This window comes from Globicephala melas, chromosome X, assembly GCF_963455315.2.
Source record: "Globicephala melas chromosome X, mGloMel1.2, whole genome shotgun sequence".
NCBI lineage: Eukaryota > Metazoa > Chordata > Mammalia > Artiodactyla > Delphinidae > Globicephala > Globicephala melas.
In genome coordinates, this window is record NC_083335.1 from 72,490,668 (window position 1) to 72,634,846 (window position 144,179).

The 144,179-nt window shown below is 43.6% G+C and overlaps 1 protein-coding gene and 1 long non-coding RNA gene across 2 annotated transcripts; one reads left to right on the plus strand and one right to left on the minus strand.

The window, feature by feature from the left end:
- Window positions 1-12,719: 12,719 nt before the first annotated feature.
- MSN (moesin) lies at window positions 12,720-80,620 on the plus strand. Its single transcript, XM_030851495.3, has 13 exons — window positions 12,720-12,975; window positions 55,366-55,449; window positions 64,490-64,585; window positions 65,730-66,004; window positions 67,349-67,432; window positions 68,113-68,259; window positions 69,564-69,660; window positions 71,395-71,558; window positions 74,021-74,151; window positions 74,412-74,572; window positions 75,806-75,898; window positions 77,403-77,627; window positions 78,452-80,620. Exons 1-13 carry the CDS (start codon window positions 12,964-12,966, stop codon window positions 78,614-78,616), a joined length of 1,734 nt encoding a protein of 577 aa, XP_030707355.1. The 5' UTR covers window positions 12,720-12,963; the 3' UTR covers window positions 78,617-80,620.
- On the minus strand, window positions 57,309-114,637 carry LOC115849872 (uncharacterized). Its single transcript, XR_009560691.1, has 5 exons — window positions 114,201-114,637; window positions 109,593-109,696; window positions 100,959-101,035; window positions 67,331-67,524; window positions 57,309-59,199 (listed from the first exon to the last, which is right to left on the minus strand). It is a non-coding gene; the product is annotated as an uncharacterized lncRNA (long non-coding RNA).
- Between the last annotated feature and the right edge of the window lie 29,542 nt (window positions 114,638-144,179).

Sequence of the window (144,179 nt, forward strand, 5' to 3'; positions counted from 1 at the left end):
TTGGAGGAAGCATGATACATTTTAGAAACAGAAAGAGAACGCCAGTGTAACTGGGATGCAAATAGCAACAGAGAGAGTTGGTTGAGAGGCTGTAGAGGCAGGCAGGAGCCAGACCATAAAGGGCTTTCAAAGGCCATGACAAAGATTCTGTTCTTCATCATAAGAGCTAAGAGAAGAAGCCACTGAAGGTTTTTAAACTAGAGAGTGACAGGATCCGATTTGCATATTGAAAAGTTTCCTCTGACTGCTTTGTGGAGAATAGATTGGAGAAGAGCCAGAAAGGATGTGGAGAGATCAGTTAGGAACCTGCTACAGTTGTCCATTTGACTCAGCTGGGACCAGGGTAGTAACAGTAGAGATGGGGAGAAGTGGACAGATTTGAGAGCTATTTATGAGGCCCATTGATAGGACTTGGCAATGGACTGAAATGGTAGGGGTGAAGAAGAAAGAGATGTTAAGAATGACTCTTAGGTTTCTGAAGGAGGACAGGTTTGAGAGGGAAGATAAGAGAAATCCGACTTTTTGAAGTGTTGAGTTAGAGGAATCTGTAATGTGGAGCCTCTTTGCCACATGACCTAGTGCTCCAGCCTTATCAATCTGCTTGCAGGTTTCTAAATTTCTGTGATCTCTCTTGCTTTCTTCACTTTATAGATCCTGTTCCTTCTGTCTGATGCACTACTTTCATTACTCCCCCCACCCCATCCCCACTTTCCAGGAGGAAGGAGTAGCTAGAAGAATGTCTCTAAGGTGTGAATGTACAGGGTGTGTATGTGTGTGTGAATATAGAATAACCAAGTGAGTGCAGTAGTTAAAAGTGTGTGTCCTGCGTCAGAGCATCTGGGCTTATATCCTCTCATCTTCAGATGCCAATGACCTTGGGCAACTTACTTAAACCTCTCTCAGCTTCAGCTTCCTCATCTATAACACAAAGATAATAATACTAATGATTTGAGGTGGTTGTGAGGATTAAATGAGATAATAATGCATATCTAGTACTTAGCAAGGTTTCCGATACATAATAAACACTCAATTAAGATTGTATTTATTGTTGGGCATTTGTGTGTGTGTGTGTGTGTGTGTGTGTGTGTAGTGGGGGTTGGGGTGGGCATGGGCAAAGAAGACACCAGCCTGATAGAGAAATCCAGCTGCATTTAAAGGGAGAGATGAGTCTGGAAATGAAAGGTATAGGGCCTGGCTGTGGACAGAGAGAAAGTGCCAAAAATCACACTGTTCATAAGTCACCAGAGGAGCACTCACACCTAGGCCAGGATGCCAAATCCTATGACCCTTCTACTCAACTTACTGTTTTCGTTCACTAGAGGGAAAATGAAGAAAAAGTGCTTGCTAAAAGGCAGGGTGTATCACTTCAGCAGGGAGATGGTGGAATGTTCAGGATGTAGTCTAAGGGAAGAAATAAGGTAGGTCCAGCATATGGGATATTGTGTAAAAAGGAATGGTGGAGGTAGGCAGTAGTTTAAAAAAGTAAAATTATTACTGGGTCTAGTGTCTGGTGAGCTGGACTCTAGTTTCAGCTCTTATACCCTGGCTGTGTGGTTTTGGGCAGGGCTCATACCTTCTCTGAGCCTTTTCATAGTAGGGCTGGGAATCTCTACCTTGTCAAAACAAGGAATAAATAAGATAATAAAATTAACATGTGGGAAAACAGACTATAACCACCACCATCCACAAATAACATATGAGCATCATTGTTAACATTGGACATGCCAGATAGCAGGAGCTCCAGAAAAGGTTCTTGGATGAAAATCAGCATCTGTATATAAGAAAGTGTGAAAAAGAACATCTGTACATTCCTGTGTGGATAGACAGGTGGTTGATATAGAGTTCACAGGCTTCCTTTTCTTAGAAATAAAAGATGTGTTTCCAGGCTTCTAGTTTCTTTCTCCTACCAAACACTGGCTGGGAAGTTACTGGCCTCTCTTGGGCTCAGCCCCTTGAAGAGAAGGCCACCCCACACTGAGGGGCATTATGGAGGGAGGGTTTGTGGGGCATAAGGCATGCCCAGGCTCCATTCATTATCAAAACCAACCAGTGTTAATTGAGATCCTACTCTGTGCCAGGCACTATATTGCATGCTGGGGCTACGATGGTAAGCAGAACCTAGTTCCTGCCCTCATCAAAATTATGGTCTAACGGGGAGTGTAATAGTTTTCTATGGCTACTATAACAAATTAGTACAAACTTAAAGACTTAAAGCAACACTAGCTTATTCTCTTACAGTCTGGAGGTCAGAAATCTAAAATGGGTCAGCAGGGCTACGTTCCTTTCTGAAACTCTGGAGGAGAATCCGTTTTCTTGTCTTTTCCAGTTTCTTGAGACTGTCTGCATTCCTTGACTTGTGATCCCTTCCTCCATCTTCAAAGTCAGCAATGGCAGGTTGAATCCTCATCACATCACTCTGACATCTTCTTGTGCCTTCCTCTTCTGCTCTTCCACTTATAAGGACCCTTGTGATGACATTGGGCTCACCTGGATAATCCAGGATAATCTCCCCATCTCAATGTCAGCTGATTAGCAGCCTTAATTCTATCTGCAACCTTAATTCCTCTTTGTCATAAAATATAACATATTCACAGGTTCTGGTGATTAGGAGGTGGACATTTTGGGGGGGACATTATTCTGTTATTCTGCCTGCTGCAGAGAGGTAGACATTAAATAAGCAAATACATAGATAAAATACATTATTGCAAACTATAGTAAGTGCTGGGGAAACAAATCTCTGAGAATAAAGGGTTTTTTGGGGGGAGGTGGGGACAGAAGGCATTCTACTTTAGAAAGGACGGACAAAGAAAGGAATTATATTTAAGCTGAGACCTAAAGGAAAGGAAGGAGCCAGCTATGCAGATAGCTAGAGGAAGAGTGTTCCAGGAAGAGTGTATCAGGCAGAAGGAAAGGCATCTGCAAAGACCCCAAAGTTGAAAAAGTATGACACTGAATGGTAAGTGGAAGTAGCCCAAGTCCAGCCTTTCCTAAAGAGTGGGAGAGCTCAAGTAGGAGCAGAATACCTCACAGAAGTAAATCAAATAAATGTGATAAGGTGAAGGGGTTTCATTGCCTCCACCTCCATTCTCCATGTAGTCTATGAGGTCAGAGGCATAAGGATGAGAAGCAGCCCCCCTAGACCAGCAGGCAACCCCATGAGCCCTGCAGTGTACTGTGCTGATTCAACTCCCTAGGAGATGGGGACAATCAGAATGTGGAGCACCAAAGGACTGGTGTACTTGCAGCTCAAGGACACATCCAGCCAGTGGGTAGATCCAGACAGAGGCTTTTGCCCAGGAAGCCAGGATGATCTCATCTCAATGGCAAGCATCATCAATCAGGAGGCCTGGAGTTGGGCGCGTTTCTGGGAGATGAAGAGAGAATGCAAGCCGCAATCCTTGATGTCAGGAGCTTTGGCTGGAGATCTGGAATTCATGTCACAGGAGGAATAAGACCTACTCAGTTTCCAGATCAACTGCTAGACAAGAGAGCCCACATTTTTCCTGGGTGTCAGATACTCCGCTGAGCCATGGTAGGTAATTTGTCCAGGTTTGTTCTCGGCAGAGAGACTCACCAGCATGCTTCTGTACCTTTATTCCCCTCCCCAAGAACCACTCAGCTTCTATTTCCAGGAGATATCCCCAAAGCAACAGGACTGTAGGACCATTCCTCTTTTCTCCTAACTTGCTTGACCCTTATTGCTCTTGAGTTCGGAGATCCAGCAGAAAGAACACTGGCCTGGGACTCAGGAGAGCTAAGTTTTTCCCTGAGCAAGTTCATTTGCTTCTCTTGGTCTTTATGTGCTCACATATAAAATGGGGACATGTACCCTAGATGACGTTAAAGGTGTGATATTTCAGGATTCTGATTTCTGTTTTCATCCTTTCACAAGGATGTGAGAGAGGTGGGATTAGGAAGTGATGAAGGACCATGCCAGTTCTAAGATTCAGTGTTTCTATGAGTTAAACACAGGGCTCTCTCTCTTCTCCCAAACATTCTGACATTCAGAATAATTGACCAGAGGTCTTGGGACATCTGGCAGTACATTTGAGGCTTTGTTGATCTGAGGAAAGTAGAGCCAGACTTCTCAAGCTCCCAATCCCAAAGCCTTTGAGAAGGGGAGGCTGAAAGGGTTGGGGAGTGGTGTTTGTGTGAGGGGAAGTGGGGAACAGCTCCTCTTTTTCCCCTGAGGCATTACATCCACCAGCAGCACATCATCTAGAGCCACTGGGGAGGTTAAGGAGCACATGATGTGTCTGGCTCTGAAAGGCATGTCCAACCCAGGGGAAGGCCCCGCATTTTCCCCATTGAGAAACATCCACATATGGGCTCTCATCTGCATGTATACAAATGGCTGGGTTGAACATACCCAGTGCATTGGGGGGCGGTGGGAAGAAGGGGAAGAGCTCTTGAAATATAGTTAGGGATGTTTGAGACCTACTTTTCTCAGGTAAAAGAATGTTAGAATGTTTTCTGGTCTGAGACTAGGGATTAAGGAAAGAAAAAGTATTTCAGGAGGATGAACCTACATGTCACTCACTTGGAAATACACACACATACATGCAAATGCATAAATAGACAAGTATGGGAGCATATAGACAATACACATATGACCAAATAGAGGCACATCTGGACCCAGGAAAACCCTGGAACATGCATTTCTACCCCAAATAAACACAGCTATGACCATCCTTTTTCCACATGCAAGTACCTTATGGTTTGCAAAATACTTCTCATGTTCAACCTTATATATCTTCTTGACAACAATCCTGGAAGGTATCAATTATTATTACCTCAATTTTTACAGATGAGGAAACTGAGGCTTGGGGTTAATCAATTGATTTGCCTAAATTTATCGAACTAGTAAATGGCAAAACTGAGGCTAAAACCCGGTCTTCTGGCTTCAAATTCAGTGCTCTTTTATACTATCTCATGCTGCATTCTATGTGGTGCTTTCTTTCTCTCTCCCATACACATACAAAAATTCATGCTGCTATCTTGCTGCATATATGCCTATCTCTATATGGTACAAATATGCATTCACATTTTCTGAATGAATAAAATGGATGGATGAATAATAACGTCAAATGGCTTAATACATATATAAATGCACAAAGCCACCAGCAGAAGGTGCTGAGCAGCACTTTTATGGAGGCCTCAGTAATGAGGGGAAGAGTCTGTTCAAACCCACGAGTTATCCTTCCTTCTGTTCCTTTTCCACTCACCTATGGGCTCCTTTTACAGAGCATAGGAGCTTTCCATGACGGGCCAATGATTTCAATTGGCCCTGCTGAGATGAAACCTTTGATCCCTATACCTCAACACTTAGGATGTGGGGAGTAGTGGAAAGAACACATTATTTCTATGTTTCTTCTCTGTCTCTCCCACCGGGCAATGAGCTCTGTGAGAGTGGGGATTTCTTCCGTCTTTTCATGTCTATATCCCTGGGGCTTAGTACAGTGCCTTGTGTATAATAAGCACACACACACACACACACACTCATTTTCTGAATGAATTTAAAAAATGGATGGATGAATAATAAAGTCAAATGGCTTAATTTCAAGTCCTTACTTGTAGTGTGATCATGGCCAAGTGCCCTAACTTTTTTGAATTTCAGTTACCTTATCTGTCAAATAAAGATTGATACCTACTTTGTCTACCTAAGTCTACCTAAGTTTTTCTTAGGAGTAAATGAAATAATGATTTGAAAATAGCCCTGTTTTTACTTGAAGCTTTTAACATGCTGGTTTCATAGACTCTCAAAGTATAGCAATCTCCTCTTCAACCACCCACAGTGTGTAGTCATCCAACCTTTGCTCACACACTTCCAATTATGACTTCAGTATTCATTGAGTGGCCATTTCCAGTTTTAGACAGATATGACCATAAGGACCTTCTTCCTTGCATCCATCATAGCTTTCTCTGAGCTCTGCCCTTTGGGGTCATATGGAGCCCGTCTGTTCCTTCTTTCTTAAGGTGGGCATTTAGCAGTCCAAAGACATAGACAACATCTCCTTGAATCTTCCCAAGGTCAAACAACCTCAGATCCTCCAACTATTCATGTGTCCTGGGCCCAGCTCTCTCCCCAGCTAGCTCACATGGACATATACCCCAGTGTGTGTGTCTCTCCCTTAAAGAGGGGTGCACAGAAGGATACAGTCATCAGATGGGCTCAGGCCAGGGAAGCAAAAGGCAGGACTGTCCCCTTCCCCCTAAAAATTAGCCTTCTGAGTTTGAATTAACTCTCCTGGCAGCCACAGCTCACTGCTAACGTTCACGTAGTTTATTAACAAGTAAAACCTCAGAGGTCTTTTTAGCCATACTGCTGCTAAGTCACATCTTTCCCATCTTTTCCTCACAAGGTGATTATTTGGACCCAAGCACAACCTTTACATCTGTTATCCTTTTAAGCTTTACCATCACTCGGGCTTGTCATAAACTTTTTGGATCCTGACTCTGTTGCCCAACCTATCCACATTCCCTCCCAGATTTTTTTCTTCCTTCTCTTCTTCCTCCTCCTACTCACCTTTCTTTCTTTCTTTCTTTTTCTTTCTTTCTTTCTTTCTTTCTTTCAGGCTCATTGAAAAACTCAAATAGTATAAAAATATATATATTAAGAAGGAAAAATTCTCCCTTTACTCTCCTCTAAAATCCCAGTCCCCGTTCCAGAGGTAACAACTAGTATCAATTTCATGTGCATCTTTCCCCTTTTCTGGGGACTTACAAACATATTTATAAAAACATAGATATTTTAATTCATAAATGGTATCATACTATTCATACTGTTCTGTGATTTCAGAGTAGATTTTTAAAAAAGTCTTTTCATAGTAGTTCATCCTTTTAAAAGGCTGAATAACATCCTGTTGTATGGCTATACCATGTATATAGTCAGTCCCATAGTGATGAACATTTAGGTTGTTTCTTTTTATTATTATAGTATTGTAGTAAATGTCCTTATAGATGCCTCTTTGTGAACAATAGAGTGTTTCCCTAAGATAGACTGGTAGTAGAGCTGGCGCATGCACACACACACCCCCAGCCCACCCCCACAAATAGAGCTGTGAATGGGGGGAGGAGTAATGAGATAGGAATAGAAGGCTCTATTCATTGGTCTTGTCTCCTAACAGGAGAATTTGAGGCAGTGTAAGGGGGAACTTGGGCCTTCAGAGAATCTGCACATAATACCAGTTGATAGGCTTCTAGGGTTGGACATGAGAATAGTAGATCCCTCTCTTTAGCTGAGCAATCTATCCTGAGCTCTAAAGATATGCCTGAAAGTGTGCTGTGCTCCTTCTGCATGGAACACAAAGTGTGATCCCTTTTGAGGGACAACTACAGCCCAGCCTGGGATGGAGGAAAAGAAAAAAAAAAGCAGCAGCTGACAAGACAAAGCAGAATGTGGGCGGGAGGCCAGATGAGCAATGCAGACCTGGGCACTACAGGAGCTGGGGGGAGGCAGAGAGCACAAGGAGGGCAGGAGAGATCAAGGGAAGGCTTTGTGCAGAGACAAGAGGGAGCACACTGGGCTGTGTGCATGCGGTGAGAGTAGCCTGGCTCGAGCGGAAGGGCTGTGCTGAGCAGCTGTGGGAGCAAGAGAAGCCTGCAAAGGTTAAGTGTGTGTGTGTTGGGTGGAGGGGGTCATCTGACGTGTGCTCAAGCACAGGTGAAGGCTGCATTTCTGAAGATCACCATGGTGACCATGTGGAGGATGGCCTGGGTGGGGCAGCCTGGAGTCAGCGAGACCAGGGAGAGTCGGTGAGGGCTGACCTAGGGCACTGGCAGCAGCGATGGGAGGGAGAGAAGCTATGAAGGACAGACAGACAGAGAGCAGGGCTTGGTGATCAGATGGTAGAGGGGAAGGCAGAGGGGAGTTAAAGATGACGACATCGTGCATACAAAGGACGGCGCTAACAGCAAAACCACCAACAAACACAGAGCGGTTGGGAAGGAGAGCTCCTGGGGAGGAAGAGGGTGAGTACCCCTTGCAGAGCCTCACATAGAACTGGGCACCCAGCAGGCACCTGGTCACCGCTGGAGGCATGGTAGGATGGACAGATGGATAGTTTCCTTCTAAGTGTATTGAGTTTAAATTGTGGGTTGTTCACAGAAGGAAGGGCCATGTGCTCAGCGGGCTGTTTTCTCTCTGGGCCCCATAGGCAGACCAGACACAGGTGTGGTTGCTGGTCACTGGCTGCTGGGGGTAGGGCTGGGAGCTAGTGATTCCACTGGGAGACCCTCTCTGCAGGGCTAATTTCACATTCCAAGATGGCACTGGCTCAAACTGACTTGATATTGGCTGGCTGGGGGAAGCTCTCAAAAAGCTTCCAGCCTTACTACTAAGAGGAAAAGCCAGAGAGAAACTCTCTTCCCTCTCACTGTGGTCCATTTGTAGGATTAATAATAAATATTCCCAGGCACTTTATATTGGCAAGATGCCATATTACCACTGTTTATTATTATTACACACCCACTCTCTCAAGCTGTCTAGTCTGACCACTGAGGTGCAGGGGTGATATGAATCTTAAAATCCATCTCCTTCCTCGGGTTTGCCTGGTCACAGCTAGGGACTGAGAAGGTCACAGGTCAGACTGGTGGAAAGAAGGTGGACCTTGGACTCACAGGACCAGGCCCCAAATCCCAGTCCCACCAACAACAAATTGTGTGACTTTTAGATAACTCCTTAGACCCTAAATTTCCTCATTTCTACCCTTAAAGGTTCTTGTTAGGTATTGAAATGGCCTCCCCCTTGCTCAGCACACGATAAGTGCCTCATTAATGATATCTTCTCTTCTTTAAACCAAACCCTAGCTTTTGTTTCCAAGAAGTAGGTAGAAGATTGAGGATGGTTAAAAGCAAGACTTCTCTACTGCTGCAGTTTTTACTCTCAGCCATATTATGACAAGAGGACCTCTTACCTTTGGGGAGACAAGAGTATATCCTTCTGCTTATTTTCTTGTTTGTGTAAAGAGCACAGCTAGCCTAGTGCTTGGGCTGCTGATCCAGGGGAATTAAGAGAGAGAGAGAGAAGGACTCTGAGTGCATAGCCTTAAGCTTATGTTTGTCCTCACCTCTCTGTTAAATTTCTCTTCTATGAATGAAGGAGAAGAGCAACTTAGAGGCTTAGTTAATTCCTTACCCAAGCATCAGCCAAGAGCAATTGTGTGGAGTGAAGCAGAAGAGATCTAATTTAGATGTAAAGAAGGACTTTCTAACAATGATGAAAATGAAAAGCAGTCCTCAGAAAGTTCTGAGTGAAGGGGAACTTTTAACTGTTACCATCCAATGGATTGGGGAGGAATGCTTCTTTAGTCAAAGTATTCTTGGGATTCAGGACTGCACCCTACCCAGTTCCTCTCTGATATTGCCTCTCCTGCACTATTGTGTCCTCTGAAAGAGGAATACCATTTAGAATGCAGAAGCTTCTTTACTGCAGTGAGCTTATATCTTGAGTGGGAAGTGATTACAAGTCCAATCTCATTTCTCTCTTGAGCTTGGCATAGGCTTTCACATAAATCAGCCTTACTCAGTTCCTGCTTGCCATTTCCTTGACTCTGACATCCAGATGTGGGGCAGCTCTGGAACAGTCCCAGCCTCCGAGGAATCCTGAGCCTTTCCACTTGAACCCATGTATGGCCCTAAAGCACAGGTCAGATTTCTCCTTTTGTATCTCCTACCCCCTGATTCAGATCCCCCCCTCCACCCCCGCTTCTTTGGACTCCAGCTTCAGAATGTCCTTGCACTGCCCCTCACCTAGCTTTACTGCTTGAAAAATAGTTGCCTGTTCCTCCTTGAACTTTGAATTCAGCTCTTCTAAAAACCCAAGTGTCTGGGCTTCACTGGTGATGCAGTGGTTGAGAATCTGCCTGCTAATGCAGGGGACACGGGTTCGAGCCCTGGTCTGGGAGGATCCCATGTGCTGCGGAGCAACTAGGCCCGTGAGCCACAACTACTGAGCCTGCGCGTCTGGAGCCTGTGCTCCACAACAAGAGAGGCCGTGATAGTGAGGGGCCCGCGCACCGCGATCAAGAGTGGCCCCCGCTTGCCACAACTAGAGAAAGCCCTCGCACAGAAACAAAGACCCAACACAGCAAAAATAAATAAATAAAATTAATAAAAGGCAGAATAGGTGATAGTGTGCCCCGAGCACACTATTAAAAACAAAAAACAAACAAACAAAAAAACCCCAAGTATCTTCATACCTCTTACTTCCCTCACCCAGCCAACATATGTGGGGATGTTTAGCCCTTACTCCCATGTCTTCTCTCTACAAACACTGGCATAAACCTCATCATGTCTAAAGCTAAGTATTGGGATTACTCTGGCCCCAAGAAGATTGAGCTAACTCAATTCACATGGGATCATGGTAGGGTGTGGGGTGGGTGAGGGAGATTAGTTCTGGCCATATAGGCATGAAGTATTTTACAAAGAGGTAAAAACAAAGGTGTGTTTCCCTGGCCATCTTGAAGAACAAGAGGGCACCTCAGCTGCCTCTGCTCTGCTTTGGAGACATGGAAATATCAAATATGGGTCCCTCCTAGCCAGGAGGTTTCAAGTCTAACCTTCAAGCAATGTCCAGCTGCTTGACTATAATCACCATAACAAACTTCTGTCTGGTGAAGTGGCGGCAGCACTACTCCTCTGATTCTAGCCTTCAAAAATTCTTGCTTGTATTACAGAAACAGCTTAACTGAGCCCTTTGTCTTCTTTATTACCCCTGAATCCATTCTCCACACTAGTTGCCTGATCTTGAGTAAGTTCTTTCCTCTTTTGGATCCTCAGTTCCCTTGACCTGAATGGGGGCTAGACTAAACAGTCTCCTCCCATTTCCCCACCCTTCTCCCCAGGGGGCTAACCACCTCCTCTCTCAGCCCCTCTTTCCATCAACCTCCTTGCTTCCCTACCTTTTGACTTCCCTTCCCTCACTTGAACTCCTGTGTCTCTTTTCCCTTTTAATACTGTGTTCAGATGCTTGACACTCCCTAATCAGGTCTCTTATGTGTCTGTGTTTGGAGCAGGGGGTGTGTTGGCATGGGATGTGGGGAATGACACACAGGGGGTTTCCACTTTCCAGGATGGACAATGAAAGTTGGAGTTTCCAATCAATTTCTCCTCCCGCTTTAGGCACTTAGCCTAGTTCCAGGCCCCTGTGAGCTCTAGAATATGAATGAGGGAATCAGTGAGTTCCTTGAACTCCTGGGAGAAAAAGGCCATGACAATGTCAAGGAATGTGATTGATGCCATTGCTACCCATGCTGCTGAGGCTTTCTGGGGAGTGCTGCTCTTCCTTGGGTCAACTGCTCAGCTCCAGAAAATGGTCTGGGCAGGGAACTCTGTTTTCCCTAGCACATATCAATGGATTTTGACAGCACTGAAAGAAGCTGAGGTACATTGATGCATGGACCCTGTTGAGCTGGGAAAGCATAGTGAATAGGACTGCTGATTCCTGAGAGCAAATGCAACGCCAGTCTTTATGCAACCCTGCTAGACTCATCTATTGTCCTAGGAAGTCTACTTCCTTTGTTATCCTTTTATAATGTCAGAGTGGGAAAGGACCTTGGAAGCCCAGGAGTTCAGCCCTTTCTTGTTACAGAAGGGGAAACTCAAGCCCAGAGAGGGGAAGGGACTTACCCAAGGCTACACAGTGATCAGAGAGTGAGTTAATGGCAAAGTTATGACTAAAATCCAGGTGTCCCGACCATCCCTCTCAAATATCCTTTTCACTGCCCCAAGCTGGCTCATCATCCCTGAGGTATGTGTTACCCTACCTCACAAAGAATACTCAGACCGTGCCTCCGCACAATTACCAGTGGATAGTAGAAAAAAGAACTATGGCCCGTCACTTTCAAACTAAAGCTCAGACTTAACTAGATGACTGTTACAGTCTAGAACACCTCTATCCTGGGATTCTGTGACCTTGACAAGAAGCAGAAAGGGTGCTGGCAGACATATCTCAAAGGAGTGGACTGGGGGTGCATCTAACCTGGGGGAATTATCAGACAGTGAATCAGGTATCAGTGAATGTGTTGTGGGGGCTATAGGATCAGGATTTGAAGAAAGTGGAGACTGGGATTTGTAGGAAGGAAAGTGAATAGAGACAGATATGGGAAAAAGGAGCCCAATTCTGATAAAAATGAGGATTGAGCAAGGATGGGGTTGAAATATGATGGGAAAAGCGATATAGAATCCTACAGAAGAGAATTGATGAAGTGTTGGAGAAGCTGAGGCAGTTTAGCCAAGAGAAAAGAAGTTTCAGGGGGATATGGGATCTTCAGACTTCTGAGGAGTTAGGGACAGCAGGGGATTTGTGTTGTCTCAGGGAGCAGAGCTGAGATCCATAGGCGGAGCCACAGAGGAGTTCAAATACACACGGGAAGAACTTTCTGAGAGTCAGAGCCGTCTTGAGTAGGAACGGAGAGTTTTGACAGGTAGTGAGCTCCCCATTAGTGGAAAGTTGCAGTCAGAGCTGTAAGCCTCTTTCCAGGGTGCGGCCTAGGGCCCAGCCCTACTTGGGGGTGGGGCCGAATGGCCCGGATGCTGAGGGCCAGGGGCCGTGAAGGGGGTGGGAGAGGGGCAGGGAGGCGCAGGTGAGGGGTGAGAGCCCCCACCGGGGCGCCCAGGCCCAGCCTGGCCCCCAAGTAGCTGGTGTGGCCAGGCAGGGCAGGGCAGGGCTGGGCTGGGCGGGGCGAGGCCCGCGGCCGGCTAGAAGGCGGGCGCGAGGGCGGGGAGCGGTGCGGAAGCCGGGCCACATAAAGGAGCGGGCGGTGCGACGGGGGCGGCTCTTTCCTGGGTGGGGTTTGTGAAGTCGTGGCCCGTTAGCAGGAAGCGGAGCAGTCGCCCCGACGCTGGCGAGAGACCCAGTCCGAACCCCCAGTCCCCGGAGTCCGAGCCCTGTGTACTGCGTTCTCAGCGCCGTCCGACAGCTCCCAGCCAAACTTCACCAACTCCGCCGCCTTTTCCGCCACCATGCCCAAGACGGTGAGTGCCGGGGATGGGCGCTTCCGACCCCGGGGGCTCTTGCGGACCCTCATAGCCCCTCGCCGATGGCCGGGGACTTGGGCAGCCGCGCGTCCGCTCGCGATGCCGCGCCTTCCGCCGAGGCCAGGCGTGGGGAGGGGCGGCAGTGGAGTCCGGGTCTGGCGCGCCCTCGCGGGTAAAGGGGTCCAGGGATAGAAGTGTGGGCCGGGCGGGCCGGTTTCTTTCAAAGATTCTAGTTCCTTGTGTTTGGATTGCCACAGTAGGGAAGGCTTCCTTGGGGGCCCAAGGTCTCCTTTTACCCCTGACGGGCCCTGGGCGCAGGGGAGAGGACTCTGGTTCGGAAGAGGACACTTACCCCAGTCCAGGAATTGGCGCTTTTATGGGGCGAGGCTGCCACTGACCAGGAGGGGCCATGGGAACCGAGAAGCAAGGAGGAGGGTGGGAGCTGCTCAGGGCGGATCCCGTAACCCCACTCACCTTTCCCACAGCCTCCCCAGGCGGCTTCAGCTGTTTCCCACTAGGAGGGGAGGAGAGAGTTGTGGACTCATCGAGGCCGCTTGCTCTTAACCGGGAGCGCTAACACTTCACTAGGCACCAGTCTGAAGGGAGGCAAGAAGACTTTGCAGGCGGGGCGGGCTGGACGCGCGCGGTTGGGGGGCGGCTGGACGCGCGCGGTGGGGGGCGGGTCGGGGAGAAGAAGACTGGTTTCTTCCTCTTCTCCACTCGCCAAATCCCTGCCTTTCCCATTACTTACTGGCTCTCTATTTCCTCCTATTCACTCCGTACTATTCTGTGAGGTGTGGACTCTCCAGTGGGGCCACACCTTTCTAGGGTGGTGGTAGCTTCTAAGGATCTGGTCTCCACCCTACTGGCTGTTTTGAGAAGAGAAGAAGCCTCCTGGGAGTGGGGCCTAGGGGGGGCCGGATGCCCAGGAGGGAGGGGGGAGGGGTGTGCCTGAATAATGAGCCCTGCTTGCTTTTGTGCAAGTCATGCCAAATGGCTGCTGAGGCTCTTCCCTTGCTCAGGAAAGCTGGGTGACCACCCTAGCTTGAGTCCCTTAGGCCAGGCAACTTGTTGCACTGGCTTAGGCTCTGCAGTTATCCCAGACCCCTCTCCCTAGGACTGCCTGAGCCTTGTAGAGCTGAGATAGTGACTAGTGGCCTTGAGAAGGACTGAGGGTCCCTGAAAGAGAGGAGTGGGGGGCCCAGTTCTTTTGGTGTGTGCTGAGCTTTAGTTGCCACATTGCTGTGTTCCAGCCTTACTGCAAAGTCATTGTTGCCTTTCCAGAACCTGTCCTTCAAAAACACCAAGGTTTCAACAAGTGTGTACTTCTACCTTCTCTCTCTTTTCAGTTGCTAATGGTTTTATGACATGGGGCTTTTCCACACACCCCCTTCTACCGCCCCACATACACACAAAGTGAGACAGAATGGTTTTGAAAAGGGGGGAGGGCAGTCTCTGCTATCACAGAGGATTATAAAAATCCTTCCAGAAGCCTCTCTTTGGCTTTATCTCTCTGTGGTTGACTCTTTGACTCCTTTTCAGATGTGGCTTTGCCTAAATAGGTGGGTGGATCTCTGGGAATAGACTGTGCCCCACAACCGCTTTTCTTTAGTGACATGTCTCCTGTTCAATCCTGAGATATCTCTCATTTATGTGCAACTTAATGGGCCTGGAAATTATCTCAAAGTTATCTAAACCATCCTGTCTCAGTCAAAAGTGGCAAAGACGACAGCATGGTGATCTTTTTCCTGCTGTGGAGAGATTGGAGTATGAGCTGTTTGAGGTCAGGCCTAGGGTACTGAAAGTAGTTTTATACAGATTGACTGAAACTTGAATCATGTTGGAAGGAGAGGGCTGAATTTTGATAGACTGGCAGATTTGGAGAATTTCCTATGCTGTTTGGCTCAAGGAATTGTGGTATTCCAAGGACAATGGTGCTTCAAGGACAAAGGACGACCCTGCCTGAAAAAGTTTCAGCGTTACACCCCCTACCTGACTCTTAATCTCCCTCCCCACCATGTTGCGATGGTTACGAAATTCCTGAGCCCACCTGGGTGACGCCCACCTGGGCAATGGGACCTGTCCCAAGTAAGGAATGGTCAACTTTTAGGAGAAACAACTATATCATTGCCTGTTAAGACCATAGAATCTTAACCTGAAAGAGATCTCAGACACTATCTAGTATCTCTCTCTCTCTCAACTAATGAGGATATTTAGGCCTAACAGGAAAGGACTTACCACCTAAGGGCACATGGTGACAGAACCAAGATCGGGGTCTGTGCTTTTTGATGCTCATTCCATTGACCCTCTATTCTCACTCAGTGAAGGATTTTTGAAGTTGAGCCCCCTCTCTTGCTCAAAGCAAATTGGCCCCTATTCTCAGGACTTCTGGTCCTCAGATAAAAGGAAGTAGATGATTTGGGCAAAGTAACCAAGGTTGGCATTTGTGTGGTCTCCTGGTGAGAGTTTGAGGTGTCACAAAGTGCCTCATGTTACTTTTCTCATTCCTTATCCCAATGCTGAGGCATCCAGGGGCACACTCTAGTTCACTGCATACCAGCTAGTAACTTTAATGAAGAGAAAAAATTCCTTATTCTCTATTCCTTCTTTACTAGTGTGCTTTAGGCTATTTCTGGAGTATGACAGATAGGGAAGGTAGTGGAAAAATCAAATCCATTCATTCATATGAACGATGTCTACAGTCTGTCTAGGGTTAGTTTCACTTTTACAGCCAATTTTCTCCCTTAGTCACCCAGCTACCTTTAAATCTGTTAAAACATGCCCCTCTACACGCCCGTCCCCACAACCAGTTCTTGGATTCTGTGCTTCTACTTGCCAGTTTCCTGAGTCTGCTTTAGTAGCCAGAATGAAGAAGTTTATTAACTACTGTCTATACTTTGTGATGATGATAAGACAGTTGTAAAACAAAAAAAAAAAGTTTTTTCCCCTCCCTACCCTCTTTAACTTTTTTAGATCACAAAGTCTTTGGGACTCTTGGATTCCCTAAAAAGTGACTGTTTTGAATTTTCAAGATGTTCTTGAGTTTTTGGTTTACTAGAGTCGAAAAGGCTCTTCACAATTGTCAAGTCCAATTGTTCTCATTGTATAGATGGCGAAACTGAGACCCACAGATAGGAGGGACTGACCTAGAATGATGCAGCAAGTCAGTAGTGAAGCTAGGATTTGAATCTGGGACTTAGTTAGAGGATCAGTCTTCGTAAAACCTCTTCAGTTTGCTGAGTTTTTAGCTCTAGCTCGACAGGTCAGGGGAAAGGTGATCAAATGGTCATTGATGGGACCATGCATGTGAGCAGATGTAAGGAGTCCAGCTCCTTGAAGTATCTGAAGGCTTCTGGGTCTGCATTCAGCTAAACTTTAACAGGGGCTGTGTGGACTGTTTATTCTCCTGCCATTCCTAGCATTACTTGAGCCACTCGAGTGGCACTAAAGTGGTACTTGCTGAATAGGAGGCAGAATATCAGTCTCTTAACCCTTCCCTGCCTGTAGACTTCAGGGGTGGACAAAGGATCAGGAATGGAGGTTATGTGAGAGAGACTACTCTTTGGATCCTGCATTTGTCCACTTCTTCGGTTCTCCAGTTCACTTGGCCCTCTGTGAAGTTTAGATGATAGAGCAGGAACCATCTTGGGGATTTCCTTTAGGCTTCTCCTTGAATAGCTCTCTGGGAAGAGGGGCTAGTGTGGCAAGAGAGCCTTTGTGGGACCCTCGAAGGTACCAACTAATCTATACTCTATGTAAGGCTTGGAGAAGGGAAGGTTGCTCTATGAGTGGGTGACAGAGATGGTATTGGTCACAAGTCTGCTAACTCTTCATTATTATCTAGCTGCCTGTAACAATAGCTTGTTTTAAGGGTGTTCTTTTTTTTAAACTTTAAAAAAAAATTTATTTAGTTTTGGCTGCGTTGGGTCTTCGTTGCTGCATGCAGGCTTTCTCTAGTTATGGCGAGCGGGGGCTATTCTTCGTTGCCGTGTGCAGGCTTCTCATTGTGGGGTCTTCTCTTGTTGCAGAGCACAGGCTCTAGGCTCATGGGCTTTAGTAGTTGTGGTGCGTGGGCCCAGTAGTTGTGGCTCACGGGCTCTAGAGTGCAGGCTCAGTAGTTGTGGCCCATGGGCTTAGTTGCTCCGCGGCATGTGGGATCTTCCCGGACCAGGGATGGAAGCCGTGTCCCCTGCATTGGCAGGCAGACTACCAACCACTGTGCCACCAGGGAAGCCCTTGAGGGTGTTCTTCTTACTTTTCTCTTTCTTCCTTCTCTCAGGAGATTGCTTTACTGAATGGTGGAGCTGGAAGGGACATTCAGAGGTCATCTGGTCTATTTCTCTGACTCCAATTCCAATTCTGTCTAGAGGGATGAGATGAGTTGATAGCTACATTTATTCTGAAATCTTTTCTAAGTGTTACTTGGCAACAGGATATCTAGGTCCCTTTGTAGTTTCCTGGGAATCCCCGTCACTGGAATTTCAAAACTCAAGGTCCCCAGAAGGGAGAATATCTGTCTACCAACACTACTAGGATTGGGTCTTTAGCGGCTAGAGTTGCTGAAAATTGGCATCATTACAGGTTGGGAACAGTCTGTTTCTGATCTTTCAAAGATAGAACTGAGTTTATCATGTATATCTTTCCTAACTCATGATATTTTCTCCCTGCTACCTCATTCTACTCTTCTTCCCCCGAAGAAAACAGTACAAAGGTGATACCTTTTGGGGAAGTCTGTTGGTCAAGTGAAGGAGGTCGTCTTGTCGTGACTGACTGGTTTTGCTGTTCATTCCTCCTCCTTTTTTTTTTTTTTAAAGGAAGACTATTTTTTTTTGCTGTACGCGGGCCTCTCACTGCTGCGGCCTCTCCCGCTGCGGAACACAGGCTCTGGACGCACAGGCTCAGCCGCTCCGCGGCATGTGGGACCCTCCCGGACCAGGGCACGAACCCTTGTCCCCCGCATCGGCAGGCAGACTCCCAACCACAGCGCCACCAGGGAAGCCCCCCTCCTCCTATTTAATGCTTGATAGAGCTGAAAAACTTTTCAGTTCCAGGTTCTGATTTGTGGTGCAGGAGCAGTCACTTGGAGGGTTAGCTCAGGACTCCATTGATTTGGTAGGTGGGTGTTGGGAAACGGCAGGTAACACTGACCTGATAATTTTTCTTCTTCTCTTTCCATGTAAGAAGAACATCTTCCCTGTCCTCAGTAAAGTGATCTAAATGAAGTGGGCCTTTAGGCAAGGTCTTTCTTCAGACCCTCAGTCTCTCCAGCTTGTCATGAGAGAACTGTACTAGTAATAGATACATTCTAGGGACCCTTCCAGTACTGATGTTCTTGAAAGCCTTGATGGTACAACCTCAAGCCTCCCATTGGTACGTCTATTCCTTCAGACATCCTTTCCTTAACATTTGAGTGCCTTCTTTGTACCAGGCAGTGTGCTAGGCTATGCTGAGAATACAAAGTTCAACAGCACTTGCTAAAATGTATCTTCTTGTCTCCCTACACCTCTGGAGTGCTGTTTCTTCCTGGGTACTGGGTTCAGAATAGAGAGTTTCTAGCTTGGGAATTGGTTTGTCTCATTAGTAGCTCTGACACGAACACTGGCATGAGTGTTCTTGGCCGTTTCCTCTTGAGGCTACAGACTACGGCCTATGTCTATGGGCTATGTCTGAGGAACAAGAAAGAAACCAACTGAGACTATATTGTGAAGGCTGTGGGTTGACTGAAGAGCCTCAGACAAACACTCAGAAAACCTCCTGGGTTTCCCCCCATTTCTTCTCCTTGACTGTCGCTGAGAGGCCAGGAAGCTACTGAGTTATATTTCAAGTTTACTTTTAACCTGTGTGGTAGTTAGATATACTGGTAGACAGTGAGGAGCTGGTGGGCATAAACCGACCTCCTAAGGTATCTATCACCAATGAGCTGAAGGCTGGCTGTTGTGGGGTGCAGCATTTCAAATGCATCTGTATTTACGATGACCAAGAGCTTCCTTAGCCTTAAGCTTCCCTTTTAGCTGATTGTTCTGAGTGGTCTGGGTTTCTCACAGGAGTGTTGAATCACAGAGCAAAGGAGCTGGCCTTAAACTTTGTAGTTTAAGTTTAGTTTATATTTTAGATGGGGATACCAAAGTCCAACAAACAGAAGTAATTTGAATGAACTGGTAATAAGGCTATGACTAAAATCCAACTTGCCTGGTCCCAGATTAAGGGAGGAATTTTGAATGTCTGCCTTTCAAATGGCACTTGATGCAGTGTGCTCAGTGTTTTCGCCCTTTGTGCTGTGGGTGACTTGACCATAGTGTTAAAATGGTCCTGGGAAGAGCAGTGGTTCTGAGTATGTAGAGCTCATCTCAAAGGTTACTTTGTATGGAGATAATTGAGATGGTTCAGGCTCTGACCTTGCTTTTGGAATTCTTTGTAGCACTTCCCAGGAAGGTAAGTGTTTTGCTTTGGCTGTAAAGTGTGGTGGAAAGTAGATATGTGCACTGAAGGGAGGTAAGGAGAGGAGACTAGCTATGTTTTCCTGCTTGAGGCTAGACTTCACAGTTTTAAGAGTCTTTATTTAGATATATATATGTATATATTTTTATTTATTTATTGGCTGTGTCGGGTCTTAGTTGCAGCATGCGGGATCTTTTGTTGCAGCACATGAGCTCTTTGTTCCAGAGTGTGGGCTTCTCTCTAGTTGTGGCACATGGGCTCCAGAGCGTGCGGGCTCAGTAGTTGTGGTGTGCGGGCTTAGTTGCCCTGCAACATGTTGCATCTTAATTCCCCGACCAGGGATCAAACACACGTTCCCTGCATTGGAAGGCGGATTTGTAACCACTGGACCACCAGGGACGTCCCAGTAAGAGTCTTTATTGAGTAGAGTTATTTCTTTCCCATATTCATACCTGGAAAGGTTAGCCCGCTTGTTCAGGATCACATGAAGTTGGTAACAGGTTTTGTTTTTTATGATAGCTATGATTATCCTTACCAATTAATTAATTAATTAATTAATTTATGGCTATGTTGGGTCTTTGTTGCTGCGTGCGGGCTTTCTCTAGTTGCGGCGAGCGGGGACTACTCTTCATTGCAGTGCGCGGGCTTCTCATTGCGGTGGCTTCTCTTGTTGCGGAGCATGGGCTCTAGGCACATGGGCTTCGTTAGTTGTGGCATGCGTGCTCAGTAGTTGTGGCTCATGGGCTCTAGAGTGCAGGCTCAGTAGTTGTGGTGCACAGGCTTAGTTGCTCCACGGCATGTGCGATCTTCCCGGACCAGGGCTCGAACCCGTGTGCCCTGCATTGGCAGGTGGATTCTTAACCACTGCACCACCAGGGAAGTCCCTCGGTAACAGTTTTGAAAGGAGAACTTGGCTTTCCTGATTCCCAAGTTAGTGATCTCTCACTGGACTTGCCTGACTTGGAAGGATGATTCTTTTCATCCATGAGACACAGACGTCCAGAGAATTGGCTCTGTGGTGATTACATTAACAATATGGCCACAGTGGAGTTCCCCTAAATAGCTTCTGCTGTAGCAAGTTTCAGTCAGCGGGTGACTCACTTCTTCTGGGGCCTCAAAATGACTTTTTTCTCTTCCTGCCTGCCCCTCACCCAAGTTCCCCACTTTCTCTTTGCCATTTAAAATTTTGAGCTCTGACCTCTTTGTATTCTGACTCAGTGCTCCAGCTTGTCTTGTTCCTTGAGTTAGGTGAATATTATGGTACTTTCTTCCACTTTGGTGACGCTATTTTCTGCTTTGCAACCATTTGAATACAGACTGGAGTGTCCTGGCCTCAACCCTCACTACTCACCTTTAGGTTTTGTAGGCCAAGGCTGATGAAGGTAGCTAGCCAAAAAAAGGACTTTTTAGGCCTTTATAGAAAGGGAACATAGAGTACTGGTGAAAAGCACAAACTCTAGAACCAGACTGCTTGGATTCAAATCCCAGCTCTGTGACCAACTAGTTTTGTAGCCTTGGGCAGGTTACTTAACTTATGTGCTTCATTTTCCTCAACTGTAAAGTGAAGATAATGGTAGTACCTATCTCGTAGGGTTGTTGTAAGGATTAAACAGGGCAATTCCTATAAAGTGCTTAGAACTGTGCCTAGCATCTATCTAATCAGTGCTATGCAAATGTTAGTTATTATTATTTATGGAACTACTATGTGCCCAACCCTGTGCTAGGTAGGATGGTAAGAATGAAGGCAGGCAGCTGCATTCTCACTGTTATTTGAGTGGTTACTAGGTACTATTTACTATAAGGGATACAAATAAATGAATGGAGGATACAATTGCTGCCTTCATAGATCTCCTATTTAACTGGAGATTTAGGGCTAACTCACTTAAAAACAGTTTGACAAAAGTGTGTACATGACATTTTCTATAGATTTTGAGAAGAAGGGAGTTTATTGGGACATGAACAGGGCCTTAGAGGATGTGTACACTTGGGGGCAGTGGCTTTTCTGGGTGGGACAGTGATGTAGTTTTGGTATGTGGGTGTAAACCAAGTGGCCCTATGCCAGTGTTCTCTTGAAAATGAGTTTGTCTGAAATGAAGGAAGGCTTGATGTGCTGACTGTTTGAAGGGATTGTGGATTGTACAAGCCACAGAGTACATGTCAGCATAGACCAAGTTGCTTTTTATAGGGTCAGTTGGAGCCAACAGTCCTGTCTCAACTGGCAAACCCCTTCTGAAGGGGTCTGTTGGGGGAGACTCTACCTTGGGTTTTCCAGAATCCGGTGAATTAACTAAAACAAATTTTGTTGTCTTTGTTGCCCAAGTGGGTATGTGAGCAGCTCCTTCCTTCATGTTTCCATGTGAGCTAAACCAAGGAATAGAGCTTAGTGATTACTCTCTTTAGGTCAGCAGCCTAAAACCAGCTTTTAGTTCTCTCAGTGGCTTTGCTATGACATAGGTATTTGAGAAAGGATGTAAATGAGGGGAGGATTTCTTCGTGTGTGATTGTGATAGGTTGAAGAGTGTGGAATTTTCTGGCCAGGACCCAGCTGGAGCATCTGGGCCTTAAACTTGAAGAAAGAACTTTTGGGTAACTTTCAAAGCACAGCTCTTCGGCTGTGCCTGATGACAGAACCAGATTTGATGCTCCTTTCAGTGGGCTTGTTGTGGCATAAGGTAAGTGTTGAGTTAGCTCCTAGGCCACTGGTATGGTGACCTACCACTGTGTTTGCTTAGTAGTAATGCTTTGCCAGGTAACTCCTGTGATAGGTGACTTCAAAGGTTGAAGTTTCTTCCTGTCCCTGGGGACCGTTCTATGTGGGAATTTGGTAGATATTTTGTGTGGGCAGGGTATTAATCCGGATCTAATGAGAGAAAAGTTGAGATGTGGGCATTTGGTCATACGTAACAAAGTATAACCCTGAGAAATCCTTTCCTGGATATTTATTTGGCAGATAGGAGGGGGAATAAGGCATACCTATCGGGCTTGGTCAGCATTTCCTTCCCTATCTTTAGTCCTGGCCTCCCTTAAATACTTGGGAAAGGTCAAGGCTCGTTTTTCTCCACTGAAGTATATTTAGATAAGGTTCCTGATCTTACTGTTTTGGTCTAATCTGCCCCTCACCCCTCCCCCACCCCTGTCCTTTTTCAGAAATCTCAGCCTGAAGGTTAGATGAAGTATACCAAGAGTATTCCTATATACCTGTTGTATACCTGTTGTAATCTTTAACTGGGGTTGACTAAACTGTGGTATGCAGTTGGAGGGTGGGGGTCAAGGTAATAGCCAATTTGGTTGTCTTTAGTTAAGGTGTACAAATCTTTGCTATCTTCAAGGGTTTTAAGTGAGCCAAACATCTCTCTAATTATCCTTGCAGATATTCCTGGGAGATTGACTAACCCATAGAAGTTCCCTTGTTGAGAGCAAAAGTAACTTAACATTTTATGTTTGAATTTTTCTTTTCTCTGACTTGAAAATACCAACAATATCAGAAATATATAACTGGAGTAAAGCCCTTTTCCTCAGGTTCCTTACTCTTCTTGGCACCTGGGCCTTGGCCAATCTAGCATATGCTTGGTGAGGACATCTGCCACTTTGCTTCAGGGTTATACTACACCTCTCTGCTGGTACTTGGAGAGGTGCTCCAGCAGGACCTGAAGAGGGCCTGGGGAAAATTTAGCCTTAGTTGCCTTTCTTTCTACCATAGCCTGGGCATTTTCCTAAGGTTGGGAGTTTGCCGCCTGGCCTTAGGCCAGTTGCCAGAGGAAACCAATGACTAAAGGCTTCCCCCCTGCGACGTCAGCTTCTGGAACCTTTCCTGATGATTCCTTACCAGTCAAGTATGCCTTATTTGGCTATATTTTCCCCCCTCAAATGCCTTTGCCACCTCAACTAGTGCCTTGTTCTTCTTTGGTACAGGGAACACCTTCCTCATGTTTATATAGTGCCATCTGCAAACTTTTATTTTCTCCTTCTTTGGGTTTTGTTTGGAGCAGGAGGTGAGGCTCTTTGTTGGGGCCAGGGTGGGGGCCAGTGAGAAAGGAGAGAGGAAGATGAGAGAGCTTTGGAATGACTGTGATTTCTCCACCCTGCTTTCTTATCTCTCATTGCCCTCCTTACTCTGCCTGGTCACCTCCCTCTAGCTTCTTACTTAGATCTCTGATAGCCTAAGAGTAGTCTTGCTCAGCCTGGAAAGGCTCAGAGTGTGGGGGTGGGGTGGGGCGCGGTTGGGCTCTCAGCATCTGAAATTACTCCTTTGGAGTAAGTAAAGCCTTCCAGTTGCTGAGTTCTTTACGTGTGCCTTTCGTTTGCTTAGGCTTCTCAATTGACTTTCCTGAGCGGGCTGCGTCCAGCGTCCCTCTGCCTCTTATCTCCAGTCCTGAGCTGTCTAGCCCTAGCTTAGAAGAGCTTAGCTTTTGACACAGCTTGGAGCACTTGTCTGGAATTTTTTTTTTTAATGCTTTTGAGTAGAAATGGTACAACAAAAAGAATAACAGACCGAATCAGGATATTTGGTTTTTAGTCTCTGCCTGTGTGACCTTGGGCAGGTCACTTTTATGGGCCTTAGTTTTCATATCTGTAAAATGAGAACATTGGCTTTTTCTGACATTCAGATTATTTGTGCCTAGTCTTTAAGAAGATAGTAAGAGGTTCTTGGAAAGAGTGTAACAGAACAGAGAACAGTGACTATTTGGAGAAGTTGCTCTTTCCTCTTTAGAATGGTATTGGAAGTGTCATTTCCCCCCCCAGCTATCAAAGTGTAAGTAGCCCTCTCTATTTCAGTGAGTTTTCCTTAGGCGTATTAGATCCACCTACCACAGAGCTTGCCATAGGTATCCTGGCTTGGAGAGACAACTGTTAACTGAGTGCCTTGGGGGTGGGGCCTTTGAGTTCAGCCTGCAGAGTACAGTTGCAGGCTATTTTGGGTCATTGGTGACTCCAGGAAGAATAGAAGACCCTTGAATTGGTCATTGTTCCAGTAGGGAAGGAGAAGACCAAGAAACAAACCAAAACTGAAATGCAAATGAGATTTGACTTCCTCTACTCCCTTCCCCCACAACATCCCTCTCCTTAGGGTTATGAAATTGCTTTTGGCTGAGTCTTAAATTGCTAAGCTCCCCGTCCCCTTCTTCTGTCAGAGTCACCGGTGCCTTTGTTGCCCTTGGATCGGGAGAGCTAGGTGATGTGGTCTTGGGTGGAGTGAAGGGGAGAAATTTCTAGTGAGGGAGATTGCCATAGGCCTAGTGTTCAGCCTTCAACTTATCTTGCATTTTGTGAATATGGCTTCCTGTGGTGTTAGACCTGTAGATGAAAGGGGAGGGATTTCTGAATTTCCCATGAGGGAGTGATAGGCTGATGAGGCATAAGCTAGTTCCTGGAGATGGTGTGCCCTTGGCTGGATCTGTTTTCACCCTTCTTCTTCCTCCTCACTGACATTTTGCACAAGGATCCCGGGCTGTATATCAACCACCTAGGAGTTGGCCATGAACATGATCTTCACCTGCCCTGAGCCTCCTGGAGTGAGGGCAAGATAGAAGTCTTCTTGGTGTCTGTCTTCTTTCCTTTGGGAATAAGTTCTTAGGGCAGTTTAATCAGAGAAGACTTAGTTGGGTAAAGCTGGACAATGCTTTTGGGTGGAAGATTCTTCTCCAGCATTGAGCTGGAACGGCCTCTGGACCATGCAGGAACTTGCTGCTTGGAGTAGCCACCTTGCTGGCAGCCTTTCCTTCCTAGGGACCTCACATGTGTTGTTAAGGATTCCAGTCACAGTTGGTAGATTAGAAATGCTGTTGGTGAGGGAGAGTAGGGAAACCGGTAGAGGAGAGAGAAGGGGAGAAGGAAAGAGGAGTCAAATAGAAGAAGAGTGGTTATTTTTATACTTCTCCTTTTTATAAAACCCAACGTGGCATATGACAGAGTTTAGCAAATAGAGGGAGACATCTTCCATAAGTCCACCATTTTAACATAGCAGTTATTGTTTATGTGTATTTCTCATCACATCTCATATATGTACCTTAGTTTTCCATGGTATAATCGTATTGTACATAAAAAAATCTTACTTCTTTATCCCTATTTAACATATCACTAAAAACTTAGGTAAATGCTATTTAGTTTTTAAAAATGAACATTTTAATGCCTTTACAAAATTCCATCCAATGACTATGTCATAATTTACTAACCATTCCCCTTTTGCCGGTCATTTAGATTACTCCCAGCATTTGCCAGTATTTATAACACTGCAGTGAATGTGAACAAGAGAAAATTTAAACCCCTTAGCATGGTATATATGGAGAGCCCTTTGATACCAGGCTCCATCCTAGCTCTCTCTCCAGACTCAGGTCCACTTGGCCCCACATGTACGCTATGCTGTAGCTTTGTGGGATTAAGTTTCCCCAAGTAAGCCATACCTCTTATATCTTTCACCTTTAGCATATGTTTCTTCTTTCAACTTGAAATGTCAAGTGTCTCTTCCTCCCCTCCCCTCACTCCATGACACCTCCACTGGATATTTTCTTTAATACTCCCAGGTAGTATTAGTTGTACTATCTTCTGTGTGCCCACTGTACCTTGTAAGAATTTCTGTTATGATACTTACCATGTGGTATTGAAGCCACCTGGGCTCCCATGCTTTCTCCTTTAGTAAACTTGTGGATTTGAAAGTTTCTAACTCCTCCTGCTTCAAGAAGGGGCTGTTGTGGAGATGGTTAGGGATGGGCAGGCCTTTGAAGAATGCATAGTCAGTGACAGACATGGAGAAGGGGAAGCAGCAGTACTGTATGCAAGGGATCCAACAGTGTTGGATGAGCACCTGGTAGGACATACTAGGTACTGATAATAGAGAAAATACACGTTGGAGAAGGGAAGATGCATTAGCACTTATAGGGTGGAGAGCCCTGAGAGAGAGTCTTGCTGGCCTTGACACACCAGAGTAGACTTCTCAAACCATTCCAGATCTCGATTTCCCATCTGTAAAATGGAAAGGATAATAGCACCCTACTTCTTAGGGTTATGGTGAAGATTCGGGCACTAATGCACCTGGAAGTGCTCTGTGAGGTGTGGGGCACAGGGGAGGGAGGGTAGGTCCATGACACCCCATAATTTTTGTTCCAGTTGGCCTTTTAAAGTTCTGCTCTATGTGTGTTGCTCATCAAGCTTCTGAGCCCATAACGTCAGATGCTAGAGTTTCCCCGAGCAAGCATTCCCATAGGTGTGCCACAACCTGATGCTTTTAGTGGGAGGTATGCAGGGAAGTCCCTATCTCCCCACTTACCTGGGCAGCATGGCTCCAACTGGCCCCAGTACAGCCCTACTAAAAAATGGCCACAAGTGGCCGGGGAGGGAGGTACCACCTTCTCTTCAGCTCTTTAGCAACAAATGAGTGGTACTAGAGTAGAGGGTTTCCTAATGTCTCTTCATCTGGAGGTGGAAGTATTTATAGAAGCTTCAGTGAAACTGGGCACCTTTCAGGCCTTCTGGCCTCAAACCAGCCATGTACTGTTAGAAGGACAGGACTCTGTGTCTGTCACTGACTATATGCTCTTCAAAGGCCTGCCCATCCCACCTGTCTTGGGCAAATAGCTCATGGGGAACATTCAAGGTCTTTGGATAGAGATTCTCCTCCATCTAGTGTGACTTTTATTTTCTCCACATACTACCCATGGCTTCTTGCTGCTGTCCTGGCCATTTGAAAACCCCGAATCCACCCCAGAATTTTATGTTTTATAAAGGAAGCAAATTACCTGAATCTATGGAAGATCTTTGTCAACTGTAAAACACAACAAGGTGAAGAGACTTGCTCAAGGTCATGTAGAGAGTCAGGGGCAGAAGCAAGGCTTTAAGCCAAGACTCTCAGGAGTGTGTTGTTTTCATTCTATCAGCTTAGCCCACTGAGAATGTAAGCTTCTTGAGAACAGGGACAGTTTCCCATTTTATCCCCAGTACCTAGCACAGTGCTTGACATAGAGGAGGTGCTCGACAAATATTTGTTGAATAAATACATTAATAGCTACTATTGTCAAGTTGGAATTGTCTTGCACAGACTCCTTTGGCTAGGTCTACTAGAAAGCCAAACAATTTCAGGGACCCACTGGAAATTACCTAATGTGGACCCAGCTGGGCCCTGGCAGAGTGGAGCTAAGTAGTGCCAAGAAATGGGGAGGAGTTTTCCCTCTTGTGCGCCTTGAAGAACCTGTTTACCTGTGTGTGAGTGACCAGCTTGTTCATAGCTAATTTCCATTCCCTTTTCCCATGTCTTCACACAATGCAGTAGTGTTCATACCAAGGGAGAATATTCAAATCAAAGTTTTTAGTGGATTTTAACAGGTAGCCATGCAAGCATTTCTATCTGCGTTTGTGAAGCAACCCAGAGTTTGGCCCTAGAGTACAAAGTTGAAGCATTACCCAGCTTTTAAAATTTTTTACTTTTTTTGTATGTGTGCTGCTCATTGTGGCATGGCCAGCATTGCAGGACTGCATTGTGTAATCTAATCCTGAGAGGTTTGTACTCCCAAGGTTTAAGGATTGAGTTGGCTCCTCTGCTTAGAGATGGGTAGGGCCAGAGAAGGACAGCAGGGAAATGCTGTAGATCATCATGTTGGGGCACCCAGCAGCCGTGTTCTGCTGTTGCTGCTGTTGTCACCACCACTGCCACCACCATCACCCAGGCTGCCTTAGGTCCCAGACTGCATATCTTTGCAGAATTCGGCCTGTTTTAGTCAAGGTAGGCTAATTTGGGGAGCAGTAGGAGGTATTCTTCCTCCCACACATTCCCTTGAGAGAGGGGTATGGCCAGCATTTGGGAGGTATAGGTTTAGGCTTACTAGATAGGGTTGGGTGGCCTAAAATAGCAAGAGCCTCTGAAGGTTATCTGGTCTTTAAAGGACTTTTTCCATCTGTTCTTATAGTGCTGAGCTAGACACCGTACGAAGAATAGAAACAGACATAGTCTGTGCTTTTTGGTAGGGCAGACTTAAATAAAACCAGACTTTATTTATTTTACAATTTTTGATTTGTGTTTTTTCATTGTGAAACTAATACGTATTTGCTGTGAGAAATAAAACAACACTGAAAAATACAAAATCCCCTGTTTTCTGCCCTGACTCTATTCTCCAGAGAGAACCAACATTTATGTGACCTAGTTAGTTATATGAACTTAGACTCCTTTTTAAATGCATTTATATACATATAACTTTAAATACACACATAATGTAAATCCATACTGTTCTGCAACTTGTTTTTTTAAACTTACTATGTGGTGGCCATCTTTTCATATCAAATCAGATTTTAACATCTATATGGGCTCATTAATAATCAAATTATCAAGTGGGTGGAACACTTAAAAGCACTTAAAAGTGTTTCACAAATGAAAAGGGCTCATATTCTTCATTGAATGGAAAATAAAGAGAACATTGTAAGGGCTTGCCTGCCTGAGAGAGAAGGCTTTCTGGAGAAGGAGGGAGTTGTGGACCCTTCTGTTGGGATGAAGGATAGGGTGATGAAAGCTGTTCCCCTTTTCAAGCTCAGTAGGCCCCACATTTAGAGATTGCTGTGATTTCACCCATGCCTAAGTGATCTGAGTGGAGTGATTTGTGGTAGGGTAAACCACCTTTCTGTGCTTAACGTGGCCCTCTCCCTCTTCTGTGGTTTCGCCAGTTTGGGGTAGTTTGATTCCAAACAGTACCTGACTGAGAACCCTGTTCCTCAAAAGACCTCTGGCTGCTATAGCTATCTGAAGTTGAGGAAAGAAGCTGTGTTTTTTGTTGGTGTGCACATGCCTTTCCAGTCTTCTCCAGAGAAGAGCAGTGAAGCTGGATTAGAATCCCCTCACCCCGTACTTACCAGGGATCTTGTCCAAGTGGCAGAAAAGTGGAATTTTGCAGAGTGCTCAGCTATAGCTGAGGCATCCTGTTGAAGAGCTGAGAAAGATAGTGTTTTTTGAAATACAAATAAATACAGTTGACCCTTGAACAATAGGGAGGTCATAGGCTCCCCACCACCACCGTGTTCTGCCAGTCGAAATTGCATATAACTTTACAATTGGCCTTCCATATCCCTGGTTCGACATCCGCATATTCAACCAACCAACCACAGATTCAGCCAACTGCAGATTGTGTGGTACTGTGGTACGTTTTTATTGAAAAATACTCGCTTATAAGTGGACCAGCACAGTTGAAAGCCATGTTGTTCAAGGGTCAGCTGTACACAGTATATTAAAAAAAATCTAGCCCAGTGGCCACTCCTACTCTTCGAAGCTTGTTAGATTGAGGGTACTGATCCGAAGCCAGGCCAGGCAAGGAGAAGCAGGATTACCAGAAATGCAGGCTCTCTTCTGCTCATTCATGGCATGCCCCACCCTTCTCTTGTCTTCTTAGTTCCCAGACTTTCACGGTGGGTGGAGCAGAGCTTATGCTCGCCCAGCCTTTAATCCTAGAGCCTCTGCCGCCAGAGGTTGACCTTGATTAGGCCAGGCCTACTACAGGCGACTGCAGGCATTATTCCTTCCCCTTTAGACAAACAGGAAGCTGCCTGCAAATTGAGGGATTGGAGCTTTCTGAATCCTTGTGGGGCAGGGAGAGCAAGGCTCTGAGGTCAGAGTCTAAAAAGGGCAAGGGAATGACATTTTAAAGAATTCCTTGCACTACTTGAGAAGGCTTGGATCCAAAGTATCTTCAGGAATTTATTGTAGGTCAGGCTTGTAAGAAGATATGTGTTTCAACACATATTAGCTGTGTGACCTTTTGGAAGTTCCTTAACCTCCCATTCTTCATCGGTAAAGTGGGGATGATAATCCTCAGTGCTGGTGGGAAACTTGGATAAGAATACATTAAAAAGCCCTCGAATGTTAGTTCTATAGAAAATCAAGCATATAGGATTCAGGTGCTCAGAGAAGCGTAAATCATATTTTCTCACCTTCTGTTGACAAAAGCAGTAAAATGTGTTCAGTGGATGAAAGGCTTTCACCTCACCATTAAGAATGGTTATGATCCTTAAAAGGGTAAGCCTCAGTTATCAGGAAAAGTTCACTTCTGTGGAACAGATCATTTATAGACCATTTGGGACGAATGATGCATTGAAATATAATCAGCTCTCAACTATCCATAACAAAACATTCTTCTCCTAGCTATGTGTGGACTGCCTGTCCTAAGCCATATGAGCCCAGGGAATGCAAACTCCCTTGGCTCTTCTGATAGTCCAAACAAGACATAGTTAGTTACATAAATATTTCCAAAAAAAACTCGAAGTGAAGTGGTTAGATTGCTACTGCTGAGTTATCCACAGGGTATTATTCTTACACTGATGTGGATAACTGACCTTAACCAAAAGAATAATGGTGAACTTTGGCTTCTGGAGCAAGGAAAATGATGGGCTTCTACTTCGCAGATCATTTATGCCCTCTGTGACCATCCCTCCAGCCTATGAACTCAGGTAGATGTGACAAATTTATAAGACTGGGATTGGGAGAGAGGCAACCATTCAAAGGATGGAGCTAGGAAAGACCATGTGTGAGATTGCCCTATATGGACTGTTATTCCAGGGAGGATTGGAACAGTTCTCAATCCCGCCCCCCCTGCTGGGATCTAGCCTTTGTCAGAAAGAGGCAAGACTGAAGAAATCTTGAAAGAACTACTAGAGACCTCTCTGGGCAAGTTCCGCTGGAACCTCTAGCTGTTGAGCAGCCCAGAAAAGGGAATTTTTTGGTTAGGAATCTGGGAGGGAGGTATAAGTTTAGAGGGTAGCTGCCTGTTGTCCAAGTAGTTCCCTGTTTAAAATGGCCCTGTCAGATGTGAATTGAAGGAATCCCTTTATAGGTTGGCTGGCATTGCCCTGCAATTATTTTTCAGTGTTCCTAGCTGTACTCACCCCATGTCTGGACCAAAAAAAAAGTCCCCAACACAAATACTGATAATCTTTACATTTGCGATATGCATTGTAGTTGTCAAAACCCTTTTTACCACTATTATTATTATGTCATTTGATATTCATTAACTCTCTCCAGTTGGCAGGTTAGGAATTATTTTTTTAACATCTTTATTGGAGTATAATTGCTTTACAATGGTGTGTTAGTTTCTGCTTTACAACAAAATGAATCAGTTATATATATACATATGTTCCCATATCTCTTCCCTCTTGCATCTCCTTCCCTCCCACCCACCCTCCCTATCCCACCCCTCCAGGCAGTCACAAAGCACTGAGCTGATCTCCCTGTGCTATGCGGCTGCTACCCACTAGCTATCTACCTTACGTTTGGTAGTGTATATATGTCCATGCCTCTCTCTCTCGCTTTGTCACAGCTTACCCTTCCCCCTCCCCATATTCTCAAGTCCATGCTCTAGTAGGTCTGTGTCTTTATTCCTGTCTTACCCCTAGGTTCTTCATGACATTTTTTCCCCTTAAATTCCATATATATGTGTTAGCATACCTCCAAAATTTATAAGCAGCTCATGCAGCTCAGTAACAAAAAAACAAACAACCCAATCCAAAAATGGGCAGAAGACCTAAATAGACATTTCTCCAAAGAAGATATACAGACTGCCAACAAACACATGAAATAATGCTCAACTTCATTAATCATTAGAGAAATGCAAATGAAAACTACAATGAGATATCATCTCACACCAGTCAGAATGGCTATCATCCAAAAATCTACAAACAATAAATGCTGGAGAGGGTGTGGAGAAAAGGGAACACTCTTGCACTGTTAGTGGGAATGTAAATTGATACAGCCACTGTAGAGAACAGTATGGAGGTTCTTTAAAAAACTACAAATAGAAATACCATATGACCCAGCAATCCCACTACTGGGCATATACCCTGAGAAAACCATAATTCAAAAAGAGTCATGTACCAAAATGTTCATTGCAGCTCTATTTACAATAGCCCGGAGATGGAAACAACCTAAGTGCCCATCATCGGATGAATGGATAAAGAAGATGTGGCACATATATACAATGGAATATTTACTCAGCCATAAAAAGAAACGAAATTGAGCTATTTATAATGAGGTGGATAGACCTAGAGTCTGTCATACAGAGTGAAATAAGTCAGAAAGAGAGAGACAAATACCATATGCTAACACATATATATGGAATTTAAGGTTAGGAATTATTACCCCCGCTTTTTCATATGGGGAAACTGAGGCTCAGAGAGGTTAAGTGACTGCAGAAATCACTCAGCTAATGAATAAGGAGCACAAGAGTTCAGTGGGAAACATTAGACTTTGGTTTTAGACTTTGCATGGGGTAGGGGGTGTAGAAAGGGGAGATGAGTGTTGTTTCATAAAGGCCTGGACTTAAGCTCTAGTCATGATTAGGCCAGAGTTTTGAGACTAGAAAGGAAGTTTCAGCTTTAAACATCAGGTCCTTCCCCTGTTCTAATAGTTGCTCAACATCCCTTTAGTCTCTCCTAAAAGATCATGAGTGAAGAATAAAGTTCAGAGAGAATTGTAGTAGTTGGGATCTGTGTGTGGATGTCCACCTGTCATGTTTGTGTTCTGCCTGCTTGGGGCCTGGCCTGACACTTGTTTTGTATCTGGCTTCGTATGTTACCCTTCTTGCTAATGTCAGACTACTGCCTTCAAGGCTAGTTGAGCTTTCCACCTGGTTGGGCCAATAACTTACTTGGCTTTACCTTGCTCTTAGACACATAGATGTTGCTTGTTAGGAAGTGAGAATTGTTTGGGGATTGCTTCAGCCTAGCTAATGTAGAGTCTTGTTTGGACCTTGGTGGGAGCGTTAGTGGAAGAGGTACTGGGGAATTGTGGAAAGAGCACTCTTCTGGAGTTGGAGAGCTGGAGTTTAGTCTGAGCTCTGCTGCTAGCTTCCCAGGGCAATCTTTACCAGGCCCTTGCCCCTTTTGGGACCACCGTCTGTTCTACGAGGAGTTGGTTTGGCTAATCTCTGAGTGCCATTCCTGCTCCTCAAGTCTGTGATTTATTCAGAGATGTATTCCCTCAACAATGGAGGCTGGTCTGCCCCACCTTGGGTAGGGGGATTGTGGCATACATCTCAGAAATGTTCTCATTCTGTGGGATACTGGGCCCAATGGCAACCCTGCCAGCTCTGAGAGGTTGGGAGTGATCAGCTACACCTGGCCTTAGAGGCGAACCCTTCATAGAAAGGCCTTGGAAATGTTATGGAGCATAATTGGGTAGACGGTTGGGCAGGCCAGGGTGGCAAGAGTCAGACCTGGCCTGATCTGGGTAAGGAAGGAAGAGGTGCTCTGGAAAGGTAGTACTTGGGCAGCCCCCCAGAAACAGGCAATAGGATGGCATCATGAGGTGTAGACAGTTTAGTATAGTCTCTGGCCAGATAGTTCCTGGTCACAAGTAGTTGGTAAGCCCTCAGGAATGTGACACTGTCACTAAGCAATGTGTCACTAGAGCAGTCAAAGGCTGTGGAAGCAGGAGGAACAGCTCTCCCTTGTCACCATTCCCGTTGTGTAGAGTGTGAGGTCCTTAAAGTTGGGCCGTGGAGACCAGATGTGGCAATGGAGAAACCCAGTTTGTAATGGCAGATAAGCCTGGTCTTTTAGAAGAAGGAAAAATCATAATGCTTGCTTAATGTCAAAGCATGTGAGGTTGAATTTACTAGTGCTGATGCATTTGAATTCTTTTATTGTGGATTTGAAGCAAGGTTGGGAAAAGGGGGAAATTTGAACTCATGACCCTAGTGGCCCTAAGGGCTAGAATGAAGGTGGAGTTTAACTGTTAGGGCTCCCCTTCTTATAGTAGGGTGTTGAGTTCTGCATGGGAACAGCCTTCTGATCCATTGGGGAAGTCCAGCTTGCCTATACAGTTAGTTGGTCTTGGCCAGCTTGTGGAAGCATGTTGTAGACTCTGATTCATGTTTTGGCTTAGGGCTTTGGGCATCAGTATTTTTTAAGAGCTCCCGTAGGATATTCTAATTTTGGGCCAGGGTTGATAACTACATCCCTAACTGAAGCCTCTCCATGTTACATCTGAGAAAACTGAGCCTAAGAAACGGAGGCCTATGCCCATGAACACAGCATGAATATAGCTAAGCTGAGCTGAGATTTTGTCTAGGGCTATTTCCACTCCATTCGTAGCTGGAAGTAAAGGTGGCCCAAACAGCTCAATTGAGCATCCTCTAAACTTGGTTATTGGGCCTGGATGAGATGGGAGTTATGCACCACTCCCCACCTCAAGTACTAGAGGAAGGGGTGAGGTTCACAGAAACTAACTGGACCCCAGGGAGGTAAGCAGCTCTCTTTAGAGCTCAAGTTCACTGGCTAGGCATCTGCATACCAGTGGTGGTGGGAGAGAAAGGGTAGGACAGGATGGAAAGTGAGTAATGCTGTGGACACCAAGGCATTCAGTTAGTGGGAACATTACAGGGAGTTGGTGAGTAAGAGCCCAAGGACCTGGTGACTTCATTCCTCAGTTCCATATAGAAATGCTGGGCTGGGACCCTGCCTTGTGTCCAAGGCAAGGTGCTTTGGAACTGAAGACTGCTGATTCTCTACTTCCTGCTTCAGCTGGATGGCCTTTACATCTGACTAGGTCCCAGCCCTTGCTGCTCCTGTACTTTCAGAGTACCCCAAGCTCTCTTGTAAGCCCTGGTACCATATCACAGTGTGGTCTTTTATTATTTCCCACTGTTTTGTATGTGGCACCCCAATTAGAGAATAAATTCCTTTTATGGTTGGAAAGAGGGCTTTGCTCCCAGTCTTCCCAGAAGCACAAGAAGGTGCTTAGTGTGGAGAACCAGGCAGTGCTAAGAGGGTATCTTGGTTTCTTTTCTCCTCCCAGCCTCCAAAGGAACTTTTTATTTGAAGAGAAAGGTGACTGGGAGCTTCAGGGTGGATATAGCACACACTGCATTCTTTGGGATCCAATAATTACATCTTTTCACTACTAGATGGGGAACGCTTTGAAGTAGGGGCTTGTCATAATCTCTGTATTCTCAGTGCCCAGCACCCTGCCCCACACTTTGCAGGTGCTCAATAGCTGCTGAATTGATTGGAAGGCATCTCTTCTCCTGGTCCCTCCCTTGAGTCAGGCTAGATTCCCTAGAAGCCTTCTGTCTCCTGGGGGAAGAATCTGGAAGCTAGGGAGGAGGAAAGGGCTGCATCTGAGCATTAGCTGTTGGTGTATTCCTTGTATCCAGAAGCCCACAGTTCTTAGTAGTAGTTGACTTTTAGAGTACACATACTTTCGCATATATGTTTTTTTTTTCTTTTTTTCTTTTTCTACAGGAGGGGCAAGTATGAGGAGCCAGGGCGTGAAGTGGGAGGTTAGAAGGTGGGCACTCTTGAATGGTTGTTTCTTTTCACCACTTCCTTGTGAGAGAAGTGCTAACTGGATCCTGAAGATCCTAGACCTCGTCCAGAGGAGAAAGGCTTGTGTGCAGTGTTGGCCACTAATGGAGGTCTTTAGCCTTGGAACTTTGTGGTTGGCATTAGTTTCATTCTTAGCTGTCCCTCCCGCTGAGTTTGGCAGCTCCAACTTGATTTTCTTTTATTTTCCAAATATTTTCTAAGGGGATAGGGAGGGAAACAAGCCACTTATTATGTCCCTTTGTTTCTTTAGCCCTTAATAGGCCGGCTAGGAAGGTGCCCTTCTTCTTTCTTCTTCATGCATGCCTCTTGCTCTTCAAGGCCAGGGGTTTGAGCCAGCGGCCTAGGGGCCCCACAATCCTTGATTCAGCCTTTGGTCTGGGGCCTGCTATTGCAGGGGGGTCAGCTTGGCCCAGGGCCTTTCTGGTATCTGAATGAGCCTTTGGGGAATAGATGGTTAGTGGTCTAAGCTTATTACCTTTTTTTCCCCCACTGCCTTTACTTAGAAAGGGAATAGGTTACTGTGTATGATGATCTGGTCCAGTTTTCTTTGGTTAACTTTCAGATAAGACTCTTTCTGCCCATCTTCTATGGAAAGTAGAATGTGAAGAGTGCTATTGGTCCAGGTTTGAGACCTTGCAGATAGTGAATGGAGTTACTAGCCTAGTCTAGCAATTAGCAGACTTGCCCGTGAGGCCTGATTTTGTATGTATTGTAAGAATAGGTTTCATATTTTAAAAGCATTGTTAAAAAGAAAAAAGAGGAATATGCAACAGAGACTGTATGTGGCCCATAGAAACAGTTTGCCAACCCCTGGTAATCTATGCTTTACACTACCAAGTTATCATATACCAATTTCTTTTTCTTTTTAAGATTCCAAAATCCTTTTTTTAAAAAAATATTTATTTATTTGGCTGTGTTGGGTCTTAGTTGATGTATGCGAGATCTTTCATTGTGGCATGCGGGTTCTTCGTTGCGGCACGTGGGCTTCTCTAGTTGTGGCACATGGGCTCTTGAGCGCGCAGGTTTAGTTGCCCTGCGGCATGTGGGATCTTAGTTCCCTGACCAGGGATCGAACCCGCGTCCCCTACATTGGAAGGTGGATTCTTAACCACTGGACCACCAGGAAAGTCCCTATTATGTACCAATTTCTTATAAACTCATGATTCCTCTTCCCTGAGCCAGGCACATGGTAGGCCTTTGACTCCTGATTTATGATTGGGATGTTTGTAGCTAGTCCCTTCTGTGTTGGTTACTGACTAACCAAACCACATTGACTCCTTCTGGTGTGTACTTGGTGTCATAGTCACTGGGGGTTAGAATTAGAATTGTATCCTTCTTGGAGGGGAAAGAACCCGATGGATGATGCTCTCCTCCAGCTCACTGTTCCTGTGTAAGACTTAGCTTTTCATCTCAGATGGCCCCAAATCTGATAAGTAAGCAGCTCCTGTTGATGGTAATTAGGGAGATTTGAAAACAAAATCACAAAAGTCCAAAGCTGTGTTCAACAGGGGATTCTGGAGCAGGGGCTGATTCTTCCTGCTCCTCCCCGAACACTTCATCCCTGGCTTTGCTGAGCCTCCTAAAATCAATCCTGGCTTTTTGAGAAGGTGCCTCTTTTGTGTTCTTTCCAGACTGTGCTTGAACAGAAGGAATCCTGGGTACTTTTGGAATAAGATACAGAGACCGTTTGTTTTAGGGGTGATATTAGAGCGTAGCTTTTACCCAGACAGGGAGGCATTCTCAGCTCTATCTGGAGCCCTTACATCCAGTGTTCTGGAGGTTTGCATTTTGTTAACTGTTGTGTGTTTCTGTGGGTATATGCCTATTTGGTCACCCATGCCCATTCTTGCCGAGTTCCTGGGAATCCTGTAATGGAGACAGTATGGTGCCAAGGCTGAGTCATTCTCCTGGAAAAGCCAGGATTATAAGAGGTGTTGTACGAGATCTGCTTTGGAATGCTTTCTCTTTTCTCCTCTGCTGTCCCCACCCTTCCCCAAACACACCTAGGACTGTAGATAGCCACCCAACTCTAGGCTACTAGGCCTGGGAGACTCAACCACTGAGCTTTCTGAGGGGTGACCAGGGCTGTTACTCCTCTCCCCTTCCTTTCTGTCCCCAAAGCCCTATACCTCTACGCCCAAAAGTATAGAAGACTTGTGGAATGTGTAAAGATGTTTCTACCCTTAGGGACTGAAGCATGTTTGTGAATAGTCAGTGAGTGAGGCTAGCTTAAATGGTTTTAAGGCGACAATTAATGGTGAGCATTGCAAGTAGAGTTGCCTCAGGTTTTTCTCCTGACTTCTTTGGGCCAGTGTCTGGTCGGCATTGTTCAAGGTGACTTGAGAGAAAGGAAGATGGTAGCCATAAGATAAATTAAGTGGGCCAATTATGTAGAATTATTTTCTTTTTTAAAAAAATTTATTTATTTTTGGCTGCGTTGGGTCTTCGTTGCTGCACGTGGGCTTTCTCTAGTTGTGGCGAGCGGGGGCTACTCTTTGTTGTGGTGCATAGGCTTCTCATTGTGGTGGCTTCTCTTGTTGTGGAGCACAGGCTCTAGGCACGTGGGCTTCAGTAGTTGTGGCACGTGGGCTCAGTAGTTGTGGCATGCAGGCTCAGTAGTTGTGGCTTGTGGGCTCTAGAGTGCAGGCTCAGTAGTTGTGGTGCACGGGCTTAGTTGCTCCGGCATGTGGGATCTTCCTGGACCAGGGCTTGAACCTGTGTCTGCTGTATTGGCAGGCGGATTCTTAACCACTGTGCCACCAGGGAAGCCCCTGTAGAATTATTTTCAACCATTATTTATAGCTGCATGACCTTGGGTAAGGTATTTAACCTTGTGAATCTTAGTTTTCCATCTTTAAAATGGAGATAAAAAATGACCCCCACTTCCTTGGAATTTATGAGAGAGAAAAGAGCGCATGAGCATGAAAGTATACCTAGAAGGGTGCCTGGCATATTGAAGGTGCTTGATAAAAGCCCCTTTTCTCTTAATTTCTTTCATTGTATTTTGCCGTCTTTTAAGTATTTGAGATCAAAGAATTTTAGTACCCTAGTTAGGCTTTTCCTCTAATTTGTAAATGGGCTCCCTGCACTGCACTACCTTCCACTGCAGCCCGTTGAGGGGAAACAGTCCAAGAATTTGTGTGGGTGAATCTGTTGCTCTGTGAAGAAGAACCCCAGCTCTGGGGAGTCTTGAAAGTCCCAAGATGAGGGAGTTGGGTATTATGAGACCCAGGTTAGACAGGATGGTTTTGGAATGGGAAGAAGAGAGAATGTTCAGAGGAGACAATGGTTAGAGGAACCCTTACTCAAGAAAGCAAAACAGTTTGTGAAATCATTGGGTCCCCACCCCTTTGCAGAAGCTAGGCAGCCATAGCTGAGGCCCACCCCAAGCCCTTGCTGTGCTGGTAGCTTTCACTTCGTGTGTGTGTGTGTGTGTGTGTGTGTGTGTGTGTGTGTGTGTGTGTGTGTGTGTGTGTGTAGTAGGGTAGTGTGCGGGGGATGTTAGTCTGGTCACCCTTCCAGGTCTATCTGTGGGTAGACAGGTTTTCCATATGGACTGAAAGTGGGTTGTAGTAGGATCCCTCAAGATCTGGAGAGTGGTTCCCCCAAGGTTTGTGGAAGCTAGGGTAGGGAGTGCTCATTAAGCTAAGCTGGTACCTCAGTGTGGCTGTGTGGAATAGAACCAGCTTCCTACCTTATCTTGTATACTAGGCCACCTTGTCTGGCTTTGTCTTCAGGGATTTCTGTCTCTGCCTGTGGCATGCCTCTCCCCCACATCTGATGAGCTGGTGTTTAATACTGTGATGGTGGAAAGCTCTCTAATGTATTTTCTTCTGATTTCTGGCAAGAGGGTCAGAGAGCTGGGAAAGGAGGACTTGATACTTAACTTTGTAGTTTTGGGAGGGATTTCACATATTGTATATTTTCCTATGGCATTTGAAGGGCCTACACTCTGTGTCCTTGTACAGGCTATTTGTCTACCTGGAATACCATGAGCTTCCCTTTCCCTTTAACATCTTTTTCCTGTGAAAATATTATTTGTCATTCAGGACAGGTCTGCTCTTTCTCTAGAAACCTGCCCTCCTGCCTTCTCCATTATGGCCTGGGTGCCCCTTTATGTTTCCACAGTTTCCTCTGATTACCTCTATCACTGCTCTTGCTGTACAGCACGGTAATTCCCCATGAACTTGCAACCCCTCCCCAACAAAAACACTCTCACACACTTGCTCACTCACTTTCACAATGCACATTTGCAAGCATTAGAATCATCTCAAGGCCTGGTCCATAGTGGTGTGTGAAGCAAGCATGTATATATATGTGACTGTGTCAGGGGTAGAGGTCCTTTCTGAAAAACCTGAGGTAGGTAAGAGGTGGCCCTGTTTGCTTTTCTAGGTCTTATTAGAATTGTAGGTACAATTTTAGGACTCACTTTGGATTGTGGAACAATATCTATTGCCTGGGCCATAAGAGAGGCTGCCAGGTAATTTCTATAGAGATTCTGGTGGGCCTCTTTCCTGCTGCTATGGAAAGAAACTAAACCAAAGTTAGGGTGTGGGCGCTTCTTACCCTACCCGAAGAACTCTGATGTGTGTATGTGTTGGGAGTGAGTGGTTTCATGCATGCTCAACCTTACCATTAGGGGATACAAAGATTGTAAGTTTCTGGTGGTAGGGGTGCTAAAAACCCTGGTATTGTTGGTTAGATAGGTTAAACAGTTTTTACTGGTCTCAGTAAATTAGTAGCTGAGCTTGTGGTTTGGAGGGCAAGATGTGGCTTTATCAGCTCAAAAAATACAGAGCCAGCATTTAAAGAAGTCATGTTAATCTACATAGGGACCAAAATTAATAAGCTGGATGTCATGTCCCTGTTCTCTTACTGACTGCCCCCCTCACCCTGCCCTAGGACTTTTCCAAAACAATCATAGATCCACAGAGCTCAAGGACATTATTTGGGCTCTCTATACCTCTGCTTCCAGGAAGGTTACCGTGACAAAAATGAAGACTGTGGCTACAAACAGAGATACCTAGGGCAGGTGTGATGCCAGATGCCACTCTTCAGCCTTCAGCACATCCACTGGAGGCAGGTGCTAAGAGTTGGTATTTTCTTAAGGCCTATATGACAAACCTTGTTCCTTGATGGGGGCAAGAGTTAGATTGGGCTGCAAGATTAGGTGTCAGAGAGCAGCAGGCTGGTTGGGACTGGGGACGACTTGTTTAGGGGTAGTCAGTCAAGGTCTCCCATATAAATCTAGCCTGGGATTATGCTGCACTGAAGGTCTGCACTTAGTGAGGCAGTGCTGTGGAATGGCATCTGCCTTCTGATTTCTCACCCTGGATGAATGAGGAGGCCCTCCCTGAATATTCAGATGGAATGTTCAACTGCATTCTTTGCTACTTATAGTCTGGGAAGGGAAGACAAGGGGGGATCCAGGGCGTCAGCTGGTCAGAGAGGAGTGAAGGGAAATTGAACAATGAGTGGGCTCAGACTGTGGTACCCCCTCACCATCCCTTCCTCTGATCTTGTTGGGGGAGCTGTTCCTATTGGACTGAAGTCATTTTCTTTTATCCAGTGGCCAAAGCCACTCTAGGCCCATTAAGACCCTGTGCAAATCATGTTGCTTTAGCAGAAATGCTGATACTGGCATCTAAAACCCATGTGTAGTGAGACTTCAGTGATGTTTGGGAGCCTTTAAAAAATACGTTTACTGTATTTTTGCATCTCCTGGTTCATTAATCAAGGAAGAGCATTGGCATGTTTTCTTTCAGTTTCCAAATATAGGAGAAGTTGCCAATTTGTGTTTTCTCAGAAAATTCATTTTTCCAGAAGTACTTTGGACCATCACCATCTTTCTCTAGGCATGGGTCCTCCAGTGTGGAAGGTGCTCCAGTGGTTAGCTGGTCACCCTTCCTGTCCCTGTCTGTGAAACTGGGAGATTACTGCAGATTTTTCAGCTTGATCAAGCAGGTTACTCTAGCTCCCTCCCCAGTCAAGGAACGCCTCTTCCAGGGAGGGGAAGTGTGGTAATGACATTATCTTTCCCCAGGCAGCCACGTGTTCTCTGAGAACAGGATGTGGGGAGGGCTGGGGCCCAGTCACAGGGTATGGGGGCGGGCACGGGAAAGTGGGCTGGTAGTGTGGCCATGTGGGTTGGTGCCTGCCTCCTTGGCTTTGAGAGGCATGAAGAGCCCCTCTATTCTCGAGTGTTAACTCGTGTACACCCACCCACCCATGGCATGTCTGTGTTCTTACTCTAAGAAAGAACTGTAAACACCTGTGAATGAGGCCCAGCTCTTCAGGTTGGAGAAACTCAGTGGCAAGAAGTGGGTGGGCCCAGGCTGCCCGCTGTATCAGCCCATGCCTTGTGACTCCTGCAGCCATAGGCCATTTTGGCAAGGTTTTGTCCAGGGAGCTGTACCCCAGTAGAGAATGGGGTTGTTTTGTTGCTTATCCCCAGGCCCCAGTCACTCCCCTCTGAACAGATGGCTGCCTAGAACACTAAGGTGATTTGCATGTTCAGTTTCCTTTCAGGCCCCATCCTCTTCTTTTCCCCGCCCCCACTACTTCTTCTGGGGACCTTTGGAGATGTGCTGCCTGGGGTGGGGAAAAGAGGATGTAGCTAGCTTCCTGTGCAAGGGAGGGTGGGGCGCCCGCCTTCCTGCCTGTCTGCCCACCCGACCAGCTGACAGCGCTTGAGGAACTGACTGTAGAGTTAAGTTCAGAGTCATCAGAGGCAAAGGGGCTTTCTGGGCATAGGGATGAGACTTTGCTCTTGTTGGTCTCTCATCACAGTTCTCCACCACGAGGATTGCTGGGCTCCCTTTTCCTAGAATCACAAGGCAAAAAAGGGCTTTTAGAGACTAACTGGTCCAATCACCTCATACCATAGATGGGTAAACTGAGCCCCAGGGAGTCTTTAAGTCCTCTAAGGAATCAGCAGAGTTAAGATGAGTAGATTTTTACAGGGTTAGAACTGGAGCTCCCTCCCTTCCCCCAAGCTGCTAGTCCAGTGGTTTGCAAACTGTATTTGGCCAAGCTGCCTGGGGAGCTGTAGCCATCCTTCGACCAGAACAATTCTACTTTTATGTACTTTATATCCTGAAATTTCATGAGATTTTCTGTTTGGGAGAATGAAGAGGCAGGAAGCTGCTTAAAAAAGTAATAAAACTGAAAACCACTGATCAAGACCTACCCAGTACAGTTAGGGACACTCCAACCTAGAGGGGGAAGGGACTATCTCAAGGTTACTGGTCCACTGTTTTTGGCTGGTTGCTTCCAACTAATGGTGTGGCTCCCTCCACTAGAAGAAAGACTGTTCCCACCCTGTGCTGCCTTGGTCTTCTCCCATCCCAAGGAGAGCCCCTCTTGTAGCACCCTGAGACAGAGCTAGAGGCCAGAGGCCACTAGGTTTCTTGGATGAAATAAATGATAGCAAGTAAGCCTTTGGAAGGACTCTCTTGCAACCTTAAATAAGAGAAACTTGGAAGGGCAAAGAACAGTGTACTTGCTAGTAGTCGAGGAGACCTGGGTTCTAGTCCTGTCTCCTTCACACTTGAGCAAATTGCCATTTACCTCACTGAGCTTCCATTTTTCCTGTCTATAAAATGGTGCTTATCTCTGCTCTGCCTTTCATACAGAGTTGAGTTCAGTGAGAGAATGCATGTGGACAGTGTCTTTTAAAGTGTAAAGCACTGTGCACATGGGGTTAGGATTTTTATTGTATAAGGGTGAGCCAGAGGTCCTGGATTGGATAATGAGGTTGCAGGAGAAAGGAACTAAAATGTATCAAACATCTAATACATGCTAGGTGCCAAGCCAGGTCCTTTCTTATGAGTAAAGGAGATAATGCTGTCCTCACAACAATCTGTGAGGTAGGCATTGTTACTCCCATTTTACTTTCAGGAAAACTGATGCTTCAAGAGATCTAGGGACTTGCAGTGCCCCCAGGGCTTCCTTCCAGGACCCACACTCTCCATCATGTATTTGTAAAGAGACCTTAAGAAAGTGCTGTGGTTTCCTTTGGGGCTTTCCAACCCCATTCCCTGCTCCACTCCAGCCTCTCTCCTCTGGTGGGGATGAAACTGTCTCTTGTTGCCTTCATGTCTTAGTCATGGGCTCTTTACCTCTTGCTTTCCTTGGTGGTACACCAGGTGCACTTAGGTGCCCTTTGGGTGTTAGTTAGCTGACAAAAAGGGTCAGCTCCCTTTTTGTTGATGAGGGCTTCCTACTGCCCTGGGGTGCTGGTAGCAAGAGCCTGGGATTTGTTGCTAGTTGGACAGACCTGGTTCTTGGCCAAGATCATGCAACTAAAGGATGGCAGTTGCTTCCGTTCATTGAGATCAGTTTCCTCATTTGTAAAATGGGCCTAAAGGTGGCTTACTTCATGTGTGTTTCATGTGCTGGTAAATGTTTCACAACAAACTCTCTGGTGAAGCCATGATTTGAACTGTTTACTAATCCCTGTGGTGTAAATACTCTCACCATGGCCAATTTCAAACTACCAATACAAGGGCTTTGAAGGAGGAGTTGTACGGAGTGGCACATGATCAGCTCTAGTACGAGCTGGTTCCAGTGCACTGTTATTAATCACACCTATTTTAGAGTCCCAGGCTCACTCCCACCCTCAATCTGTTCACATCTATATGCAAATGCAAGACCCTCTCACCATGTTTTTTCTGTTCCCCAAGTTCCCAGAGCATCCAGGAAAGAGAGAGTATCATTTAAGGTCTGCTTCTTGCCTGAACGTTCTCCCAAGAGAAAGTGTTTAAGGGGCAGAGAACTTGACAAGATTTTGATTGGGGCCCTAATTAGAGTATTATTATTATTATTATTTTGCGCGGTACGCGGGCCTCTCACTGTTGTGGTCTCTCCCGTTGCGCTCTGGACGCGCAGGCTCAGCGGCCATGGCTCACAGGCCCAGTCGCTCCGTGGCATGTGGGATCTTCCCAGACCGGGGCACAAACCGTATCCCCTGCATCGGCAGGCGGACTCTCAACCACTGTGCCACCAGGGAAGCCCCTAATTAGAGTATTTTGATCAATGTGTTTTGGCTGCTGAGGTATTTGCACCAGTTGTTTCCTCCCACTGTCTAATTCTTAACTAGATGGGAAGATAATGGAAGGCTCTGGACAGTGGCCTGAGGGTATGGTCATATCAGAAAGCACTTAGCTGTCTTCCTTTTTTTTGGCTGAGCTGGGTCTTCCGAAGCGGGCTTTTCTGTAGCTGCAGCCTGCAGGTTTAGTTGCCCGGGGGCATGTGGGATCTTAGTTCCCCGACCAGGAATGGAACCCCATGTCCCCTGCATTGGAAGGCAGATTCTTAACCACTGGGCCACCAGGGAAGTCCTGCACTTAGCTTTCTGATTGGAATTCCAAAGCTTTCTCCTCCCTCTTCTGCCTGCAGAGCATCCTCTGCTGGGTTCTAACCTAAAGGTTCCTGCCATGAGGATCTCTGGGCCAGGAAGCATTTTGGAGGACCGGAGCTCTGGTCTGACCTCTCATTTCATCTCAACAGCATCTGTGCCAGGTGATGTTTCTTTAAACTTCCCAGAGGGTAAGAATCACTTGGGACAAAGCTACTGCTTCCCAAGCTCCTCCTCTGGAGAGTCTGTTTCAGTAAGCTTGGAGTGGAGTCCAGGTATCTGGGTTTTTAAACTAGTGCCCCAAATGATTCCCAACAGTTAAGTTTGGGAAACACCACATTACCACTGCACAACTGTCTGCCAGGTGGATGTCATTATGCCCATTTTACAGATAGGATGATTGAGAGATCATGACTTGTTATTGGCAGAGATGGATGCTGCCCTCAGGTTTTTAGACTACAAATTTATGTTCCTGCTACAAGAGAGAAATGGCTTTAGTATATAATAGTGTCTGTGGTGGTGGGAAGTGATGATACTAGGTAGGGAGGGGCAAGGATAATTCCTGCCCTACTTTACAAATAAAGAGACCAGGTTGCAGAGGGCTTTGGAGGCAGTAGCAGGACTGACTGCATTCCTGATCTTTTGTGGAGGTGAACTGCATTCAACTCTGGAGAGCCATTCACTAGGCTAACCGGCCTAGATGTCCCTGTAGTTACTGCTCTCTACTTGGCTTTGTTTCCCTTCCATCAAGCATCCCTCTGGCCATATTAACACCAGCACATGAGAGGCTGTATTCCATTCCAGAGGTTCCCAAACCTGGCTGGGCCTTGGAATCATCTGAAGCTCTTAACTTCTGGTGCCCAGGCCCTGCTTCTTACATAATAATAAATCATGATCTCTGTGGATGAAGCCAGGGAATCTGTATTTTAAAAAGTTTGTGATTTTTCTGGATAACAGCTGAAGGACTTTGGACGTCTTAGTGTGTTGTGTTGAAGGGTTGGGAACTTGTATATATTGATGGGACATGTTTGGAGAAAATGGCAAGGCAGAGCCTAGAACGAGGAAAGAAAATCAGGCAGCCTTTAAAAGGACAAGGTAGCATAGGTACTCTGTTGTATTCTGCCTCCCCTCAGGGCTCTGCTTCTTGGGGGAAATCCCCATCCCTCCCAAGAGAGAAAACATTTAAAATAATGCAAGGATGTGTGTGTGTCTACCTGATGTGCATGGCTTCAAACTGTGTAACCAAGTAGAAATCTAATCACATTTTTAGAGTTTGCCCCTACAGTCAAAGAGTCCTTTATGCTAGGAGGGTTCTCTGGAGGTCTTCTTGGGCAATCCATAGCCCTTAAGTGCAGTTGAACAGGTTTTTGTTTTAAATCATTTCAGAGAGGTAGAATATTTGTAATAATATGGCTTAAAAAGGAGGGGTTAGTAATCATCACATTCTACTTATGATATACCAAGTACTTTCATGTCTGTTATTTTAACTTAAATCTCCCAGTAACCCTGTTGTGAGGTTGATGTTATTAGACCCATTTTATATATTAGAAAACTGAGTTTCAGAAAGAGGAAGGTCAGAGAGACTCCAGAACCTCTTTCTGCTATACCATGATTTGTTCCTCAAAGAACTGAGACCATTATTTCTGGGACGAGTGCTGCAATTTTGTGAGTTCCCCAGATACCAGGTTTGGCTGTTGGCTTACCAGCAACATTGGCAGGAAGCTGACCTTAGCTTAGCTCTGGGGTTGAAAACAGAGCTGCTTTTTTTTTTTTCAATTTTTATTGGAGTATAGTTGATTTACAATGTTATGTTAGTTTCAGGTGTACAGCAAAGTGAATCAGTCATACATATACATATATCCACTCTTTTTTAGATTCTTTTCCCATATAGGTCACTACAGAGTATTGAGTAGAGTTCCCTGTACTATACAGTAGGTCCTTATTCGTTATCTATTTTATATGTAGTAGTGTATATATGCCAATCCCAATCTTCCAGTTTATCTCTTCCTCCCTTTCCCCGCTGGTAACCATAAGTTTAGAAAACAGCTTTTTGATTTACCCTGGAAGCCTCCCCTTTCTCCTGCATAGTTGACTGATCCTGGCTTCAGCAATTTTAATACCGAGGAGCACAGGACAGGGCAGAAATCCCATGAGTAATGGATGGAACCCAAGCTGAGGCTTAGATCATCTCCAGTGCCTTTCAGAGCTGGGATGCTGGAGGTCGCTGTGATGTGTTCTTGAGCACAGAAAGTAGAGCCCTCTTCTGGTGCTCTGGGCAGAACTGGTGTCTCCAGGCAGCTGCAAATGGTCTGTGTTTCCAGTCTATAAATACTTCCTGTGAAACTTGTAGGCAGGAAGCTGGGTCAAGCAGGAAACTGATGCTAGAGACTGAAGCCCAGCTGGGTGGGGCCCCAGAGAGGGGCTTAACCCATTTGAGAGACTTATTTTATTAATGATGGGCCCTCTTTCCTTTTATTTCGGCAGCTTCAAAGTTTTATGAGAATTGAAGAATCTGTTGTTCTTGGCTATCTAGATATAAATCCGTTCCTCAAATTCCCTGCCTCTTTCCTTGCTGTGTCGTCTCCACCCTCTCTGTACCTCCCCGCCCTGTCCCAACCTCCAGCTTGGCTGTGACTGCTGCCAGGGACCTTCCCAATCAGTTGCTATCCAAGTTTTTGCAAAAGAAAATATCCTAGAAACAAGGGATCTTTGAGTTTCCTTCCATGCTGTTATAAAAGGTTTAGTCTCCCTAGAATGGGTGATGGTGAATGTATCAGAGCCTGAAGGTTAGGCTTGCCCTCTGTCATAAACTAGACTTCCATTCGGTGTCAGCTTGGAGTTTTTCATGGAAGCAAGCTGGTCCTGCCTCCTCCACATAGTCTTTCCAGCTCAACAGCCTGACATGTCTCCTGTTTTCGAAGTGCTAGGATGTTTCTATTGCTTATTATGGCCAGTGGTTCAAGAGCCAGATTTTTAATCCTTGCTCTCACACTGTCCAGCAGCTGTGTGACCCTGGGCCAGTGCTTCCCCTTCCTTGGACCTCAGTTTCCCGAGCTGTATATTGCAGAGTTTGAATCAAGTGATCTCTAAGGTTCCTTTCAGGTCTGATAGTTGGGGATTCTGGATTATTTATTCTTTTGGAGAATAGGGATGAGAAGTTCAGAAGGGTTTATTCTGGAGGTGCCAGATGAGATTCTAGGATGAGTGGATTGAAATCTTGAGGAAATTTAAAGAGGAATGGCTATGCTAAGGAGCTTGTGGGGCAGTCCCCTGTGCCTTGGAAAGAGAGATGTGCTGGGGTGGGGGATAGGGGAGTGGGTGGTGTTTGCTCCTGGGATATGGTTTGTATGAGCTGATTTTGAAAATAAGTCCTGGAGTTAGGTATAAATGGTGAGGAACTAGTTTCCTTCCTGACCTTCATGTGTTGAGAAGAAGAGGGGGAATCTACCTTAGTCTGAGTTTGAGCAAAAGACTGTGCAATTAAGGCTGAATTAATGGGGAAGCTGTAGCTTACTAAGGTAACCTCACTGTTTCTGACCTTTGACCTTTTCAGCTTTGTTCTCTGTCCTGAGCTCTCCTCCTATAGTGACAATGTAGTTATATTCTCATTGCTAAGAGGGGTTAGTTTTGTTTGGGGTTACTCCTCTAAGTATATGATAACTGGAGGAGTAACACCCAGTATCCAATATGCCCTTGTCTCCCAGTTGAAATGCTTCTCAGGGAGCTTTTGGAAGGCAGGACTGGGACAAAGCAAGTGAAAGGGGACCGTTGTCTCCCATGCCCTTTGCAGCAGTTGGAGTGATTAAAGAATTACTGCTGACCCATTAAAGGTATGGGTGTGCATGGGGTTGGGTGTGGTCTCCTTTCTAGAACCTACTGGGAAAAAGCACAGGCATAGGAAGGGTTAACCCTAGGCAGGTCTTGCCAGCTGTATTAAGGGTCTGGAAATGGGCAGGAAGAGGTCAGAACAGATAACTGTACCAGGTACCACTTCCAAGTCCACAGGGAAGAGACTGAGTTGCCGGGAAGTGAGTCAGTGGAGGAGGAGGAGGGGAAGGGGGAGGGGGAGAATGCCTCCTAGGCTAGAGATTCAAAGCAACCCTTGTTTTACCCCTTATGGAAAACAGCTGCTTGAGGCAGTGCTGTCATCCCAAGAGGCAAGACAGACCAGGCCCTGCCCTGCCCTGCCCTGCCCTGGCCCCAGTTCTGGAAGCAGGAAGTGGTGGGTGCTAGAGCCTAAATAATGGGGATAGGCAGTTTGAGTGACACTGTGGTGACTGCTCTCTGCCCAGGGAAGAGACTGAAGTTCTGGGGTTACCCTGGTAGGGCTTGTCCTGCCTCTGGCCACCCTCCTACACTTACCTTTGCCTTCTCCATAGCAGCAGTGCCACTGAAAGCCCAGAGGAGTTGGGCCTTTGAAGAGAATGGTGGGGTGGCAGGTGAGGGGTGATGTCATTGAGCTCAGCCCCGACTGGGCTGACTCATAAGCTCTGCCCTGGCAAGGGGGCCTTCCCAAGCAGTGCTTCCCAGATGTGCCCAGGCTTCCTATGCTAAAGTGTTTGGGCCTTAGCCAAAATAGCTGCCAAGGCGGTGTCTGAAGTCAGCAGTGAAATCAGCGTTACTGGAGAGGTAGGTGGAGTCAAGGATGGTGCTCTGGGAATGTCCAGAAGACTTGTCTTCACCACTTGCTGGCTGAGTAAATGTGGTTTCAGTGATGTTGAGTGAGACTGTGAGTGAAGGGGCTTCGCACATAGTTGCTATACAGTAAGTGTTCATTTCCATCCTTCTGTTACCTGCCTTTATGCTCGTCAGTTTCCTTATCCATGGTGTGAGGCTGGTAATGCCATTTGCCTTCTGTTTACAGGTCCATGCTTCAGACAAGCCACTTGTGATTATTTGACTCTCTCTGCTTTGTCCTCTATCTCCCCCAAATTCCTTTCCAGGAAAGAGCCATCTTGTAGTTCAGTGACAGGGGTGAGTAAGAGGAAACTTTGCCCTGATCTCACTGTGGCCCAGCTACTGCTCATCTGGGTGCTCCTGGCCCTAGGGAAAGAGAGGTTCCCTTATTTGAAGCTGGCCAGGTCCAGAGAGCAAAGTACCCCAGCTGTTGCAACCAAGGCAGAGGTAGCATGTGGCCTGGTTATTTTGTTTCTTAGGCCAGCCAACTGGGGACACAGGAGAGATCCCAGTTTGTTGAGGGCTTTGGATGACAGACCACTGACATGGACTTGTTAGTGTCCAATGAAAGGCTTGGTGTGGGAAGTGTCTGTGTTCAATTGTTCAATAAATAACAGTGGATTTATTGTTCTTGCACTAGGGGTGGGAGGGCTAGGGTGTATGAGAGGGTGTCACCCCCCCACCACACCCAGACTTTTTTTGTTCCTTAAACTCTAAATGTTCTCCAGAGACACAGTTTTCAAGGACAGGCTTAGACAGGGCGTTAGTTCTCTGTTGGGGACCACATCTTGAAATGCTACTCCACCCAGGCCAGCTCCTCCACTCCTGCTGAGCTGAGGGCCTGCCTGGGAACTTTCTGCTGACTTTGGAGGCTTTATTTTCAAGTTCTTGCCTCTCAAACTAGACTGCCCTCTTCTCCTCATTGAGATTGAAGAGGCCAGGCCCAAAAGGAAGGCAGTGGGTGCCCACTAGGGTGAGCATCCAGTGGGCCCTGTGTGGCAGTGGGTCTGGGCCTGCAGCTCCTTGTACACATTTGAGTCTCAGATTACTCTTATGGAAAACAAGGGATATTCTTTGATCAACACTCCTGCCCTATACCTATCACCTTCAACCCCAGTCATGCTATTACCCTTACTACCCCCTACCTCTGACACACAGAAAAAAAGGAGAACACAGACCCATGACCCTGTCTTCATGACTCACATTTTCTTCTGAGTTAAGTGATGGCAAGAAGAGAAGTCCCTTTGTGTTTGCTTTTCTTTCCAGTTTTTTTAAACCTAAGATTATTTGTCTCCACAGTGAAGTTCAGGGAACCACAGGCTGCTTTCCCTCGAGAAGCAGCCACAGTGGAATGACAGAAACTCTGAGCAGAGATTCTAGAGAAGTAGGTTCCAGTTTGGTTTCAGCTGGACAGCTTCAGATTTGAGGAGAGCCCTTGTTCTGGGGCGATGCTCTATTAGGAGGGAGGAAGCTGTACAGTACTAGCCTCTCTGACATGCTTATTCCTAACCCAGGCTGAGTTCTTTTCTACCAGTTGATTTATTTAAGAAACATTTATTTACCAAATATTTAAGTTAAATATTTGGACTTGTGGGCCAGCCCTTGAAGATGATAGATTGGTATGACCTGTGATTGACATGATCTGCAAGAGACACTGAATTTCCTTTGAAAATTCTTCCTAGTAGTGTGAATTAAAGGGAACTCTTGGGACTTCCTTGGTGGTCCAGTGGTAAAGAATCCGCCTTCCAATGCAGGGGACACGGGTTTGATCCCTGGTCAGGGAACTAAGATCCCACATGCCGCGGGGCAACTGAGCCCATGTGCCACAACTACTGAGCCCCCTCACCTCAACTAGAGAGCCTGTGTGCCGCAAACTACAGAGCTCATGCACTCTGGAACCCACACGCCACAACTACAGAGCCCACGCACCCTGGAGCCTGCACGCCACAACTAGAGATAGAAAATTCACACGCCACAACTAGAGAAAAGCCCGTGCACCGCAATGAAAGATCCTGCATGCCCCAACGAAGATCCTGCGTGCTGCAACTAAGACCCAACACAGCCAAAAATAAATAAAATAAATAAATAAATAATAAATCTTAAAAAAAAAATAAAGAGAACTCCTAGCTGTGGAATGTTCCCTAGAGCCCCACCCCTTTCCTCGGTGTCCTCCCTGGGTGCTTTCTTCTAAAAAGCCCTGTTCTGATTCTGCCCCACCCTGCTCAGAACCTTCAGGGTGGCTGGCCACTCTCAACAGGATTAAGGCCCAGCTTTCTAGCATATTCTTCAAGACCTTCCACCTACCTTCCTGGCCTCTCTGCCCACTCTTCACCTTGCAGGCCTCATTTACCCTGGAGGAGACCTGCATGCTTTTTTTTTTTAATTACAAATGTGTTTTTTTTATTCAAACAGAAAGTCACAAAAATTATAATCATCCTCATCAGTTCACTCAGTCCCATGTAATTAATTTTTTTTTCATCTTGATCTTTTGTTAGTACTTTTATGAATTAATCAGTTTTCCATTAGAGTTCTGAAAATGCTTATTCATTCAGTTCAGCAGTATAGACCTGCATGCTTTTATCTCTGTCTCCTTTTGGGCCATTGCACGTGTTTCTTTCTCTACCTAGGGCATTTGTATGCTCTTCCCCCCAATTCCCACACTCTCCCTTTTTCAAAATCCAGGTTATCCTTAGAGACCAGTGCAAATACCACTTTGAACTATGGTTCCGTATTTCCACAAAATGTTTCTTCTGTTCTGGTATGTCACTTCTCAGGGTTTCCCTTGTATATTATAATTTTGCTGTTAATTCAGTAAGTACCTTGGGGTCAGGGACTGGTCCTGTAGCTCTACTGCAACCATAGTTCTTTAAACATACTATTCCATTAATATTGGGTAAACTGAAATAAATTTATAGGAAGCTCCTTAACCTGGAGTCCTTGAGCCTCCGTGAAGTCCATGGGTATAATTTGAAGTGGGAAGGATCTATGAAGTTGGATGGAGGAAAATTACATATTTGTTTTCACTAACCTCTCACTGAAATTTAGCCCCTCTTTCAATTATGAATGTAGGCCAAAAAAAAAAGTTAGTACCTATGACTTTGTCACCAGTGGAAATCTAAGATACTTTTGTATCACGATTTACTTATTATAGATTTCTCAAAATATCATTTATGCCGAAGACAAAGTTGAAATTACAGTAGTAATAATTAATAAGACCCAGTGTTAGGTAAATATATAATATAATAAAGAAGTACATATTAAACTTTGATAACTATTTCAGTATAATTGGTCTCTTTGTATCTACTTTATTTCATGCATTTACAAATATTCTGAGAAGGAAGTCCATAGACCACACTAAACTGCTTGGCAAGGTCCATGGCACAAAAATGTCAAGATGTAAAATGTTCCCACCTCTGATTCTGTATACTATGTTATATCTATCTCTTATATCCCCTTGCTTAGTACTGTTCATTTAGCCAGTATCTTGTGAGTACCCACTGAGTCTTGGATACTAGAGAGGTAACTCTAATTAAGACAGAAACCTTGAGGTGAGAATGAAATTTCTCAGTGCACTAAAAGGGCCACTGTCCCTTTTCTACTCTTCCCTATCCCTATCAAGTCATTGGTGTTTTGAGGGCTCACCTGACTCAGCTCAAGGGTGATTTAAGGCTAGATGTTGAGGCCAAATTCCAGCCCTTTGGGCCTCATTCTCCCTACCTTATGAGGGCCTATTCTATGGAGGTCACTGTATTGGCAGGAAGCCTAGGTAACACTGAGTCAAAGTGGCTAACCCTGCCCGTTGTCTCCCACTGGGGTACTTGCCTTACTTGTTCCTGCCTTCATGGCCTTTCCTGTCCCATTGTCAATCCTGAAATAGATTTCCTCCTTGGCTCCCTGGTGAGATTTATTTACAAAATTGTTCCCCAGGCCTAGTCCTCATCAGAATTGTTTAGCTGGCAAAATTGCTGTCTGGCCCTCTCTTCCCTGCTAGCTGACCCCTGTGCTCAGGAAGGGCCCATAGGTGTCAAAGACTGATAAGGCCTTATGTCTTACCCACTCCGTGGGGATTTGCATCTTTGACAATTCTATTTTTAGTTCCCTCCCAATAGTATAAGTAATATGTGAGCATCTTAGAAAATGTAGATTAGTTTTTTTTTTAATTTAAAGAAGGGAGAATGCTCTCATAAGATCACTACCCAAAAACCAAGACTGACTAACACTTGGGTATGGTTCCAATAACCTCTGTATGCATACTTTTTACAAAGTTGAGCTCATGAAATCTTGTTGCTTAGTCTTCCTTACTTAATATTACTGAAGTATTTGCCTTGGGCATGAAATAGTCTTTATGAATATTTTATATGACCATGTAACAAGCCATCTTGTGGCTATACCATATAGGTTACTTAAGCAAAATGTCCAACAACAACAAAGAACACTTAATCTTTGATTTCTTTTAATGGAGACTTTTACACTTTGGTGTAAGAGGAGTTTGGCGTATTGGTTTAAATTGTGAGGCTTGGACTTAGATCTGAATTCAAACCCTGTCTTCCCCACTTACTAGTGATGTGACTTTAGGCAAATATCTAAGTCTTCATCCCCACTGTGGAGATAATACTCTCTACTTCACAGGGTGATTGTTGATATTAAATGGGGTAGTGCATATAAAGTGCCTAGTGAGTAATAAGTCTGCATACATGAAAGCTGCTGCTTATTATTGCTATTAATACTATTACCACCACCACCAAGCTTTCAGCCAAAGGAACATATCTCTATTGATGAAATTTCAGCTATCATTGACTTTGGCTAGGGGATCTCTTCTTAAAGGTAGAGGGTACTTTTTCTAGTGCCTGTGAAATACTGTGTGTTTCCATCTGGGCCTGTCCCTATTCCTTTTCTCTCTGCTGACTTGGCTTTGGGAAGTCAAGCACCTCTGTGCTGCCCACACCTATCTCTGTTGAGGCCCCTTTCCTATCTTGAGCCTAGGGAGACCAGTGAGACATAAATACAGGAAGTGTTAACAATGTAAGTCAGTATATAGAACCATAGACGTCAGCACTGAAATGGTTGTTGGAGATTGCCTACTGTAACTGACAACCTCCACGCCCTGCACTCCTGCCCTTGCACAGATGAGGGGAACTAAGGCCCAGGAAGGGGATAAGACTTATCCAAGGTTGTGGAGTGAACCAGTTATGATGCTAGGCTTAGAATGCAGTGTTCTTTATCCTGCCCTTAACTTGCCTCTGCAAAGATCAGTGCTGTAGATAATCCAGGCTATAGATCAGAGGTGGGGAGAGAACGCTGTGGGCTTGCAGCTGGCTGGTGTAGGTGGAAGAAGTACAGTCAACACTTGTTTCCTCTTGATAGTAGGTTGATTTGCATTCATTTGTTTGCCCCTTGGTAAGCATTGCCCTGTAGCTCTGGGGTTTTTTGTCTTCAGTAAACTGGTTGGGAGCAGGGGCTAGGTTATTGTTTGTTAAAATAGTCTCCCTTCCTTCACACCAGTATCTAAGTGTCTTAGGTTCTTGCATCTTAGTTCCCTCTCCTGTGGTTGAACAGAGACTTGTCCCAGGCTCTGCTGAGCATAGAGCCAGAAAACTAACTTGCCTCCTTTGATCTCATCCTAGATCAATGTGCGTGTGACCACCATGGACGCAGAGCTGGAATTTGCCATTCAGCCCAACACCACTGGCAAGCAGCTGTTTGACCAGGTAAGGGAGGGACTTGTTGCTCCTTAGCCCCCCACTTCTCCCAATAGCTTCCACCATAATACCCACTTTTGGGGAATCTCTTCTACTCACTCCTCCAGGATAGGTCAAAACAAAGGCTGGCCTCAGCCTTAATAACAAAGGAGGCAAAGTTTAACTTTGGCAGCCTACACCTTGATGGCCCCGATTAATCCTATCCTTGGTGCTGAACATGGGAGAAAAGAGAAGTGAGTAGGATATGACTGTGCTAGATGCTTTTAAAATGTCAGCATGCAAAGCCTTTCTCTCAACTCTGAAAGATGTAAGTGATCTCTATTTTGATGATGACGCTCAGAAATTAAATAACTTAATTGCACTCAGCTGGTATCTGGCTGGTATTTGAACCCCATGTTCTTGTCACTACAACATGGCCTCTGTCACATTGTTTTTTCTTCCTAGTAGAAGGAAACCAACATATTCTCTCTGAAGTAGTGTGCTCTATGTACATTTCCCTCAAGGAATATTGGGACTTAGGATACCACTGGGGGTGATGAATACAATAAGAGGATACCTCAGCTCCTGTAATCATGCCATGGAGATAATGCTGAAGTGGTCATTCCCATCTCCAATCCAAGGGGTGTTCCTTTGCTGTGAATCATCATTGTCAAAAGGGATGTGCTATGTAATAGGCAGGTGGGGGCCACAGAATCTGTTAGCATTCAAAGACCCTCCAGGGGCCAAAGGAGTGTGCCATCTGTGACCAGACTTCTAGGAGTAAAAATGGGTTCCCATTTCCAGAGATTGGAATCCCTCCAGGTGGGCCATTATCCTACTTCCACACCCGCCTCTGGTGAGGTGGGAGTCTAACATTGTCCTGGATGTTGGGACCGCATGTCCCCTTAATGGATTTTCCAGGCCCTCTTGCTTCCCTTCCTTTGCTCTCTGAGTACCTCTGCTGTCTGAGAGCTTACCCAGAGTTGGGAAAGGAAAGGAAGAAGGAGATTATATTCAAATGAGATCATTCTGTTACTATGAATACTCCTGACTGGTGAGGGGAGAGGATGGAGATGGGGATGGTGCAAGGCTGTTTTCCATTCAGATCTCTATGTAAAAGGAAGGAAAATATGCCTAGAAATGTGAGGACAGCTTGGGCATGTCTCCTGAGTCCCTGATGTCATGTGGTAGAGTGGGAAAATTGTTGTCTATGGCTATTACAGATGAAAGTTAACATTTGTCCAGGGCTTACAGTATGTCAGGTACTGTGACAGACATTTTGTGTACCATATCATTTGACTATCACAAGGCCCAATGAATGCAGGAATTAGTACTGGCCCCATTTTACAGATGGGGAAACAAAATCTTCATATTCGTAGCTAGGCCTTGGGAAAATTATTGAACCTTTCTGGGTTGGTAGTCTCATTCCTCTCCTGGCCCTGCCCCCCAAAAGTGGGTCTAATACCTACCTCAAAGGCTTTTTGTGAGGTTATGAAAGAGTATGTTATTTGTATCTCACTTGCTACTCAGAAAACTTGTTACGGTGGTTTATAATTATACAAAAGGATAAATTAGAAATAGGAGAGAAAGGCAATAAGAAAATATAAATAGAGAAGTGAGTGTTATGTGAAGCATCTGGCATGTAGTAGAGATGTAATAAATGATAGCTTCCAAATGCTGTGACACTTCTTGTCTCATTAATCAGCTAGAGTTGGGAGATGGGCTTGAAGATCCTCAGCATATCTAACTTTGGATCTAGCTAGAACTTGCTTCTTCTCTGGAGTTTGTTTTGTATCGAATGGTGAAAGGTAGTCATTGATATTTAATTTACAAAAGACAAATTAGTCAGAGGAACATTTAAACACACATTTACTACAATTAATGTGCTGACATTCACATAGTTCACAAGTGATTACAATGCTAGTCTGGAATGACTGAATGCATTTTGATTACATTAAGGTTTTGCATTCTCCCTTTGCATGCAGGTTTTATACTGGAAAGCTTTTCAAGGGACAGCCTGGTGAAGTCGAAAGGGCACTGGATAGAAAGTTGGAAATTTGGAGCCTTAGGCCTGGCTCTACCACTAACTCTCCTGATACCTTACACAAAACTTTCCCCTCTTTGGGCCTCAGTTTCCCCATCTGTACACTGTCTAACTGATATCTCAAATCTGGTTATCTCTCAGAAATTTATCTGTGGCATTTATTTCTGTATTCCATATCTTTTCTTTCCCATTTCTAACCCCACTATTTGGATTTCAGATGACCCCTTTCTGTAAAAAGGAGGGAAATGCTTCACTTGAGTGTGATCTGTAATTGGCATATGCCAGGGGGTGGGGAGGGGAAGGATACCTGGTGAGGGGACAGCTCTTCCTAGATAGGCTTCTACTGTCTCTGGGACAAAAGGGAGAAGGTGTCCATACCATAGGTAGGCTGTTGGGCCCTTTGCTTCAGACAGCAGTATCATTCTGGGCAGCATCTGTAGAGAGGAGAGTATCAGCCAATGTGGATTTTATAGTCCAACTGGGTACCAGAGACTCCCTTGGCCTCTACCCAGATGCCTTCCCAGAGCCCTGGTTCTATATCCCACCTCTCTCAAACAAATGACACTGTTCCCTGCCTTCAACACTGGGGGCTTTGTCCATTTGCATTGGAGGGCGTTGCTGTGGAGGGTGAAGAAGGCATAATTTAGAGCCTAGAGCAGAAAAATACTTGAACAAAGGGGTTTGTTAACTTTGAAAAGCCACAGGGCCGGATAGTTCTTTGTTAGTGTTGGTTTGGTTTGCGTACTGTGGGTGTGGTTCTGAGGGAAGCCCAGTTGGTAGGGAGCCCTGGCCAGATTGATGTGCTAGTTCTGAAAGCTACTGCTTCCCCAAAAAAGCCCTTGAGAGACTTGAATCTTTCATACTGGTTGGGGAGAGGAAAGGGAGGAAACCCGGAAATTCATGATTTCCCACCAGGAAGATAAGTGTTGTTTTGAGAAATATGATTTAGTGAGCACCTACTATGGACTAACCTTGTTTGAATCCTTGTAGTGACCCTGCCTATGAGAGGTGAAAAAACACACTCTAGGTTATGTAGTTAGTAAATTGTGATACAGAGTTTCAAATATAGCTCTGACTGTAAAACTATACTTTTCCCTACTGTGCTACTCTGTTTGGGGTGAACGAGCCTGTTTAGCTTGGAGAAGACTCAAGAGAAGATGTATTCTCTGTCTTGAGATCACTGAGGGGCTGTTGTAGGAAGGAGGGGGCAGTCATGTTCTGTGAGGTCAGAAGGAGCAGAGCTGGGATCCCATAGGTGAAAGCTACAGGAAAAAAAAAATTTCAACTCTGGCACAGAATTGAGCATCTGGCACTCTCGGGACCAAGGCCGGTCTGGATGGAAATCCTCAGAGATGCGTGTTCACAGGCCACTGGGGCATTTGATCTCTTCCCTTCTTCCCTCTCTCTAAGTTGATGAGGCATAAGGAGGGAAGTCCATTCTGTCTGACCTTTGAGATCCATCATTCAGGGAGATCAGGGGCCTAGGAGGAAGGAGCTGGACTCCTTGGGAGGAATTGACAGAAGCTCTGGGGCCATCCTGGAATCCAGCAGTTGTCTGGCTGATGACCAGAGAGGAAGCTGACTGGAGAGGAAGCACCCTCCTTGGCACCAGCGATAAATAACAGGCAACAATGGGAAGCCATAGCTTGAGGAGTTACAAGGCCTGGTGGGAAAGGGAAGTGGGGCCCATAGTTCTTCCCGTTTGCTTTTGTTCCTTCTTGTGAGTGTGTTCACAGCTAGGGAGGAGAGAGAACACATTTTGTTACAGCGATTTTGTTACTTAGCCCCATTTCTAAAGCGTGAGGTTCTTCTGAGGGCTCTTGATTACCTAGGTGCCACTAAGGGGCAGTGCTGCCATAATAAGTTCCACTTTAAGAACCCTCTGCCTGGCTCCTCCTCAGCCGTGGTCTCTAGCTCTAGCTCTATTCTAGCTCTACCTGCCCCCTCCACTTAAGGTTTTGAGCTCTAGAAGAGAGGTGAAATCTCAGAGCATCCATCCATTCATTCATCTGTTCATTGACTGATTCAGTATTGACTGAAGGTCTACTGTGTCTCTAGGAGAATCTCTAGACCTATCAAACACCATCTCTGTCCTTAAGGAACTTGGAGTTACTCACCTATGGAAACAGAGAAAAGTACATGCAACTCTCCTCTCACATTGAATGAAACAAACACCCTTGAGGCTCAGGTTGTATATAGAGGTGGTATATAGAGCATGGGATTTGGTGTCAGCCTTGGGTTCAAATTCTGTCCTGCTATTCAGCCGTGTGACCTTGGACGGCTTGTTTAGCCTCTTAGGACTTTACTTTCCTCAGTAAAATAGTAATCACACTAATCTTAGAGATTTTGTAGTCTTATTTAATCCTCGAGTAAGTAAAGTGCCTGGTGCATAGCAGGCATTCTAATGTTGCTTATTCTTGTTAAGGGCTAAATAAGTGGGTGGAATTTCCCCTGGGAGTTCAGATAAGGGAGCCATGAAATCAGGATGCTTTTCTGGCTTAGTGAAAGCCTTAGGATTTGTCGACTCTGCATTGAAGGCAGCAATCCCTTCTTCTCTTTTTTACCATTTTTGTTTTATAAAATAACTAATATCTATTATTATAATAATAGTATCCCCATCTTATAGATGATGAACTGAGGCTTGGAGAGGGGAAAATACCTGTTTAAGGTCAGATAGCTAGGAAGTAGTATAGTGGCTTGAACCAAAGCTTATAGCAAAGCATAGCAATTGCAATCTTTTGTCAGCTGTGTCCTCTGTGACCTCCTCTTTATTTGCCTGTTTCCATTCTAAGAACAAAGTTTGGTCCCTAAACTTAGAACCCTAGCTGAACGGGTTCTGTGTTACAGAGCAGGTGGCCACTTGGGCACAGGCAGTGTGGGGTAGCAGAAGCAGCGATGGTGGCAGCCCTCCTGGAATTTTCCAGTTGTGCACTGATTTGCTTTCAGGTGGGTGGCTGATGCAGCTGCTGCCCAGCCTGTAATGGGATCTCAGTGGGCCTCAGGTGTTTGGGCATTGGTGCAGTTTTGCACATAATTTCTCATGCAGTTTTCCTCTTGAGGCCCAAGCCTTGCTTCCCAATCCTGCTCTGGACTTCTGAAGTGACTGCTTATGTCACTAGTTTATTTACTCAGATAGATGCATAAGGGATATGAGGAGGGGGGCTTTGTTTTCCAGAATTGACCTAATCTCCTCTCCCCTCCCCAGACCTCAGATGTAAGTAGCCTTCACATGCAAAAGAGAGGCAAAAGGGAGTTCTTGCTTATATCCAGATGCTCCTGGTAATTAGTGAGGATTTTCTCAGAGGCAAATCTCTTTCCCTCACTGGACCCCAGTTTTCTAGTCTATGCTGCTTGGATCCTGCAATGCTCCAGTCTGTTTGGGGGGTTTCTATTGTGTGGCTGAATAGAATCCACAGCCAGTGTCTTACAAACTGAAGTCCTAGTCCCTCTAAGTGAATGTGGCAGGTTCCAGGAGGTACACAGAGCCGTGGGATGGATGTGATTTAGTATCTTGGCGCATCAGTTTTACTTGTAGATAATATCTATTTCATTATTAAAACATGGATATTTAAGGAGTAGAAAGTAAAATTTGCACAAATGATTAAGGTTAAACCTTCAGGCTTCAAAAAAATTGTGGCTTGCAGCCATCTTCTTGTATCTCACGCTGCCACCCCCACCCCACCCCACCCCCATCCCGGGGGTATATGCATTCATTATCTTCTGCTGCTTAAGGATTTCTTCCATGGCAGCTTTGAGAAATACTAGCTCAGGCCAGATGAGCTGGCTCTCTGGAATCAAAGGGAGCAAAGAAAGACATTTTTTCTCAGGGATGCAGCCATTTCTCAGAGTGGAATGGTAAGGACCCGTCACTGGAGCCACAGATGTTGTTCCTGGAACTGGGACCTAGATACTCTTTCCCACTAGAAAACGAGATTTCTGTTTCCTCTGGAGTAAGGTCTCAGCTGGAGGCAAAGCTGGAAGCAAGCTAAGCTTGGACTCATTTCCATATTTCAGGACTTTGAAATGGGGCCAAGAGTTGCCTGATCAAATGATTCCCAGCACCCTGTGGACCTTAATTGGAGTTTTCCTTATAGCCTGGGGTCCGGGGGTCATCTGTTTTATCCTTTGTTCTTTTTCAGTCTTGATTCTGACTTCAGACCATATTTCCTTCCCCCAACACCCTCACTTCCTCACTTTAGGACTTCAGTGGAGGCTAAGAGACATTGCTCATCTCTCCAAGCCCTACAGCCTAAGGAAGTGGAAAATTTATATGCATCTGATTTCTCTGTATTCATAAGGGAAGAGGCAGTGCTCAGAGAGATTAAAATGCCTTGCTGATCCTGAAATCTTTCTTTAGATATCGCTTTAGCTATTACTTTATCCTCAGAGATACTCTAGATCCTGGAACTGTTTTGGCTCCCATGATCCTCTTCTCATCACACCACTACCCATCCCACTAGTGAAACAGACAACATGGTGCAAGAAGAGGCTAAGGAACTTACTCCTGGGACCTGTGGGACTGGCTGTGTAGTCCGTGCCTTCCTCATTTCCTTTTAGTTCTGGGGTCTCTGAGCCTCTACAGCTGTGCCATTGGTACAGACAAAAACCAGTTGCTGCCCTACTAGTTCTGTTCCCAGTCTGCCCTGCCGTGACCTAGCATCCTGGCCCTAGTGGTCCATCTTCAACATCTTCAGTGGGTCCCTTTCTCTCTTGGGGCTGAATCGTTTCTTGGAACTTATTTCTTTCCACCAACTGTACCTTGGTACATTATTATTTTGCAGCCTTGTGAAAAACCATTAGAATTGTTAATTAGGCCCTATCTTAGATATAGGATAAGAGGTGCTTTAAAAAAATCTTTCCTGTCCACATCCTCTCCCTCTGTCCTCTGCAAAAAAGCCAAAATCACATTTCAACATGACTACTTTGTTGTCATCTAAAACCTGGTAATTCCTACTGCCTATTGACTTAGACTCAAGGACTCACCTTGCCATTGAATCCTGGAAGTCTTTTGATCTTTCCTCATACCCTGCACCTTCCTTCATTTATTTTTTCTAAGCATGTTCCTAGTTACCCAAGTTGGCAAGAGGTAGGTGGGAAATGGGGTTGTATTTCTTGGTCATTTACAAATAACCTAATTAGTAGAATGGTAGAACTTGAGAGCAGAAAGAGGTCATTTAAGCCACACCATTTGTAGTAGATGGGGAAGCTGGATAGATGAGGAAGCTGAGGCCCACAGAGGGAAATATGCTACCTTAAGATCATACAGCAAATTGGAGACAGAATTGAGACTTCCACTGAGGTTTTCTGATACCTGATTCAAGCTAGAAAGGGAGGGGTGATCACCATGCATACCCTGGTGAGCTCACGAAGGTTAATGACCTCGGGATATGGCTTCTCTCCAAAGCTGTTGTTGACTGAGTCTAGTGGGAAAGCCAGGAACTATATCTAGATGCAGAGGTAGTCAAAGTTCATTGTCTGGCTGGGATATCTGGGCCAAAAGAGAGAGAAGGGAGTTAGTCACTTGGGAACCCCAGGGCTTCTAAGATCCTTTGAGCCCTTGGCATTAGGAGATAGCATGCAAGAGAAAAGGGTATAGGTTTTGGAGTCATACAGTTAGGATTCTAGTCTAGGCTCTACAGTTTTAGACAGGTTGCCTCTCTAAGCCTTATTTTCCTCATTTAGAAAATGGAGATAATAACTATCTCATGGTTGTTCAGTGTTTGATACCTGGCACATAACAGGTACTTTAATAAACATGATCTACTTTTTCCTTGGGACCTCTGAAGCTCTAGATCGTAAGCTCTGGGAGTGACTATGGGGCCTGGCCTTGGATGTGTAGTGCAGACTTTGGATACAGTGCAGTGTGTGTGTGTGTGTGTGTGTGTGTGTGTGTGTGTGTGAGTGAGCGTGCGTGTGTGCGTTTTGAGGGGAGATACTGATTTATTCACAGGGAGGACATAAGCAACACTGGGTCCTTGTTACCTGTTTCTAAGTCCAGGTAAATTTCTTCACCTCAACCCCCCCCCCGGCACCCCCCCACAATAGAAGAAAATATAAAGAAGACTCTGATGCCAGTGTGACCTCATTAGGATGTGGCTCAGCTTTATTGCCTCTATCCTCAGTGGTGGGCATGCTGGGTTTGAGCCACCGGCCAGAACTATTTACATGCTAATGTCGGGGACTGGAAAACAGACCCCATCTGTCTTCTCCTGGCTGGCCTCCCTTTCCTGCCCACTGCTCAGCCAAGATGCCCAGAACACCATGGGGCCCCTCAGCTACCACATTGAGGTGCTCACCCTGTTTCCACCCTCATTCCCACTCTCAACCTGTGTGAGTGGTAAAGGGGAATCATGACTGAACTCTAATCAGGATTGGAAAGAAGCATCTCAGCCCCTAGGCACAGCACAGCTTTGGGGTGTATAGATACCACAGTCCCTGCTCTGTCTCCTCAAACATTCTTTATTTGGACATTGTAAATAGGACTCAGTCTGAAGGGTGTGGGCATTATTCCTAGTTGCTAAACATAAAGAAGTAATCCAGGAGAACAAGATTCAGGATTTAAACCAACAGTTTTTACCTTCAGCTTTTAATCCATCCTGGGTGTGTGAAGCTGCATGGCATAATTGAGGGGGCTGGTGGTGGTGGCAGAAAGCACTGGATTTGAATGGGTTTGGAGTCAAACAGACCTGACTCTGCTACTTACTAACTGAACCTTCACTTCTGAACCTTACTTTTATTATCTATAAAATTGGCCCAATTGTAATTATATCATAGGGCTATTGTGAACATTCAAGGAAATAATGGATATCAAGTTATTGGTGTGTGGTCGTGCTCGTAAGTAATCGATCCAGTCCCTACCTCAGCGAAAGTACTTTGTTCAGAGAGATGTTGACATCGTTTTTTAGCTCCTGCCCAAGTATATTTTCTTGCCAGACCCTGGGACCATGTGAGCTCCACATTTCTGTCCTCTGTGCCTGGCACAAGGTAGGCATTCAACTAGTGGTTGTTTTGTGTTTTTTCTTTCAGGTGGTGAAAACTATCGGCCTGAGGGAAGTTTGGTTTTTTGGTCTGCAGTACCAGGACACTAAGGGTTTCTCTACTTGGCTAAAACTCAATAAGAAGGTAATTGCTTATCCCATCGTCAGGTTTGGAATTCACTCCTCTGCCAGATCTTTCTCAGGGGTGTAAAATGTGTTCGCTGGCAAATGCAGGGCATCTAGGGCTCAGTTTTTCATGAGTGAAAAATTCTGATCGACCACTAGATCAGAATAAGGGCAGACCTCTTGCTGTCTCCACTTGGACTCCTAACAGCGAGAATGGCCAGTGTCCAAGGAGGATGGGACCCACTTATGGACCATAGCCATTAGTAGTTCTTCAGGACGGAATTGGTATCCTTTTTTCCTTTCCAAACTGAAGGGCTTTAGGAAATTTGTTAAACAGAGAGTCATAGACTATTAAACTGGAAAGAATCTTGAAAGTCTCATAATCTTTATCTTGTCCCTTTTCTTGCCTGTCAACTGTTGCCTGAGCCCCATACAGATGTGTCCTTTCTTGATTTTCTCTCTCAGTTGAACTCCAAGTGGGATGGTTTAAGTATATGTCCATTCAAACTCTCCACCTCCAAGCAGCATCTCTGCAGGAACATGGCAGTTCTCCATCTCATTATCCTCAAACTGGCTGACTTTGTCCTTGGAGGTCTCCATTACTGTCCTATGGCTTATTTTCCTGACAGTGTCTAGGGGATGGGTGCCCCACCTTCTGCTGGCAGAGTCTTCTTTTCACAAAGAGTGGAGACTTCTGCTGGAAAAATGTGGAGCCGCTAATAGCCAATTTCAGGCTTTAAAAGACAGTCTGATTTGTGCTTTTGCCTATAGTCAATTCCCAGACCTCAGTCATACATCCTAGTCTTTATTTTGCTGATTTATGGAGTTGGGGGGGCCTTAAGAGAGAAGTTTCTTAAGCCTACTTTCAGAACGTGGGGGCAGCTGGATATATTGTCAGATGATGATGGCTTAAGGGCTTATGACTATCAGTGGGTGTTAGGTTTTTTCAGGAAGAAATTCCCTACAGGAAGCAATTATGGATATGGGATTGGGTCCCCAATGAAAGTAATGTGTCTCTTTTCTGAATTATCAGGAGAATTGCCACCCAACTCTTTGGGATTATCCAAATTGATGACTTTTCAGTGTCTTCTCCCCACCCTACAGCCACTCCCCCATCCCTAAAGTCTATTTTTTGAGAGCCCATAACCCCTTGCTGCTCCCAGGTGACTGCCCAGGATGTGCGGAAGGAAAGCCCCCTGCTTTTCAAGTTCCGGGCTAAGTTCTACCCTGAGGATGTATCCGAGGAATTGATCCAGGACATCACACAGCGACTATTCTTCCTGCAAGTGAAGGAGGGCATTCTCAATGATGATATTTACTGCCCACCTGAGACTGCTGTGTTGCTGGCCTCCTATGCTGTCCAGTCCAAGTATGGTGACTTCAATAAGGAAGTCCACAAGTCTGGCTACTTGGCCGGGGACAAGTTGCTGCCACAGAGGTGAGGTGATGTACTGGCCATCTGCCCTGTTCAGAGTGGGCTGCAGCCCAAAGCTGACTGATCCCTATTATACAGAGGTTGCCAGATCTGTCCCTCTCCACTAGGGTCTGTCTGAAGACCGTGTTATGCTGCTCAGACAGACATATTTGCATATGGCACTATACCCTGTTGTTATTTCTCTGGTTCTCAAAATAAAAAGCTTTTTTTCCTCCTCTGTTTGCCTAATTACAGGACTTCATTCCCCTGGAAACAGGTGCTTATATAGAGAACCAGAGATGGATTAATTCTCCTTGCCCCAGTTCCATTTTCTCAATCCTTTTCACTGATTTAGACCTCTTATATCAGAGGTTCATAGGAGTGAGAAATACTTAAGCCAGGGATGTGGGGAGCTCAAACAGTCTTTTAATATTGATAACCAGTGTACAGAGATTTCTGCTTTTTTAAACTTCAAAATTGAACATTCTCAAACACTCATTCTTGTTTTAGCATCACAACAACATAGAAAATGAATAAGGCAGCACAATCCTTATTAGCTCAGGAAATAGATGTGCAGAGGTGCTCACTCTGACCTGCTCAATCTCCCACAGCTCATTTAAGGTGACCTAGAACCCTAGTCTCTTGATTTTTTTAACCCCACTGCATCCATTTGCTATTTTCATAGGCTTTTGGATTGGAAGGAAAAGTTCTGTTTCATTCTGGTAGCCTCAGTCCCAGTGGAGCTGTGGCAAATGTACAACTCACCTGAAGGTATTAGGGATAGTGGTTGTGCCCTGGGACTCTACCTAAGTCACTGCCATAATGTCTGAGATAGCATATTTAAAGCAAGCCTTGTTTATGATCTAGTAGATCTGGGAGGTTGAGCCCATTATCAATAGTTTCTCCCAGAGCCATTTGGGCTCAGTTCTTTGTTCTGTAGCCACAGGCTGTAATCTTATCCCTGAGCAATAGTCTCACAAATGCAAACTGTTGGTACCACAAAGATCTAGGAGAGCGCGTGCATGCCTCCATGAGGCCCGTTCCTACTCTTAGCCCCACAAGCCAGCACAGACTGTTGATATGTTATTGCTCTGCTTAGAGACCACAGCACATTATTGGATTTTCTGGTTAAAGGTACAAAGGAAGGTGTTCCTATTGTCTTTCTTGGTCACCCATTCTGTATCTCTCATACTCCTCAGGCAGTTCCCTATGTCTAATTAATACCTCCTGCTGTAATTTCAGTCTGCTTCTGGTGTAATGACCCCACATACTTTTTGCATCAACCCCTTGGGGAGCTAAGTAGACTTCCCTTTACCCCTGCTTTTGGACTTTGTGCTTTAAACTACTCACCATGCATTGTCTTTCCAGGGTCCTGGAACAGCACAAACTTAACAAGGACCAGTGGGAGGAACGTATCCAGGTGTGGCATGAGGAGCACCGGGGCATGCTCAGGTAAGCCGGCCCTAGCAACTGTGGGCTCTATTGCCCCTGCAGGGAGAATGAGAGTTGATTCTGGAGAGAGAAGAGGCAGAGGGCAAGGAACACTGGAGGACATTGGAGAGAGAGAAACAGGAAATTAGAAATGGAAGGCAAATCAGGGCCATCATAAAGCTGTACTTTTTGTGAATGATGGCAACTGATAGCCCAGACAATTTTGACCATAAAGAAATGGAGGGGATCTCAGGATCCCTAGGGAGCTTCTGCGCCACCAGGGTCTCCTCCCCAAGAATGAAATGAAGAAGGAGCTCTATAAACGTGGCATACCATTTGGGAATTGTCTAGTTGAAGAACAAATTTTACCATTTTGCCATCACCACCTCATCTGGGCTCTGCTAATAATGTGCCTGCGTACGAGGCTTCTGTGATAGCAAACATGCCAGAGGCCAGCAAGGGTCATCCCGCCTTTATTCCCCTTTGGGAACCTCAGACCTGAGGCTCCTGTGAGCATGTTTTGGCAAAAGTCATGTTGTGCTCTGTTCGCCATCATCTGTTCACCTTCCATCCTCTTTCCCACCCCTTATAGCAAGATTCTTGTCAGAATTGCAGAACAAGTAGGCTTTCTGTCTCCCCGGGTCTGATTCACAGGGTCCCCTATATTCCCCGCCCCCGCCCCACCCTGCTCTCTTGTTTAGGGAGGATGCTGTCCTGGAGTATCTGAAGATTGCCCAGGATCTGGAGATGTATGGTGTGAACTACTTCAGCATCAAGAACAAGAAAGGCTCAGAGCTGTGGCTGGGAGTAGATGCCCTGGGTCTCAACATCTATGAGCAGAATGACAGGTATAGTTCAGAGCTTACTTAGTTTTTTGGGCCACTTTGACACCTAGGATTTGACAGAGTAGGATTATACTTCCTGGGTCCCACCTATATCATTCTTCTTCTACCTAGTTTAGACCAGTCCAGATGATTGTACAACCTCCCTCAGGTCTCTAAATCTTGCATTGACTAGACTTGCACTGTCTGCTATGGTAGCTTTTGGCCACATATAGCTGTTGAGCACTTGAAATGTGGCTGCTCTGAATTGAGATGTGCTATAAGTGTAAACTCCATACTGGACTTTGAAGACTTGGTGTGAATAACAGAATACAAAATATCTCACTAATATTTTTAAAAATATTGATTTACATGTACAAATGATAGTATTTTACATATACTGGGTTAAATGAACTGCTGTTACAGTTAATTCCACCTATTTCTTTTTACTTATTTTCATGTGGCTGCTAGAAAATTTAAAATTACATGTGTGGTTCTCATTATATTTCTGTTGGACAACACTGGTCTAAAACCTACCTTGTCACGATTTGTAATTAATCTCCTTTGCATATGATGATTAAGTGCCTTTTGGCCTATAATCCCTCTTGCTACAGCCTTATCGCACTAGCTTATTTTTTTTCCTTGGATTGCTCTTTTTTTTTAAAAAAATATTTATTTATTTATTGCCATGTTGGCACTTAGTTGCAGCACATGGGCTCTTCGTTGCGGTGCATGGGCTTCTCTCTAGTTGTGGCGCGTGGGCTCCAGAGCACGTGGGCTCAGTAGTTGCGGCATGTGGGCTCAGTTGCCCCACAGCATGTGGGATCTTAGTTCCCCCACCAGGGATCGAACCTATGTCCCCTGCATTGGAAGGTGGGTTCTCAACTGGACCACCAGGGAAGTCCCTTCTTGGCTTGCTCTTGATGAGGATGGAGATCAGTATATTATTGTTTTGTGTAACTTCTGAGTCTTGGAACTTATTATTTACCTTCTCCCCAACTTTTACAACCTTGGTAGAATAGAAGAGTTCCAGTTAAGTAGGGCTGGGGATTCTTGTGAGAGATTGTTACAAGGTCCATGCCTCAACAAAAAATAAAATAAAACAAACCTCAGATATTGGGACAAGGGATATGTTGATTGTGGTATCAGGAGGTCCTTTGTGCACCCTCAATGCTGGCAACTGACCTGGTGGCATGTGATGACACTGGCTGAGCTGGCAATGAATCTACCTCCTTAAGGGAGAAGTTGGTGGTGGGGAGGGCAAGGCACCAACCCTCTAAGTCCTTCTTGTCTTGCCTTTATCCTAATGTTCTTGGCATCCATTTTTACAGACTGACTCCTAAGATAGGCTTCCCCTGGAGTGAAATCAGGAACATCTCTTTTAATGACAAGAAATTTGTCATCAAGCCCATTGACAAAAAAGCCCCGGTAAGTGACTCCTCCCACTGGCCGACACAGGTACTTGCCAAGGCCTGGATAATGCTAAAAGCAATTGTGTCATTCTATATTTCTCTCCCTTTTTTGGCTTTTTTGTGTATGTGGGTGGGAATAGGAGGCACAAAAGGCGATTGGCAATGAAAGGGGATGCTGATGCCAAGAAATGGTCAGGAGGCATCCTATAACTGGTGCCACACTGCTACCTGTGTCTCAGGAGAAGCATGGATTATGGAGAGCCACAGGCAGTCTAATTACTGCCTCTTAGCCACTGTCTTTTACTTCCCTGAGGCTCTGGGGTGGAAACAGAGAGTACATCTTATCTTTTAAAGCCTCTAGGCCCTAGAAAGTGGAAACTGTTCATGTACTCGATTTATCTTTAATTCTGGAGAAAGGACAGAGCCAGGAGAAGTCCAGATCCAAAGATGATTCTCCAGGTGTTCTTTCTGTTATAACTTTGCTGCTGTCCTCTCAAGACTTCTTTCCAGAGCAATCCAAAACCAAGAAAGTGCTTTCAGTCCAGTCATTCCTCTAACATGCTTGCCATTCCTGTCACCTACTCAGTTGCCTGTGGCTGACAAGACTGGAAAGCTGGTGCTTGGGAATAGGATAGAAAACTGAGAGGAGACTCTCCTCTTTTGATGTACCTCATGTCCAACAAGGGCCAATGGCCACGCTGAACCAGACCTTTCTCATGAGGCCTCAACCATTCCTCTCCAGCTCTGAGGTCTCTGAACTTGCCCTGCTAGGAACTTTATATATGTTGTCTCTTTAAACCCTCAACGACATTGTCAGGTAGGTAGTAGCATACCTGTTTTATAAGTGATGAAACTGAGTTTCAGAGGGATGGAGTGATTTGCCCAAGATCACATAGCTAAAAATGATAGAGCTGGGATTTACACCTAGGTTGTTTGACCTCTGGTTCTTGTGCTTCTTCTACTGCACCCCAAGCAATGCGAGATGGTAGCAGTTTGGGTTCAGTGGCAGAGGAGCTGGTGGTTAGTCCATCAGCTGGTGACCTTGGTCCAGTGGTATTTGTAGTAACAAACTCAAACTCACTGGATTTTCTTGTGTGTGTGTGTTTTTTTTTTTTGTTTTTCTTTGTTTTGTTTTGTTTTTTTAATACTGCTGCTGTGCTCAACTTTCATCAGAAAAAGGTAAGTAACAAAGTCAGCTGAGATCAAGGGCATATTTAAAAAACAACAACCAGGATAATCGATGTTCAGATTTATATATTCATGTATGTATTTACAAACTGCCTTATTCCAAACAGGATTGAAGGGACTGGGTCTAGGATATGCTTTTAGGAGATTATAGAACCAGTCCAGCCCACCCATACTACACTCACCACGGTATTATGCAGGGATTATTTGGCCTCTAAGAGAGGCCCCTGAGACCCAGCAGGATATCTAATTAGCAGATAAAGTCAGTTTCTATCTTTCAACTGCATTGAGGGTATTTTAGGATGCTTTTCATAAGCAAAGGTTGAAAGAAATTGTGGCTCGGTGGAAAGAGCACTGGTTTCGGAGTCAAGAAGCCTGGGTTCCAGTCCTGGGTCTGCCACTAACCTGCCATCTGACCCTGGGCAAGTCACTTCACCACTCTGATAATTGGTCTTCCCATCTGTAACATGATCTTTCCAGTGCTTTTGGACTTAGCTTTTCAGAAGGCAGAAGCCCACCTTCATCTGTCCCTCTAAACTCTTTCTGACTGCTGGTTTTCCACCAGGACTTCGTCTTCTATGCTCCTCGGCTGCGGATTAACAAGCGGATCTTGGCTCTGTGTATGGGGAACCATGAGCTATACATGCGCCGCCGCAAGCCCGACACAATCGAGGTGCAGCAGATGAAGGCACAGGCCCGGGAGGAGAAGCACCAGAAACAGATGGAGCGGTAGGTGACGTGGAACTGAAGTGGGGGCCAGGGCTGTGGCAAGGAAGCTTCTCAGAGGTGCCAAGCCTGCTAAAGGCAAGGCATGAAGCCATCCTGGTACTGGGGGAGAGAGAGATGTACAGGGATACAGCCCTTCCATTAAGTCTCAGGCATCCCCATCCCCAGGAGGCAGGCATTTAGAACCCTAGGATTTCAGAGGCTGATAGGAGGGAGGGACATTTCATAGTTCCCCATTATCTATGACCCTCATGCCATTGCTTTTCTAGGTGGACTCTGGGTTGCTCTGGGCTATCTGACCAGTATAGCAGCAGTAGCAGAAGGCTTCATGCACATTTAAACCTGGACTCTAGGGTTTTTTGAGTGGAATTGGGCAGAGCCACCAGAATTTTCCCTACCAAGCCCTTTTGCACTGAGGACCCTTGCTACTCAAAGTGCATCAAAGCTCAGCAGCATCAGCATCAACTTTGGAACTTTTTAGAAAGGCAGTATTCTGAGACCTACCTCAAAGCTGCTGATTCAAAATCTGCAACTTAAGATCCTAGTTGAACATTTCTTCAAAGAAGATATGCAAATGGCCAGCAGGCACATGAAAACACCCTTAGTCATTAGGGAAATGCAAGTCAAAACCACAGTGAGGTACCACCTCATACTCACTAATATGGATATAATAAATGAAAACAGAAAATAACAGTTGTTGGCAAGGGTATGGAGAAATTGGAACTCATGCTCATTGCTAGTGGGAATGTAAAATGGTTCAGCTGCTGTAGAAAACAATTTGATGGTTCCTCAAAAAATTAAATGTAGAATTACCATACAATTCCACAATTCCACTCCTAGGTATATACTGAAAAAAATTGAAAACAGGTGTTCAAACAGGTACATGCACATACCTGTTCATAGCTGTGCAATTGACAATAACCAAAAATTGGAAACAGCCCAAATGTCCATCAGTGAATGAATGGATAAACAAATTGTACAGCCATCCAATGAAATATTATTCAGCCATTAAAAATTTTAGAACAAAGTATTGATGCATACTACAGTGTAGATGAATCTCTAAAGCATTATGCTAAGTGAAAGAAACCAGACACAAAAGGTCACATATTGTATTATTCCATTTATATGAAATATCCAGAATAGATAAACAGAAGGCAGATTGGTGGTTGTCAGGGGCTGGAGAGAGGGGAGATGTGGAGAAACTGCTTAATACCAGGTATGAGGTTTTCCTTTGGAGTGATGAAATGTCTTGGAACTAATAGAGGTAGTGGTCATACAACATTGTGAATGTATTAAATGCCACTGAATTATTCACTTTAAAATGGTTAATTTTATATTATGTGAATTTCACCTCAGTAAGTTATTTGAAAAATAAGATCCCTGGTGATTCCTGTGCATGTTAATGTTTGAGAGCACTGTTTTAGTAGATACTCTGTCATAAAGAGTTTGGAACCTCAGGAGGCTTCTAATCTAGTAGGCTGGAAAATGACTCCGTGTATGGGAGGTTAGACACCAAAGTTCACATTTATTCCGGAAAAATGAAATTAGGGGCAGTTTACAGAACTGGATCTGGCAGGAACCTGCCCTCAAGGACCTCACAGTATAGTAGAAGAAAGGGAAAAAATAGTATATATATAACGGTTCAAGGTACAAATGCTGTGTCATTCATTCACTCAATATATATTTATTGAGCAGTGAAAAATAAAGAGACAAAAATCTCTGCTCTGCTCCCATGAAGCTGTCATTCTAGTGGGAAGAGACAGACAGATCAAATAAGCATATTATATGGTATGTGACATGATAAGAAGTACTATGGAGAAAAATAACAGGGAGGAGGGATATGGAGAAGGGTAGGCCAAGTATTCTGAGGGGTCAGAAAGAGAAAAGACATCTAGCCAAGGGAGAAAAGAAGGCCTCCTGGAAGAGGCACTGGGGCAAGAAAAAGCAAATACTTATTTTAGATTTACAACAAATTCTGGAGAAAAGGAGCCTAGAGCTGAGCTTCAGAGGGCAGGCAGAGGACTGATGCCCCAGCCATAGGGATCACCAGACTTGAAGCACAGTATATCAGCACAGATCCAAAACTTTTCTCCCTGTAACTTTATAAGGTAGATAGGGCAGGACTTATTTGGCCATTTTACAGATAAGGTTACTGAGAGCAAGAGCAAAGAAATGATGTAGCTAAGGTCACCCACTGATTACCCACTGGGTAGTGGACAAGCTGAGAGTCCAGGTTGGATCTCCTGATTCTGGGACAAACTGACAGGGCCCTGAGCATACCGGCCCACGCAGGGCTGTGATGCAAGGACAAGAATGTAGAGAGAAGGGAGAGTGGTCTTGTCTCACAAGCCCTGAGTGTGTTGGATGGGTGGGGACTGAGGGGCCAGGGCCAGGGAGCCTTGGGAACTCCAAGGCTTCCATGTGGCCTTGCTATCCTGTTCCCTCCCTTCTTTCTCCTTTCCTAGTGCTCTGCTGGAAAATGAGAAGAAGAAACGTGAGATGGCAGAAAAGGAGAAGGAGAAGATTGAACGGGAAAAGGAGGAACTGATGGAGAGGCTGAAGCAGATCGAGGAACAGACTAAGAAGGCTCAACAAGGTGAGGCTTGGAGTCACCTTGGAGACTGGGTTTTCCCACAGTCTGACTCTATGAACTGGAAACCCTTCTGTCTGAGCTGCAGACTCAGGCCATATATTCCAGATATGACTAAAGAATAGAGGAGTGATGGAGCAAGAGGAAGAGTGCCTAGAACTTTCTGCCAGCTGTGTCCTGGGGTGAAGCATTTCCAGGAAGGAAGTTAGGTGTCCCTTCTTGATCTCTGCACTTTTCACCACCTTTCCCCTACCTTCTCTTCCCAGAACTGGAAGAACAGACCCGCAGGGCTCTGGAACTTGAACAGGAGCGGAAGCGTGCCCAGAGCGAGGCTGAGAAACTGGCCAAAGAGCGTCAAGAAGCTGAAGAGGCCAAGGAGGCCCTGTTGCAGGCCTCCCGGGACCAGAAGAAGACCCAGGAACAACTGGTAAAGCTACAAAATGGGCTGGGATTATGGGACCTTAGTTTTCTCTTCTGTCTGCCTACCTATTCACAGCTACCTCTGCTTGCAGGACTGGTTCTTTCCAGCAGGGTAACTCTCAGCAGGCTTCCAGCAGATAGCTCCTTCAGAAGCAAGCTGAGAAGTCATTTTGCAAATACTCTTCCCTAACCCTTACTTTTATTCTCTTTCTTAGCAATTGGGGATTTGAGCTGATGACCTGACAAAGGAGAGAGGGAGGAAAGTAGTAAAGGGATTCACACTTGATTGACTAGCTACGTGTGTTACAAGCTATACTAGCAACTTTTCCCTTTTCCTTACTTCCTTATTTCCTCTTCCTAATAACCCTATGAGATTAATCCTTGTGGGATAATATGCCCAGAAAAGGAAATTAGGACTCAGAGAGGTTGAAGAGACTCGTCAGAGGTCACACTGTTGTGACTGAGTAAAAATGAGAAGTCATTTCTGCCTCTCTTTTAAAGGTTTGCTCCCTAAAAGCACACGTAAAACTGTGTGTCTATACATTTTTTAGGGGAGAAGGGTGAGCATCTATTCTTTCATCACAATTTCCAAGGGTTCTGTGACTCAGAAATTAAGAACCTGTGTCCCAAATTCCTTGACGTATGCTCTTCCCCTGTACTGTTTGGAGTGAGAGTGCAAGAACCTAAAACCTAATTCTCAGGGGGAAATGTCCTCTGGGAGATTTGCCCGAAGTGTGAGGGCGTGCATAAGCTTATTCCCTTCTTCAGATCACTTTGTGACACTTGAGTGTCATTCCTATACTTGTCCTGGGAAGAGTCTTAGTGGAGCCCTGAGCATTGTAGGATAACAGGAAAGGGTCTGCCACTTCAGGCAGTGACACAGTGATCTCCAAAGCTTTACTGAGGCCCTAACTGTGCAATTGGCAATACCAAGAGGGAGAGAGGGAGAGAGAGATGAGGAAGAGCCAGAGATGACACGTTGTTTGTCCTCAGGTCTATAGTCTAGGCAGGGAGCTCTGACTTATAAGGAAATAGTTTGGAGTTAATAGGGTGCTATAGTAGATCTGAGAATGAGTGTTCCTCTGGGCTTCCTGGAGGAAGTGTGGTAAAAAGAGCCTCCAAGAGCAGCAAGCAAGTGGAGCAGCAAGTTCCCTTAGTTCTCAGGGGATCTGGGGTTGAAGACACCTGGGGCCTGAGGACCAGAAGGCCCACCTCTCATAAGCTTCCAATTGACCCACAGGCCTTGGAAATGGCAGAGCTGACATCTCGGATCTCCCAGCTGGAGATGGCCCGACAGAAAAAGGAGAGTGAGGCTGTGGAATGGCAGCAGAAGGTAAGATACCGTGCCCAGGACAAAGCAGTGTGGGATGGGGTATCATATGCATAGGCTCCAGTTCCTTAGATTCTTTTATTTATTTATTTATTTTTAAAGATAATACCTGGAAGTATCTTTTATTTTTTTTTTTTATTTATTTTTTCCGGTACGTGGGCCTCTCACTGTTGTGGCCTCTCCCGTTGTGGAACACAGGCTCCGGATGTGCAGGCTCAGCGGCCATGGCTCACGGGCCCAGCTGCTCCGTGGCATGTGGGATCTTCCCAGACCGGGGCACAAACCCATGTCCCCTGCATCGGCAGGCAGACTCTCAACCACTGTGCCACCAGGGAAGCCCCATTATTTTATATTTTATTTAAAAAATTATTTTATTTTTTTAACATCTTCATTGGCGTATAATTGCTTTACAATGGTGTGTTAGTTTCTGCTGTACAACAAAGTGAATCAGCTGTATATATACATATATCCCCATATCTCCTCCTATTGCATCTCCCTCCCACCATCCCTATCCCACCGCTCTAGGTGGTCACAAAGCACCGAGCTGATCTCCCTGTGCTATGCGGCTGCTTCCCACTAGCTATCTATTTTACATTTGGTAGTGTACATATGTCCACGCCACTCTCTCACTTCTTCTCAGCTTACCGTTCCCTCTCCCCGTGTCCTCAAGTCCATTCTCTACGTCTGTGTCTTTATTCCTATTCTGCCCCTAGGTTCTTCAGAACCATTTCTTTTTATTCCATATATATGTGTTATCATACAGTATTTGTTTTTCTCTTTCTGACTTACTTCACTCTGTATGACAGACTCTAGGTCCATCCACCTCACTGCAAATAACTCAATTTCATTTCCTTTTATGGCTGAGTAATATTCCATTGTATATATGTGTCGCATCTTCTTTATCCATTCATTGGTCGATGGACACTTAGGTTGCTTCCATGTCCAGGCTATTGTAAATAGTGCTGCAGTGAACATTGTGTACATGACTCTCTTTGAATTATGGTTTTCTCAGGGTATATGGTTTGCCCAGTGGTGGGATTGCTGGGTCATATGGTAGTTCTATTTAGTTTTTTAAGGAACTTCCATACTGTTCTCCATAGTGGCTGTATCAACTTACATTCCCACCAACAGTGCAAGAGGGTTCCCTTTTCTCCACACCCTCTTCAACATTTATTGTTTGCAGATTTTTTGATGATGGCCATTCTGACCGATGTGAGGATTTGGGTTTCTTCACGCTTCTATCCTTCCTTGACAGTGGGTATCATGGGAGAAGGAGCTCAAGCCTTTCTCAGATACTTCCCAGAATTCTCCAGTACCCCCAGGGAATTTGGTACTAGTAATAGGAATTACTCCTATTATACAGCTGAAGGAACTCAGGATCAGTCAGGCAAAGTGACTTGGCCTACCTGGTGCCTGCTTTCTGCTGGACCATTCTAGGCACACATAGGGATGCCGCAAGTTAGCCTGGTCTGACTGCCAGACCTTCTCTTCCTCTGTTACTGGGCAGGCTCAGATGGTACAAGAAGACTTGGAGAAGACCCGTGCAGAGCTGAAGACTGCCATGAGCACGCCTCATGTGGCAGAGCCTGCCGAGAATGAGCAGGATGAGCAGGATGAGAACGGTGCAGAGGCCAGCGCTGAACTGCGGGCTGATGCCATGGCCAAGGATCGCAGCGAGGAGGAACGTACCACTGAGGCAGAGAAGAATGAGCGTGTGCAGAAGCACCTGAAGGTATCAAGGCTGACCCAAAGGGTCATGGAGACCATGTGTATTGACTTAGTAGCCCATGGCCTTCCCTAGATCATCGGGGCACGGGAGCAGTAGAGGAGCCTGTCTCAGTGCTCTGTGGGAGCTTAAGCATTTCTCAATGAGAGCTTTAAGGGAGAGCACCTCTCACTTATTTTTTTAATTTTTAATTTTTATTTTTATAAATTTATTTATTTTATCTTTGGCTGTGTCGGGTCTTCATTGCTGCACGTGGGCTTTCTCTAGCTGTGGCACGCGGGCTTAGTTGCTCTGCGGCATGTGGGATCTTCCCGGACCAGGGCTTGAACCCGTGTCCCCTGCATTGTCAGGTGGATTCTTAACCACTGCGCCACCAGGGAAGTCCCAGCTCTCACTTATTAATCAGAGCCTGGACCGCCTCTTCCTTTTTTTTTGTTTTTTTGCTCCATCCTCCACCCATATTCCATTTACCTCATATTCAGAAAATACTTAGTTGTCACAATTCCTACTTGAATCTCTTTGGTGTATTGTTCTACTCTCAGGATTCTGTCATCAGTTGATCTGCTAAGTTGGTGTTCTGGTTTTGTTTTTTTTTTAATTATTCTTGCCCCACTGCAGTTCTAACAGAGCTGGAAATGGCTCTCAAAAAATGTGTGTGTCTGTGTTTGTGTGTATAAAGAGGGGGGCAGGGGTGGGGGAGTGAGAGAGAAAGGTGGTGGAGAGGGTGGGAGGAAGGTAAGAAGGAAATAAATCAGGAAGTACATCTGGTTAACGAGGGGAGGTAAAATGAGAGGAAGCCATTAACCCCTTATCCCCTTGCACCCTCATAGGCCCTCACTTCAGAGCTGGCCAATGCCCGTGATGAGTCCAAGAAGACTGCTAATGACATGATCCATGCTGAAAACATGCGACTGGGTCGAGACAAGTACAAGACCCTGCGCCAAATCCGGCAGGGCAATACTAAGCAGCGCATTGATGAGTTTGAGTCCATGTAATGGGCACCCAGCCTCTAGGGACCCCTCCTCCCTTCTTCCTTGCCCTCACACTCCTACACTCTTGCCTAACTCACACTGTGCTGGAGCCACTAACTAGAGCAGCCCAGGAGTCATGCCAAGCATTCAGTACAGCCATGGGACCAAACCTAGCCCCTCAGCCCTCACTCACTTCCCTAGGCAGAGAGATGGCCCACTATGGTGATGATGGGACCCTCTTTTTCTTCTATCCCAGGTGATCTAGCTTTCTAGAAGAGATCACTTTCTCAGCTCAGAGGCACTTCCCACTTGATTTGGGAAATACCCCCACATTTACTGTTGCTTTGCAGGAGTCAAGTGTAGTAGGTTGAAAACTAGCCCCCACCACTGCCTTCCTCTTCATGGTCCTGTGATTTGCAGAATTGGAACATCATAGGGTTTAGAGAAGGAGGCGGAGCCCTGGCTATATGCTCTAGGATGTCAACTGCCCTAGGATTAGGCCTCCCAGTGTCCATCCCTTCTAGAGTTATTTAGGCTTTGTAATGATTGGAGGCTAAAAAGATGTTCACTCATTCTTCTCTCTACCTCCCAGATTGGACCTGTTACAAACTTGGTCCCAGTAAACCTTGTCCCTGAGTTCAGGGACTTAGTTTCTCTTCAGGGTGATATGGGGGAGACAGTGCCTGCAAGAGGCTTCACCAACATCCTGGAAGGCCGTTGGCCATTCTGTTCAGACAAGATTGGGTAGAGGATCTGCCCCTATGCCTTATGGGAGCCTAGACTTGTTTCAAGTGAGCTCTGTGGGCAGAGATATCCCTTATTATTCTGTGTTCCTCTTCCCCTCTTGGGATCTGCCCCTCCCCACTCCAATCCCCAAACCCCCTCCAAGTAGAACAGTAGGGATGGTTACCCCCAAACCCAGCCAGCCCCATCCAGGACTTTTGCTAAAGGGAGGAAATATTCACACGTGGCTTCAGTATTTTACCTGCCAGGGGTCCCAGACTACTTCTCCCTTCAGAGTTGGACCACAGCTCCTGCTTCAGGGCCATTAAGGCCTTGGTTTGGTGAGCCCTAGATCTTGATGTCAGTTGGCTCAATTGGTGAGTGGGTGGAAGAAGCTGAGTATGGTGAGAGAAGCTTGTGGCCTAGATCCTACAGTTTACACCTCTCCAAGGTGGTGATTTGGTCCTGCCTCTGTTTAATAAATCTCTAACCCAGGTCTTGCCACCAACTGTGCTATCCCTTGGAGCTGTAAACCAGAGAGCTGTTAGGGGCTCTGGCCTGGTCCTTTTCACACTCCCACCTCTTTCTTTCAACCCAGGAGCAGCCTCCTCCTCCTCTCTGTCTCATGTGTGTTCTTTTTCTTTCCACCAGTATTATATATTTTAGTGGCATCTAACTAAATATTGATTTCTGTGTTTCTTGCTAATGCACCCTTAGAAGATATTAGTGTTGGGACAGGATCATTTTGGCCTCATTCCCTTACCACCCCCTACACCTAGGAAGCATATACTATATTGTAAAAGAATATTTTGCCAGAAAAATTAATGTAGGAAGCTTTCAGTATTAGTGATATCACCTGTCACTATAGGTCATACAATCCTTTTTTAAGGTTCTTGGTATTTGGTTTTATTGTTCCTTTTTTTGCCTTCTCCTCAGAGTTCATTCCCCAAGGGGCCCTACTGTCCTTCCATGCAGTGCCCCTAGCCCAGAGCCCATGGCTTTGATCCCTCCCTCCCCTTGCCTCCTGCTTGACCTTGCGGAGTCTTATGTGCATTGCTGTGAATTATATTGACACTCTCTTGGTGATACGCCCTATATTGGCTAAATTCAAACCTGGAATTGTGGGGCAATCTAGCTGCCTTAAAGGTAGTACCCCCCCACCCCAGGGAAGCTGGGGAAAAAGGTTAGATTTTATATTCAGTTTTTTTGTGTGTGTATTTTTGGGGTTTTTAAAATTTGTTTTTGGAGGGGTTTATGCTTAACCAATGTTCTATTTCAGTGCCAATAAAATCTAGGAAGACTTCACTGTGACTTGATCTTTCTTTGTGGCATGAGTGGGTGGCTGTAAGATACTTCACTGTAATTTGCACTCTGTGGACCACTTTCCTATCCCTGGTCTCATTTCATTCTCACTTCAGTCCTATGGAGAGTGGATATGACTATCCTCGTTTTATAGAGGAGGGAATGGATTTGAAAAAGTAGAATAACTGCCCAAGGGCACAGGACTGTATGACTTAATAGCCTGTGTCCTTTCCGTAGCCCTAGGCCAATTTTTTCTGGTGTAGATGGGCCCTGCATTGACCATATGATGCTCCTGGGCTTGTTTGGCATTGGAGCTTTGGGGCTGCTTGTGGGGGGTGGTTTATATCTCTGGACTCCCCCTGGGGTGGTCAGGCCCTATCCTGCCTCTTTTCAGGAAGGCCTCCAGGCTTGCTCACCTACTGTCCTCACTTATTGCAGTGCCAGTGAAGGTCAGAGAAATTACCTTGAGCACTGTTGCAAAAGGTAATAGGGAGTGGAGTATGAAGTAAGAATGGAGAGTAGTATATGTATGTACAAAAGATGTTGTACTTTATGGTTTATAAAACATGGCAATTTTGTAGCCTAGATGTGGTTATCCCAGTTTTACAGGCGAGGAAACTGAGACCCAGATCAGCCTTCCGGGCCGTTTTGGACCTGGCATACTCTCACTTACCACCTCCCTTCTTGGTGAGCCAATACTTGCAAGGAAAAGTAAGTATGTATTCTGTGAGCTTTAAATCCTTACGACAACCCTTTGAGGCAGTGGCTCTCAAACTTGTCTGCATATTAGAATCTTAAAGATTCCAAAGCCTAGACCACATCCTCAGATCAAATTACAATCTCTAGTAGTGGGACACAGGTATCAATGTATTTAATGATTCCAAAGTGTAGGTTTCCAGCAGTTAAGGAAGTGGGGGGAAGCCATCTGAGAAGTAGATCTGGATATATAAGAGAGCAACATGAGAGATCCTTGCAGTGATACTCTGTCTTGACTGTGTCAATATTAATATCTTGGTTGTGATATTATACCATAGTTTACAAGGTATTACCATTGGTGGAAAGTGAATAAAGTATACATGAGATCTCTTTGTATTATTTGTCTTATAACTGCATGTGAATCTACAGTGATCTCAAAAGAAAAAGATTTAATTTTTAAAAGGGGTGGTGGTACTCCTGGGTACATATCCAAGAGTAATGAGTGCTTCTGTCCACCAAAAGACGTAGCAGTACTATTTGCAATAGCTCCAAATCTGAAAACAACACAAATATTCATCAACTAGAGAATGGACAAAACAATAGTATATTCATATAATGGTATATTGCTCAGCAGTAGAAATTAAAGAAAAAACAACTACTGACACTACAGTATGAATGAATCTCACAGGTAATATCTTGTACAGAAAAAAAAAGTAGACACAAAAGAGAACATATAATTCCATTTATGTCAAGTTCTAGAGCAGGCGTGGTTGTCTGGAGCTGGGATGCGAGGGATTGACTGGAAAGTGGCACAAGGAAACCTGAGGTCATGGAAATACAATTGGTTTGGGTGGTGCTTACAGGGTACAAACATGTAAAAATTCATCAAGATGTATATAAATTACAAATCCATAAAAAAGAAAAGATAAAGGGGGGGCTCCCTCACTGCAAAAGTTTGAAAATATCTAGAATAATGGTTCTCAAATTTTACTGTCTATTGGAATCTCTGTGGGCTGCTTAAAACAGATTACTAGACTCCACCTCCAGAGTCTCTGATTCAGTGGGTCTAAAGTGGAACCTGAGAATTTGCATTGATGCTGCTGTTCCAGGGGCCACACTTTGAGAGCCACTGGAGTCCAGACTAGACAAATACTTTCCTGAGGAGAGATAAGAGACTTGTCTAAGGTCACACAAGCAGTCAGGCAGATAGGGGCCTAGAACTTGCTTCCTGACTCTTCGGTAGGCCTTCAAGGCCTAGGTCAGGCCTTCTCTGCCATCCAGGAGTAGTGCTCCATTGCTTGCTTTACTATATCCCTTAATTATAATATCTGATCAGGAAGGGACCAGAGAGATTTCTGGATCTAATCCTTTCTCCCCATTCTGTAGAGTGGGAAACTGAAGCTCAAGGATCCAAGGTACTTGTCCACAGTCACAATGGCAGGACTTAGCCTTGAACTATCTCCTGTATCTGCCCCAGACCTGTACACAGTCTACCATGGGGCACCCTTACTGCCTTAGCTGCTTTGTTTCCAATCTTCTTCCTAAAGATATCCCCCCATCCCACATTTACATATCTGTGCATAGGTGATGTTTCTTGAAGCCTTTAGTCAAGATCTTAAGGAAATAGGCCACACTACTTCTAGATCATTTTTCTAGAGCTGAAATGGAGGGCTCCAAGCCTGTTGCTCTTTGAGAACATCCATTACCTTGCTTAGCTTAGGGAGCATTCATGACTCTTCAGAATTTGACTTGTCTTTTCTTCCACTATTCATCATCGTCTGTCTCCCCCCAGCACTTTACATTCTAGACATAGATCCTTCCCAGCCCCTCAACATCTCAGATTTGCTCATGGCTTTCTAATAATAATTGTAATTATAATTAATGTTTACTAAGTGCTTACTGTATGTTGGACACTCTTCAATGTGCTTTATAGTTCTTCATGTTATTTTCACATCTCTGAGTCAAGGCCAATTATTACAGATGAGGAAACTAAGGCACAGAGAGGATAAATTGTCAAAGGTCACACAGCATGGAGTGACAGAGACAAGATTTAAATATTTCTTGGAGCCTCAAATTCAGAATGTCTAATAAGCAAATATATTCTCTATATTGTCACCCTACTCTGCTTATCCTCATCTGTTCCCCTCTCACTTGGTGGCACCACTATCTACTCATTTTTCCAAAATAAGAACCTGGATATTTTCCTTGACAATTCCCTCTCGTCTTACCATGTCCCTGTTCCCAGTCCTCCTGCCTTTAATACTGTTCCCTAAATAACTTTTTAATGCCACATCTCCTTACTCCTCCTCTGGTGCTGGGACGATTGCCATGGCTTCCTCACTAGATCTCCTGTATACCTTTCTACCCTCTGCTGCCAGCCACCTGCTAGAAACCCCTATACCCTTCTCATCTTCTTTGCTCAGATTCTCCTACCAGGTTGGTCCTGGTCCTTATTTTTGTTCCTTTAATATTCTAAGCTCATTCCAGTATCAAGGCCTTTAACTGTCCCGCTATCTGCAATGCTCTTCCAATGGCTGGCTCCTAATTGTTCAGGTCCCAATTCATGGAGTCCTTCCTTTCCTACCCTATCTAAATTAGTCCCCAACTCCCAACACATACACACCTACAATAAATAAAACATATGACTTCTTATATGACAGATACTGTTCTAAGCTCTTTATATATATTAAATCATACTCATTATGCGTCCATGAGGTAAATACTTTTATTACCTCATTATAGATGAGGAAGGAAACTAAGGCACAGAGAAATTAAACAGCTATAGAAGGTGTGGCCAAGATGGTGGAGTAGAAAGACCCTGAGCTCACCTCCTTCAATGGACACACCAAAATCAAAACTATTTACAGAGCAACTATCTAAGAGAATTATCTGAAGACTAGCAGAAAATATTTTCTACAACTAAAGATTTTTAAAAGGAACCAAAACAAGATGATTGGGAGGGGCAGGGACATGGTATAGTCAAGGCCCACACCTCCAGGTGTGCAACCCACAAATGGGAAGATAATGACAATTGCATAGGTTCTCCCCAAGGAGCAAGGGGTCTGAACCCCACATCAGGCTTCCCAGCCCAGGAGTCTTGCCCCAGGAAAGCAAACCTTCAGAACATCTGGCTTTGACACCAGCAGGGCTTGCATATCGGAGAGCCAGAGGAAACAGAGACTCTGCTATTAACAATTTTACATGCTCCAAGTCCCAGTGCAGAGGCAGTAATTTGAAAGGAGCCTGGGTCAGACACACTGATGATCTTAGAGAGCCTCCCAGAGAGAGAGAGAGAGAGAGAGAGAGAGAGAGCAATTGAGAATCTCCCTGGGGATGGAGATGCTGGCAGTAGCCATTTTGGGGAACTCATTTTACTGTGAGGACACTCATGCTGGCAAGCACTATATTGGAGTTCTCCCTTTAATTTAACAAATGCCGGAGGCTTACTCACCACCAGTGGGCCAGCACTAACCCTGAGTCCCCTGGGCCCTGCAGCCAGCTGCACCAGGACCAGCCCTGCCTGCCAGTGAGCCAGTGGGCCAGTGACCATCACATAAGGCAGGGCCTGGCAGTCAACTGGGCTGGTGGCCATCTTCACCTACCAGCACAACCACAGTAGTAGGCCTTGCCACAGAGTAGGGCCCATGCAACCAACATGGAAGTTACCACTAGAGAATATAGCTCTGGTCACCAGAGAAGAGTATGCTTCTGGGCCTCATAGGATGTCTCCTACATAAGGCCACTTCTCCAAGTCAGAAAATGTAACAGACCTACATAATACATAGAAATAAACAGAGAAAATTAGGCAAAATGAAGAGACAGAGTACTATCTTCCAAATGAAAGAACAAGAGGGCTTCCCTGGTGGCACAGTGGTTGAGAGTCCGCCTGCCGATGCAGGGGACATGGGTTCGTGCCCCGGTCCGGGAGGATCCCACACGCCGCAGAGCAGCTGGGCCCGTGAGCCGTAGCTGCTGAGCCTGTGCGTCCAGAGCCTGTGCTCCACAACGGGAGAGGCCACAACAGTGAGAGGCCCGTGTACCACAAAAAAAAAAAACAAACAAGATATAACCTCAGAAAAAGAAAATAAATGGAGATAAGTAACCTACCCAAAAAGGAGTTCAAGACAACAATCATAAATGCTTAATGAACTTGGGAGAAGAATGAATGAACAGACAGAGAATTTTAACAAATAGAAAATATAGATAGAGAAAGAACCAAACATAGCTGAAGAATACAATAATTGAAATAAAAAATACACTAGAATGAATGAACAGTAGATTATAGGATACAGAAGAATGAATCAGCAAGCTGGAAGGCAAAGTAGTTGAAATTACCGAAGTTGAACAGAAAAAAGAAAAGTGAATTTTAAAAAATTAGGATAGTTTAAGACACCTCAGGGACAAAATAAAGCATACTAATTTTTGCATTATAGGGGTCACAGAAGGAGGGGAGAGAGAGAGAGAGAGAGAGAGAGAGAGAGAGAGAGACGAATGTACAGGGAACATATTGGAGACATCATAGCTGAAAACTTACCTAACTTGGGAAAGGAAACAGGCACCCAGGTCTAGAAAGCACAGAGTCCCAAACAGGCTCAACCCAAAGAGGACACCACCAAGACACATTAAAATGGCAAAGAGGGAGGTCAAGATGGTGGAGGAGTAGGAGGATATGGAGTTCATCTCTCCCCACAAATGCAGCAAGAATACATCTACATATGGAACTATTCTCACAGAGCACATGCTGAACACTAGCAGAGGACCTCAGACACCTAAAAGGTCAAGAAATATCCCCACATAACCAGGTAGGCCAAAAGAAAGAAGGGAAAAGGAAGAGGAAAGGAAGTGGGATGGGACCTGCACCCCTGGTTGGGGGAGAACTAAAGAAGAGGAGAAGTTTCTGCATCTGGGGAAGGCCCCTCACTGGTGAGGAGATCAGCTGGGACAGAAGGGGAGCTTCGGGGGCTTGGAGGAGAGCACAGCAACCGGTATGTGGCAGGCAAGACAGAGTAAGACCTACACAGATGGTCTGTGCCATCTAGCTCTGCACACCCTAGGCTGAGATGGGTGTCTGCCAGTGCACAAGGGGGATGGGTGCTGGAACGTGGAGTTTGGAGAGCAGACATGGGGAGGGGACTGCTGTTGGCTGTGAAGAGACAGCCTGAGGGGACGGGAGTAAGGAAATCTGCAAACAGGAGTGCTCATGGAAGAAGCCCGGACCACCAGAGAAGCAAAGCACCATTGTTGTGTGAGGTGCAAAGGGTGGGGCCACCATTGCAGCTTCTGCCCTCAGGTGCTGACCCCTGCCTCCATGGGCACTAGGGAGGGGCCCCGCAGGAGTAGGCTTACACGACCGACGCCTCCTCTGCCCCTCCCCACCTGGGCAACATGCTAGCCCCGATTTCTGCCTCTGCTCCTTCCTTCCTGGGCAGCCCGCTTGCCCCATCGCCTTTGCAGCTCCCTCCCACTTGACAAGCTTGTGTGCTCTGGTAGACTTTGGAGCAGATGCCAGTGGGTGGCCCACATGCAGAGGTGAGACTGAAACCACAGCTGAGTCCCAGAGGTGGTGTGACTAAGGAAGGAGAGCTGAAATCTCTCCTCCCACCAGTGTGAATGGTAGAGTTATAACTCTGCTAAAGGCTTCCTAAATTCAGCACCTGCACAACATCCGAACAGACAAGTGCTCCTGCAGCTGAGATGGGTCTGGCTTTAGCAGATGTGGGATTTGTGGGCATGTACACATGGGGGTTGGGTCAGGCCAGAATTTGAGCTACTTCAATAGCTCCCATAGCAGGTCCAGGTACATGATTACTGCAGTCCTGGGACCTGACCACAGTGATTCTGCACTGGTGGCCTGGTGAAAGAGTGCCTGAGAGACACCAGAGCCAATTGCCAGCATACCCATGGTGAAAGGACTGAGACCAGTCCCAACAACAGTGTACTTTGTGAGCCAGCACAATGGGTGAAAGGAGACACAACAGAGCATACACACAGTTGAACAGCTCCAGAGGAAGAATTCTCAGTGCCTTCTCTCCCAGTGGGAGTGCTCCAATCCCACCTACCTTGCAACGCAGATCAGAAACACAGTAAAGAAACAGAACTGGGGGCCACTACTCCAAAAACTAAGGAGAAGACACTGTCCCTGACAGGGCAGTGACAACCACACAGCAAAGGGGAGGCCCCACTCAATATCCAGGGTAGGCTCTGGTCACCAAGACACCAATCAAACACCCTATCAAGGGAAAAATGACCAGCACACACTGAGGAAAGAGGTGGCAGTCATCCATACTAAAAAGAGCCCTTGACCAAAAAAAAAAAAAAAAAAATTAACCCCATGCAGATGCAGGCTACACAGGGACATTTCCTCTTGGAGAGCACACACAAGGCCTCATGTACAGTGGAACCCAGCAAAAAGCAGTACTTCCATAGGAACACAGGTCTAGACCTACCTAGGGGTCTTGGAGCATCTCCTAGAGAGGCGGGGTTAGCTGTATGTAGCTCACTGTGGCGGCAAGGGGATAGGTAGTGGAGGCCCCAGGGAATATTAATCACTGTGAGCTCTCCCAGAGGTACCCACCTCTACACCAAGAGCTGGCCCCACCCAACAGACAGCAGGCTCCAGTGCTGGAACATCTCAGGCCAAACAACCAGCAAGACAGGAACACAGCCCCACCCATCAGCAGACAGGCTGCCTAAAGTTGTATTAAGCTCACAGACACCCCAAAACACAACTCTTGACATTGCCCTGCCAACCACAGGGACAAGACCTAGCTCCACTCACAGGAGGGGAGGCACCAGACCCTCCCACCAGGAAGCCTGCACAAGCCCCTAGACAAATCTCACCCACCAGGGGGCAGACAACAGAGGAAAGAGGATCTACGATTCTGCAGCCTGTGGAAAGGAGACCACAAACACAGTAAGCTAGACAAAATGAGAAGACAGAGAAATATGTTGCAGATGAACAAGCAAGATAAAAACCTATAAGAACAACTAAATGAAGAGGAGATAGGCAAACTACCTGAAAAATAATTCAGAGTAATGATAGTAAAGATGATCCAAGATCTCAGAAAAAGAATGGAGGCACAGATTGAGAAGATAATACAAGAAATGTTTAACAAAGACCTAGAAGAACAAACAAACAGAGATGAACAATAAAATAACTAAAATGAAAAATAAACTAGAAGGAATCAATAGCAGAATAACTGAGGCAGAACGGATACGTGAGCTGGAAGATGGAATGGTGGAAATCACTGCCACAGAAGAGAATTAAAAAAAAAAGAATGAAAAGAAATGAGCACAGTCTCAGAGACCTCTGAGACAACTTTTAATGCACCAACATTCGAATTATAGAGATCCCAGAAGAAGAGAAAGAGAAAGTGTCTCAGAAAATATTTGAACAGACTGTAGTCTAAAACTTCCCTAATATGGAAATAGTCACCGAGATCCAGGAAACCCAGAGTGTCCCATACAGGATAAACCCAAGGAGGAACATGCTGAGACATATAATCAAACGAACAAAAATTAAATACAAAGAAAAAATATTAAAAGCAATAAGGGAAAAGCAACAGACACAATATAAGGGAATCTCCATAAGGCTATCAGCTGATTTTTCAGCAGAAACCCTGAAGACCAGAAGGGAGTGGCATGATATGTTTAAAGTGACGAAAGAGTCTCCTCACACAAGGGTTTCCTTCCGGAGGGGTTGGAGCTGTGGCAGACGGAGGCCTGGGAAGCCCATTCTCTGCCGCCTCCTTCTCTTCCTGAGGGCTCCCTGGTCCTCTTGCCCTCCAACGCTACTCAGATACATCAGAAATACATCTACAAGTGGAACAACTCCTACAGAACACCGACTGAACGCTGACAGAAGTCCTCAGAACTCCCAAAAGGCAAGAAAGCCCCCACGTACCTGGGTAGGACAAAAGAACAAAGAATAAACACAGACAAAAGAATAGGGATGGGACCTGCACCAGTGGGAGGGAGCCGTGAAGGAGGAAAGGTTTCCACACACTAGGAAGCCCCTTCATGGGCGGAGACTGCGGGTGGCAGAGGGGGGAAGCTACAGAGCCGTGGAGGAGAGTGCAGCCACCAGGATGTGGAGGGCAAAGTGGAGAGATTCCCACACAGAGGATCAGTGGACCAGCACTACCAGCCCGAGAGGCTTGTCTGCTCACCCACCGGAACGGGCTGGGGCTGGGAGCTGAGGCTCGGGCTTTGGTCAGAGTGCAGGGAGAGGACTGGGGTTGGCAGCGTGAACATAACCTGAAGGGGTTAGTGCACCACGGCTAGCCGGGAGGGAGTTCGGGAAAAGTCTGGACCTGCCGAAGAGGCAAGAGACTTTTTCTTCCCTCTTTGTTTCCTGGTGGGTGAGGACAGGGGATTAAGAGCGCTGCTTAAAGGAGCTCCAGAGACGGGTGTGAGTCGTGGCTAACAGCACGGACCACAGAGACGACCATGAGACACTAAGGCTGCTGCTGCCGCCACCAAGAAGCCTCTGTGCGAGCACAGGTCACTCTCCACACCTCCCTTCCGGGGAGCATGTGCAGCCCGCCACTGCCAGGGTCCCGGTATCCAGGGACAACTTCCTTGGGAGAACGCACGGCTCGTCTCAGGCTGGTGCAACATCCCGCCGGCCTCTGCCGCCGCAGGCTCAACCCGCATCTGCACCCCTCCCTCCCCCCAGACTGAGTGAGCCAGAGCCCCCGAATCAGCTGCTTCTTTAACCCCTTCCTGTCTGAGCGAAGAACAGACGCCCTCTGACGACCTACACGCAGAAGCAGGGTCAAATCCAAAGGTGAGCTCTGGGAACTGTCTGAACAAAGAAGAGAAAGAAAAATCCCTCCAGCAGCCTCAGGAGCAGCAGATTAAATCTCCACAATCAACTTGATGTACCCTGCATCTGTGGAATACCTGAATAGACAACGAATCATACAAAATTGAGTAGGTGGACTTTGAGAGCAAGATTTATGATCTTTTCCCCTTTTCCTCTTTCTGTGAAAGTGTATGTGTATGCTTCTGTGTGAGATTTTGTCTGTATAGCTTTGCTTTCACCATTTGTCCTAGGGTTCTATCCATCCATTTTTGTGGGTTTTTTTTCTTTTAAAAATTTTTTTTCTTAATAATTATTTTTTATTTTAATAACTTTATTTTATCCTCTTTCTTTCATTCTTTCTTTCTTTCTTTCTTTCTTTCTTTCTTTCTTTCTTTCTTTCTTTCTTTCTTTCTTTCTTTCTTTCTCATTTTTCTCCCTTTTATTGTGAGTGGTATGGATGAAAGTCTCTTGGTGCTCCAGCCAGGAGTCAGTGCTGTGCCTCTGAGGTCGAGAGCCAACTTCAGGACACTGGTCCACAAGAGACCTCCCAGCTCCACAAAATATCAAACAGTGAAAATCTCCCAGAGATCTCCATCACAAAACCAGCACACAGCTTCACTCAACGACCAGCAAGCTACAGTGCTGGACACCCTATGCCAAACAACTAGAAAGACAGGAACACAACCCCACCCATTAGCAGAGAGGCTGCCTAAAATCATAATAAGTCCACAGATACCCCTAAACATACCACCAGACGTGGATCTGCCCACCAGAAAGACAAGATCCAGTCTCATCCATCAGAACACAGGCACTAGTCCCCTCCACCAGGAAGCCTACACAACCCACTGAACCAACCTGAGCCACTGGGGACAGACACCAAAAACAACGGGAACTACGAACCTGCAGCCTGCAGAAAGGAGACCTCAAACACAGTACGATAAGCAACATGAGAAGACAGAAAAACACACAGCAGATGAAGGAGCAAGATAAAAACCCACAAAACCTAACAAATGAAGAGGAAATAGGCAGTCTACCTGAAAAAGAATTCAGAAAAATGATAGTAAAGATGATCCAAAATCTTGGAAATAGAATAGACAAAATGCAAGAAACATTTTACAAGCACCTAGAAGAACTAAAGATGAAACAAGCAATGATGAACAGCACAATAAATGAAATGAAAAATACTCTAGATGGGATCAATAGTAGAATAACTGAGGCAGAAAAACGGATAAGTGACCTGGAAGATAAAATAGTGGAAATAACTACTGCAGAGCAGAATAAAGAAAAAAGAATGAAAAGAACCGAGGACAGTCTCAGAGACATCTGGGACAACATTAAACGCACCAACATTCAAATTATAGGGGTTCCAGAAGAAGAAGAGAAAAAGAAAGGGACTGAGAAAATATTTGAAGAGATTATAGTTGAAAACTTCCCTAATATGGGAAAGGAAATAGTTAACTAAGTCCAGGAAGCACAGAGAGTTCCATACAGGATAAATCAAAGGAGAAACATGCCAAGACACATACTAATCAAACTGTCAAAAATTAAATACAAAGAAAACATATTAAAAGCAGCAAGGGAAAAACAACAAATAACACACAAAGGAATCCCCATAAGGTTAACAACTGATCTTTCAGCAGAAACTCTGCCAACCAGAAGGGACTGGCAGGACATATTTAAAGTGATGAAGGAGAGAAAACTACAACCAAGATTACTCTACTCAGCAAGAATCTCATTCAGATTTGATGGAGAAATTAAAACCTTTACAGACAAGCAAAAGCTGAGAGAGTTCAGCACCACCAAACCAGCTTTACAACAAATGCTGAAGGAACTTCTCTAGGCAAGAAACACAAGAGAAGGAAAAGACCTTCGATAACAAATCCAAAACAATTAGGAAAATGGAAATAGGAACATACATATCGATAATTACCTTAACTGTAAATGGCTTAAATGCTCCCACCAAAAGACACAGACTGGCTGAATGGATACAAAAAGAAGATTCATATATATGCTGTCTACAAGAGACCAACTTAAGACTTAGAGACACATACAGACTGAAAGTAAGGGGATGGAAAAAGATATTCCATGCAAATGGAAACCACAAGAAAGCTGGAATAGCAATTCTCATATCAGACAAAATAGACTTTAAAATAAAGACTATTAGAAGAGACAAAGAAGGACACTACATAATGATAAAGGGATCGATCCAAGAAGAAGACATAAAAGTTGTAAATATTTATGCACCAAACATAGGAGCACCATAATACATCAGGCAAATACTAACAGCCATAAAAGGGGAAATCAACAGTAACACATTCATAGTAGGGGACTTTAACACCTCACTTTCACCAATTGACAGATCATCCAAAATGAAAATAAATAAGGAAACACAAGCTTTAAATATACATTAAATGAGATGGACTTAATTGATATTTATAGGACATTCCACCCAAAAACAACAGAATACACATTTTTCTCAAGTGCTCATGGAACATTCTCCAGGATAGATCATATCTTGGGTCATAAATCAAGCCTTGGTAAATATAAGAAAATTGAAATTGTATCAAGTATCTTTTCTGACCACAACGCTCTGAGACTAGATATCAATTAGAGGAAAGGATCTGTAAAAATACAAACACATGGAGGCTAAACCATACACTACTTAATAACGAAGTGATCACTGAAGAAATCAAAGAGGAAATAAAAAAATACCTAGAAACAAATGACAATGGAGACACGACGACCCAAAACCTATGGGATGCAGGAAAAGCAGTTCTAAGAGGGGAGTTTATAGCAATACAATCGTACCTTAAGAAACAGGAATCTCGAATAAACAACATAATCTTGCACCTCAAGCAATTAGAGAAAGAAGAAAAAAACGCCCCAAACTTAGCAAAAGGAAAGAAATCATAAAGATAAGAAATAAATGAAAAAGAATTGAAGGAAACAATAGCAAAGATCAATAAAACTAAAAGCTGGTCCTTTGAGAAAATAAACAAAATTGATAAACCATTAGCCAGAATCACCAAGAGAAAAAGGGAGAAGACTCAAATCAATAGAATTAGAAATGAAAAAGGAGCAGTAAGAACTGACACTGCAGAAATACAAAAGATCATGAGAGATTACTACAAGCAACTCTATGCCAATAAAATGGACAACCTGGAAGAAATGAACAAATTTTTAGAAATGCACAAACTGCCAGGACTGAATCATGAAGAAATAGAAAATATGAACAGACCAATCACAAGCACTGAACTTGAGAATGTGATTAGAAATCTTCCAACAAACAAAAGCCCAGGATCATAGAGATTCACAGGAGAAATCTATCAAACATTTAGAGAAGAGCTAACACCTATCCTTCCCAAACTCTTCCAAAATATAGCAGAGGGAGGAACACTCCCAAACTCATTCTATGAGGCCACCATCACCCTGATACCAAAACAAAGCAAGGATGTCACAAAGAGCGAAAACTACAGGCCAATATCACTGATGAACATAGATGCAAAAATCTTAAAAAAAAATAGTTGCAAACAGAATCCAACAGCACATTGAAAGGATCATACACCATGATCAAATGGGGTTTATTCCAGGAATGCAAGGATTCTTCAATATATGCAAATCAATCAACCATATTAACACCATATTAACAAATTAAAGGAGAAAGACCATATGATCATCTCAACAGATGCAGAGAAAGCTTTCAACAAAATTCAACACCGATTTATGATAAAAGCCCTGCAGAAGTAGGCATAGAGGGAACTTTCCTCAACATACTAAAGGCCATATATGACAAACCCACAGCCAACATCGTCCTCAACGATGAACAACTGAAAACATTTCCACTAAGATAAGGACCAAGACAAGGTTTTCCACTCTCACCACTTGTATTCAACATAGTTTTGGAAGTTTTAGCCACAGCAACAAGAGAAGAAAAGGAAATAAAGGAATCCATATTGGAAAAGAAGATGCAAGGCTGTCATTGTTTGCAGATGACATGAAACTATACATAGAGAATCCTAAAGATGCTACCAGAAAACTACTAGAGCTAATTAGTGCATTTGGTAAAATAGCAGGCTACAAAATTAATGCACAGAAATCTCTGGCATTCCTATACAGTAATGATGAAAAAATTGGAAAGTGAAATCAAGAAAACACCCCCATTTACCAATGCAACAAAAAGAATAAAATATCTAGGAATAAACCTACCTAAGGAGACAAAAGACCTGTAGCAGAAAATTATAAGACACTGATGAAAGAAATTAAAGATGATACAAATAGATGGAGAGATATACCACGTTCTTGGATTGGAAGAATCAACATTGTGAAAATGACTCTACTACCCAAAGCAATCTACAGATTCAATGCAATCCCTATCAGACTACCACTGGCATTTTTCACAGAACTAGAACAAAAAGTTTCACAATTTGTATGGAAACACAAAAGACCCTGAACAGCCAAAGCAATCTTGAGAATGAAAAACGGAGCTGGAGGAATCAGGCTCCCTGACTTCAGACTATACTGCAAATTCACAGTAATCAAGACAGTATGGTACTGGCACAAAAACAGAAAGATAGATCAATGGAAAAGGATAGAAAGCCCAGAGATAAAGCCCCGCACATATGGTCACCTTATCTTTGATAAAGGAGGCAGGAATGTACAGTGGAGAAAGGACAGCCTCTTCAATAAGTGGTGCTGGGAAAACTGGACAGATACATGTAAAAGTATGAGATTAGAATGCTCCCTAACACCATACACAAAAATAAGCTGAAAATGGATTAAAGACCTAAATGTTAGGCCAGAAACTATCAAACTCTTGGAAGAAAATATAGGCAGCACACTCTATGACATAAGTCACAGCAAGATCATTTTTGACCCACCTCCTAGAGAAATGGAAATAAAACTAAAAATAAACAAATGGGACCTAATGAAACTTCAAAGCTTTTGGCCAGCAAAGGAAACCATAAACAAGATTAAAAGACAACCCTCAGAATGGGAGAAAATATTTACAAATGAAGCAACTGAAAAAGGAGTAATCTCCAAAATTTATAAGCAGCTCATTGCAGCTCAATAATAAAAAAATAAACAAACCAGTCCAAAAATGGGCAGAAGACCTAAATAGACATTTCTCCAAAGAAGATAATACAGACTGCCAACAAACACATGAAAGAATGCTCAACATCATTAATCATTAGACAAATGCAAATGAAAACTACAATGAGATATCATCTCACACCAGTCAGAATGGCCATGATCAAAATATCTAGAAACAATAAATGCTAGAGAGGGTGTGGAGAAAAGGGAACACTCTTGCACTGCTGGTGGCAATGTGAATTGGTACAGCCGCTATGGAGAACAGTATGGATGTTCCTTAAAAAACTACAATTAGAACTACCATGTAACCCAGCAATCCCACTACTGGGTATACACCCTGAGAAAACCATAATCCCAAAAGAGTCACGTACCAAAATATTCATTGCAGCTGTATTTACAATAGCCAGGAGATGGAAACAACCTAAGTGTCCATCATCGGATGAATGGATAAAGAAGATGTGGCACATATATACAATGGAATATTACTCAGCCATAAAAAGAAATGAAATTGAGCTATTTGTAATGAGGTGGATAGACCTAGCGTCTGTCATACAGAGTGAAGTAAGTCAGAAAGAGAAAGACAAATACCGTATGCTAACACATATATATGGAATTTAAGGAAAAAAATGTCATGAAGAACCTAGGGGTAAGACAGGAATAAAGACACAGACCTACTAGAGAATAGACTTGAGGATATGGGGAGGGAGAAGGGTAAGCTGTGACAAAGTGAGAGAGTGGCATGGGCATATATACACTGTGAAACGTAAAATAGATAGCCAATGGGAAGCAGCCGCATAGCACAGGGAGATCAGCTCGGTGCCTTTTGACCACCTGGATAGGTTGGATAGGGAGGGTGGGAGGGAGGGAGTTGCAAGAGTGAGGAGATATGGGAACATATGCATATGTATAACTGATTCACTTTGTTATAAAGCAGAAACTAACACACCATTGTAAAGCAATTATACTCTGATAAAGATGTAAAAAAAAAAGTGATGAAAGAGAAAAATGTACAACCAAGAGTACTCTACCCAGCAAGGCTCTCATTCAGATTCGATGGAGAAGTCAAAAGCTTTACAGACAAAAAAAAAGCTAAGAGAATTCTGCACATCCAGTCCAGCTTTACAACAAATGCTAAAGGAACCTCTCTAGCAAGGGGGAAAAAAGAGGCCACAACTGTAAACTAGAAAACCACAAGTGGGAAAGCTCACTGGTAAAAGCAAACATACAGGAAATGCAGGAAACCATCCATACACAAATATGATATCAAAACGAGCAAGCATGAGAAGTGGAGAGTACAAAGGCAGAATATGGGAATTGCATTTGAAATTAAGAGACCAGCAACTTAAAACAACCTTGTACATGTATAGACTGCTATATCAAAACTTCATAGGAAAAGCAACCCAAAAACTACAATAAATACACACACAAAAATAAAAGCAACCCAAATACAAAAAGATGATCCTCAAACCACAAGAGAAGAGAACAAAAGAGGAAGGGAAGAAAAAAGACCTACAAAACTAAAGCCAAAACAATTAGAAAATGGAAATAGGAACTTACATATTGATAGTTACCTTAAATGTAAATGGATTAAATGCTCCAAACAAAAGACACAGACTAGTTGAATGGATACAAAAACAAGACCCATATATATGCTGTCTACAAGAGACCGCATCAGACCTAGGGACACATCCAGACTGAAAGTGAGTAGATGGAAAAAGATATTCCATGCAAATAGAAGTCAAAAGAAAGCTGGAGTAGCAATACTCACATTAGACAAAATAAACTTTAAAATAAAGACTGATACAAGAGACAAGGAAGGACACTACATAATGATCAAGGGGTCAATCCAAGAAGAAGATATAACAATTGTAAATATATATGTACACAACATGGGAACACCTCAATATATAAGGCAAATGCTAACAGCCATAAAAGGGGAAATCAAAAGTAACACAATAATAGTGGGGGAGTTTAACACCCCACTGAAACAAATGGACAGATCATCCAGACTGAAAATTAAAGAGGAAACACAAGCCTTAAATGACATATTAGACCAGATAGACTTAATTGATATTTATAGCACATTCCATCAAAAGCACAGAATATACTTTCATCTCAAGTGCACACAGAACATTCTTCAGGATAGATCACATATTGGGTAACAAATCAAGCCTCGGTAAATTAAAAAATATTGAAATCATATCAAGCATCTTTTCTGACCACAATATTATGAGATTAGAAATCAATTACAGGGAAAAACATTGTAAAGAACACAAACACATGGAGGCTAAATAATATGTTACTGAACAACTACTGGGTCACTGAAGAAATCAAAGAGGAAATAAAAACAATACCAAGAGACAAGTGACAACCAAAACACAACGAACGAAAATGTATGGGAAACTGCAAAAGCAGTTCTAAGAGGGAAGTTTATAGCAGTACAGTCTTACCTGAGGAAATAAGTAAAATCTCAAATAAACAAGTTAACCTTACACCTACAGCAACTGGAGAAAGAAGAACAAGCAAAACCTAAAGTTAGTAGAAGAAAAACATCATCAAGATCAGAGCAGAAATAAACAAAACAGAGATGAAGAAAACAGTAGCAAAGATAAATGACTAAAAGGTGTTTTTTTTGTGATGATAAATAAAATTGATAAGCCTTAGCTAGACTCATGAAGAAAAAAAGGGAGAGGACTCAAATGAATAAAATTAGAAATGAAAAATAAGTTACAACTGTCACCACAGAAATACAAAGGATCGTGAGAGACTACTACAAGCAACTGTATGATAATAAAATGGACAACATAGAAGAAAGGACAAATTCTTAGAAAGGTCCTACCTTCCAAGGCTGAACTAGGAAGAAATTGAATATATGAACACACCAATCACGTATACTGAAATTGAAACTGTGATTAAAATTCTTCCAACAAACAAAAGTCCAGGACCAGATGGCTTCACAGTTGAATTCTACCAAACATTTAGAGTAGGGTTAACCCGTATCCTTCTGAAAGTCTTCTAAAAAATTTCAGAGTAAGGAACACTTCCAAGCTCATTATACAAGGCCACCATCACCCTGATACAAAAACCAGACAAAGATATCACAAAAAAAGAAAATTACATGCCAATATCACTGATGAACATTGATGCAAAAATCCTAGTAAACCAAATCCAACAACATATTAAAAGGATTATACACCATGATCAGCTGGGAACTATCTGAGGGATGCAAGGATTCTTTAATATGGGCAAATCAATCAATGTATACTATACTTAAGAAACTTGGCTGTTCTTTTCCTATTCATGATTTCTGTACTTATTTCCTTTCTATTCTTTAGGATTTGTTACTATCACTTTTGATGGATGTTAGTCTCAGCTGAGGACCCTTTGGAAAAAGGTCTGTGCCACGTGTGAGGGACCATCCAACTTTGGAGGAATCAATCCCACCCCAAATATGTTGGTTCAGAATATTCAAGGGAAATGTCTGGCAATCTGTAATTGAAAGAACTCTCACTCCAAGTGATTGCAAATATTAGATAAGTTTTGGAATTTATGCCTAAAAGAAGATATTTTGAGAGGGAAAATGTACACAAGTTGTCTGCCCCATGATCTACGTCCCTAATTGTGCAGTTCCCCAGTCAGCACCTAGCCCAGAGCCCCGTATCCACTCTCTGGTCTGACTGATGCCCTGCTCTCAACCTGTATGTCTGGAGGGAAAGAAATCATCTGTCTTCCTGGCAAATGACCTTTTTTATTACCCATCTCATTCAATACCAAGCATCCCAAAGGAGCATGACCATGAGGAACATATTCATAACACCTGAGACATAGAAAATGTCAGTGGTCTACAAGATCTTTAATATCATGTGGCCCAACACCTTTGCTTCCACTTTCCCCAAACCAACCCAACTCAAACCCCATTATACAGATGAGGAAGAGGAAGCTGAGAGGAGAAGTGATTTGACCAAAGTCACATCCTAAATTACTTGCTTCTACTCAACATCGCTAATTATTAGAGAAATGAAAATCAAAACTACAATGAGGTATCACCTCACACCAGTCAGAATGGCCACCATTAAAATGTCTACAAATAATAAATGCTGGAGAGGGTGTGGAGAAAAGGGAGCCCTCCTACACTGTTGGTGGGAATGTAAATTGGTGCATCCACTATGGAAAACAGTATGGAGGTTCCTTAAAAAACTGAAAAGTTGCCTTGATCCAGCAATCCCACTCCTGGGCATATATTCAGAGAAAACTCTAATTCAAAAAGATACATGTACCCCAATATTCATAGCAGCACAATTTACAAAAACCAAGACATGGAAGCAACATAAATGTCCATCAACAGATGAATGGATAAAGAAGATGCTATATATATATATATATATATATATAAAAAATACACACACACACACACACACACACACACAATGGAATACTACTCAGCCATAAACAAAAATTAAATAATGCCATTTGCTGCAACATGAAAGGACCTAGAGATCATCATGCTGGTGAAGTAAGTCAGACAGAGAAAGACAAATACCATGTGATATCACTTATATGTGGAATCTAAAATGTGATACAAATGAACTTATTTGCAAAATAGAAACAGACTCACAGACACAGAAAACAAATTTCTGGTTACCAAGGGGGAAAGAGTGTGGGGGAGGGATAAATTGGGAGTTTGAGATTAGCAGATAAAAACTACTATATATAAAATAGATAAACAACAAGGTCCTACTGTATAGCACAGGGAACTATATTAAATATCTTGTAATAAACTATAATGGAAATGAATATGAAAAAGAATATTATATATACACATATGTATACAGATATATATGTATACATATATATGTAACTAAATCACTTTAATTACACCAGAAACTAACACAGCATTGTAAATCAACTATACTTCAAAAAAAATACTTGCATCTAGTGGTCAGAGTGTCCACTTTTTATGCCAGTTTCTAATTGACCATTGCCTGTTTGGGCTGGAAAAATCAGGCAGTTCTGGGTGTCAGTTCCAGCACTTGTACGTACTAACTGTGTACTCTTGGAGAGGTTATTTCATCTCTCAGATCCTCCATTTCCTCCTCCGTAAGATGGAGGACCAATAATAATCCTAACCACACGAACTACCCAGTATATAGTAGGTGCTTTAGAAGCATTATTATTAGTCTTTTTGGTCCCCTTTCCCTTCCCTAAAACACACAGGATGGTGAATGTCCATTAAAGACCATTAATGGTGATGGCCATTAAAGGCTCACACCTTCCTAGTCCCTCTCACACTCAAATTCCCAACTTTCCTCCTTTTGCCCTTTGAAATTTGAGAATTTCAGCCTTACTGAAGTCCAAGCAAGCTGTTCGGAGCTAGAGGGCTGAGAGTGATGTTCGCCTATCCCCTGAGTAGATTCAGTAAAACTTCAAATCTGATACTACCACCACAGTTTAATTCATCTTCCCAAGACAGGGATCTAGATAATGGGATGAAGGGATGTGGAAGGAGTGTTGGGACAGGGCAAGAAGGAGGGGCTAAGGAAGAGAACAGGTGATTGGCAATTACAGTTCCCCACACGGGACTGCAGTAGTTGATGTATGTCAGGGAATAATTTTTACAAAGAAAGGAAGGGAGAGAGGGAAGGAGAAAGGAAGGAAGATGGAAGGAAGGAAAGAAAGAAGGAAGATGGAAGATAGGAAGGAAGGAAAGGGGGAAACTGAATGCAAACAGAAGCTGGGTATGATACTCACAGTGTTAGGCTGTCCAGCAACCAAAGAAAGCTGGGATCTTCAGTGAGGAAGGGATCATCAGAAATTAGACCTTTCTCCTGTTGGGAGAAAAGATTATACTAGCGCCAAGCCAGGCAGAGCACATGGCTTCTGATTATCAAGGATGTCACTGTCTCTTTCTTCTTCCCTCTCCCTAACCCATTGCAATAATAGAAAACCCTGAGTTACCAGGAAGTTCTTCCTTAAGTACAGTTTAAATTCTTCTTGTGGCAGGAGCAGTTAGTTTCTGTCCCCATTAAGACCTTATGTTTGGAGCATGTATTATAGTTGAAAACTGTTTTCACCTCTGTTATATCCATGATAGTCTCCACAACCCAATAAAGTTAGTACCATTATTCTATATGGTAGCTGAGGAAACTGAAGCCCAAAGAGATTAGGGTCCCACCTTATCTGGTGTGGCATCAGGGTCAAGTCTGGCGTTTTTTGTTTGTTTTGTTTTGTGTTTTGTTTTGATATTTTCGTTTTGCTCTCCTTCCCTCTCTAGGCAGGTATGGGTCATTTGCTCCTGAGGAAAGGTGGTAGATGCTCCAAAAAGAGGCTATTGAATTTTTTCTTGTGGGATGATATTTTGTCACTCCTAAGGCTTGGAAAAATTTCTCTTTCTCCTGGGTTGAGGGGTATACCTTCCTTAAAGTAACATTCCATCCTCAGATACGCCTTGAGTCTCAAAACTTACCTTGGACTCATTAAATACCACTTGTTATAATATTGATGATGGTAATAATGCACTAGTAAATGCACTAGGCACTTACTTAGATTAACTCATGTCACCCTCTCCTCAGCCCTGTGAAGTTGTACCATTATTATTTCCATTTTACAGCTAAGGACACTGAGTCACAGAAAGGTCAAGTAGCTGGAGTGGAGTGTAGGGCAGTAGGACTGGCCTTGGTCTTAGATTCTTCTAGAAAGGGCTAAGAAAGGGCAAGATGTGGGAAAAAGGAAGCAAACCTTGGCTGAATGTTGATATGATTAGTTCCTTGCTCTCAGCAAGCCACTTAGGCTTAGGGCATTGTGTTCATTGATAGCAGGGAGAACCTTACATTGGGCTACATCTATAGTTCTTTCTCTGACCACACCCCTCCCTATCACCCACCATCCCTATAACAGTGAATCTGAGATTATCATAGGGTTTTAAGGCTACTGAGCTCTGCTCTAGGTTTGGGGATACCAGTCTAGGAATGCTCCCTGTAGACTTAGAGTTCTCTCTAAGTGGCCATCTTCAGTCTTTGCACCCTGGAATATTTCCAGGAAACCTATCCTTAAATGAGATACTGCCCCTCATCAGCACTTCCCATTCTGAAGTAAGGAAACAGTGACAGAATTAACACTAGGACCAAGGCCTTTCTTTCAGAGGCTCCTTAAGAACAGAGAGACATACTTTTTTATTACCCTGTTTCTCTGAAACTTGGAGATCTCTAGAGAATGCAGAGCTACCCATCTAAAACTCTATCTCTTTGCAAAGATTTTACCAGGCAGTCCAGCACCATGCCTGGCACAGGTGTTCACCTAAGTCTGCTGAATAGTACCAAGCTGAATTTGGAACAGGGCACAAAGGGCAATGGGGCATTTGCCCATGGTAGATGAAGGTAGATCTCGGACCCTCTTTCCCATGGCCTGATCCCTTGGGAGTTGTGGAAATGAAGGTATATTAGTTGGTTGGTTTAGAAAGTGACCTTAGAGGGAAGAAAGAATCATTGAAGATGTGGTCCAAGGTCACTGAACAAACAGGTGGTATCATTGAAGGGGTGAGCAGCTGAGGAAATGTTAATAGGAATGTTTAGGTGTCTTCAGACAGGCATAGGAACCAACACGTAAGTTCCTCAATAGGGCCTATGGAGAATAAAGCGTGCCAACAGGCCTTATGTAGTCTGAGGAAGTAGGGGATACTTTTGAAGATTTCACATGATGAAAATAAGAAGACTTTTATTTTAAAGCTTAGAATAAACAGAGCAGGAATTTTTCTCTGTTTTGTTTGCTGCTATATCCCCAGCACCTAGAACTTGGCTCATAGTAGGTGCTCAGTAAGCATTTTTAAAATCAATTAATGAATTTACAGATACGGCAACTGAAACAGATTTATCCAAAGTCACACAGTGGCAGAATTGGCGGGTTGGTGGTTAGGAGACCCCAGGCCTCCACTATACTAACCTATAGGTCCTTTCAAGTCCACCTCGATAACCTGACACAATTCATCTTCCCTCAAGAAAAAATAAAATATACCTTTTTTGTTTCTTTGGTATAAAAATGATGCATGCTTATTTTGAAAAATACAAAAAAGAAGAAAATTACTTAGTATACCAGCTCTCAAACACAATCGCGGTAAATACATTGCTGGATTCTCTTTCCAGTAATTTCTTTTCTACATATAGGTCTTTGTTTCACAGGTCAATCTTATATTTCCCTATTCAAAAAATCCCATGCTCCAATCAAACTGCAACACTCATTTCTTCACTGTGTCTTCTATTTTCCCATTTCTACCCTTTCACCCGTGGGATTCCTTCAATCTGTTACATTTCTGTGTGTCTTTATTCTACCTATCTTTCAAAATCCTTATTAAATGCTAAATTTTCCATGGCACAACTTGATTTTTTCTTTCTTATGGTATTGATTAAATACATTTTATTTCATACTCTGTAATGAGCCTTCCTCACTTCATGTCCTACCCCACCAAGTGTGAGCAACTTAAAGATTAGTCCCATATCTGACTCCACTCTTTCTCCCCCAACAGCATAGCCTATCACTATGTCTGCCATAGAGTATGTGCTCTGTAAAGACTGAATTGATTCAACCATGGTTTAATAAATTTATTGGACACAGATTATGTGCCAGGCACTGTGTTAAGCACTTTACATGCACTAACTCATTGCGAAAACACAATATTCCTACGGGTAAGTACTATTATTAGTTCTGCTTTAGAGATGTGAAAACAGAATGACAGAGGCTAAGTAATTTTTCCAAGGACATACCACAGTATAATATGATTCAAATCCAGGCTATTTGACATCAGGATGCATACTCTTAACTGTTATGCTCTGTTGCCTCTGAAAATCAGGGACAGAAAATGATGGGATGGAAGCAAGGAAATAGTTCAGGCACAGAAGGATACAGGAAGTGGCAGGGTAAACACAAAACACCTTCATGCAACATCAGTTTTACTTACAGATTTGGCCTGGGGGGAGTAAACAATTTAAATAGTGTTGCTTTTATCTTAAAACAAACATGGCTATATCAAAGAAAACAAAACTTGCATAAATATTTGATACATAACATAACATTTCAAAGAAAATTTGGCTTGTAGTTAGCTGTTTTGGGTTGCATCCCTAGCACACCCCAGAAAGACAGAATATTCCCCCCAACTTCCTGGAGTATATGAGAAACACTGGCTCAGAGGGCCATGACAAGAGTGATGGTGGATGTCAGTGGTGAAAAGCATGGGTGAAGTAATAGTTGGAATGCTAGTGGGCTGGAATGGTAGCAATTATGTTGACACTTTGGGTAGCAGCGATGACAGTCCTGACAATGGTGATGATGCCAGTGGTGACACATGAGATGAGAGCAGTGAAGATGAACAGTGCTGATCATAGTAGCTATGGTGATTACTTAATCATGGCCCAGCTTTTTGCCAAACTCTGGGCCACCTCCAGAATCAAATTGAATTAGAAGTGTTTATTTGCTCTCTCACCACGCCCCCCATCCAAATTTCAGGACCCCATTTAGGAAGCCTTAGCCATTTTGCAAACTCCTGCTATTTCCCATGAATGCATGATCAGGACTCCATGAAGTTCCCTCTATCTGAGCTACCTGCCCCCTCCTCCCACCTCATTTATACATGCAGCTTCTTTATCTTTCAGGACTCAGCTCTAGAATGTCCTCATACAGCCCCTCCTAGCCAGGTAGACTCAAGTACTCCTGCACCTGTGCTCCCATAGCACCCTCTATTTGAGCATTTGTCACACATTGGATTTGAGAGTCATTTTCCACTTAAGATGTTGCCTTCCATCAGCCTTGGGATGTGGAAGAGGATGAGGGTAAATCAATAAGAGATTAGTTTTCTCACTGTAAGACTGCAGTTTGGCCCAAAGTCACTGAACAGCCAGGTGTTTATTTTGAAGACTCAGAATCTTATGGGATGGCTTAGAGTTCTTTGAGAGGTAGGTTGATAGATTTGGATGACTTTTAATGGACCATTTCAACTCAAGAGATTGTAGCAGTCATGCCTACCCTGGGATGTTCATTCATTCATTTATTCAACACATATTTATTGAACCTTCAGTAAAATATAAGGCTGTGCTGACTGGCTCCTGAAGACACAAAAGGAGATAGTCTACTCCTCCCTAGTACCTGCCCATGTGTCAGTCAACAGACACTTATTGAATGCTCACATGATGTCAAGGCATTAGCTTTTTTCTATATGGCACCAAGGGATAGAATTTAAAGCTGCAGGAAACAGCTTAATACAAGGAAATACTTTCTAACCATTAGAACTGGTTATAATTAGAACAAGCTGCCTCAGGGAGAAAACAGTTACCCATCATTGGAGGTGTTTCAAACAGGAGCTGGAGTCTTGAAGTAAATATCTAAGATCCATTTGACCTCTGTTCTTCTGTCCCTAGAAAGAGCTCTAAGTCCCTCCTGTCTGTATCTTCATTGCCACTCTCAAATACAAGTTGGTCACTGGAGAATCATCTACCTTAGATTTTTCTTTTATTTGTTGTTCTCTTATTCCTTTATTTCCTATTTCAAACTTCTCTTCTCCTCTCCGTTTCCTTCCCATGCCCCAGTCTTAAGTGAGGGGTGAGAATGAGTGGCAAAAATCACTTCCTTTATGTGACTGCAAAACAGTGTCCTGACTCTCTCTACCATTTGGTATGGAGCTTTATAGTTTGCAAAGCACCATCACATGTATGGATCTGTTCAAGAGACATTTATTGAGCTCTTTACTGTCATGATCTCATGACATCCTCACAACAACCCTGTGAGGTAGTTTGAAGGGGCCCAGGACTCAGCTGTGGACTCTGGGCCCTGGTCACTTGGCTTGTGAGCAGCATCTCAGAGAGGATTGGACTTGCATCTCATGGATCCTTTCAGTCTCATTGGCTGGCTCTCAGATCTATCCCTAAGGAGGAGACAGTGCTTCTCCTAAAAGGAATGGGGAAAAGTTTAGACAGGCTTAGAGGCAAACTGGTTCACAACCAGCCCCAGCTGTTCTATGTCTCTAGAAAGAATGCTGGATCTCTCCAACCTGTACCCTTACCTCACCACCCTCAAATGCCTCATGGCCCCTGAGGAGTCACCTGGATCTAGTTCTTTCTTGCTGGAGGTAGGATGGCTTTTGCCAAAACAGACAGCAGCCAAGCAGCCTGTGTGGCCAGCTTCCAGCTTTGTGGCCTGGACAAAGAGGGTGATTTTTGAGTCTCTTGTCCATGGGCACAGAGTCAGAGGCCAGAATGATTCCGGGCTAGCAACGTTGCAGGCCCTCAAACCACTTGTACCACAAGAGAAGTCTCCTCCAGAAATGTAAGGGGGCCAGCCCTTACACTGGGGCTGAAAAAAAGGAACTGCCCACTATCTGTTAGGGCCTTGCCCTAGCTACCCTTACCTCTTACCCTACTGTCTTAGTCCCCATATCTCCCATGCAGAAATCACCTGAAAAGAAAAGAAAACCAAAAATGAAAATTCAAAATATGCAGAACAGGACAGGTGGCTGAATTTCAGGTGGTGATCAAACTAAGGGGAGAAAGTTAGACATCTTCTACTGCTATCCATACTTCCATCCCTCTGTTCCATCTCTCCTCTTGCTATTCTTAGTGGCAACAGAAATGGTACTTGGGCTAAATTTATATTTGAATTATGCCCTTGTCTGTAACCCTGCCTCTCATTTGTATTAATTTATTTTTATTTCTTAGACTTGAGAATAAATATTTGATGGATATTTGGCCTGGTGTTTGTTTGGTTGGTTGGTTGGTATTTTTTGGTATCCACATTATTTGGCCTGTGTTTTTTGGTTCACAAAGACCATGCTTTGTCTTGTTGGATCCTTGTAAGACCTTGTAAGACGATCAAGGTGGGACTGATCAGCCCCATTTTGCAGATGAATAAAGTAAGGGAGAGGAGAAGCGATCTGCCTAAGGGCATAGCCATGCTCTTTTCTCCCATAGCAAGGTCATTTCCACTGAAGTGTCTAGGACTCATAAGATTAAGATAGCAACAGTATCCAGGAGGATAATTTTTGAGATCACAGTACCTTACTTGGCAACCCTGAAATTGAAAAGAGGCAGTGACAACTTCACTCCCATGGAGGGTTTACTATTGGCCCTTTTGTAGATCCAGTGAAGTGACTTAAAAAAATCTATGAGGGACTTCCCTGGTGGTCCAGTGGTTAAGACTCCACACGTCCAATGCAGGGGGCGTGGGTTTGATCCCTGGTCGGGGAACTAAGATCTCACATGATGCTGCAACGCCTCCAAAAAAAAAGAAAAAAATCTGTGAGCAGGTGAATGGGTAGGGTTGGAAGAAGGTGGAGGGAATAGAAGTTCTGGAGGGATAGTCCTGAAGAAGGGCCCTCACCACCATAAGGAAGCAAGCAGAAAGGAATAACACCACTCCATTGCGCTTGGGCAGAGGTCCAAGCGCAAATGGGCTGATGCCAGTACTTCCTGCTCTAAACTTGGTGGAGATAGGGCTTTCTGGGCTCAAAATGATTTTACTAAGCAGTCTACTTACCTACCATTCACCCTGATCACTTTGAGAAGTGCTTCCCTGAAGCCAAGGAGTTGACCCCCATCCAGGGAAGAAACTGGACAGGGGATGGCCAAGACTGATGTGCACACAGGCCTATTCTGTAGTGTTTAGGGAAATTAGAATATATGGATTTTGTTCCATATAATTTTAGTGCTTGGAAGTTTGTTTTCATTCATGCCAAAGTTAACCAGCAATATTAACTGCATTAATTTTAGCTGAAATATGAACACACAAACTTGTAAAACTGACCTGTGCAACCGACCATACTCACAAATATAATCATGAACACACACAACACCACTCACTTACATAATTTACATAGAAGTCACACTATAGTAAGAAAAGTAAGTATTCACCCCCTTATTCCTGTTCCCAGGGTAGATGATTGCCAAGATGATGTGTAAAATGGACCAGAATTCTGGGCCTAGAGGAGTCTTTGAAAAACCAATATCTATAAATAGATCCCCTCCACACATACCACCTCTCTTCCCTTAAAAAAAAAACCCAGAAATTTCAAAGCTTCATTGCTCATTTCTTTGTCTAGCTACTAAGCCTTATCTGGTGAAGAAGTCTATGTGGGCAGCCCATGATATCATAATACCAGAGGCAAAGGAATTGGTTTTCAGGGATAAAAAATGCAGTCCAGAGCCCAAGGTAAGTAATAATATGGGGGCTTCTTGAAAACTCCACTTTCCATAACAAAACTTCAGATAACCAAGGTTGGTCTAGGGCCACTGAGTGGTAGGTAAGGAATAAAACAGTATGAGTGTTTACCTTGGCCTTTTATCTTTTCACTCCTGTCTGAGATACCTGTCTTAGGGCTGGCTTCAGGAGGACAGTTTAGCAAGGGAGTGGGGTACGGGGTGCAGAGTTAACTGCCTGTGATGGAGAAGGGTCATGCATGAGCTGAGTGGGCTTTATAAATCTAAGTCAAAATGAAGACATTGTCTACATTCCTTCTCCTTGGGTCCCTTCATAGCCTGTTCCACTCCAATCTCTCCCAGTCTATTATTGATACCAGATACCAGATACTTTAGAAGGTATCTGGTAGGACATTCATTTGGTTAAGGGTAAATCTGCCCTGAGGTCCTCTTTTCAGGGGTAATCCACCTGGGAAGGGAAATACAATAGATGGCTAGCATTTCATTGTAAATGAATAGGTCCAGTCCTGAAGAAGCCTCAGAGTTGTGTGTGAGAGTGGGTGGGAGGGGTGGTGCTGAGAGGGAAATGGTAATGCAGGTTTTATATCCTATTCTGCCACTAACAGTGTTACTGAGAAAATCTTTTCTTTCTGGGTCTCAGTTTACCACCTGTAAAGTGAAGAGGACAGTCTGGTTCCCTTCCAGTTTTGACAGACATGAAAGTGTTGTATTTGGACTCACTTTAGCTAAATGTAGGGTGGGTAGGGGGATTAGGTAAGGGGAGATTTAAGACTAAATATTAATTATTCTTTCCTGTCAGGAAGGCTGGGTATGCTCTATCCTAGGAGTGTTTTCCTTGGGAGGGAAAGGTGGGCAGAGGAATGGTTTACTTTTTCCTCTCCCATGGATCTTTGGGTAGAGCAGGCACCCTTCATTTCAGCTGAGGGGATGGGAAGGAGAAAGATACCTGGGACCCAGGGCGTTTGTGTTTGACCCTGGTTAGAGCTGAGAAGACATAGAGGATATGTTCATGGGACAGGGTGTGCGTACTTGGTTTTTAGTGGCTAAAGAGTATGACCAGGGACCAGTCAAGCTCGGTATATTCATAATTGACACAGGGTACTTATCATAAGCTAAATAGTAGTGCTAGTTTTAAAATATTACCCACATAATTCCTAGACTTTTAGGTCCCCAATAAAATCCATCAACAAACCTTGGTCTTTCTGGGTCTTTCTCCTTGGGTTTGTGGCAGCAGCAGCAATGCAGTACCCCACAGAGGTTCTTACTCTTTGGCAGCTACCAACAAATGCAGAGGTTCTGGGTAGGGCAGAGAGAGAACAAGGAGAAAAGGAACTTAACCAGCATTCTCTGGAAACAATTCAGACTAAGCTGACCGATTTAATAAATTAGGATTCCTGTGGGATCGGAGCAACTGAGAGGGCATTGCACTCTGTGGGAGCAGTATAATCCTTCAGATATCTTTTATTGGTATGTTGATTGAAGACATTTGGGATTCTTCTGGTGCCTCACCTAAAGGCACTTGGGTATGAGCTCAGGATTGGAGATAACAGGGTGCCCAAGCCCCCTTAGAGTCTAATAATCTTTCTTCTGAGTGGTGATCAGCAGGCATAAGCAATCAGTCTCTTGTCTCACTCACTGACAGGGTAGAAGCATCAGTGATTGTCAGACCACCAAGCCGGATATGGAAGCAGAATCTTCCTGCACCTGCACCTGCACCAAAAATTGGATTCCCAGGATCCCCTGGTAGCCCAGCCAGGACCACTAGAATAATTTGGCAGTGAGACTACCTGGAGAGCTCTTGAGACTCTACTAGGGGGAATAGGCTGCCCTGAGAGCCAGCCATTACCTCAACTCCCTTAACTGATTACCCTGAAGTTGATGAGTAAATGTGTCATCCAGAAATTGGTTTATAGAATCACAGAATCACATAGAGAATTTCAGATGAAGAAACTGAGGCTCAGCTGGGAAAATTGGCTCAGCACTCCCAAGTTCAATACAGAACTAGGTAATACAGTGTTTTTGACTTTGTCTTATTACATGATGTCACTTCTCCTTAGTAGGCTTATATTTTAGCTTTATTCTGACAACAGTGATTGTAATGATAATAATAATGATATATTAATGAAATAACTAAAACAGAAATAAAATTAGCATTAAATGAGAAGGGAGGGTGAAACCTCAGGCAAATAAGTAAGCAGCTGAAATCTGAAAAAGACAAGAAGGCCCCTCTGTTCAAATATCACTTAAAATATAATGGTCAATAAGCCCTTTAAGATTAAGGCCAGGGTGGGTGCCAGAGGTAAGGAAAGAAAGGAGGGAAGAAGAAAGAAAGAAGAAAGAAAGGGGTAGGGAATGTTTTAATTAAGACCCTGAAGCTGGGGGTTGTGGCCTAGCCCAATCCCCTCCTTGAGGATCTTCTTAACCTATGATACACAGTTTTAAACTAGTCATCTCAGCCCAGCTGGCTGGGGGGACAAAAAAGTAAAAGATAGTGTCCGGGCTGGGATTTCAGCCCTCTCCTGGGATAAAACTCTTTCCCCAAAGCCCCTTCTTCATTGATCACACTGTTCTCCTGGGGTCTTCACCCTTAAATTCTGGGTGTTTACCTGGCTTGCTGAATTGCTCTTCTCTCCCAGGGATTCTCCTTTTTTCTGGGTATCGATCTCTTTCTTGAAATTTTTCTTCCCCAACTCCCTGAAATCCCTGATAGTCTAAAATTTTATGAGGTACTCCTTCTTGTCCTGAGTCTCTTTTATTTGTCTTACCACTCCCACCTTTTTAACAATACATTTAACCAATCTCTAATGCTGTGGCCATTTTCTGAAGTTCTATAACTATCTTAGAATCATGGTCTTCAAGCCTCTGGGGTTCAGCCTCTCCCCTGGAGTTCCATTCCCAAATCACTGGGGTTTCAACTTTGATTGCCAATTCTCTCTCTCTTAGGGTCCCCTCCTTGCAGCCCTGGGACTTCCCCACCTTAGGCAGTTTTATTTCGTGCCTAGAAGCCCCTCCTTACATCTTTGTGACTTTACCCCTTTTCTGAAGTCTCTTCTTCAACTTACTTGCCCCAAATTACTGGAGTTACCCCTTTTTTGCATGCCACCAATTTTGCAGGGCACTTTTTTTCTGGGGTCCTCTATTGCTCCTGGTGTCTCCTCACTCTATATCTAGGGCAATCCATTTGGGAGTCCAAATTCTCTTTGGGGCTCTCCTTCCTATATCGGCAAGTCAGCTTTCCTTTCTCCTTCCCTCCCTGTACTTTCTTTCCTTTCCTCCTTCCTTCCTTCTCTCTCTCTCTCTCCCTCTATCTATCTATCTATCTAGATATATTTAGATAGATATTCAGGTACCATATAATTCAACCATTTAAAGTGTACACTTCAATACTTTTTATTACAGTCACAGGATTGTGTAACCATCACCATAATAATTAGTTGGAGAACATTCTCATCATCCCCAAAATAAACCCCATATTTGTTAGCAGTCATCTTTCTTTTTAATAGAGTCCTAACTTTCTCCTTTGGTTTACTCTCTATGTCTCTGGGCCTTGCCTTTTATGAGGGGGTGTCTTATGTCTCTCCTGGGGACTCATCCTTACATCTCTGAAGCTGTACACCCTTTAGGGGCCTTTTATTTCTCAGGGTCTCCCCACATCTTAGGGCTATACCACTTTTCTGGTGTGCCCTTCCTGTATCTCTGCAATTCTACCCTTTTTCTTCATTCTTTCTTCTGGTATCACTACCCCAAATCCCTGGACCTATTTCCCTTTTCTGATGTCCCTCCAATATACAGGCCAGTCTTTTGAAAGGTTCTATTTCATTTCTAAAATACCCTCCCTTTAGATATAGAGTCCTACCCCTCTTTGGGTCCAAATTTTATTTAGGCCCCCATTCCATCTTTCCCTGGGGCTTCACCTTTTTTTCTGGAATCTTACCTTTCCTGGGGAACCCCTATGCTTGCATATCTTATCTTTTTTTATGTTTTCTTCTCCCTAAATCCCTGGCACTACAGGGAGGTTTTTTTTTTAATTTATTTTTATTTTTGGCTGCCTTCGGTCCCCACTGCCTTGCCCGGGCTTTCTCTAGTTGTGGTGAGTGGGGGCCACTCTTTGCTGCGGTGTGCGGACTTCTCACCGTGGCAGCCTCTCCCATTGCAGAGCACCGGCTCTAGGAGCGTGGGCTTCAGTAGTTGTGGCACGCGGGCTCAGTAGTTGTGGCACTCAGGCTCAGCAGTTGTGGCCCGCAGGCTCAGCGGCCGTAGCGCATGGGCCTAGTTGCTCCGCGGCACGTGGAACCCTCCCCAACCGGGGCTCGAACCCATGTCCCCTGCATTGGCAGGTGGACTCCCAACCACTGTGCCACCAGGGAAGCCCGGCAGGGCAGTTTTTATCTCTCTCAGGAAACCTTCTCTCCCTCCTCCTGATTCCACCCCTTTTCCGGAGTACTGTTTTTTAGAGACTCTTCCTTGTACCACTGGGACCCCACTCATTTTCTGCAGTCTCATCTCTATCCAGTTATTTCCTTTGGGCATCCTTGGGATTCCACCACTTTTCTGCAATCTTCTTCTTCGCCTGGGTTTCTAGGTCTCATGGGATTCATTGTCCCCCATGTCTCTGTGGCACCACCTTTTCTTCTTCAGTATCCTTTCTAAATCTGAGGTTTCAATCTTTTTTATTTTGGGGGTTTAATTTTTCTCCTGGGGCTACCCTGTTCAAATCCCTTGGACTCTACCTCTTTCTCAGATTCTACTTCCCTGCTGGCATCTCCTCCTACTTTGCAGGGCTCTTCCTCTCCTTGGGATTCTTTAGTCACCAAAGTTTCTCCTTTCATTAGCAAGTTCCTCGTTTCTTCTGGACTTTTCCTGCCCACTCCTACTTGTCTCTTGAGCCTCTGTCCCTGAGGTAGCTAATTCAGCATGATCTGTGCCTGCGAGGTCAAGAATATCACCCCATAGGAAATGTGCCAGGTTTCTATCATTCAAAGGTTGTAGGGGCAAGAGCAAAGAAAAGTAAAGGTGAGTGACCTGGGCTTCCCTGGTGGCGCAGTGGTTGAGAGTCTGCCTGCCGATGCGAGGGACGCGGGTTCGTGCCCTGGTCCGGGAGGACACCACATGCCGCGGAGCGGCTGGGCCCGTGAGCCATGGCCACTGAGCCTGCATGTCTGGAGCCTGTGCTCTGCAGCAGGAGAGGCCACAGCAGTGAGGGGCCCGCGTATGGGAAAAAAAAAAAAACCTGAGTGACCCCTGTGTGTCAAGAGCTATGCACATACATTACCTCCAGTAATCTTCACAGCAGCCCTCTGAGTGGACTTTGGTAGCCTCATTTAACAGATGAATAAACTGTGGCTTAGTGGAGAAAAGCTTCTGGGGCTGTATGGAGCAAAGTGGAACCCCCACCCCCTCTGAATGCTGAGTGGGAGTGGGGAATCATCATGCCCAGTCTGGGGAGGGGGCTTGCCTCTGCCTGTGCTACATTTCTCTGACTGGGAAGAACCCAGCCCTGCAGAGTCCCTGGCACTCTAGGATTTGACTCTCCAGCTCGCACTCCAGGAATGTCAGGGAAGAAGGAAGTGATTTTCGCACCTCGGAAGTGAGGTCATATATATACTTTCAAGTTTGGGGTGGGAGATCAGGGTGTTGACAGGGCTTTGAAGCTATGGGAGGTGGAGTCGGTGTTGGAGGACCCTCCCGCAGCCCTGATTCCCCTCGCTGCTATTCCCACGTGCACCTTCTCGTGCGGAGCCTGGCCACGTTGTAGAGCTCAACTGCCTCCTGTTCCATCCCCGCTGCCCCAACTACATACCTTGCTCTGATCTTCTTTACGGGGGCCCAGGCACTAAAGTTGGCCAGATCTGGCTAGTGGAGAGCGATCGGCGGGGCTTGTCCAGCGTTTCGCCCAAAGGATAGGGGAGACATGGTCCGCGAGGTCGCAGTGGTAGCCTGTCAGAAGCCCTCAGCGCTGTCATGGGCCAGCAGCAGTAGCCGGGATGGTGGCGGGTTGCCGCAGGAATAAAGCTCTCTTCAACAATCGGCTGTATTCTCCCTGTCCCCGCCCTGGGGCCCCAGGCCCGTGGCGGCGCCCAGCGGGCTAGCGAGTGAGGCTGCCCTAAGTGCCTGGAGACCGATAGAGAAGAAGGTGAACAGGGATGCAGCGAGAACTGACCCTGAAAGCGCGGAACAGTCTTTGACCAGAAATTCCTGGTTCCCACTGGAGGGTTTCAGAACCTCCCTGTAGCCTGCCAGCCGCCGATCACCCCCCTCGCGTGTTAAATACGTACGTGAGTCATCTGGCGGGGGCTGAGGGCGGTTTGGATTGGACTGGGACGGATTGGACGGAATTGAGCTGGAAAGAGCCTCTGACCTTAAGACCGCCCTGGGGAGGGGCTACTGGAGAGCTGCGAAGGGGAGGGGAGGGAATCTGGTGCAGATCTGACAGCGCAGTGTTTGGGGCGGGGGCTGCAGAAGACTCCATAAGAATAGGGCTTCAGAGTAAGGGGCTGGGGGTATAGCGGACCATGTCTCCCTTATGCTTCGGGAGGCCAGGAAAGAGAGGGCAGGATTGGGGCCACTGTAGAGAGATGCAGGGGCTAGGGTGCCCCAGGGAAGACAGGGGTTGGGAATCCTGAGCAGAGAGGAAAGTACAAGGCAAGAAAAGACCTCTAGCTGAGTGATTCTGAAGGGAGTGGGGAATGAAAGGAGGGGGGCACTGAGGGATGAAGGCATAGGAGAATGTTTGGAAGAATGTCTGGCTAATTTGTAGTGACAGGAATTATACCCCAAGGACATAGGAAAGGGCAAGAAGAAATGATTTGGGTTTAGAGCTCAATCCTGCTCTCATTGGATCTTTCCAATCTTCAAGACCTTGTGGTGAGTGCTTCCCTCCCTTGTTATGAGGGAGCTAGTGGAAGTAGCACACCATACACACACACACACACACACACACACACACACACACACACAGAGTATGAGCCAGCAAGACTGAGGGGCTTCATGCAAGAGAGAGTATTTGGGGATGAGAGAGTAAAAGCAAAGAATTTGGGGGTGCTCTGGATATGTACAGTGCCAAATGTTGATGCGGCCTGGAAAAGAATGTGTAGACCAGATGTTTCCTTGGGAAAAGCACAAGCAATTTCAGGGAAGCACAAGGTGGAGATGAGGAGGTTCTGGAGATGCTGATGGGGAGGTAGGCAGAACTAGCTGATGGTAGAGCTCGGTGGGACGAGGACTGGAGACAACCCTGACTGTAGCCCTAGGGAAAAGTGCAAGGCGCATGAGCTAGGCTGACTGCTCAAGTGGGGCCAGAAGGAGGTGGCTCCTGAATGACAGTCTTGCTCTGACAGTCCCCTGGACACAGTTATTGGGCTATCATACTGTTGCCAAGAAACAAGCCCGCATTTGGACAGCTCCACTGACCAGTCTGAATCCTGTCTGAGACGGCTGTACAGTCCTCTCCCCACCCCCACTTCCTACAAAAGGGGCATGGGTTTCTGCCTGGTTTGGCTGAGCCCTATCCCCTGCCTTACTGGTTTTCTTCTGTGTATTAACCATTCAGACTGTTCAACAGTCCTGGTGTAACCACCTTATATCATCATGCATGTTCTTCCTCTGCTTACAGTGCTTTTCTCCTGCTTTTCCACCAGGTCAACTAGTTAACCTTTAAGATCATACTCAAGTGTCACCCCCTCTGTGAAGCTGTCCTTTCAAATAATTTCGCCCAATCAGCACAAAGTTTCTATAGCATTTTCATTCACGCTTCCAATGTAATACTTGCAAAAATATTTTTGTATTGATTTTTCACCTGTATTCCTTAACCAGATGGTGAGGTTCTTAAGGGCAATGTTGTTATTATCTGTATCTCCACAACTAGTTCAGTGTAGAGGCCATCATAAGGCCTCAGTAAATAGGTGGGTGTTTGGTGCAGTATATATCACAGGAGTAAGAAAGAGGAGGCAGGAATAACACATATTACAATAACCTGTATCAGTGGTAATGAGAGCTTTAATTTGGGCAGTGCAGAAGAAAAGGCCCACACTGATGTCAGCTCTGCTGCAGTGGGTGAATTGATAGGGCTCTGTGATTGATTTGATGTGGGAGGTCAGAGAGAGGAAGAAGTCTGGGATATTCCAGGACTTAACTCGCAAGGATGGGAGAATGGAGAGACTGTCTATAGAACCTAGAAAATCAAGGAGGTTGAATCAAGGGCAGGTTTTAAACATGCTAAATTTGAGATGTGGGTATAAGTGTGTATTTAGAAGACAGGATGGAGCTGGACATGCTAGGGAGCATCCTCACTTAGATTATGCAGAACCAAAATTCTGCAGGAGATTCTGCCAATTCCTCTTTTGCCCAGATGTACCCATTGCAGAAATGAAAGCTAATGGAATTTTGAGGGGCTGTGGAGCAGGATTTATGGCAAGCACATGGATGCATTTGGAGCTACGCTACCAATGAATACCCACATTTGAGAGAAGTTCCATATTGAGGGAGGAGTAGACAGGAATATGGGATATATATATAGGCTGGGATTCTTCTAGAAACTAGCTAGCTTCACAGATGCTGGATAGCAATCTGGATAGCACCTTTCTTTAGAGCACACATTTGTTTATCTTTTCCTACATCAAAACTCATGTGTCCAGTGTCCTAGGGATCCTGCTGTTTCCAGCTAATCCAATGGAAGTATCTCCCACTTCCCCTTTCCTTTCCATTCTCACCACCAGTTTCCTAGTATGAATTTTATTCCAACTAATCAATTTCAATAGCCTTCCATCTGATGCCCTCCACCCTCAATCTTTCTTCAATTCATTCTGTGTATACCACCAACCATCTTCTCAATTCAACTAATAAACATAAATTGCTTGGCTCAGAGATTGGTAAAGAATAACTGCTCCATAAATTTTAGCCATTATTCATCTTCTGCAGGATCTGAAAGAGAATAGTATGGTAAAAAGAGCACTGAAATAGAAATTATGGCAGCTCTGACACTGGCACTGTGTGACAAACGACCCAATTTCATTCCTTTATATGGCTGAGTAATATTCCATTGTATATATGTACCACACCTTCTTTATCCATTTATCTGTCAATGGGCATTTAGGTTGCTTCCATGACCTGCCTATCGTAAATAGTGCTGCAATGAACATTGAGGTGCATGTGTCTTTTTGAATTATAGTTTTCTCTGGGTATATGCCCAGCAGTGGGATGGCTGGGTCATATGGTAGTTCTATTTTTAGTTTTTTAAGGAACCTCCATAATGTTCTCCATAGTGGCTGTATCAATTTACATTCCCACCAACAGTGAAACAGGGTTCCCTTTTCTCCACACCCTCTCCAGCATTTGTTGTTTGTAGATTTTTTGATGATGCCCATTCTAACTGGTGTGAGGAGATACCTCATTGTAGTTTTGATTTGCATTTCTCTAATAATTAGTGATGTTGAGCAGCTTTTCTTGTGCTTCTTAGCCATCTGTATGCCTTCTTTGGAGAAATGTCTATTTAGGTCTTCTGCCCATTTTTGGATTGGGTTATTTATTTAATATTGAGCTGTATGAGCTGTTTATATATATTGGAGATTAATCCTTTGCCCATTGATTCATTTGAAAATACTTTCTCCCATTTTGAGGGCTGTCTTTTTGTCTTGTTTAGGGCTTCCTTTGCTGTGCAAAAGCTTTGAAGTTTCATTATGTCCCATTTGTTTATTTTTGTTTTTCTTTCCATTACTCTAGGAGGTGGATCAAAAAAGATCTTGCGTGATTTATGTCAAAGAGGGTTCTTCCTATGTTTTCCTCTAAGAGTTATATAGTGTCTGGTTTTACATTTAGGTCTCTAATCCATTTTGAGTTTATTTTTGTGTATGGTGGTAGGGAGTGTTCTAATTTCATTCTTTTACATGTAGATGTCCAGTTTTACCAGCACCACTTATTGAAGAGACTGTCTTTTCTCCATTGTATATCCTTGCCACCATTGTCATAGATTAGTTGACCATAGGTGCATGGGTTTATCTCTGGGCTTTCTATCTTGTTCCATTGATCTATGTTTTTGTTTTTGTGCCAGTACTATATTATCTTGATTACTGTAGCTTTGTAGTATAGACTGAAGTCAGGGAGTCTGATTCCTCCAGCTCCGTTCTGTTCCCCCAAGACTATTTGCCTATTCGGGGTCTTTTGTGTCTTCATACAAATTTTAATATTTTTTGTTCTAGTTCCGTAAAAAATGTCACTGGTAATTTGATAGAGATTGCATTGAATCTCTGGATTGCTTTGGGTAGTATAGTCATTTTCACAATATTGATTCTTCCAAAACAAGAACATGGTATATCTCTCCATTTATTTGTAATATCTTTGCTTTTATTTAACATCTTTATTGGAGTATAATTGCTCTACAATGGTGTGTTAGTTTCTGCTTTATAACAAAGTGAATCAGTTATACATATACATATGTTCCCATATCTCTTCACTCTGGCGTCTCCATTCCTCCAATTCTCCCTATCCCACGCCTCTAGGTGGTAACAAACAACCAAGCTGATCTCCCTGTGCTATGCGGCTGCTTCCCACTAGCTATCTATTTTATGTTTGGCAAGGTATATATGTCCATGCCAATCTCTCACTTTGTCACAGCTTACCCTTCCCCCTTCCCATATTCTCAAGTCCATGCTCTAGCAGGTCTGTGTCTTTAGTCCCAGCTTACCCCTATATTCCTCATGACCTTTTTTTTTTCTTAGATTCCATATATATGTGTTAGCATACGGTATTTGTTTTTCTCTTTCTGACATACTTCACTCTGTATGACAGACTCTAGGTCCATCCACCTCACTACAAATAGTTCAATTTCGTTTCTTTTTATGGCTGAGTAATATTCCATTGTATATATGCACCACATCTTCTTTATCCATTCATCTTTTGATGGAAACTTAGGTTTGCTTCTATCTCCTGGCTATTGTAAATAGAGCTGCAATGAACATTTTGGTACATGACTCTTTTTGAATTATGGTTTTCTCAGGGTATATGCCCAGTAGTGGGATTGCTGGGTCGTATGATAGTTCTATTTTTAGATTTTTAAGGAACCTCCATACTGTTCTCCATAGTGACTGTATGAATTTACATTCCCACCAACAGTGCAAGAGGGTTCCCTTTTCTCCACACTCTCTGCAGCATTTATTGTTTGTAGATTTTTTGATGACAGCCGTTCTGACTGGTGTGAGGTGATATCTCATTGTAGTTTTGATTTGCATTTCTCTAATGATTAATGATGTTGAGCATTCTTTCATGTGTTTGTTGGCAGTCTGTATATCTTCTTTGGAGTAATGTCTATTTAGGTCTTCTGCCCATTTTTGGATTGGGTTGTTTGTTTTTTTCTTATTGAGCTGCATGAGCTGCTTGTAAATTTTGGAGATTAATCCTTTGTCAGTTGCTTCATTTGCAAATATTTTCTCCCATTCTAAGGGTTGTCTTTTGGTCTTGTTTATGGTATCCTTTGCTGTGAAAAAGCTTTTAAGTTTCATTAGGTCCCATTTATTTATTTTTGTTTTTATTTCCATTACTCTAGGAGGTGGGTCAAAACGGATATTGCTGTGATTTATGTCATAGAGTGTTCTGCCTATGTTTTCCTCTAAGAGTCTGATAGTGTCTGACCTTACATTTAGGTCTTTAATCCATTTTGAGTTTATTTTTGTGTATGGTGTTAGGGAGTGTTCTAATTTCATACTTTTACATGTACCTGTCCAGTTTTCCCAGCACTACTTATTGAAGAGGCTGTCTTTTACTCCATTGTATATTTCTGCTTCCTTTATCAAAGATAAAGTGACCATATGTGTTGGGTTTATCTCTGGGATTTCTATCCAGTTCCATTGATCTAAACTTCTGTTTTTGAGCCAGTACCATACTATCTTGATTACTGTAGCTTTGTTGTGTAGTCTGAAGTCAGGGCACATGATATCTCTGGCTCCATTTTTCCTTCTGAAGATTGCTTTGACTATTCGGGGTCTTTCGTGTTTCCATACAAATTGTGAATTTTTTTGTTCTAGTTCTCTGAAAAATGCCAGTGGTAGTTTGATAGGGATTGCATTGAATCTGTAGATTGCTTTCGGTAGTAGAGTCAATTTCACAATGTTTATTCTTCCAATACAAGAACATGGTATATCTCTCTATCTATCTGTATCATCTTTAACTTCTTTCATCAGTGTCATAATTTTCTGCATGCAGGTCTTTTGTCTCCTTAGGTAGGTTTATTCCTAGATGTTTTTTTTCTTTTCTTTTCAGTGGTAAATGGGGGTGTTTTCTTGATTTCATTTTCTGATTTTTTCAACATTAGTGTATAGGAATGCCAGAGATTTCTGTGCATTGATTTTGTAGCCTGCTACTTTACCAAATTCATTGATTAGCTCTAGTAGATTTCTGGTAGCATCTTTAGGATTCTCTATGTATAGTATCATGTCAGCTGCAAATAGTGACAGCTTTACTTCTTCTTTTCCTATTTGGATTCCTTTTATTTCCTTTTCTTCTCTGATTGCTGTGGCTAAAACTTCCAAAGCTATGTTGAATAATATTGGTAAGAGTGGGCAACCTTGTCTTTTTCCTGATCTTTGTGGAAACGGTTTCATTTTTTCACCATTGAAGACGATGTTGGCTGTGGGTTTGTCATATATGGACTTTAGTATGTTGAGGAAAGTTTCCTCTATGCCTACTTTCTGGAGGGTTTTTTATCATAAGTGGTGTTGAATTTTGTCGAAAGCTTTCTCTGCATCTAATGAGATGATCATATGGTTTTTCTCCTTCAATTTTTTAATATGGTGTATCACGTTGATTGATTTGCGTATATTGAACAATCCGTGCTTTCCTGGAATAAACCCCACTTGATTATGGTGTGTGATCCTTTTAATGTGCTGTTCGATTCTGTTTGCTGGTACTTTGTTGAGGATTTTTGCATCTTTGTTCATCAGTGATATTGGCCTGTAGTTTTCTTTCTTTGTGACATCTTTTTCTGGTTTTCGTATCAGGTTGATGGTGGTCCCATAGAATGAGTTTGGGAGTGTTCCTCCCTCTGCTATATTTTGGAAGAGTTTGAGAAGGATAGGTGTTAGATCTCCTTTAAATATTTGATAGAATTTGCCTGTGAATCCATCTGGTCCTGGGCTTTTGTTTGTTGGAAGATTTTAAATCACGGTTTCAATTTCAGTGCTTGTGATTGGTCTGTTCATATTTTCTATTTCTTCCTGATTCAGTCTTGGCAGGTTATGCATTTCTAAGAATTTGTCTATTTCATCCAGGTTGTCCATTTTATTGGCATAGAGTTGCTTGTAGTAATCTCTCATGATCCTTTGTATTTCTGCAGTGTCAGTTGTTACTTCTCTTTTTTCATTTCTATTTCTATTGATTTGACTCTTCTCCCTTTTTTTCTTGATGAGTTGGCCAATGGTTTGTCAATTTTGTTTATCTTCTCAAAGAACCAGCTTTTAGTTTTATTGATCTTTGCTATCGTTTCCTTCATTTCTTTTTCATTTATTTCTGATCTGATCTTTATGATTTCTTTCCTTCTGCTAAATTTGTGTTTTTTTTTGTTCTTCTTTCTCTAATTGCTTCAGGTGCAAGGTTAAGTTGTTTATTTGAGATGATTCCTGTTTCTTAAGGTAGAATTGTATTGCTATAAACTTCCCTCTTAGTACTGATTTTGCTGCATCCCATAGGTTTTGGGTCATCGTGTCTCCATTTTCATTTGTTTCTAGGTATTTTTTGATTTCCTCTTTGATTTCTTCAGTGATCACTTCGTTATTAAGTAGTGTATTGTTCAGCCTCCAAGGGTTTGTATTTTTTACACATCTTTTCCTGTAATTGATATCTAGTCTCATAGCGTTGCTGTCGGAAAAGATACTTGATACGATTTCAATTTTCTTTAATTTATAAAGGCTTGATTTGTGACCCAAGATATGATCTATCCTGGAGAATGTTCCATGAGCACTTCAGAAAAGTGTGCATTCTGTTGTTTCTGGATGGAATGTCCTATAAATATCAATTAAGTCCATCTTGTTTAATGTATCATTTAAAGCTTGTGTTTCCTTATTTATTTTCATTTTGGATGGTCTGTCCATTGGTGAAAGTGGGGTGTTAAAGTCCCCAGTATGATAGTGTTACTGTCGATTTCCCCTTATATGGCTGTTAGCATTTGCCTTATGTACTGAGATGCTCCTACGTTGGGTGCATAAATATTTACAGTTGTTATATCTTCTTTTTGGATCGATCCCTTGATCATTATGTAGTGTCCTTCTTTGTCTCTTCTAATAGTCTTTATTTTAAAGTCTATTCTGTCTGATATGAGAATTGCTACTCCAGCTTGCTTTTGATTTCCATTTGCATGGAACATCTTTTTCCATCCCCTCACTTTCATTCTGTATGTTTCCCTAGGTCTGAAGTGGGTCTCTTGTGGACAGCATATATATGGGTCTGGTTTTTGTATCCATTCAACCAGTCTGTGTCTTTTGGTGGGAGCATTTAATCCATTTTCATTTGAGGTAATTATAGACATGTATGTTCCTATTCTCATTTTTTAATTGCTTTAGGTTTGTTATTGTATGTCTTTTCCCTCTCTTCTGTGTCTTGCCTCGGGAAGTTCCTTTAGCATTTGTTGTAAAGCTGGTTTGGTGGTGCTGAACTCTCTCAGCTTTTGCTTGTTTGTAAAGGTTTTAATTTCTCCATCAAGTCTGAATGAGATCCTTGCTGGGTAGCGTAATCTTGGTTGTGGTTTTTTCTCCTTCATCACTTTAAATATGTCCTGCCAGTCCCTTCTGGCTTGCAGTTTCTGCTGAAAGATCAGCTGTTAACCTTATGGGGATTCCCTTTTGTGTTATTTGTTGTTTTTCCCTTGCTGCTTTTAATGTGTTTTCTTTGTATTTAATTTTTGATAGTTTGATTAATATGTGTCTTGGCGTGTTTCTCCTTGGATTTATCCTGTATGGGACTCTCTGTGCTTCCTGGACTTGATTAATAATTTCCTTTCACAAATTATGGAAGTTTTCAACTATAATCTCTTCAAATGTTTTCTCAGTCCCTTTCTCTTTTTCTTCTTCTTCTGGGACCTCTATAATTCGAATGTTGGTGAGTTTCATGTTGTCCCAGAGGTCTCTGAGACTGTCCTCAGTTCTTTTCATTGTTTTTTCCTTATTCTGCTCTGCAGTAGTTATTTCCACTATTTTATCTTCCAGGTCACTTATTCATTCTTCTGCCTCAGTTATTCTGCTCTTGATCCTTTCTAGAGTAGTTTTAATTTCATTTATTGTGTTGTTCATCATTGCTTGTTTCCTGTTTAGTTCTTCTAGGTCCTTGTTAAATATTTCTTGCATTCTCTGTATTCTATTTCCAAGATTTTGGATTATCCTTACTTTCATTATTCTGAATTCTTTTTCAGGTAGACTGCCTATTTCCTCTTCATTTGTTAGGTCTGTTGTGTTTTTACCTTGCTCCTTCATCTGCTGTGTGTTTTTCTGTCTTTTCAGTTTGCTTATCTTACTGTGTTTGCGGTGTCCTTTTTGTAGGCTGCAGGTTTGTAGTTCCCATTGTTTTTGGTGTCTGTCTCCTGTGGCTAAGTTTGGCTCAGTGGCTTGTGTGGGCTTCCTGATTGAAGGGACTAGTGCCTGCGTTCTGGTGGATGAGACTAGATCTTGCCTTTCTGGTTGGCAGGTCCACGTCTGGTGGTGTGTTTTGGGGTGTCTGTGGCCTTATTATGATTTTAGGCAGCCTCTCTGCTAATGGGTGGGGGTGTGTTCCTGTCTTGCTAGTTGTTTGGCATAGGATGTCCAGTACTGTAGCTTGCTGGTCGTTCAGTGAAGCTGGGTCTTGGTGTTCAGATGGAGATCTCTGTGAGATTTTCACCATTTGATATTATGTTGAGCTGGGAGGGCTCTTGTGGACCAGTGTCCTGAAGTTGGCTCTCCAACCTCAGAGGCACAACACTGACTCCTGGCTGGAGCACGAAGAGCCTTTCCTCCACACCACTCACAATAAATGGGAGAAAAAATAGAAAGAAAGAAAGAAAGAAAGAAAGAAAAAAAGAAAGAAAGAAAGAAAGAAAGAAAGAAAGAAAGAAGGAAAGAAACAAAGAAAGAGGGTAAAATAAAATAAGAGAAAGTGAGATTAAAAAAATAGAGTTATTAAAGAAAAAAAATTTACAGTAAAAAACCCCACAAAAATACAAAATACAACAAAAACAACACACAAAAAACGGACGGACAGAACCCCAGGACAAATGTGAAAGGAAAACTATACAGACAAAATCTCACACAGAAGCATACACATACACAGTCACAAAAAGAGGAAAAGTGTAAAATATAATATATCTTGCTCCCAAAGTCCACCTCCTCAGTTTGGGATGATTCGTTGTCTATTTAGGTATTCCACAGATGCCGGGTACATCAAGTTGATTGTGGAGATTTAATCTGCTGCTCCTGAGGCTGCTGGGAGGGATTTCCCTTTCTCTTCTTTGTTCGCACAGCTCCCGGGGTTCAGCTTTTGATTTGGCCCCACCTCTGCGTGTAGGTCGACTGAGGGCATCTGTTCTTTGCTCAGACAGGCCAGGGTTAAAGGAGCAGCTGATTGGGGGCTCTGGCTCACTCAGGCTGGGGGGAGGGAGAGGTACGGATGTGGGGCGAGCCTGGGGTGGCAGAGGCTGGCGTGACGTTGTTGCAGCAGCCTGAGGTGTGCCGTGAGTTTTCCCCGGGATGTTGTCCCTGGCTCACGGGATCCTGGCAGTGGCGGGCTGCACAGGCTCCCAGGAGGGTAGGTGTGGATAGTGACCTGTGCTTGCACACAGGCTTCTTGGTGGAGGCAGCAGCAGCTTTAGCGTCTCATGCCCTTCTCTGGGGTCCGTGCTAACAGCCGCGGCTTGCGTCTGTCTCTGGAGCTCGTTTCAGCAGCGCTCTTAATCCTCTCTCCTCACACACCAGGAAACAAAGAGGGAAGAAAAAGTCTTTTGCCTCTTCGGCAGGTCCAGACATTTTCCTGGACTCTCTCCCGGCTAGCCGTGGTGCACTAACCCCTTCAGGCTTTGTTCACACTGCCAAGCCCAATTCTCTCCCTGCGATCTGACCCGAAGCCCGAGCCTCATCTCCCAGCCCCTGCCCTCCCCGGCGGGTGAGCAGACAAGCCTCTCGGGCTGGTGAGTGCTGATGTCACGGATCTTCCATGCGGGAATCTCTCCGCTTTGCCCTCCGCACCCCTGTTGCTGTGTTCTCCTCCGCGGCTCCAAAGCTTCCCTCCTCTGCCACCCACAGTCTCTGCCTGCGAAGGGGCTTCCTAGTGTGTGGAAACCTTTCCTCCTTCACAGCTCCCTCCCACTGGTGCAGGTCCTGTCCCTATTTTTTGTCTCTGTTTATTCTTTTTTCTTTTGCCCTACCCAGGTACGTGGGGGCGTTTCTTCCTTTTGGGATGTCTGAGGTCTTCCGCCAGAATTCAGTGGGTGTTCTATAGGAGCAGTTCCACATGTAGATGTATTTCTGATGTATCTGTTGGGAGGAAGGTGATCTCTGCGTCTTACTCTTCTGCCATCTTCCTCAATCCCTCCGATCATATGGTTTTTCCTCTTCAATTTGTTAATATGGTGTATCACATTGATTGATTTGCATATATTGAAGAATCCTTGCATCTTTGTGATAAATCCTACTTGATTATTGTGTATGATCCTTTTAATGTGTTGTTGGATTCTGTTTGCTAGTATTCTGTTGAGGATTTTTGCATCTTTATTCATCAGTGATATTGTTCTGTAATTTTCTTTTTTTTGTAGTATCTTTCTCTGGCTTTGGTATCAGGGTGATGGTGGCCTCATAGAATGAGTTTGAGAGTGTTCCTTCCTCTGCAATTTTTTGGAAGAGTTTGCGAAGGATGGGTGTTAGCTCTTCTCTAAATTTTGGGTAGAATTCACCTATGAAGCCATCTGGTCCTGGATTTTGTTTGTTGGAAGATTTTAAATCACAGTTTCAATTTCATTCCTTGTGATTTGTCTATTCATATTTTCTATTTCTTCCTGGTTTAGTCTTGGGAGGTTATACCTTTCTAAGAATTTGTCCATTTCTTCCAGGTTCTCCATTTTATTGGCATAGAGTTCATTGTAGTAGTCTCTTAGGATGCTTTGTATTTCTTTGGTGTCTGTTGTAACTTCTCCTTTTTTCATTTGTAATTTTATTGATTTCAGTCCTCTCCCTCTTTTTCTTGATGAGTCTGGCTAATGTTTTATCAATTTTGTTTATCTTCTTAAAGATCCAGCTTTTAGTTTTATTGATCTTTGCTATTGTTTTCCTTGTTTCTATTTCATTTATTTCTGCTCTGATCATTATAATTTCTTTCCTTCTGCTAACTTTGTGTTTTGTTTGCTCTTCTTTCTCTAGTTCCTTTAGGTGTAAAGTTACATTGTTTATTTGAGATTTTTCTTTTTTCTTGAGGTAGGCTTCCATAGCTGTAAACTTCCCTCTTAGAACTGCTTTTGCTGCATCCCATAGGTTTTGGGTTGTCGTGTTTTCATTGCCATCTATCTCTACATATTTTTTGATTTCCTCTTTGATTTCTTTGGCGATCTCTTGGTTATTTAGTAACATATTGTTTAGTCTCCATGTGTTTTTGTTTTTTACGTTTTTTTCCCTGTAATTCATTTCTAATCTCATAGCATTGTGGTCAGAAAAGATGCTTGATATTATTTCAATTTTTAAATTTACTGAGGCTTGATTTGTGACCCAAGATGTGATCTATCCTGGAGAATGTTCCATGCGCACTTGAGAAGAAAGTGTAAACTGTGGTTTTGGATGGAATATCCTATAAATATCAATTAAATCTATCTGGTCTATTGTGTCATTTAAAGCTTCTGTTTCCTTATTTATTTTCATTTTGGATGATCTGTCCCTTGGTGTAGGTGAGGTGCTAAAGTCCCCCACTATTACTGTGTTACTGTCGATTTCCTCTTTTAGAGCTGTTAGCAGTTTTCTTATGTATTGAGGTGCTCCTACGTTGGGTCCATATATATATATAGTTGTTTTATATATATATATATATATATATATATATATATATGTATATATATAGTTGTTTTATCTTCTTCTTGGATTGATCCCTTGATCATTATGTAGAGTCCTTCCTTGTTTCTTTTAGCATTCTTTATTTTAAAGTCTATTTTATCTGATATGAGTATTGCTACTCCAGCTTTCTTTCGATTTCCGTTTGCATGGAATATCTTTTTCCATCCCCACACGTTCAGTCTGTATGTGTCCCTAGGTCTGAAGTGGGTCTCTTGTAGACAGCACATATATGGTTCTTGTTTTTGTATCCATTCAACAAGCCTGTGCCTTTTGGTTGGAACATTTAATCCATTCACATTTAAGGTAATTATCGATATGTATGTTCCTATGACCATTTTCTTAATTGTTTTGGGTTTGTTTTTGTAGGTCATTTTCTTCTCTTGTGTTTCCCACTTAGAGAAGTTCCTTTAGCATTTTTTGTAGAGCTGGTTTGGTGGTGCTGAATTCTCTTAGCTTTTGCTTGTCTGTAAAGCTTTTGATTTCTCCATCAAATCTGAATGAGATCCTTGCTGAGAAGAGTAATTTTGGTTGTTGGTTTTTCTCCTTCATCACTTCAAGCATATCATGCCGATCCCTTCTGGCTTGTAGAGTTTCTGCTGAGAAATCAGCTGTTAACCTTATGGGAGTTCCCTTGTACATTATTTGTCATGTTCCCCTTGCTGCTTTCAATAATTTTTCTTGGCCTTTAATATTTGCCAATTTGATTACTATATGTCTCGGCCTGTTTCTCCTTGGGTTTATCCTGTATGGGACTTTCTGCGCTTCCTGGACTTGGGTTGCTATTTCCTTTCCCATGTTAGGGAAGTTTTCAACTATAATCTCTTGAAATATTTTCTCGAGTCCTTTCTCTCTCTCTTCACCTTCTGGGACCCCTATAATGCAAATATTGTTGTGTTTAATGTTGTCCCAGAGGTCTCTTAGGCTGTCTGCATTTCTTTTCATTCTTTTTTCTTTATTCTGTTCTGCAACAGTGAATTCCACCATTCTGTCTTCCAGGTCACTTATCCATTCTTCTGCCTCTGTTATTCTGCTATTGATTACTTCTAGTGTAATTTTCATTTCAATTATTGTGTTGTTCATCTTTGTTTGTTTGTTCTTTAATGCTCCTAGATCTTTGTTAAACATTCCTTGCATCTTCTCCACCTTTGCCTCCATTCTTTTTAAGAGGTCCTGGATCATCTTCACTATCATTATTCTGAATTCTTTTTTTCTGGAAGGTTGCCTATATCCACTTCATTTAGTTGCTTTTCTGGGGTTTTATCTTGTTCCTTCATCTGGTACACAGCCCTCTGCCTTTTCATCTTGCCTATGTTTCTATGAATGTGGTTTCTGTTCCACAGGTTGCAGGATTGTAGTTCCTCTTGCTTCTGCTGTCTGCCCTCTGGTGTATGAGGCTATCTAAGAGGCTTGTGCAAGTTTACTGATGGGAGGGACTGGTGGTGGGTAGAGTTGGCTGTTGCTCTGGTGGGCAGAGCTCAGTAAAACTTTTATCTGCTTGCCTGCTGATGGGTGGTGCTAGGTCCCTTCCCTGTTGGTTTTTGGCCTGAGGTCACCCAGCACTGGAGCCTACCCAGGCTCTTTAGTGGGGCTAATGGTGGACTCTGGGAGGGCTCATGTCAAGGAGTACTTACCAGAACTTCTGCTGCCACTGTCCTTGTCCTCACCATAAGACAGAGCCACCCCCCACCTCTGAAGGAGACCCCCAACACTAGGATGTAGGTCTGGTTCAGTCTCTATGGGGTCTCTGCTCTTTCCCTGTGTCCCGATGCCCACACTAGCTTTTGTGTGCCCTCCAAGAGTGGAGTCTCCGTTTCTCCCAGTCCTGTCAAAGTCCTGCAATCAAATCCCACTACTCTTCAAAGTCTGATTCTCTAGGAATTCCTACTCCCATTGCTGGACCCCTAGGTTTGGAAGCCTGACGTGGGGCTCAGAACCTTCACTGCAGTGGGTGGACTACTGTGGTTTAAATATTCTCCAGTTTGTGGGTTTCCCACCCAACAGTTATGGGGTTTGATTTTATCATGATTGTGACCCTCCTACCATCTCATTGTGGCTTCTCCTTTGTCTTTGGATGTGGGGTATCTTTTCTGTTGAGTTCCAATGTCTTCCTGTCGATGATTGTTCAGCAGTTAGTTGTGATTCCAGTGTTCTCACAACAGGGAGTGAGAACATGTTCTTCTACAACGCCGTCTTGAACCAATTGCCCCTAGGTTCTTCGTGACTTTTTTTTTTTTTAGATTCCATATATATGTGCTAGCATATGGTATTTGTTTTTCTCTTTCTGACTTACTTCACTCCATATGACAGATTCTAGGTCCATCCACCTCACTACAAATAACTCAATTTCGTTACCCTTTATGGCTGAGTAATATTCCATGGTATATATGTGCCACATCTTCTTTATCCATTCATTTGTTGATGAACACTTAGGTTGCTTCCATGTCCTGGGTATTGCACATAGAGCTGCAATGAACATTTTGGTACATGACTATTTTTGAATTACGGTTTTCTCAGGGTATATGCCAGTAGTCGGATTGCTGGGTCGTATGGTAGTTCCATTTTTAGTTTTTTAAGGAACCTCCATACTGTTCTCCATAGTGGCTGTATCAATTTACATTCCCACCAACAGTGCAAGAGGGTTCCACTTCTCCACACTCACTTCAGCATTTATTGTTTGTAGATTTTTGGATGACGACCATTCTGACTGGTGTGAGCTGATACCTCATTGTAGTTTTGATTTTCATTTCTCTAATGATTAGGGATGCTGAGCATCCTTTCATGTGTTTGTTCGCAACCTGTGTACCTTCTTTAGAGAAATGTCTATTTAGGTCTTCTGCCGATTTTTGGATTTTATTTTTTTTTGATATCGAGTTGCATGAGCTGCTTGTAAATTTTGGTGATTGATCCTTTGTCAGTTGCTTCATTTGCAAATATTTTCTCCCATTCTGAGTGTTGTCTGTTCGTCTTGTTTATGGTTTCCTTTGCTGTGGAAAAGCTTTTGAGTTTCATTAGGTCCCATTTGTTTATTTTTCTTTTTGGTTTTTTTCATTTCTTTAGGAGGTGGGTCAAAAAGGATCTTGCTGGGGGGACGAGGAGAAGGTGGTGGAAGAGTAAGACACGGAGATCACCTTCCTCGCGACAGGTACACCAGAAATGCATCTACACGTGGAACAACTCCTACAGAACACCTACTGAATGCAGGCAGAAGACCTCAGACCTCCCAAAAGGCAAGAAAATCCCCACGTACCTCAGTAGGACAAAAGAAAAAAGAATAAACAAAGACAAAATGATAGGGACGGGACCTGCACCAGTGGGAGGGAGCTGTGAAGGAGGAAAGGTTTCCACACACTAGGAAGACCCTTCACGGGCGGAGACTGCGGGTGGTGGAGGGGGGAAGCTTCGGAGCTGTGGAGGAGAGCACAGCAACAGGGGTGCGGAGGGCAAAGTGGAGAGATTCCCGCACAGAGGATCGGTGACGACCGGCACTCACCAGCCCAAGAGGCTTGTCTGCTCACCTGCTGGGGCGGGCAGAGCTGGGAGCTGAGGCTCGGGCTTTGGTCAGAGCGCAGGGAGAGGACTGGGGTTTGCGGCGTGAACACAGCCTGCAGGGGGTTAGTGCTCCATGGCTAGCCGGGAGGGAGTCTGGGGAAAAATCTGGACCTGCCGAAGAGGCAAGAGACTTTTTCTTTCCTATTTGTTTCCTGGTGCGCAAGGAGAGGGGATTAAGAGCGCTGTTTAAAGGAGCTCCAGAGATGGGTGTGAGTCACGGCTAAAAGTGCAGACCACAGAGACGGGCATGGGGTGCTAAGGCTGCTGCTGCTGCCACCAAGAAGCCTGTGTGTGAGCACAGGTCACTCTCCACACCCCCCTTCCGGGAACCTGTGCAGCCCGCCACTGCCAGGGTCCCAGGATCCAGGGACAACTTCCCCGGGAGAACACATGGTGCGCTTCAGGCTCATGCAACGTCACGCCGGGCTCTGCTGCTGAAGGCTCGCCCTGCACGCCGTGCCCCTCCCTCCCCCTGGCCTGAGTGAGCCAGAGTCCCCAAAGCAGCTGCTCCTTTAACTCCGTCCTGTCTGAGCGAAAAGAGACGCCCTCCAGCGACCAACACGCAGAAGTGGGGCCAAATCCGAAGCTGAGTACCGGGAGCTCTGAGAATAAAGAAGAGAAAGGGAAATCTCTCCCAGCTGCCTCAGAAGCAGAGGATTAAAGCTCCACAATCAACTTGATGTACCCTGCATCTGTGGAATGCATGAATAGACAACGAATCATCCCAAATTGAGGAGGTGGATTTTGAGAGCAAGATTTATGATTTTTTCCCATTTTCCCCTTTTTGTGATTGTGTATGTGTATGCTTCTGTGTAAGATTTTGTCTGGATAGCTTTGCTTCTACCATTTGTACTAGGGTTCTATCCATCCGTTTTTTTAAAAAAACTATTTTCTTAATAATAATTTTTTATTTTAATAACCTTATTTCATTCTATCTTATTTTATTTTATCTTTCTTTCTTTGTTTCTTCCTTCCTTCCTTTCTTTCTTTCTTTCTTTCTACTTTTTCTCACTTTTATCCTGAGCCGTGTGAATGAAAGGGTCTTGGTGCTCCAGCCAGGAGTCAGTGCTGTGCCTCTGAGGTGGGCGAGGCAACTTCAGGACACTGGTCCACAAGACACCTCCCAGCTGCACCTAATATCAAATGTTAAAAATCTCCCAGAAATCTCCATCTCAACACCAGCACCCAGTTTCATTCAACGACCAGCAAGCTACAGTGCTGGACACGCTATGACAAACAACTAGCAAGACAGGAACACAACCCCACCCATTAGCAGAGAGGCTGCCTAAAATCATAATAAGTCCACAGATACCCCTAAACACACCACCAGACGTGGATCTGTCCACCAGAAAGACAAGATCCAGTCTCATCCATCAGAACACAGGCACTAGTCCCCTCCACCAGGAAGCCTACACAACCTACTGAACCAACTTTAGCCACTGGGGACAGACACCAAAACCAACAGGAGCTACGAACCTGCAGCTTGCAAAAAGTAGACTCCAAACACAGTAAGATAAGCACCATGGGAAGACAGAAAAACACACAGCAGATGAAGGAGCAAGATAAAAACCCACCACACCTAAAAAATGAAGAGGAAAGAAGCAGTCTACCTGAAAAAGAATTCAGAATAATAATAGTAAAGATGATCCAAAATCTTGGAAATAGAATAGACAAAATGCAAGAAACATTTAACAAGGACCTAGAAGAACAAAAGATGAAACAAACAATGATGAACAACACAATAAATGAAGTAAAAAATACTCTAGATTGGATCAATAGCAGAATAACTGAGGCAGAAGAATGGATATGTGACCTGGAAGAAAAAATAGTGGAAATAACTACTGCAGGGCACAATAAATAAAAAAGAATGAAAAGAACTGAGGACAGTCTCAGAGACCTCTGGGACAACATTAAACACACCAACATTTGAATTATATGGGTTCCAGAAGAAGAAGAGAAAAAGAAAGGGACTGAGAAAATATTTGAAGAGATTATAGTTGAAAACTTCCCTAATATGGGAAAGGAAATAGTTAATCAAGTCCAGGAAGCACAGAGAGTCCCATACAGGATAAATCCAAGGAGAAACACGCCAAGACACATATTAATCAAACTGTCAAAAATTAAATACAAAGAAAACATATTAAAAGCAGCAAGGGAAAAACAACAAAAAACACACAAGGGCATCTCCATAAGGTTAACAGCTGATCTTTCAGCAGAAACTCTGCAAGCCAGAAGGGACTGGCAGGACATATTTAAAGTGATGAAGGAGAAAAACCTGCAACCACGATTACTCTACCCAGCAAAGATCTCATTGAGACTTGATGGAGAAATTAAAACCTTTACAGACAAGCAAAAGCTGAGAGAGTTCAGCACCACCAAACCAGCTTTACAACAAATGCTAAAGGAACTTCTCTAGGCAAGAATCACAAGAGAAGGAAAAGACCTACAATAAAAAACCCAAAGCAATTAGGAAAATGGCATTAGGAACATACATATCGATAATTCACTTAAATGTAAATGGACTAATTGCTCCCACCAAAAGACACAGATTGGTTGAATGGATACAAAAACAAGACCCATATATATGCTGTCTACAAGAGATCCACTTAAGATCTAGAGACACATACAGACTGAAAGTAAGGGAATGGAAAAAGATATTCCATGCAAATGGAAACCAAAAGAAAGCTGGAGTAGCAATTCTCATATAGACAAAATAGACTTTAAAATAAAGACTATTAGAAGAGACAAAGGACACTACGTAATGATCAAGGGATTAATCCAAGAAGATATATCAATTGTAAATATTTATGCACCCAACATAGGAGCACCTCAATACATCAGGCAAATACTAACAGCCATGAAAGGGGAAATCAACAGTAACACATTCATAGTCAGGGACGTTAACACCCCACTTTCACCAATGGACAGATCATCCAAAATGAAAATAAATAAGAAACACAAGCTTTAAATGATACCTTAAACAAGATGGACTTAATTGATATTTATAAGACATTCCATCCAAAAACAACAGAATAGGTACTTTTCTCAAGTGCTCATGGAATATTATCCAGGATAGATCATATTTTGGGTCACAAATCAAGCCTTGGTAAATTTAAGAAAATTGAAACTGTATCAAGTATCTTTTCCGACCACAACACTATGACACTAGATATCAATTACATGAAGAGATCTGTAAAAAATACAAACACAGGGCTTCCCTGGTGGCGCAGTGGTTGAGAGTCCACCTGCCGATGCAGGGGACATGGGTTCGTGCCCCGGTCCGGGAAGATCCCACATGCCGCGGAGCGGCTTGGCCCGTGCGCCATGGACGCTGAGCCTGCGCATCTGGAGCCTGTGCTCCGCAACGGGAGAGGCTACAACAGTGGGAGGCCCGCACACCGTAAAAAAAAACAAACAAACAAACAAACACAAGGAGGCTAAACAATACACTACTTAATAACGAAGTGATCACTGAACAAATCAAAGTGGAAATCAAAAAATACCTAGAAACAAATGAAAATGGAGACACGACGACCCAAAATCTATGGGATGCAACAAAAGCAGTTCTAAGAGGGAAGTTTATAGCAACACAATCCTACACTAAGAAAGAGGAAACATCTCGAATAAACAACCTAACCTTGCACGTAAAGCAATTAGAGATAGAACAAAAAAACCCCAAAATTAGCTCAAGGAAAGAAATCATAAAAATCAGATCAGAAATAAATGAAAAAGAAATGAAGGAAATGACAGCAAGGATCAATAAAACTAAAAGCTGCTTCTCTGAGGAGATAAACAAAATTGATAAGCCATTAGCCAGACTCATCAAGAAAAAAAGGGAGAAGACGCCAATCAATAGAATTAGAAATGAAAAAGGAGAAGTAACAACTGACACTGCAGAAATACAAAAGGTCATGAGAGATTACTACAAGCAACTATATGCCAATAAAATGGACAATCTGGAAGAAATGGAAAAATTCTTAGAAATGCACAACCTGCCAAGACTGAACCAGGAAGAAATAGAAAATATGAACAGACCAATCACAAGCACTGAAGTTGAAACTGTGATTTAAAAACTTCCAACAAACAAAAGCCCAGGACCAGATGGCTTCACAGGCGAATTCTATCAAAGATTTACAGAAAAGCTAACACTTACCTTCGCAAACTCTTCCAAAATATAGCAGAGGGAGGAACACTCCCAATCTCATTCTACGAGGCTACCATCACCTTGATACCAAAACCAGACAAGGATGTCACAAAGAAGGAAAACTACAGGCCAATATCACTGATGAACACAGATGCAAAAATCCTCAACAAAACACCAGCAAACAGAATCCAACAGCACATTAAAAGGATCATATAGCTAGTGGGAAGCAGCTACATAGCACAGGGAGATCATCTCGGGGCTTTGTGACCGCCTAGAGGGGTGGGATAGGGAGGGTGGGAGGGAGACGCAAGAGGGAGGGGATATGGGGATGTATGTATATGGATAGCTGATTCACTTTGTAATACAGCAGAGACTAACACAACATTGTAAAACAATTATACTCCAATAAAGATGTTAAGAAAAAAAAGCCAAGAAAAAAAAAAAAAAAGGATCATACACCACGATCAAGTGGGGTTTATTTTAGTAATGCAAGGATTCTTCAATATATGCAAATCAATCAACGTGATACACTATTTTAAGAAACTGAAGGAGAAAAAACATATTATCATCTCAATAGATGCATAGAAAGCTTTCAACAAAATTCAACACTCATTTAAGATAAAAACCCTGTAGAAAGTAGGCATATGGAGAACTTTCCTCAACATACTAAAGGCCGTATATGACAAACCCACAGCCAATATCGTTCTCAAAGGTGAAAAACTGAAAGCATTTCCACTAATATCGGGAAGAAAAAAAGGTTGCCCACTCTCACCACTCTTATTCAACATACTTTTGGAAATTTTAGCCACAGCAACAAGAGAAGAAAAGGAAATAAAAAGAAACCAAATCAGAAAAGAAGAAGTAAAGCTGTCACTGTTTGCAGATGACATGATACTATACATAGAGAATCCTAAAGATGCTATCAGAAAACTACTAGAGCTAATCAATAAATTTAGTAAAGTAGCAGGATACGAGATTAATGCACAGAAATCTCTGGCATTCCTATATACTAATGATGAAAAATCTGAAAGTGAAATCAAGAAAACACTCCCCTTTACTATTGCATCAAAAACAATAAAATATCTAGGAATAAACCTAGCTAAGGAAACAAAAGACCTGTATGCAGAAAATTATAAGACACTGATGAAAGAAATTAAAGGTGATACAAATAGATGGCGAGATAAACCATGTTCTAGGATTGGAAGTATCAACATTGTGAAAATGACTCTACTACCCAAAGCAATCTACAGATTTAATGCAATCCCTATCAAACTACCACTTGTATTTTTCACAGAACTAGAACAAAAAATTTCACAATTTGTATGGAAACACGAAAGACCCCGAATAGTCAAAGCAATCTTCAGAAGGAAAAACGGAGGTGAAGGAATCAGGCTCTCTGACTTCAGACTATACTACAAAGCTACAGTAATCAAGCCAGTATGGTACTAGCACAAAAGCAGAAAGATAGATTAATGGAACAGGATAGAAAGCCCAGAGATAAACCCACGCACATATGATCACCTTATCTTTGATAAAGGAGGCAGGAATGTACAGTGGAGAAATGACAGCCTCTTAAAACTTGCTTGGAAAACTGGGCAGGTACATGTAAAAGTATGAGATTAGATTGCTCCCTAACATCATACAGAAAAATAAGCTCAAAATGGATTCAAGACCTAAATGTAAGGCCAGAAACGATCAAACTCTTGGAAGAAAACATAGGCAGAACACTCTATGACATAAATCACAGCAAGACCCTTTTTGACCCACCTCCTAGAGAAATGGAAGTAAAAGCAAAAATAAACAAATGGGATCTAATGAAACTTCAAAGCTTTTGCACAGCAAAGGAAACCATAAACAAGACCAAAAGACAACCCTCAGAATGGGAGAAAATATTTGCAAATGAAGCACCTGACAAAGGATTAATCTCCAAAATTTACAGGCAGGTCATGTAGCTCAATAACAAAAAAACCAAATAACCCAATCCAAAAATGGGCAGAGAACCTAAATAGACATTTCTCCAAAGAAGATATACAGATATACAACAAACACATGAAAGAATGCTCAACATCATTGATCATTAGACAAATGCAAATGAAAACTACACTGAGATATCTTCTCACACGCGTCAGAATGGCCGTCATCAAAAAATCTAGAAACAATAATTGCTGGAGAGGCTGTGGAGAAAAGGGAACACTCTTGCACTGCTGGTGGGAATGTGAATTGGTGCAGCCACTGTGGAGAACAGTATGGAGGTTCCTTAAAAAACTGCAAATAGAACTACCATATGACCCAGGGATCCCACTACTGGGCATATACCCTGAGAAAACCAAAATTCAAAAAGAGACATGTAAAAAAATATTTGTTGCAGCTCTCTTTACAGTAGCCAGGAGATGGAAGCAACCTAAGTGCCCATCATCAGATGAATGGATAAAGAAGATGTGGCACACATATACAATGGAATATTACTCAGCCATAAAAAGAAACGAAATTGAGCTATTTGTAATGAGGTGGATGGACCTAGAGTCAGTCATACAGAGTGAAGTAAGTCAGAAAGAGAAAGACAAATACCGTATGCTAACACATATATATGGAATTTAAGGAAAAATTATGTCATGAATAACCTAGGTGTAAGACAGGAATAAAGACACAGACCTACTAGAGAATGGACTTGAGGATATGGGGAGGGGGAAGGGTAAGCTGTGACAAAGTGAGAGAGTGGCATGGACATATATACACTACGAAACATAAAATAGATAGCTAGTGGAGAGCAGCTGCATAGCACAAGGAGATCAGCTTGGTGCTTTGTGACCACTTAGAGGGGTGGGGTAAGGATGGTGGGAGGGAGGGAGACGCAAGAGGGAAGAGATATGAGACATACGTATATGTATAACTGATTCACTTTGTTATAAAGCAGAAACTAACACACCATTGTAAAGCAATTATACTCCAATAAAGATGTTAAAAAAAAAAAAGGATCTTGCTGTGATTTATGTCAGGAAAGCTTTATTAATATGGGTCAATTTTGCAAATATTTTTGCCTAAAAACAAAGGGGTAATTTACATGACTTCAGTCACTTTTCTATTTTGAAATGTCTGCTTTTTAGTGGTTTCATTAATGTATTCAATATTTTCTGATCACTTACTATGTAGTAGGCTGTGTGCTGGGGATAAGATAGTAAAGAAGGTCAAAAATTATTAAAGTGTTCTGCCCTCAAAAAGCTCACAGTTCAGTGAGAGATGTAATCACAAGCAAATATATAATTTGTGATGTGTTCTGTGATGAAGAGCAAGATGTTAAAGAAACAAGATATTGAATACATCCATATTTTATTGACATTAATTTTTTAAAGTGCATCTAAAATTTGATGAAATACGGTAGAATTTTCTTCATAGATTTGTTGTTGTGAGGATTAAATGAGTTACTATATGTAAAGCTTAGAGAGCAGAGCTAGAATCATAGCAAATACTCATTGAACATTAGTTACTATTACCCTCATTCTCTAGGGTTGTTTGGAGGAGTTAATGCAATAAGGTTTCTGAGTGTACCTGGTATAAGATTTAAGTGCCAGGTAGGAAGCCTGTGCATATGGAAGGCATTAAGTTTGTGTAATTCATGACTCTTTGTCAGTGAATTCTTTATGGCTTATGTTAGATGAGTTGGCCAGGGCCAGAGGAAAAAATTGCAGAGGGCCCTGTTTTGCCATGAGTTTATTTCGTTGTGAGGAAAAACAATTTAGCTCTTGCCACCTTACTGGGCCCTTCCCACTCTTTCCTTTTGCTTTTTGTTGTGGGTAAGTTCATGACACTGAGATACCGCTGGCCAAAGGCCCAGGAGCTGGACTTTTTTTCATGGAGTCTGAGGCAGGTTGGGGGGCTCCAGGGAACTTCTTGGCTTCCTTTCTCTTCCAAGAAGAAGTAGGCAAGGGCCAGAAAAGTCAAGGACATTTTAATGACCCAGAAATTAGGATGACTGAGGGAGTGGACTAGAGCTAACTCAGACTGAGCTGATGTCTCACTAGTCTCACAAAGTGGTTTTCTTTAAATGGAAATATTAATTCAGCAGGTCTCTAAACTACTTTGCTGATTTTGGTACTTTTTTCAGCCCCTAAACGTGAGAGGATCTCCCAATCTGAAGAATCTTCTGGGAAACAGAGCTCCCAGTTTTGCTGGGCTGCCCATTCAATGTTCCTGAAGTTTACCCCTGTTCTGCTATTCCTAGTCCCCAAGAATGGAGGGGTCTAAGTAGCACCTATAAGGAACAGTATAGATAAGACTGGACACGGTATTAGAGTCTTAGGTTCCAATTCCAGATCTGACACTTGCTAGTGTGTGTCCTTGGGTAAGCCATTTCAGTTTGTGGAACATACGTTTCATCATCTGTCTTACCTGAGGGCAAGAGATCAGGACCTCATGAAGCCAATAAGAAGATTAAATATGATAACAAAGATTCCAGCAGGAGCAGCTACTCTTAAGTCATTTGCTGAATAATGGTCCTCTTCTTTGTAAGTCATCCTCTCCAAGGAAGAGTGACACACAGGGGATGACAAGGGTTAAAGAGGAGTCAAAGTTGGAGGTCAATAAGGTGAAAAATATGTATCTGTAACCCCCCTCATAACAGAATGAGGTAATGCATGAAAATGTGTATAATAAACACAGGGGCTGACATAATAGGTTTTTACGAAGTGCTAGTTTCCTTCCTTCCACCCTTCCTTTTTCAGGGGAAAAACAACTATTTTGGAACCTCTTTGTTCCTGGTATCTTCCCTTGGGAAGCTCAGATAATGCCATTAAGCTGCTTTATTAGTGTATAGCAGATTAGCTCAGTTAATTAGCACACCTCATTATTGAAGCCAACAGGCCCAATTCAACTCCTCTGTGGGTCATTTACCTTTGCTCTTCTCATTCACCATGGACCATACAAATAACAGCATGTCAACCTGTTTGAAGGGTAGGGATGCATATCAGAGATGAAAATGTCCACACTGTCAGATGTGAGGGAGGGACTGGTTTGGTGTTCTCCTTTCTTATTGCTATTAAAACACCAAATCTACCCTCAGGGTGGAGGAATAATAATGAGACAGTGTTGACTCAGAAAACATCAGAGTTCAAAAGGACTTCAGAGATCACCCAGTTCAATTCTCTCTCCTCTCATTTGTCAGATGGAAAGACTCAGGCTCAAAGAGAGTCTGGATCAAGAGTGTTACAAATTGTCAAAGTCAGAGTTGAGACGACTGACTCCTATAGTTAACTATTCTTCCCACAAGCCAATGGTGCCTCTCTGAAATTAAGTTCAGTTCCCAAAATGGCACCTAGTTGTGCTCTAAGAGTCTTTTGAGAGCAGGAGCCAAGCCTTATGAATTGAGTAGCGAGAGTGAATCAGGTCATGAAAGGGCAGCAGTCATGTGGTAAGAGTCTCTAATTAGCCTGGAGGAGCCTCAAAGTGTCCAAAGTCATGGTGTCTTTCTGACTTTCTGAGAAAAATTGGTTATTTATTCCTTTTTTTCCTCTGAAACTGGAAACAGTAGGGTTATTGTGGCCTGAGCCCCATGTCCTGGCCTCCTAGGGATTAGCACTCAGCTTTGTGCAAGGCCCTCTTCCTTCAACTATGAAGTTGATACTGCATGAGACCTTTATCAATAGAGGATGTTTCCTTGGCAACCAATGAGGGGATTGTTTGCTTTGGGTAACTCTTCTATCTCCTTGGATCCCTTTGGGAGCCTGGTAGCTCCTGAGGAATAAAAATGTCCAAAATGTAACAGAAATAAAATTTTGTTTTTTCCTATTAAAATACTAAATTAAATAAAATGAAAGATAGTGGAGTTTTCTGGGCAACTTCCCAGGGTTGGACCTCCCACTGTCACTTGGGGAATACCTCTTGGTTGCCCTTTCTTTCTCTATTACTCTTTATATGGAGAAGAGGGAGGTGACAATAGTCAGGAGGAATAAACTCCACACTGTGATAACAGAAACAAACATTTCAGTATGAAAAAGTCTAGAGGGTATAGGGGTATCCTATGTATTATTGTTTTTTTCCCAATTTTATTGAGAAATAATTGACATATCATGTACTATTCTTATTCTTGCAACTTCTCATGCATTTGAAATTATTTCCAAATAAAAAGTAATTAATATGTTAAAAATCTAGGATCTTATTTATGAGCTGTCCTGGGCCCTGTCAGATAAAGGTACCTGTGCAGATAGATGGCAGGTAGAACCCAGGCCAGGACAAGGCAGCCAGGGGCAGATTAATGGGAGATAGAATCTTCTTTTTTGGGATTAGGGGGAACAGATTATAACCTGGGCATTTTTTGATTCATCTAGTCTGAAAAATTTTACCAGCATGAGTGGATCTGGCTAATAATTGGAGTTTCTTCTGCTAATTCCAGACCAGTGTTCTTTTCACTTCATCATGTTTAGTGTCTAATTTACTTCTGCTTTATGCTCATGCACTATTATATCACTGAATAACAATAGTATACAGCTATTAATGTTCATGAAGGACTATGTTCAAAGGTCCTAGTACACACATTATCTCACTTAACCTTCACAACATTCCAAAGAGATATGTGCTATTTCTCAGATGAGGAAACAGGCTCAGACAGGTTAAACAATTTGCCCAAGATTTCACAGACAGCAAGTTGTGGAAACAAAATTCAAATACAGATGTCTGTCTGACTTCAGAACCTATGCTCATAATTACTACTTTATGATATCTGTCTTGAAGGATTCTTTTGACCCACCATGGGTAGAGCATATAATTTGACTTTCATCCCAAGGAAGAGGAATGGTCTTTATATGCAGCAATGCATTATGACTGATGGTAAACATCTTTGAAATAGATGAATGGAGAGAAGTGCAGTCTGTGTTTGGGGAACCAAATTCTGTCTGTTGGGATATACCTTCTTCCTAGGGAAATATAACCCATTCTCTGGTCTCACTTGTCTGTGTTCTACTCCTAATCCAGTCCATATGCTTCAGGAAAATTTGTGGAATTAGTGGACAGCTGCTAAGGAGGCTGTATGTTTTAAGTAGTGAGGGAAGGTGGAAAGAGGAACACTATAGACCCTTAAATACAGAAAGTTCTGTCATTTCATCATTGTATTGGTGGGTTCTAATTGCTTCATTAATGGCCAATTAATTGTATGGCTATATCAAATCTGAATTTATAGAAGTCTGTAATGAGAAGGTGACCTAGAAGGCTTCGTCCAGCTCTGGTACTAAGTCTTTTAGGAGGATATTAACAGAACTTTTTCAGAAGACAGAAAGTCAATTTATGAAGGAGCTGGATACCATAACACATAGAGAGTTTTAGAACCAGGGCTGTTTGGTGAGAAGTGATAACTTAGAGAAATCCAAATTGATATCCTTATCCCTGACTCTTCCCTCTATCTAATGTCCCACATCCAGCCACCAGTCATGTGGTTCTAACTCTTGAATATCTCTCAAAATCCAAGAGCAAAAATGGAAAATTATAGAATAAAATAATTCACAAAAAGACAAACCTGAATGGCTCATTAGTATATGAGTATATATTCAATTTATCTGGAGAAAAGATAAAATAATGAACGGTCACTTTATACAGATAAAAGTGACAAAATTAGTAAGGAGGAAAATATCAAGTATTGATGAGCATATGGGAAATAGGAATACTCAGGCAATACTGATGGGAGTGTAAACTGAAGGAAAATCTGGCAATACTTTATCAAATTACATGCATGTTATCCCTACTTTCTACTCTCTTTGGGTTCATTCAACTTTTCCTTTTCTAAATTCTTGAGTGCTTAAATTATTAATTTTGAGCCTTTCTTCTTTTCTAATATAAATATTCATAGGTAAATATGTTCTTACAAGTACCACTTTAGTTTTTCTATGTAGTATCTTCATTATTTTTCAGTTCTAAGTATTTTCAAATTTTTCATTGATTTCTTCTTTGATTCATGAGTTGTTTAGTAGGGTATTTTTCATTTCTAAATATATCTTTAATTATCTTTTTATAATTGGTTTCTAAATTGATTGCATTTTTTGAGCTGTAGGATGCCAATCATTTGAAATTTGTTAAGGTTAGTCTTAGGGCCTAGCACATGGTCAATTTTCACAAATGTTCATGCATGCTTAAAAATAATATGTATCCTCCAAATTCTGGGTATGAAATTCTGTATATAATTTTTTGAACTCCAGCAGTTCAAATTTGATTGTTATTTTGTTCACGTCTTCTATAACTTTACTGACTCTGTCCGCTTGATCAATACTGAGAAGGATGTGTTAAACTTCCCATGGTGATGGTATAAGTTGTCTATTTCTCCTTATCATGCTGTTACTTTTTTTCTTTATAAATTTTGAGCCTAAATTGTTAGATACATATAAATTTATATTTGTTATATCTTAGTGATTAATTGATCATTTTGTCACTGTATAGTGACCACCTTTATCGTTACTAATGCTTTTTGCTTCATGGTCTATTTTGACTGATATTAACATAGCCACAACAACCTTTTTTCCATTATTAGTATTTGCCTGTTATATATTTTTCCATACTTTGACATTCACACTTGTTGTGCCATTCTGTTTTAGGTGTATCTCTTTTGAACTGTTTACAGCAGGATTTTAAAAATATTCTGATGACCTCTGTCATTTAACATAGTAAATTTACTGTGATTGCTGATAATTTTTGTTTATTTGTATGCACTTATTATTTGTCCCATTTACTCTATTTCCCCCTTTTCCCCCCTAACTTTTTACCATATTTTGGAATGATTAGAGCTTTTCCTCCTTACTCTATATTTTTCTCCTTCTATCATTTGGAAGTTATATGCTCTGTTTAGTCTTTTAGTGTTTACTCTAGCTGTATTAACATGCATACTTAACTAACAAAATTCTAATTTTAGCTCAAGTTTTGACCTTCCTCCTAAACAATAAAAGGATTTTAAAATACTTTAATCATCCAGTCCTAAAGTATATGCTATTTCTATCAAGTATTTTAGTACTATCCTCTTTTTTTTTACTTGGTGCCATGTATGGTTTTAGTATCAGGGTGATGCTGGCCTTTT

Excerpts from the sequence above, each read along its gene's own strand:
- MSN (XM_030851495.3), top strand. Across the intron at positions 69,661-71,394 it reads CCATTGACAAAAAAGCCCCG|GACTTCGTCTTCTATGCTCC; the intron begins GTAAGTGACTCC and ends GTTTTCCACCAG. Across the intron at positions 71,559-74,020 it reads CACCAGAAACAGATGGAGCG|TGCTCTGCTGGAAAATGAGA; the intron begins GTAGGTGACGTG and ends CTCCTTTCCTAG.